We start from the raw sequence: 105,096 nt of genomic DNA, 5'->3' as shown, positions 1-105,096 counted from the left end.
TGTTTCTCATCTTGGAAGTTATTCTTGATTGGAATCCAGGAATATTTACTCCGTCTTCTTTGGTGAAGGAGTTTCGAAAAACCGTGTTTAATAACTCTGCTTTAGTGGCACTGTCATCAGTGACTTCACCGTTGTTATCGCCCAGTGAAGGTATTGATTGCGTCTTGCCACTGGTGTGCTTTATGTATGACCAGAATCTCTTTGGGTATTCTGCCAGATTTCGAGAGAGAATTTCGTTGTGGAAATTATTAAAAGCATCTCGCATTGAATTACACGCCATATTTCGAACTTCAGTAAAACTTTGCCAATCTTGGGAATTTTGCGTTCTTTTAAATCTGGCATGTTGTTTTCGTTGCTTCTGCAACAACGATCTGACACGTTTTGTGTACCATCACTTATTAATTTATGTGGTATATATCTCTCAGTTGGTGTCGATACTATCTCTTTGAAAACATTCCACAACTTTTCTACACTTACATGATCAGATCGGAAAAAGTGAAGACTGTCTCTTAAAAAGGTGTTAAGAGCATTTTTATCAGCTTTTTTTAAGTAGATATACTTTGCGTTTCTTTTTGATGTTTGTAGGTGTTACGGTATTCATCCTAGCAGCAACTGCCCTGTGGTCTCTAGTCCCTGTATTCGTCACAATACTCACTATTTGTAGAATTATTTGTTGCTAAAATATCATATATGTTTTCGCAACCATTTACGTTTCGAGTTGGCTCATGAACTAATTGTTCAAAATAATATTCTGAGAAAGCATTTAGTACAATTTCGGATGACGTTTTATGTCTGCCGCCGGCTTTAAAAATATAATTTTTACAGCATATCGAGGGTAGATTGAAGTCACCACCGACTATAATTGTATGGGCGGGGTGCTTATTTGAAATGAGATTCAGGTTTTCTTTGAACTGTTCAGCAACTATATCTTCTGAGTCGGGGGGAGGTTAAAACGATCCAGTTAACAGTTTAGTCCGATTGTCAGGTATAACATCTCCCCCTACTATTTCACACGAATATCTACTTCAATTTTGCTACTTGGCAAACTACTTCTGACAGCAATAAATACTCCACCACCAACTGCATTTAATCTATCCTCTCTGAAAACTGTTAGATCGTCTGAAAAAATTTCGGCTGAACTTATTTCCGGCTTTAGCCAGCTCTCTGTACGTACAAATATTTGAGCTTCAGTGCTTTCTATTAGGGCTTCGAGCTCTGGCTCTTTCCCAACACAGCTACGACAGTTTACAACCACAATACCAATCGTTTCTGCAACTACCTTACTGTGTTGTACCTGCCCACTTTTACACGGACGTCCCTTGTGTGGTTCCCTGAGACCCTCTAACCTAAAAAACCGCCCAGTCCCTTCCACACAGACCCCGCTACCCGTGTAGCCGCCTCCTGTGTGTAGTGGACTCCTGACCTCTTAAGCGGAACCCGGAAACCACCACCCGATGGCGAAAGTCAAGGAATCTGCAGCCTACACGGTCACAGAACCGCCTGAGCCTCTGATTCAGACCCTCCACTCTATTCTGCACCAAAGGACCACAGTCGGTTCTATAGACGATGCTGCAGATGGTGAGCTCCGCCTTAATCTCGGAAGCTAGACTGGCAAGCCGCCCGAAACCAGACAGAATCTGCTCCGATCCAAAGCGACACACGCCATTGGTACCGACATGAGCCACTACCTGCAGTTGGCTGCACACTGCTTCATGTAGAATGATGTACCAAAAGCTCGACCAATATTAATAGTAACCACAACTGTGGTACATTATTTTACAAAACAAACCGGCCTACAAAAATACACTCCTGGAAATGGAAAAAAGAACACATTGACACCGGTGTGTCAGACCCACCATACTTGCTCCGGACACTGCGAGAGGGCTGTACAAGCAATGATCACACGCACGACACAGCGGACACACCAGGAACCGCGGTGTTGGCCGTCGAATGGCGCTAGCTGCGCAGCATTTGTGCACCGCCGCCGTCAGTGTCAGCCAGTTTGCCGTGGCATACGGAGCTCCATCGCAGTCTTTAACACTGGTAGCATGCCACGACAGCGTGGACGTGAACCGTATGTGCAGTTGACGGACTTTGAGCGAGGGCGTATAGTGGGCATGCGGGAGGCCGGGTGGACGTACCGCCGAATTGCTCAACACGTGGGGCGTGAGGTCTCCACAGTACATCGATGTTGTCGCCAGTGGTCGGCGGAAGGTGCACGTGTCCGTCGACCTGGGACCGGACCGCAGCGACGCACGGATGCACGCCAAGACCGTAGGATCCTACGCAGTGCCGTAGGGAACCGCACCGCCACTTCCCAGCAAATTAGGGACACTGTTGCTCCTGGGGTATCGGCGAGGACCATTCGCAACCGTCTCCATGAAGCTGGGCTACGGTCCCGCACACCGTTAGGCCGTCTTCCGCTCACGCCCCAACATCGTGCAGCCCGCCTCCAGTGGTGTCGCGACAGGCGTGAATGGAGGGACGAATGGAGACGTGTCGTCTTCAGCGATGAGAGTCGCTTCTGCCTTGGTGCCAATGATGGCCGTATGCGTGTTTGGCGCCGTGCAGGTGAGCGCCACAATCAGGACTGCATACGACCGAGGCACACAGGGCCAACACCCGGCATCATGGTGTGGTGAGCGATCTCCTACACTGGCCGTACACCACTAGTGATCGTCGAGGGGACACTGAATAGTGCACGGTACATCCAAACCGTCATCGAACCCATCGTTCAACCATTCCTAGACCGGCAAGGGAACTTGCTGTTCCAACAGGACAATGCACGTCCGCATGTATCCCGTGCCACCCAACGTGCTCTAGAAGGTGTAAGTCAACTACCCTGGCCAGCAAGATCTCCGGATCTGTCCCCCATTGAGCATGTTTGGGACTGGATGAAGCGTCGTCTCACGCGGTCTGCACGTCCAGCACGAACGCTGGTCCAACTGAGGCGCCAGGTGGAAATGGCATGGCAAGCCGTTCCACAAGACTACATCCAGCATCTCTACGATCGTCTCCATGGGAGAATAGCAGCCTGCATTGCTGCGAAAGGTGGATATACACTGTACTAGTGCCGACATTGTGCATGCTCTGTTGCCTGTGTCTATGTGCCTGTGGTTCTGTCAGTGTGATCATGTGATGTATCTGACCCCAGGAATGTGTCAATAAAGTTTCCCCTTCCTGGGACAATGAATTCACGGTGTTCTTATTTCAATTTCCAGGAGTGTATGTAATGTATTACACACTCCGATGAAGGCCACTTTTACCGAGAGAGGTGGAGCAGTGGTTAGCACACTGGGCTCGCGTTCGGGAGGACGGCGGTTCAAACCCGCGTCCGGCCATCCTGATTTAGGTTTTCCGTGATTCTCCTAAATCGCTTCAGGTAAATACCGGGACGGTTCCTTTGAAAGGGCAGAGCCAACTTCCTACCCTAATCCGATGGGACAGATGACCTCAGTTTTTAGTCCCCTCGCTCAAATCAACCAACCAACCAAGGCCACTTGTGTCGGCGGTCGAAACGTTAGTTTTTATATCGTGTCGTGGTCCACAATCTACAATAATTTTATGAAAATTAAAGTTTTGACACAATTGTCGGTATATGAAAGATGTGCAGCGGAACAATGTCTGAAACTGAGTTCTCTTAAAGTCAGTGTGACACCAATGTCCTCAGTATGAGGTCATAGTACTAGGATATCGATGGTTTAATTTATTAAGGTCGGTACCACCACTGTCAGATTACTTTGTTAGTTGTTGACAGTACATGAGAGGATCGCGGTTGAAAAACCATCACTGTTTAACTGGTACATCTGTTATCTTGAAACTGTGTTGTTGTATGGAATCTCTGACAATTTCTGCTTTTACAAAATGTATCACCGTTCACTATTAAACACGAAACACTTCCTGAAAGACAATTGTTCTCAAGGAAGGAGGATAATGCCCTGATGATTCTCAGTAACGGTCGAACTGTATTTGTCGTCATCGTAGAGACTTGTTTCTAAAAATCTTCATTCAGCATGCTGAGTGACATGTTGGGGTTTTCCGAATAACGTGCAAAATACTTATCGTTATGTACGCTTATTCCCTGGGAGGCGGTAAATGAAATTAGCGTCTTTCTTCTGAATGTACTATAACCTGCTGTGGGTTTTGTTGCAGTATTGCGCGAAGGGGATTTGACATAGGCAAATGCTGCGCCAATGGATAACAAATCGAAGAGAATGTGAGCCACCTGCGCTGGTGAAATATCGGAAAAGGCTGCAACAGGTGTTACCAGTAGATCCTGAAGCGAACACGAATAGGCAGCGACGCAAGAAATAGCTTCGAAAGTCTCAAATATTTCTACTTTACATTCATCTAATTTCCTGTTAGGTGTTTCTTACTGTTAAAAACCATTCTAATTTTGAGATAAGTGCAATTTTCAGTCTCTTGGAGAAAGCAAAAGCAACTTTTAGAACGATGACATTGTAATTGCTCATTAAAACCACGAGTTGCGATTATGGCACAGTGCTTTACATTGCAGGTAAAAATTGGAGTGTATGATGAATTTGTCATTTTTATTACGGATCTTTTAATAACGAATCACTAATTTTAACAACAGATAGTTTTATAAGAGTATGACACTTTTAGAGGACCTCGTCTTTGCCGTGAAGATTCCCCGTGTAGCAGGCTAGCATATTCACAGAGGAGGTGGCTCAGAACTTGGAATTCATATGTCTGCTGTTCGGTCATTGTTATCGTAGCAGGGCAAAGTCAACGACATTATCAGCTGCTGATTCTTATCTCTAATTTCTTACTGCTCGACATGGCGCTTAGCTGAGTCTGTAGGCCTAGAGCAAACCTGTACTAAGTCACGACATTTTACTATTGAATTAATTATCGCTGTGAGATCATTTATCCTACTTCATATTTCAGACGATGGTTAAAATGTCGTTTTATAATCCTTGTATTAGCTCTTTTTAATTATTGTTCCTCTTGTAATTCAGTTATTTCAACGACAAAAAAACAACAACAAAACTGAAATGTCAATTTGATGGCGAAGTGGTTAGGACACAGGAATCGTAATCTGGAGGGCGATTTACTGTAATTTAGTCTAATACAATATGCACAACGCCCAACCCGGAGGACCAGGTAATTTTTACTCAAGGTTTTATCCCTTTAGCCTTTGATAAGCCAATATCATACTACAAGGCAGCAGTTGCTAGTTTTGGTCCACCCCGGGTGTTTTATTTCCCCAGTACCCTCTATATCTAGAGAGCATTCCCCTATCCGCCAGCCGGCCGCGGTGGCCGTGCGGTTCTAGGCACTTCAGCCCGGAACCGCGTGACTGCTACGGTCGCAGGTTCGAATTCTGCCTCGGGCATGGATGTGTGTGATGTCCTTAGGTTAGTTAGGTTTAAGTAGTTCTAAGTTCTAGGGGACTGATGACCTCAGATGTTGAGTCCCATAGTGCTCAGAGCCATTTGAACCAACCCCATCCGCCACCTGGAAGGCGCCCGATGGGGGACCAGCAAACTCCACACGGGAAACAACAAGTTACTTGTTTACAAGTTCCTTTTACAAATAGCTTATTGAACTTTCTTTTTACATAAATTTTGAGTGATTTTTATAAAGTAGTGCAAATCACGCACAGCAACGACAGCGAGTTATTTCACGTATATCTGAATACCACACAGCAAGTCGATGAAGTTATTTCTAAATTCGGTTACCAGTAGAATCGGATGAACTCTGATCGTTAAGCATCTGCTTATCGAAACAGTAAGTATCACGTATCTTATCTAAGAAAAATGAGAGCCAACGAAATTGTTCGTATCTGAAACCAACACGAAACACTTCTAGAAATAAGAAAGAAAAAGTTAGCCATGGATTTAAATTACTAAAGAATACCAAAGTTAATAAACTGGAAAAAAATACGTAACTAGTAATTACATAAATGCTTAAATGATGCGCTATCCCTGTTACGAAGAAAACTGCGTTACCATGCAATAGCGTTTACCCACAGAGGAAAAGTACGTTAACTTCCCCAGAAATGATTATAGAATTTCCTTGTTTTAAATTGTTTCCAAGTTTTGCTTCAACTGATAATGATCAAATTTCAAAACAGTTGCCAAGCCGAAATACGAAAAACCGAGAAAAGAAAGCTCTTAACGAAATTAATTACAATATTAAAAGTTCAAAAAGTTTTTTTACCAGTCTTACTTAATGCATGTTATTTTTCTCTATTACTGTACTAATACCCTCACTCCAATTATAAAGATGTACACTGCATTTGATTGTTTTATTGAAAAGATTGGCTGAGACGTCAACAGTGAATAATTCAGATAATTTTTTTTCAAAACAAAACTGGTATAAATTTTGAAATACATTCTTTCTTTTGGCAGATTAATGACACTCAGCTATATTACCATAGGGAAGTTGGAGGGGGTAAAGTAACAATGAATGAGGCTAATTATAAGGTAGTGGAGAATATTACGTAACTAGCGTTATTATTCGGGTCTCACTAAATTCAAAGAGTGTACCTTACAAAAGTGAGCGGTGTTAGAGGCTCTCGACGCCGCCGAGACGAAGGTACGGGTGTCTGGGACAGTGCTCCATTAGCTACCGTTGTTACGAGAGCGTTCTGGTTAACTGCAGACGATTTTGTGGCGGGATCTTCATATTATCTGGAGTGATATTCATTTGCCTACATACGTCGCACCCACTGTGTCCCATAAATACGATTTCGCCTCACACCGACTAGGACGGTCGATATTTTGAAAAATATCTGGAATCCGATATATCGATATTAGAAAAATATAGTTATGGGCATTCGGCATATCGAGAAACAACATCGATATACGTCAGCGTTTCCCCTCACACGTCTCCTCCCACCGCAAGACCAGTCTCGTCATTTAGATTTTTGTTCATCAGTTTCAGCAACTGTTTTTGGAGAGTGCCGGTGTGAAGAAATAGCACACTAGTTGCGTTAAAAAATTGCGTTTAACGCAATGTATGTTGGCGGTAGCAGAACCGTTCTGCAGTCGGCTTCAATTGCTAGTTGTCTAAATTGTGCTCAGTACTGTTCCCCGAAAAGAATGCCGCTTTCCCGTCAGGGATTCCTGTTTGAGTTGCTGAAGCATCTCCGTCATACTCGAGTGTTATTCGAACCTACTGGTAAAGAATCTACCTGCCAGTCTCTGAACTGCTTCGATATCATCGACCTGGTGCGGGTCCCAAACACTCGAACACTACTCAAGAACAGGTCGCACTGGCGTCCTATACTGAAGATCCAAAGAAACTGGTACACCTCCCCAATATCGGGTAGGGCCCCCACGAGCACGCACAAGCGCTGCAACACAACTTGGCATGGATCCGACTAACGTCTGTAGTAGTTCTGGAGGGAACTGACGCCATGAATCTTGCAGAGCTGCCCATAATTCCGTAAGAGTGCGAGGGGGTGGAGATCTCTTCTGAAAAGCAAGTTGCAGGGCATCCCAGACATGCTCAATAATTGTCATGTCTGGGGAGTTTGGTAGACAGTGAAAGTGTTTAAAGTCAGAAGAGTGTTCGTGGAGGCACTCTGTAGCAATTATGGACGCGTGGGGTGCCGCATTGTCCTGCTGGAATTGCCCAAGTCCGTCGGAATACATAATGGACATGAATGGAAGCAGGTGATCAGACAGGGTGCTTACGTACGTGTCACGTGTCAGAATCGTATCTAGACGTGTCAGGGGTCCTCTCTCACTCCAACTGAACACGTCCCAAACCACTACAGAGCCTCCACCTGCTGACGCGCAGGGTCCATGGATTCATGAGGTTTTGTCCATACCAGTACACGCCGTTCCACTGGATAAAATTTGAAACAAGACTCGTCCGACCAGGCAAGAGTCCAATGTCGGTGTTGACGGGCCCAGGCGAGGCGTAAAGCGTTGTGTCATCAAGAGTACACGAGAGAGCCTTCGATTCCGAAAGCCCTTATCGATGATGTTTCGTTGAATGATTCTTACGCTGACACTTGTTGATGGTCCAGCACTGAAATCTGTGGTGTCACCGCCAGACACCACACTTGCGGTCCGTTAGTATACGTCGGACCCGCGTGTCGCCACTATCAGTGATTGCAGACCGAGCGCCGCCACACGGCAGGTCTAGAGAGACTTCCTAGCACTCGCCCCAGTTGAACAACCGACGTTGCTAGCGATGGTTCACAGACAAAATACGCTCTGATTTGCCGAGACAATAGTTAGCATAGCCTCCAGCTACGTCATTTGCTACGACCTAGCAAGGCACCATTATCAGTTACCATTGATGCTTGTAAAACATGTACCGTCAAGAGCGATGTTCACCATTTATGGATTAAAGTTAAGTATTCCACAGCTACGTCCATTTTTGCTAGTCTAATTTCCTTGACCTGTTCCAGACCTCACGCTAACCTGCGTGAGCTAAAACGCGTGCCTTTCGGCTTCCTCTCATACTGGCGTTGGCTCTCCTGCCAACCCACAACAAAATCTACAGCAATTTGCGGAAGGGTTGCACTTCGGTCACGTCGAACAATTCCCTTCAGTTGACGTTGGTTCCGTTCTTGCAGGATCTTTCTGTGGCCGCAGCGGTGATTTGATGTTTTACCGGATTCCTGATATTCACGGTACACTCGTGAAATGCTCGTACGGGAAAATCCCTATTTCATCGCTTCCTCGGATTCTGTGTGCGCCGACTGTAGCACCACTTTGAAACTCTCTTAAATCTTGATAACCTGCCATTGTAGTAGCAGTAACCGATCTAAAAACTGTGCCAGACACTTGTTGTGTTATACAAGCGTTGCCGACTGCAGCGCCGTATTCTGCTTGTTTACATATCTCTGTATTTGTATACGCATACCTATATTATATTCGGCGCTTCATTGTATATGTGGTCTCACTTGCAAATGAACCAAACTTTTACAAATTTCTCCCAATAAACCGAAGTCGACATTCGCCTTCCTTACTACAAACCTCACATGCTTATTCCACTTCATATCGTTTTCAACGTTATGCCTGGAAATTTAAACGACGTGACTGCGTCAAGAACACTACTAATATTGTTTCCAAACATTATGCTTTTATTTTTCCTACTCATCCGTATTAACTTACATTTTTTCATACATTTAGAGCTAGTCGACATTCATCACAGAAATTAGAAATTTTGTTTAAGTCATCCAGCATCAGTAACAAACAACCGCAGATTCCTGTCCACCCGCTCATTGTTGTACATATAAAGTAACAACGTTCCTATTGCATGTCGCTGAAGCACTCCTAACGATACTTTGTCTCTGACGAAAACTCGCCGACCAGGGCAACGCACTGGGTTCTATTACTTAAGAAGTCTTCCAGGTACTTACATACCATCTATTCTGTATGCTCGTATCTTTGCTAACACTGTGCAGTGGGGCACCGTGTCAATTGCTTTCCAAGTATCTTGAAATATGGAATCTGCTTGTCCCCCTTCGTTCATAGTTTTCAGTATTCATGTCAGAAAAGGCAGTCTGAGTTTCTTCGCATGAGCGATGCTTTCTAAAACGGAGCCCACTGGTGGACATATACTTCTCGGTCTCAAAGAAATTTATTATATGTAGATTGAGAATGTGTCCACACCGACGCCACATGAAAAAGGCTGAGTTGATGATGACGGAGAATATGTCCAAGGATTCGGCAGCAAATTGATGTTAAGGATATTCGTGCCTCTCAAATATCTGCACCTTGCATGTCTGTCCATGACATAATTTTCATGACGTAATAGCTAGAACGTCCCGGAAAGGAACCGCAACTGAGTACGTACCTGGACTTCAAATGCGTTAATTTATCTGAAGTTGCAACTGAGGACCAAGAAATAGTTTGTGGGACGTCTTCTGTTCCCTTCTCGAACATAAACTAAAACATTCATGGATTACCAACAAACTTACTCAACTACACGGCAAATGTGAGCCACTAAAGACCGTAAAAGTAACATGAAAACCTGCACCTGTACATTGGCTAACTGAAGAACTAAACCAGCTCATGAATCTCAAAGACGCTGCACATTGGGCATACAAACTACGCCTTATGCCTGAAAATCGCATTGCTTACAAGCAGAAGCGGACCAGAGTCAGTCAAGCTGTGAGAAATGCTAAACTCAGCTATTCCCGTAGATTAACCGACAACAGAAGTAGACCAGCTGTCGTATGGAAAAGCCTGCAAGGTCCTGGTAAAGGCAAAGTAAAAGCTGCAGCTGATCCCATCGTCCCAGCCGAAGAACTGAACCGGTACTTCACATTACCCACAACCACAAGTGAACCGCAAGCGAAGAAGAAATACTTTAATTACTTCATGGTGATAGAAGACTGTAACCACAAAAAATTCTATCTAAAGCAAATTACTTGCAATATCGTCAAAAAATCCATCATGCGTATCGGATCAGCATCTGCTGGATGCTATGTCCTCTCATTCCAAATGATGAAGTTTATCCCATTATAACAGATATATATTCAACCACGCGTTAACCACAAGTGTGTTATCACTCGGGCTTGGGAACAAGGACTAGTTAAGCCACTATCTGAGAAGGACTTTGACGCACCACTCTCTGATTACCGACCTATTTGCATTCTTCCGGCACTGTCCAACGCCTAAGAATATATACACGTCCTGCTAAGAAAAAATCTAACTACAAACTACCTACTCAACGAATATCAATGAGTTTGTCGTAAACATCGCAGCACGAGTGTTATTCGAACCTACTGGTAAAGAACCTACCTGCCAGTCTCTGAACTGCTTCGATATCATCGAAGGTTAGAGAAGACCTGAAACTTGCCAGGGACGCACAAGAGTCCACTATCGTGTGCTTCTTAGACTTCACCAATTTCACATCAGTTACGTTTTATTGTCAGACGCTCGTTTTGCTATGAGAAGCAATTTTAAGAAATTTTCAACTAATGACTGTACATGCTGCAATTTCATCATGACATTAGCGACACTGGTTTAGTGTGCGCTCTACCTAAATTGCCCTCTGCTGGCATTAGTGTCTTGTATAAATACCAGACGCAATTTGAGTATTACCATAAAATGCCATGTAGTCACATGTTTAACTCGACGATGATTTACATCAGAATATTTTAATCCTATATATGGCTGCTATATGCGGTTATAAACATTTTATAATTTTATATTTAGCGCTAGCTGATTGAACCTGTCGCTTACACAATACCTGTCTATGTAACAGATCTGAGGACGACAGTAAGCCGAAACCAGTAATAAAGTCTAAGAAATCTTTGTGATCAAGACGGTCTTGTGAAGGTAAAGTTCCAAAAATTATTGCGGACTCATTTACAGACTTTATGTCTTCAATTATTAAACTTCCAATTATTGATTACCGCGATATTATACTGTAAGGTCTGTCTCAGGAGAGATCACGGCCTCTGGAAGTGGTTACGAATGCCTGTGTTCGTCATATCTTTGATGTTCGATCCATTGATCACATTTCTCCATCATGTGCACAAGTATTCTAGCTGTGTGGAGACAAGCGCAGACATTTCCACACCGCCTTCTCTATTCTCTTACCAACGTACACTGTCGTTCATATCCTCCCTTGACCTTAAAATTCTTGTGTGGAGAATACGAGGGAAACACTCTTTTAATCAGAGCAAAATCCTTTCCAGCCTACGCCATCTTTCATCCGCTTTCTCGAATTTCTTCTCATTAACATGAACCCGAGTGTGGAATAACAAAAATGGTTCAAATGGCTCTGAGCACTATGGGACTTAACTTCTAAGGTCATCAGTCCCCTAGAACTTAGAACTACTTAAACCTAACTAACCTAAGGACATCACACACATCCATGCCCAAGGCAGGATTAGAACCTGCGACCGTAGCGGTCGCGCGGTTCCAGACTGTAGCGCCTTTAACCGCTTGGCCACCCCGGCCGGCTGTGGAATAACCTCCCGCTTTATATTAGAGAACAGAACAACATCTCCATCTTCAGAAGACAGATACTGACCACCCCTGTATAACCTTCTTTCCAAACAAACCTTCCTCATTTCCCAGAATTCTTAGTTGGTGGAGTCTCCTTAAATTTCCTTTCCCCAGAAGTCGCTGTAGCAGAAAACATCTACACTCCTGGAAATGGAAAAAAGAACACATTGACACCGGTGTGTCAGACCCACCATACTTGCTCCGGACACTGCGAGAGGGCTGTACAAGCAATGATCACACGCACGGCACAGCGGACACACCAGGAACCGCGGTGTTGGCCGTCGAATGGCGCTAGCTGCGCAGCATTTGTGCACCGCCACCGTCAGTGTCAGCCAGTTTGCCGTGGCATACGGAGCTCCATCGCAGTCTTTAACACTGGTAGCATGCCGCGACAGCGTGGACGTGAACCGTATGTGCAGTTGACGGACTTTGAGCGAGGGCGTATAGTGGGCATGCGGGAGGCCGGGTGGACGTACCGCCGAATTGCTCAACACGTGGGGCGTGAGGTCTCCACAGTACATCGATGTTGTCGCCAGTGGTCGGCGGAAGGTGCACGTACCCGTCGACCTGGGACCGGACCGCAGCGACGCACGGATGCACGCCAAGACAGTAGGATCCTACGCAGTGCCGTAGGGGACCGCACCGCCACTTCCCAGCAAATTAGGGACACTGTTGCTCCTGGGGTATCGGCGAGGACCATTCGCAACCGTCTCCATGAAGCTGGGCTACGGTCCCGCACACCGTTAGGCCGTCTTCCGCTCACGCCCCAACATCGTCAGGCCGCCTCCAGTGGTGTCGCGACAGGCGTGAATGGAGGGACGAATGGAGACGTGTCGTCTTCAGCGATGAGAGTCGCTTCTGCCTTGGTGCCAATGATGGTCGTATGCGTGTTTGGCGCCGTGCAGGTGAGCGCCACAATCAGGACTGCATACGACCAAGGCACACAGGGCCAACACCCGGCATCATGGTGTGGGGAGCGATCTCCTACACTGGCCGTACACCACTGGTGATCGTCGAGGGGACACTGAATAGTGCACGGTACATCCAAACCGTCATCGAACCCATCGTTCTACCATTCCTAGACCGGCAAGGGAACTTGCTGTTCCAACAGGACAATGCACGTCCGCATGTATCCCGTGCCACCCAACGTGCTCTAGAAGGTGTAAGTCAACTACCCTGGCCAGCAAGATCTCCGGATCTGTCCCCCATTGAGCATGTTTGGGACTGGATGAAGCGTCGTCTCACGCGGTCTGCACGTCCAGCACGAACGCTTGTCCAACTGAGGCGCCAGGTGGAAATGGCATGGCAAGCCGTTCCATAGGACTACATCCAGCATCTCTACGATCGTCTCCATGGGAGAATAGCAGCCTGCATTGCTGCGAAAGGTGGATATACACTGTACTAGTGCCGACATTGTGCATGCTCTGTTGCCTGTGTCTATGTGCCTGTGGTTCTGTCAGTGTGATCATGTGATGTATCTGACCCCAGGAATGTGTCAATAAAGTTTCCCCTTCCTGGGACAATGAATTCACGGTGTTCTTATTTCAATTCCCAGGAGTGTATTTTCGACACCTATAAATTCTGTTTTTCTCTGTCACTATCGTTATTGTTATTATTGATAGATTACTATTATAATTACTATCATCATCATAACCTTTTGTGGCAGCAGCAGTTGTAATAGAAAAATTGCCAGTATTTACTTCGTTAGTTATTTTATTTGTTTATTTATTTATTTTGAGTCATCTGTCTTACCACTGGATTGATACGGCCCGCCACGAATCCCTGTCCTGAGCCAGCCTTCATATCTCAGAGTAGCACTTGTAAACTACGTTCTCAATTATTTGCTGTACGTATCCCGATCTCCGTCTTCATCTACAGTTTTTACCCTCTACAACTGCCTCTAGTACCACGGAAGTTATTCCCTGATACCTTAACAGGTGCTCTATCATCCTGTCCCTTCTTCTTGTCAGTGTTTTCCGTATATTCCTGTCCTCGCAGATTCTGCGAAGAACCTCCTCGTCGCTTACCTTATCCGTCCACCTAATATTCAACAGCCTTCTGTAGCATCACATCTCAGATGTCTCTGTTCTCTTCTGTTCCGATTTTTTCACACTCATTGTGTCACTGCCATACAATACTGTGATCCAAACATACATTCTCAGAAACGTCTTCCTCAAATTAAGACCTAGGTTTGATACTAGTAGACTCCTCCTAGTTAGGAAACATTTTTTCGCTAGTGCTAGTCTGATTTTTATGTCCTTCTTGCTCCGTTGTCACGGCTTATTTCGCTGCCTAAATAGCAGAATTCCTTTACTTCATCTACTTCGTGATCACCACTGATCGCTGTTCCTGCTGCCTCTCATTTCTTTCGTCATTCTTTGATTTACTCTTAATCCATATTCTGTACTTGTTAGTCTCTCCATTCCATTCAACAGATTCTGTAATTCTTCTTCACTTTCAATTAGAATAGCAATGTTATCAGCGAATCTTATCAATGATATCCTTTCACCTTGAATTTTAATTTCACTCTTGAACCTTTATTTTATTTTCGTCATTGCTTCTGCGGCGTATAAATTCAACAGCAGTAGAGAAAGACTATACCCCTGTTATTTCACCCTTTTTAATCCGAGCACTTCGTTCTTGGTCTTCCAGTCTTGTTGTTCCCTCTTGGTTCTCGTACATATTGTATATTACCTGTCTTTCCCTACAGCTTTCCCCTATTTTTCTATGGATTTCGAACATCTTGTATCATTTTACATTGTCAAACGCTTCCTCCAGGCGAACAAATCCTTCAGTCCTGCCTCCATTATCAACCACAGCGTCAGAATTGCCTCCTTTACTTTTCCTAAAGCAACACTGGCGGTCATCGAACACATCTTCAATTATTTTCCATTCTTCTGTATATTATGCTTATCAGTAACTCACAAGGGAATGGTCAGACTTGTCATGTCGAAACCTGTGTTGCTTTTTTTACCACTGTGAGTTAACATTGCAAGAAGTCTGTATGCAGAATTTTAGCTGCTGACATGACCTGGAAGTCTGCAAACAATTTTATTGTCGCATGGTTTCCGCGCTTATAACTGCCTCTTGTACAACCCTGACCTCTCTCGCTACGTTATACCAACGCCATCTAGGGACAAGGTGGCGTTAGCTACGCGCCGCTCTCTTGCCACAGCAGTGAGAGAGCTGATTCCCCAGTGAAAGCGATCGTATGATAATTAAACATTCGTTGACAAATATGGCTGATATGTTATCTACAACATTCTTTCCAAATAGCAATCAAATAGACACAAATAAATATACGGTTTAGAACACGTCCAAATTTTATTTCTTGTAATTACCACAAAAATGCGAAATATTGATACAATGTTCAAAATTTAAAAAAATGGTTCAAATGGCTCTGAGCACTATGGGACTTAACATCTATGGTCATCAGTCCCCTAGAACTTAGAACTACTTAAACCTAACTAACCTAAGGACATCACACAACACCCAGCCATCACGAGGCAGAGAAAATCCCTGACCCCGTCGGGAATCGAACCCGGGAACCCTGGCGTGGGAAGCGAGAACGCTACCGCACGACCACGAGATGCGGGCTTCAAAATTTAGGTTTTTTGTGCACCAAGAACATACAAGCAAAGACGACCCTGCGAATCACAGACGTTGTTAGATGTCCGCAGACAAAACTGGGCTGGTGTTAGGAATGAATCAGGCCTAGTATCAGTATATTTCGAGGAGTGCCACGCATATTTAATCAAATTCTGAAACCGTGGGGAGGAAAATTGATAACGTACTACTGATTGCAGCTTGAGAATATTGTCACGGTGATAGACAGGAAATTGCAGTGAACTACACACAATAATTTTCTCTGTTAGTGTTCTGTAAAATGCCTTCCACTGACGGAAAAATTCTCTGTTTAAAGGTTGGATTACGTTCGTCGTGCCGGGTGGAATCTGAAGTATCTCTACTTCTTTGTCAGGGTGCGCTCCAAATACAGCTTTAATGTATCAGACCTTTTATGACCTGACCACGAATCTAGGAGAAGAGATTTGTTCCCGCAGATCGGAATAAATGCATGACGCATGAAAAGTGTAACGTTTTCATTTCCCATTTTTCCAGACATCGATGCGTCTACCGCAAGATTGTTTGCGTAGAACATTGTTCTTTTGACACGTGGTCCAAAACGTCCAGTTGCTTCTTGAAGACACACATATAGTTCAGGCAGCAATGAACCATCCAGACTAATTATGGGCATTATAGTGTATGAATGGGTGAGTGAAGTCGTGGACTGCGCAATCGCCTCAATATGTTTTCCCCTTTGAATGACACTGTTCTTTTCGTACGCATTTCTTTTTGAAAACCTGACTGATCTGCATTGTACACGTACGATTCACTAAAACTAGAGATTTTACTTTTATGCATTCGTAAGAAAAGCTTCTATCATTTCGATTTGTGTCACTTCATTTTCCGACCTGTTTCTCGATACAAATTTTGTTATTTTTCGTGCCACAATTTTATGTGATCTTTTGAAGCGACTAATCCAACTTTGAGAAGCTGTAAATTCTTTAGCGCCTATCGCGATGGAAATCTCTAACGCCCAATTAACGCAAAGTTGTATTGCTGACACTAAATGACTGTTGTCTGGCATCGGTAAAATAGCTCAAAAAGTCGCGCATTTATCTCCGTCGCAATTTCCAGTCGACTCTTACGTCGTCCAGCGACTTCCTTTTTCCATCTATACAATTCACGTTCAGAACGGACAAAGCGATACTTATTTTGAACAGTACTGACACGTAGGCGTTTCTTACCACTTTCGTTCAATCAGTACGTCACCGCTTTTTCTTTGTCTGATAAGGTAATTGTAGTTGCTGGTGTTAATTTCGGAGATAATTGATGATGGTACGTGGCACTATCACTAGAAGAGTCTTCATGAGTGCAAGTTTCGTCGGTGTCTTCGCCGTCTGTAGATTCACAGTCTGCAATATCGAGTTTTTCAGTTGTTTCTAGCCACATGTCTGCGCCATTTACATGCTCGTCTAGAAGTTTAACAACCATGTCGCACAACACATAGTCTTCACGCGTGTTTTCTGTTGATTGCTTCATTTGGCGTCTGTGGTATATCTCCATGGCAAGCAGCAAACCATTTACAGGGTTCGCCATCACCTGTGAGGGGAGATTGAATGGTCACCGTAAAGTGGCTTGCGGAGTACAGACGAACATGGACAGAACATCCTTCACATCTCTAACCAGTTTCAGGACGGTATGTTTCGAAATACGTACCAGAAATTAAAAGGTCGTGCATACCACAGAAACGAATATTCGTTTCCCCTTCCCACCAAAACCGCGCAGCGATATTCCTCTTTAGTGAACGCCGCGATAAGACGGTCGCACTTCCCGACCATGTGCAGAACGCTCGCGACTCGCCATTTCCAGGGGTGGCCAGCCGTCACTGCAAGCGCCAAGCAGGAAACACATCCATGTTCGTGATTTTTTTTAGGTGACTTCCAGTTCATGTCAGCAGCTACAATTTTGCATACGGACCTTTTTTCACAGTTAAATAACAGTGCTAAAGAAAGCAATACATGTTTCGGCATGACAAGTCTGACCATTCCCTTGTCAGATGCCTGAGCTATTAAGTTGGTTGCGTGATAATTCTGGTACTTGTCGGCTCTTACCATCTTCAGAATTGTGTGGATGATGTTTATCTGAAAGTATGATGGCATATCGCCAGCCTCATGCATTCCACACAGAAACGTGAGTTACTGTTTTGTTGCCATTTCAAGCAATGATTTTACAAATTCCAGTGGAATGTTATCTATTCCTTTTGCCCTATTTGATTTTAGGTCTTCCAAATCTCTACTTAATAGTGACTCTAATACTGGATTCCCTATCTCTTCCACATTGACTCCTGTTTCTTCTTCTGTAGTGTCATCAGGCATGTCCTCTCCTCACAGAAGCCCTCAACGTACTCTCTCCGCCTATTTGCTCTCTCTCCTACATTTATGGTTACTTTGACTTTTCTTTATGCCGAGTCAGTCCTGATAGCCAATTCTTTTTGGATTTCTTCACATTTTTCATGAAGCCATTTCGCCTGAGCATCCCTGCTGTTCCTATTTACCGCACTTCTGACTTGAATTTCTTCATTCCTAAATTTCCCTGGACATAGTTGTACAACCTCCTTTCGCCGATCATATGAAGTATTTCTTCTGTTACCTATGGTTACCCACGATTCGCAATTATCTTCCTTATACCTACGATTTTTTCTCCAGTTCTGTGATTGCCCTTTTTAGAGATGTTCTTTCCTCTTCAACTGAACAACCTATTGAGCTACTCATCACAGTGTCTATAGCCTCAGAGAACTCTCTTAATTCGTTATTACTTACGTATCTCACTTCTATTCGCATAATTCTTTCTGAATAGTCTCTTAAACTACAGCCTACTCTCCATCTTTGCCAAATTGTGATCTGAGTCTATATCTGCATCTGTGTTGGCTCATGCCTTACACTACAGTACCTGATTTCAGAATCTACGAAAAAATTAAATGTCGTGTGACTAGGGCCTCCCGTCGGGTAGACCGTTCGCCTGGTGCAGGTGTTTCGAGTTGACGCCACTTCGGCGACCTGCGCGTCGATGGGGATGAAATGATGATGAATAGGAAAACACAACACCCAGTCCTTGAGCGGAGAAAATGTCCGACCCAGCCGAGAATCGAACCCGGGCCCTCAGGATTGACCTTCCGTCACGCTGACCATTTTTTTTAACTTTACATTTTTTTAAATTTCTTTTTTGCTTTTTGCTCGTTGTTGATCCATGTGTTTGATCGTTGTGGACGTCACATGACATCCGGTCAATTTCGTTTTGTTGATCCTTCCACTCAGTTTTTTTATTACAGAGGCCAACCAGCTCTCTGACCGCACACGCTGAGCTACCGTGCCGGCTAACCACTCAGCTACCGGGGACGGACTTCTGAATCTATGCCTTATCGTGATGTAATCTATCTAAAATCTTCCTGTACCTCCTGGCCTTTCCCAAGCATATCTTCTCCTCTTCAACAGAGTATTCGCTATTACCATCTGAAATTTATTGAAGAACTAAATCAGTCTTTGTCCTCTCTCAGTCCTATTACGAAGCCGATATTCTCCTGTAACCCTTTCTTCTACTCCTTCCCCTACAACCGAATTCCAATAGCTCATGACTATCTCGACTATTAGATTTTCATATCCCTTTAAGCAGTCAATTACTTGTTCACTATCCTCATATACTTTATCTCCTCATCCACTGCTTGCGACGTCGACATTTATACCTGAACTTTGCTGTCGATTCTTATGAGAACAATCCTATCACTCAATTGCTCACAGAAATTTATTCTCTGTCCTACTTTCCTATTCATAACGAATCCTACTTCCGTTATGCCATTTTCCGCTGCTGTTGATATTTTCCTGTTTTCGTCTGACCAGAAAGCCTTGTCTTCTTTCCGTTTCACCTTAGTGACGCCCACTACATCTAGAATGAACCTTTGTGTCTCCCTTTTCAGATTCAGATATCATGTGGAACTTCTGACATTCCAGGCTCCGACTCGTAGAACGTTATCCTTTCGTCGAATCTTCAATCTTTTTCTCATGGTCACCTCACCCTTGGCAGTATCCTCCCGGAGACCTGAATGGGGTACTAGTCCGGAATCTTTGCCGATGGAGAGATCATCAGTACACTTTTCCAGTTTCAGGCCACACGGCTTCTGGATACACGTTATGCGTCGCTAGTGCTGTGGTCTCCGTAGCCTTCCTAACCTTGCTGCCGTTGAGCACTGCTGACACTTCCGCCACCCCTAGGAGAAGAGAGTGCCCTGAAAGTCTGTCTGCTCCTCCGCCCTTCTTGACAAGGCCGTTGGCAGAATGAGAGTGACTTCTTATGCAGGAAGTCTTCGGTTGCTATTTCTGTTGATTTTTATTCAAAATTTAAGCAGTTAATCCGGGGCCGAGAACGTTTTGATTACTGATCAAAAGCCCTTCCCCTAACCATATACTACAGTACTGGCGACACATAGACGCAAGAGACGTGACAAATGCAAATACTATCACTGGCTGTTTTTGCTGTTGATTTTTATTGATAATTTAAGCAGTGCAGGGTTCGAATCAGGGGCCGAGGGTGTTTTCAATACTGATCAAAAACCTTACCACTATACGATAGATATGTTACAGTATTGGCCACACATAGACTCAAGAGATATGACAAATACTAATACTATCACTGATTGACGTGACACTGAAAGCCAGCACCTTGTGATCCGTTGCCTAGGAGAAAAGTATGTGCACCACAGAATCATTTTCGCATCTAGAGGAGATATAAAGGATTTCGTGATTCCCAATGGTCTCTATAGATACTCAGATCATTTTCATACAATTTGCTATATTAAAATTATTATTTCTTATGCAAGTATGATCTAAAAAATTAATTGTTTGAAACCCTGGTCCGATGTAAGAGAAGACCTGATGGCCAAATAAGTAAATAAAATAACTAAAATAAAATAATTTCGATGGAAAAAACTCTAGTATTACACAAATCTCATATCAGAATGCTTTTCGAAATGCTCAATCAAGTTGTCCAGTCATATAACAATTATATCGTATAAGGAGAAAAACAACAGCTTCTGATCTTGTACATATTGATGATAGTACTTTATTTACTGAGGACAGTGTACATAAAATATGAATCTTCGCAAGCTGCAGTAGCGACTCCGGAAACGTCTACTGGAAGTGCTCCAGGGGCAGTTCTCTGCTCTTGTAGATCTGCGACATGAAGGCCAATGATGCTTTCGGCGTTCTGGTTTTGTTTGTACTTTCAAAGTCAACTTCATACAGCCCGCGTTTTACTCTGAAAACCGAAAAAAAATTATATCAGAAACGAAAAAGTATTGTATATAGTCTTTGAACAGCTTGAGAGTATAGAACGGAAGACGAATTTACCTTCTTTTCTAGTTGATAACCTTCTACAAAAGATGAGTGAAAACAAGTCACAAGTGTGTAGACTAATGGTCTTTCAAGTATTATTTCTCACATTAACGTAAGTTACAGATAATTCCTACGTTATTGACACCTGACACGATTTCACTGTGTCTAAATGTGGGAACACATTAAGGTTAAATGGATTTTTTTTTTCTTTCAACATTGCAGCACAGTCAGCAATCGTGATGATCTAATATATAAGAAACTATCAGCCTTGATTGCAGTAATGAAACCAACCTTTACCTAGGTTTCAGCCCAAATAATTGAGCCTTCTTCAGAAGATATACCTGAATCTATAATTTGTCTAAGAGGGCATGGTCTGGAAATAACACTAAAACAGCCTGAATAGCCGAAGTCACATTTTAAAAATGCGGTACGTAAGTAGTAAGTCACCACCAAGACTTAAGCTCAGGCGAGCGCCTCGTTTTCATGGACGCCGTGCGGTGGGCCTCGGCAGCTCGCGTGAGCATTGATGAGTTTTAGAGTGTGTCCTGTATACCGAGAAGCAATGGAGATTTTAGAGGATTCCGGGGGAAAAATAAACTGTGGATGGATACCTGTGTATGAGGCCGTCATACACCGAGGCGACAGAGCGTCGCATTCATGGCAGACAAGGGTTGCTTACTCGGCAACTAGACCCATTGCGAGACGTTTCGTCAGTGGACCCGTTAGCGTGTATGTCCTTCACATGTCATGAATCGCAACGGTACACATGTGTACTGCAATTGGCAAATAAGAAAAAAAAATTAAAGAAAACAACCGTGTCATCAGTAAAGAATGTAGTTCAGCATCGTCTCTACGTAGGTGTCCAGTGTGTCAGTGACATTCAATGAGCTAACGAACCTCCGGGCATCTCAGGGAGTTCAGTTATCGCTGGGTGGCTACCGATTTGGTGAAACTGGGTTTCCTGAGCTGGAACCTGTCCTCTGGTACCGTAAGCTATCCACAATAACCATGTTCGTCGTTCGAGGATACCCTCCCTGTAGGGATCTTTTTCTTCATCCATCACGCGTACAATAACTGCCCGGACACATCGCATCATGCTCCAGTTGAATGAATAAGATTGCTGTATACGCCACTCCCCACCCCCACCCCGCCCTCGGTACACACTGTTTTGGATTTATAGACAGAGATTAACCAATTTTGTTCGGGATGTCCTTTGATCTACAGTAGCAACGCGAGCAGATGCCGCCTACTACAGCTGTCAAATGTAACTGATGCTTGGAAAACTAGATGAAATGCCGGAGAAATCGTGTTTTAACGTTATGTGTGGGAAAAAATTCTGTGCTATATTTTAGCCGCCATCTACAGATTGGTTTGATGCAGCTCTCCATGCGCTCTATGCTGTGCAAGACTCTTCATCTTCGAATAGCTACTACAACTAACAATTTTCTGAATCTACTTGATATATTCATCTCTTGGTCTTGCTCTACAGTTTTTACCCCATACACTTCCCTGTATTACCAAACATAATTCTCTGACAGAGTCTGTCATTTATACCGATTCCTTCTTTTAGTCAAGCTGCACCATAAATTTCTTTTCTCTCCAGTTTTATTCATTACCGTCTCATTAGTTGCGCCATCTACGAATCTAATCTTCCACGTTCTTCTATCGCACGAAATTTCAGAAAGCTTCTAATTCCTTGTCTGAACTGCTTGTTGTCCATTCTCTACACAAAGCTACATAAATACCTTCAAAAAAAGACTTCCTAATACTTATATTTATATTTGTGTTAACAACCCTGAGCCGTGCTGCGGCTCGCGTCGGTACTGTTTGTAGGTTTCGGCCCTGTGTTGGAGGCCAGGCCGTATCGTTCGGTTGGCATGGTTGCGGTTGTTTGTCTCCTTTTCGTGTTGACTGGCGCCTCTCCGTTTCACAAGCGTTGCCTGTCCGCTAGTGACAGCAGCGGCGGTTATCGATATGTAGTAACTGTTGCCCTATCTTTGGGGCGACGTCGTTGTTTTTCCGGGTCATGTGAGTGGGCCAGTTCGGTGGGGACCAAGGAGGAGCCAGGTCTGCACAGTTGACAACACGCTGGGACCGCTGGCGGCGCACATGGCTGCCTGATGGAAGGGCTGTGGTCACGAGGGTGGACGACTTTGTCGTAAACCAGATCCAGAAAGATTTAAGAAGAGTGCATTTCAATTCAAGTAGAGAGATACCTCCACCATTGTGACATCTCGCGATTCTCCACTGACCTCGGTTCGTGTTGCTGCCCGCAGTGTCGTCGAAGGTGAAGAGCAGCGAGTGGAGTGCCTTGGGAAGGCGGATCTGATTAGCGTTCCTGGACTTCTTATTGCTATTTACTGCGTTCGACTTGATACAATTTGTTAAGTTCAACCAGCGGTAATTTTTCTTGCCTGGTGGCCACTAACGCCCCAGTTACCTACTCTGGGGGTTGGTGTATGTAACGGCAGTGTACGTTTCCTCGCCTTACCGCTGCTGTCCAGTAAGGCGTGTAGTTTTTACAGCTTTCTTGATTCCAGAATGAGATTTTCACTCTGCAGCGGAGTGTGCGCTGATATGAAACTTCCTGGCACATTAAAACTGTGTGCCCGACCGAGACTCGAACTCGGGACCTTTGCCTTTCGCGGGCAAGTGCTCTACCATCTGAGCTACCGAAGCACGACTCACGCCCGGTACTCACAGATTTACTTCTGCCAGTATCCCGTCTCCTACCTTCCAAACTTTACAGAACCTCTCCCGCGAACCTTGCAGAACTAGCACTCCTGAAAGAAAGGAGACTGCGGAGACATGGCTTAGCCACAGTCTGGGGGATGTTTCCAGAATGAGATGTTCACTCTGCAGCGGAGTGTGCGCTGTCATGAAACTTCCTGGCAGATTAAAACTGTGTGCCCGACCGAGACTCGAACTCGGGACCTTTGCCTTTCGCGGGCAAGTGCTCTACCATCATTCTGGAAACATCCCCCAGGCTGTGGCTAAGCCATGCCTCCGCAGTATCCTTTCTTTCAGGAGTGCTAGTTCTGCAAGGTTCGCGGGAGAGCTTCTGTAAAGTTTGGAAGGTAGGAGACGAGATACTGGCAGAAGTAAAGCTGTGAGTACCGGGCGTGAGTCGTGCTTCGGTAGCTCAGATCGTAGAGCACTTGCCAGCGAAAGGTAAGGGTCTCGAGTTCGAGTCTCGGTCGGGCACACAGTTTTAATCTGCCAGGAAGTTTCATAACAGCGCACACTCCGCTGCAGAGTGAACATCTCATTCTGGAAACATCCCCCAGGCTGTGGCTAAGCCATGTCTCCGCAGTATCCTTTCTTTCAGGAGTGCTAGTTCTGCAAGGTTCGCAGGAGAGCTTCTGTAAAGTTTGGAAGGTAGGAGACGAGATACTGGCAGAAGTAAAGCTGTGAGTACCAGCGTGAGTCGTGCTTCGGTAGCTCAGATGTTAGAGCACTTGCCGGCGAAAGGCAAAGGTCCCGAGTTCGAGTCTCGGTCGGGCACACAGTTTTAATCTGCCAGGAAGTTTCAATGTTTGTTGTATTTAAAAAGTTTTAGGCGGTTCCACATAAAAAGAACGGAGGCATTACCGTTTCAGCAAGCTCTCTCAAAATGAGACCATTTGATGGTCGGTGCATCCGAGACCGAATCACATGTCCTACGCTGCATGCGACCCACGGGACATATAACAAACTGCCTGTTTTGAGGAATCAAGGACGGTGTAAGCGTAGGCTTCCGCGGCCGTTGTCATAACTCACTCGAATCTGTAGTTCCATTCAAAGCTGTCCATAAGGCTCCAAGCATGATAACCAACTACTGGAACTCCATCCGTGTTGACAGCCTGAAGCAACGCTGTCAAAAATCTCTGCAACAGGAAAATTTGGTTTGTCAATACATGCTTCTTCGTGCGGTTGGGATTTGATGCAATTTTTGTCTTAGGTAATCTAGCTGATCTTACTGTGTAAGTATAAATTCTGTTCTGGTCGTTAACACCTCCAGAGTCTGGTAGTCCATTCGCTGTCACGATAATCGGATAGCCTGGATATTCAGCAGCAATCCAGTTGAGCAGCTTTCGAAATCCTTCTGCACTACGCTGGAAAAGTAGAAATAAACGTCACCAATTTATTATTCACCAGGATTAGGAGCAACATAGTTGGAAATTTGCTACGTCATTATACTTTTGATAAGGTGCAAGTATCTCTTGCATACTATACTGCGCAACACAATTTAAAGTATTCTTTTTATAAACTCCGTAAATGTCTCCCACTGCAGCACAGAAGTTTGAAATTTGGCTCAAAGCTGCTTGCAACGTTCCTATATTATGTTGCAAAACCGTGGCCCACCTCGACGGCGTCCTAGGGTTCGGCCGCTCTTCAAACAGCGTGTTGACACATCGTAAAAGGAGACCAAAAGCTCAGAAGTTCGTGTCAGGAATAAGGTGCGTTAAATGTTGGAACACGCGAGGCAATACTGACCCTAGGACTTATCTTAGAAAAAAGATTAAGGAAAGGCAAACCTACGTTTCTAGCATTTGTAGACAGAGAAAGCTTTTGACAATGTTGACTGGAATACTCTCTTTCAAATTCTGAAGGTGGCAGGGGTAAAATACAGGGAGCGAAAGGCTACTTACAATTTTTACAGAAAGCAGATGGCAGTTATAAGAATCGAGGGGCATGAAAGGGAAGCAGTGGTTTGGAAGGGAGTGGGACAGGGTTGTAGCCTCTCCCCGATGCTATTCAATCTGTATATTGAGCAAGCAGTAAAGGAAACAAAAGAAAAGTTCGGAGTAGGTATTTAAAAATCCATGGAGAAGAAATAAAAACTTTGAGGTTCGCCGATTACATCGTAATTCTGCCAGAGACAGCAAAGGACTTGGAAGAGCAGTTGAACGGAATGGACTGTGTCTTGAAAGGAGGATATAAGATGAACATCAACAAAAGCAAAACGAGGATAATGGAATGTAGTCGAGTTAAGTCGGGTGATGCTGAGGGAATTAGATTGGGAAATGAGACACTTAAAGTAGTAAAGGAGTTTTGCTACTTGGGGAGCAAAATAACTGATGATGGTCGAAGTAGAGAGGATATAAAATGTAGACTGGCAATGGCAAGGAAAGCGTTTCTGAAGAAGAGAAATTTCTTAACATCGAGCATAGATTTAAGTGTCAGGAAGTCGTTTCTGAAAGTATTTGTATGGAGTGTAGCCATGTATGGAAGTGAAACATGGACGATAACAGTTTAGACAAGAAGATAATAGAAGCTTTTGAAATGTGGTGCTACAGAAGAATACTGAAGATTAGATGGGTAGATCACATAACTAGTGAGGAGGTATTGAATAGAATTGGGGAGGAGTTTGTGGCACAACTTGACCAGAAGAAGGGATCGGTTGGTAGGACATGTTCTGAGGCATCACCAATTTAGTACTGGAGGGCAGCGTGGAGGGTAAAAATCGTAGAGGGAGACCAAGAGATGAATACACTAAACAGATTCAGAAGGGTGAAGGCTGCAGTAGGTACTGGGAGATGAAGAAGCTTGCACAGGATAGAGTGGCATGGAGAGCTGCATCAAAACCAGTCTCAGGACTGAAGACCACAACAACAATGACGTCAAATTGGATCCTATTGCAACGCACCCCCTCTTACCCCGTTTCAGCTCTTCTTTTGACTCTTCTGCGGTGGAGATCGGAACAGCGACGTCCAGAGTTGAAACCAAGCGGTTAACTTCTGGCTGGTCTACCGAAACGTTTCAGTCTAGCGGCCGCTCAGAATCGACACGAAGAGGTCTCAGGAGGTGGCACGCATGGCTTCAGTGAAACTCTGTGGCCTTGATTGCACACATTTCGTGGGCGAAAACGACAGTTTACAGTGCGATGTGGAACGTAGCAACACTCTTCAAAACCTGACTCTGCTGACGGCCGCTGAACGGTTGAACCCTTCTCTAAGGACACCACAGTGCTGCACTGACGCACCCATCGAGGAGACAGCAAACGGTACTGCTAAGAACCCCCGATTCGGCATCACCCCCTGTGCCAATCGCGCACCTTTGCTGGCCACTTTCAAACTGTCGCTGTACTGAGACAGCCATTCACTGATTCCTAGTTGCTAGTGTAACATTTCGACACATCCCAGCTCAGTGACGCAATGTCGCAGACTTAATGCCCGCTGACCGCGTGCGAAATCTAAGGGTTGTCGAAAGGAATGCCTGTATCGTTGGCACCTATCCGTAAATGGCTGCCTCTGCACAGGAACTTTCTTAAAGTGCGCAACAAAGGTGCGCGTTTGGCACCGAGGGTGTTACCGAACTGGCGGTTCTTAGGCATAATCCTTGCTGGTTCCTTCATGCGTGTGTCAACGTTGCACACCCCTCGGCTCCGCCCTTTTCACGCTACAGGAGGACGTGAAACTTGAAGGCTGGAAAGCATAAGCGCCCTCTGCTGATTCGGGTGACGTTCAAATTTTGTCTAACGGTTCTGAAAGGTGCCTAACGGTTGCGTGCTGTATACCAAAGCAAAATTTGCGGTCGCGCTACTCCCGTAAGGGATCAGATCATGCTCAGTGGAAATGCAGCCCCATGATGTCCTTAGAGAAGAAATGAACAGTTCGGTAACAGCGTCATGTTATTAAGGATGTCGCTCTGTTGCCCGTCGCACTGTAAACTGTCGTTTTCGCCCGCGAAATGTATAAGAATCAAGGCCCCAAGGGAAGGGGTGGTTCGTTGACGCCCTTCACGCCACCATTCTGAGCCCTCTTCATGTTGATTCTGAGCCGCAGTATGACTATAATATTTTTGTCGGCCACACATAAGTTAACCGCTTGATTTCAGTTGTAGGCCTCGCTGTTCTGACCTCCATCGCAGAAGTGTCAAAAGAAGGTTCAAAATGCCTCTGAGCACTATGGGACTTAACTTCTGAGGTCATCAGTCCCCTACAACTTAGAACTACTTAAACCTAACTAACCTAAGGACATCACACACATCCATGCCCGAGGCAGGATTCGAACCTGCGACCGTAGCGGTCGCGCGGTTCCAGACTCTAGCGCCTAGAACCGCTTGGCCACTACGGCCGGCCTTAAAAGAAGGGGTCAAGTGTGGTTAAGAGGCAGTGTTGCGACATTATCATCATGTGACACATCCGCGATGCCGTTGGGCAGAATTGTGGTAAAATTTGGTGTAAATGTGAGATCATTAACGTACCTTAGAAGTCGCATGAACTTCATAGCTCTGACCATTCTTCCCGCATGCGTTGATACGTTGCCATTTTAAGTGTCACTGAGCCATAGCATGACGTCTCCGACCGCTTTGCTTTTCCGACATAACACAGGAAGGTCGTAAGCACCTTTGAGCCAAATCCCAAACTTCTGCGTCGCAGTGGGTGGCAATTACGGGTTTTGTAAAAAGTAACCTTTTAATTGTGTTGTGCAGTGCACCTTCTTCTAATGGTTCAAATGGCTCTGAGCACTATGGGCCTTAACTGCTACGGTCATCAGTCCCCTAGAACTTAGAACTACTTAAACCTAACTAACCTAAGGACAGCACACAACACATAGCGATCACGAGGCAGAGAAAATCCCTGACCCCGCCGGGAATCGAACCCGGGAAACCGGGCGTGAGAAGCGAGAACGGTACCGCACGACCACGAGATGCGGGCTTCATCTAATGTTTTCATCTATATTGCTAAAGCATCCAGCGTCCACAATGATCCGCGTTAAAGTGCCCTAAAATTCGTCCACCTCGCCGTTTTCCCTGTGCTGCTCCTTCTGTTATGCTGTTAACTAACCGAGCGAGGTGGCGCAGTGGTAAGCGCACTGGACTCCCATTCGCGAGGACGATGGTTCCAGTCCCTGTCCGGTCTTGCAGATTTAGGTGTTCTATGGTTTTCCGAAATTAATTAAGGCAAATGCTGCGATGGTTCCTTTAAAAGGCCACGACCGATTTCCTTTGCTAATAACAGCTTGGGTTCCGTCTGTAACGACATCATTGTCGAGGGGATTTAAACATAATTCTTCCTTCCCTCCTTCCTGTTACCTGTTCTTGCACGTTTCGCACTAGCTGTCCCAGTTTTTCAGTACTTTTCTCCTTGGTTTTGATCCTCATCGTTCCTGTTTTATTTCAGGAGTAGTGTGATCTCTTCGTCGCAAAGCAAGCGACCATGCAGTCGTGGGTACATGGAAACCATGTAGTTCTACCTCTTGGCAGTCTTTGGTCAGTCAGTGAGACCCGGTGTAAAATCACTGCAGAAAACTAGTGTTAATAGTAACAGGATGTTTGACAGTAGTGTTCGGCGTATTTCCAGCACACGGGCAACACCACTCGTCGACCATCATTGCCGTTATAATCGGACCTTGTTCGTTGTTATATCCGATAGAAATTGGGTATTTAACACGTAATCCAATTTTGACTGGCAACGGTTAATGTTTTTTTAAACGTCACGATGACCGTTTGGTTCTATAATGACATCACAGCGGATTTAACACGAAGGCACGCTTATCGACTGTAAGCTCGTTGTCGATGTATGAGTGTTGCAGTATACTATGGGGGAATTGGTGTGGTACACATTCGTGTAACCCGCAAGATTGAACTATGATGCGTATTCGAAAAGTAAGGTACGTTTTATCATAAAAAAGATATTTTATTTAGAAAATAGTTTTATTGTTGGTTTCACTAATGCGCTGTTTGCACATCACGTCCTTACTGTTGACCATTTCTCATATTCCATGAGCACGTGACTGAAGTGCGGCTAGTAATTGAGAACTGTTACAACGAACAACGCTAAAATACTGCATGATATTGTACTTTCTTTTCCACTAAAACTGAGTGATAGTAGTCCGAAATTGTTTCGAAAGTGTCTTTAATATGTTTCATTTCTATGTTTCAAACAAAAGAAATTCCACTTTGGAATATCAACAATATAACGAAAAGGTAGATTGCTACTTACCATAAAGATGACTCGTTAAGCTGCAGACAAGGGTTTGGCCACAGCCTTCGTCAGAAAACGAAACACGTACCCATTCATTCACACGAGCAAGCACACACCTCACGCACACATGACTGCCATCACCTGCGGTCATGTGTGCTTGAAGTGTGTGCTTGCTCGTGTGAATGAATGGGTACGTGTTTCGTTTTCTGACGAAGGCGGTGGCGGTATGTTAATGTCTCTTCGTTGTGCTTGTCTGCAACTTAAGAGTCATCTCTACCGTAAGTAACAATGAACTTATATTGTTCATTTCTATCATATTTTACATAATTATATTTATAGGCGGCATGGTTCTCGCCACATGTTACGTTCCATCTCACTATTATGTGATAGAACTTAACCGGTTTATCTTATGTAAGTCCACAGATCTGTCGGAGCTCTTGTCATGGTAAATCATAGTGGAGAAGACCATAACAGCAGACTAGGACGTTAAACTCTGTTCTTCCTTCCTTTTTCTTTCGTAACAAAAGCTATAACAAAGTAGGATATTCGTTAATGACAGCGAAATGTAATATTCATTCACAACAAAAATCCGAAATTAGTAATTTAAGTTATTACACGCTTTAATAGAATTGACGTAATATTCAAATGCTTCTGAAAAAAAGTTTTGAACTGACTTTATCCAAAAATTTGCACTGCAGCAAGCGGCCGTGTCTCGAAAATATGTTACAGGTAACGTCTGGAACTCACCTCACTAGTGCCGACAATAACGCCTGTGTCCTTGGCTTTCGATGGCGATATTCCAATGTCAGATGGAGACACGTAGCCAGTGCGAAAGTTGTTCACTCCGAAGAAGTCAGCGGAACCTGAAAAGTAATTGTTGTTGCTCACTCATGTGGACCTGGTGGACATGAGAAGAACGCAGCGAATGTCGTCGGCTTAACAGATCTACAGTGCAACTGGACACTCATATGCTTTGTTCCTTTTAATTGCTTCTATAGATTCAGAACCATAAAATGGGCGTTTAAAATACAGGACAGAATATTGATATCAAGACGGTATCAGTACAAAAATATACTGAAAAATGTCATGCAGTTTGCAGCGTAACAGTATCTTCTTACAGGTGACATCGACTCCTGATTATATTCTTAACATCGCTTCCCACAGAATGTTAATATGAAGACAGATTCATTACAAAAAACTATTGAAAAATGTAAAGTTAAAGTGAAAAATTACCATGTTACAGGTGACATCGGCTCATAATTATTTTCTTAAACACTGTTTCGCATTGAAATTCTTGGCGCATGTCAAGGTACTGCTCGTAGGAGGCGAACTTCATTCTATGTATACGTCAGGAAAACGGCACAGGTTTAGCGTACGTAAGTACATATTTGCGGATGAAACAAATAACTGCCTCTTAATATACCGTGGCTAGTTATTTTGCTCTGGGATCTGCTTAATTCAGGAGAACATTACATCAAATAGACATGCCTGGGATGAAAGAAAGAAAGAAAGAAGATGATGAGGAAGAAGATAACATTGAATGAAGTAAGCCTAAATGAATCACATAAACTCTATCGCTGACCTTAGGAGTACAGGGCATACCATATGCCTAATCCCAATAGCAGTAATTTTAACGCCGACAACCTATTGTAAAACAAGTAACATAAACATCTACGACTGCTGTTCTGATACGGACAGCTGACAACAGTGTAACGACACAAGTTTACCTCTAATGTAATCAATTTCTTCCTGTGTAAAAGTTGGCAACCGTGACCGGGGCCTCCCCTCTGCTGCGCTGTTGGCATCCACCCTCTGCCGAACCACTGCTGGGTAATCGCCTTCTTTGGTGAAGATGGGGTGTGCAAATATTCCAGCCTGGTCAATAAGAGAAGCATACGGTTAAGCTTTCATTACATTAACTTCTGTTATATCTGCATTCTTTTTTACTTACAGCCGAAAGTAATAAGTATGAACTGCATAGGAGCCGTTGCTTCCACTGATTTGTCTTTCCCACTTTAGATCATGCATATATAAAATGTTGCAAGAATAATATGTCGCAACAAACTGAAGTGACAAATACATCAGTAAAAATTATTGCACAACTTATAGTAGAAGGAAAATACTATAATTCATCACATTTACTAGCGTAAATAACGTGTAAATATAAAAATTGAGATTTTCTTGTGGTAAGGCAACGCACAACGAGAGTTGTATACATCAAGATACTGACCACGAAACTTTTGTAGCAGCTTGAAATGGGTTATGAGACAGTACAGCCAGCTTTTAAATGTGGAAGTAAACTGCGTGCTCTTGGGGATCAGTGTACAGAAATCCTGAATGTCAGTTACTGAAATTTTCCTCCATCCTCAAAATGGAAGCGTTATAATTTCTCGAGAGATACTGAAAACTGTAGCAGTTCCTTCACTGTACACTGATCGTCGGGTAAAGATATGCACATATAGAGGTGGCGGTTGTATCGAGTACACAAGATATAAAAACACTCCTTCGATTTACACTTGAGTATTGCTCATTAGTGTGGGCTCCGTACCAGATCGGGTTGACGGAGTAAATAGAGAAGATCCAAAGAAGAGCGGCACGTTTCGTCACAGGGTTATTTGGTAACCGTGATAGCGTTACGGAGATGTTTAACAAACTCAAGTGGCAGACTCTACAAGAGAGGCGCTCTGCATCACGGTGTAGCTTGCTGTCCAGGTTTCGAGAGGGTGCGTTTCTGGATGAGGTATCGAGTATATTGCTTCCCCCTACTTATACCTCCCGAGGAGATCACGAATGTAAAATTAGAGAGATTAGAGCACGCACGGAGGCTTTCCGGCAGTCGTTCTTCCCGTGAACCATACGCGAGTGGAACAGGAAAGGGAGGTAATGACAGTGGAACGTAAAGTGCCCTCCGCCTCACACCGTTGGGTGGCTTGCGGAGTATAAATGTAGATGTAGATGTAGATGAAAGGGGATGTATTCCGGCAGAGCTCTCATATGTACTCGGGTAACTCATGTAAAAAGTTTTCCGACGTGATTGTTGCTGACGTTGGGAAATAATTTAACGCGGAATGGTAACTACAGGTGAAGCCACGGGACATTTCTTTTCAGTGTTCCAAGATCCACAGCGTCAATAGTGGGCCCAGAATACCAAATTTCAAGCAATACCTCTCACCAGGGACAAAGCAGTGGCTGACGGCCTTCACTTGACGGCTGAGAGCTGCGTCGTTTGCAGAGAGTTGTCGGTGCTAACAGACAAGCAACACTGCTTGAAATAACCGCACAAATCAATGTGGGACGTACGACGAACGTATCCGTCAGGACGATGCGGCGAAATCTGGCGTTAATGGGCTACAGCAGCAGACCACCGACACGAATGTCCTTACTAACAGCACGACATCGCCTGCCGTGCCTCTTCTGGCCTCGTGACCATATTGGTCGAACCTTACACGCCTGGGGAACGGTGGGCTGGTCAGATGAGTCCCGATTTCAGTTGCTGAGAACTGATGCTGGGGTTCGAGTGTGACACAGGCAACTCGGAGCCACGGACTCAAGTTGTCAACAAGTCGCTGTGCAATCTAGTGGTGGCTCCATAATGGTGTGGACTGTGTTTACATGGAACAGACTGAGTCCTCTGGTCCAACTGAACTGATGATTGGTTGGAAATGGTTGTGTTCGGCTACTTGGACACCATTTTCAGCCATTCATAGACTTCAAGTTGCCAAACAACGATGGAAATTTTATGGATGACAGTGGGCCATGTCGCAGGGCCACAGTTGTTCGCTGTTGGTTTGGAGAACATTCTGGACAATGTGAGAGAATGATACAGCCACCCAGATCGCCCAATGTGAATCTCATCGACCATTAATGGGACATATCGAGAGGTTAGTTCATGTATAAAATCCTGCACTGGCAACAGTTTTGAAATTATGAGAGGCCATAGAGGAAGCGTGGCTCAGTATATCTACAGTGGACTTCCAGAGACTTGCTGAATCCGCGCCACGTCGAGTTGTTGCACTACACCGGGCAAAAGGAGGTTCGACACAACCTTGGTAGGGATCCCATGACTTTTATTGGCTCGGTGTACCTCTGAAACAGACTGAAAGACTGAAATTTGTGAGAGTGAAATTAGAGAGGTTATTTCGGTCCAAAGTTTATTCAAACGCACTTGATCGTTATCGGACGCTTACTGAGACGTACTATTACTATCATGTTGCAGGATGTCTGCTGACTTTGATGCTAGTGACACATAAGGAATTTGGCTGCGTAAAATGACTCCTTTCATTGGAAAACACGACATAACGTCCTAAATGTAACGAGAACACTAACACACTTAAAATTTAAAAGTTTGTTTCTCATATGCAGATTCGTTCTGTTTAATGGAGGAGTGCAAAACCAGACTTGAAGGGCTACATTACACATTTGTATTGGTCGGTAGTCATACTTTCCTGTTCATCCCCAAAGCCTCTCCTCCAGATTTACATGATGACAAGAGGTTCAAACCTAGTGACACTCGAAACTTTAGCCCTTTATACGGTATTAACTTTTTCGATTGCGCTAAAGAGGAGGGCACCGATAGTTTTTCCTCATTGCGAATCTGTTTAGGATCCCAGGGAAGAAGAATCATCGCAACAACAGAACCACTGGGGGCTCAGAGCTTATTTAGGTATATCACAATGCAGGGGAAAAACAAAATACACCGCTGTGTTGCAGATTACTAAGAATAAAACCTTCGGAAATTAGGAGTTTATATTAAGTGTTTATTTTATTTTGACGAAATCCTATACGGTCCATGTATTGCTCCAAGATGGAGTTTACTTGGTCTGAAAATACAGCATGTTGTTCTCTGGATGCTAGCAATTAGATTAGAACTCCCTGGCGGTTGTCTGGGTGAGGGATAATCTATGATTTATGATCTGTGAAACAAACGTATTTTCCTCTAATGCCGCTGAAATGGAAATGCTCCGTGTTCATAGGGCTCTTGACTTATTATCTGATGATTGGTGTTCTGGTTTTCCATTCTAAGACTGGATTAATTCATCTTTCTACGTTATTCCGTCGCGTGTAAGTCTCTTCATCTCTGCATAGCTATGGCAGCTGCATGCATCTGAAGTTGTTTACGCTAGCCAGTTCCTTGTGTTACCCTACAGTTTTTAGCCCCACGCTTCCTTCAGTTACCAGATTCACTATTCTTCGATGCCTCAGGCTGTGTCCTTTCAACTATCCCTTTCTGTACTCAAGGGATTATTTAAATTTTTACATTCCCTCCTTATATCTCAGGATAATAGCCGGCATGAAGCACATTTTATAATAGAGTCAACCATGGTTTTACCCGCGCACATAACACTCACATGGCACACCGACAATAAAAGTGACGCAAGTCGAAAAACGGCATTATTTAGTTTATGTCCATGAAAAATACATATGAAATGCCCCCAAGTGCACGAAAAAAGTCACATCTCTATCTCGCAATATCTCCACTTAAGGGCAGTTGTGTCACTTCGTTGTAGGCCACTGATTCGCCACGAAATGAGCAGTGTCGCTTCAGCGTTCCTACTGGTTGGTGTGTGCATGGGTCATTCAAGAAGAGCCGCGCATTCTGAGAACTGCGACACTACTCGTGTATAAGGTAAGTTGTATGTAATTTTTAACGAAAATTTCGTAATATTTGTAACAGCTGTAATCATCAAAACAATGTGTGTTCATTCACTTACGCATGCATGGCTAAAGGATATTTTAATGTACCATACAGACACTGTATAAAACTTAGCATGTAGCATGTATATACTTTACTGGTAAAACAACTGAACGTCTCTGTAATGCAGTGCATTGCTGCGTATAACAAAGAAAAGAACATTTCTGCTATCAGGAAAGCTCATACTGAGTCCTTGTTCTCGGTGACATGTATTACTACAATACATCAGCCCAATTATGATTTCATGTTTTTGTAAATTGTATTCCTTAAATTGTACCTAATGGTGTTCCTTATTAAATTGTAAAAATTTTTATAAATGATAATTTTCCATTTTGTTTCTCTTCAAGAAAACAATCTCAACTTTCTTTTCATTTTTTATTCTAACTTAATTACTAATTTTGTCTGATAGACGTTCGAATATACCATAAAACCGCAGTAAGTGAATATATGTATGGATTGGCACAAAGGTGCTCGTATTTTAGCCAATAAATAAATTGCAATAATATTAGAAGGAATAATTTTGGGAAAACATACAGTTTTTGAAATTGGAACAATGCCTATTGCCATTAACAAACTACGATTGGGATAAATTGGAATGTTTGTTACAGGATTCTAGTACGATTTGTTTACGAGATATCGTATTTTGAAAAGTTTCCACAACCCGACACCTGTTTGTGCCATTCAACCTGAGTAGTTGCTAAGTACAATGTTGTAATGTTTGCTTACAGTGTGCTTCTGCGTTCCTTGAGTGCATTGCGACTTGATAGTCCAAGCAGTAGGTCGTCAGCGGACAATGAGATTTACCAATGCAGAAAAAGCATAAATCCTCACGGTGTATGCAGAATGTAGGAAGAAAGCGGTTCGTCATTGTACGGTATATGCGGCGAGATATCGCAGTCGACGTTAACCATCTCCGCCATTATTTATCAGCCTCTTCAACCAGTTACGTGTAAGAGGTAGCCTGACAAGTAGGCGACTTACCAGAAGGAAACAAGTGACGACAGAAGAGGGGAAATTAATGTTCTTGCTGCCGTTGCAAATCATCCGCAAGTTATCTCCCTCGCAATCGCACGAGGAAGTGGCATGAGTGAGGAAAGGGACCTGCGCTTTCCCTATCGACATAGGTTCCATCCCCATCACATCTCTCTCCATCAAGACATCCTCGGACATCTCCGCTGAAAGGCTAGCGCGTGAACAGAAGTCGTTCCATACCAGACTGGAAGACTGTTTTGCCGTTTCCGGTGGTCGTTTTGAACACAAGGTGTGATGGTCGATTGTCTCGTATTGGTCAGAATCCACCAAAAGAATCCACATACCTAGCTTATGAACTTTAGTTGTTCTTTAGTGTGTGCTACCATAGGTATTGTACAAGCGCCGGTGGGAACTTTTCAAAATACACTACTGTCCATTAAAATTGCTACACCACGAAGATGACGTGCTACAGACGCGAAATTTAACCGACAGGAAGAAGATGCTGTGATATGCAAATGATTAGGTTTTCAGAGCATTTACTAAAGGTTGGCGCCGGTGGCGACACCTACAACGTGCTGACATGAGGAAAGTTTCCAACCGATTTCTCATACACAAGCAGCAGTTGACCGGCGTTGCCTGGTGAAACGTTGTTGTGATGCCTCGTGTAAGGAGGAGAAATTCGCACCATCACGTTTCCGAGCCGGCCGTTGTGCCCGAGCAGTTCTAGGCGCTTCAGTCAGGAACCGCGCGACTGCTACGGTCGCAGGTTCGAATCCTGCCTCGGGCATGGATGTGTGTGATATCCTTAGGTTAGTTAGGTTTAAGCAGTTCTAAGTTCTAGGGGACTGATGACCTTAGATGGCTCTGACCACTATGGGACGCAACTGCTGACGTCATCAGTCCCCTAGAACTTAGAACTACTTAAACCTAACTAACCTAAGGACATCACACACATCCATGCCCGAGGCAGGATTCGAACCGGCGACCGCAGCGGTCGCGCGGTTCTAGACAGTAGCGCCTAGAAACGCTCGGCCACTCCGGCCAGCCTTAGATGTTAAGTCCCATACTGCTCAGAGACATTTGAACCATTTGAACGTTTTCGACTGATAAAGGTCGGATTGTAGCCTATCGCGATTGTGGTTTATCGTATCGCGACTTTGCTGCTCGCGTTGGTCGAGATCCAATGACTGTTAACAGAATATGGAATCGGTGGGTTCAGGAGGATAATACGGAACACCGTGCTGGATCCCAACGGCCTCGTATCAGTTGCAGTCGAGATGACAGGCATCTTATCCGCATGGCTGTAACGGGTCGTGCAGCCACGTCTCGATCCCTGAGTCAACAGATGGGGCCGTCCGAAGTGGCCGTGCGGATCTAGGCGCTGCAGTCTGGAACCGCGAGACCGCTACGGTCGCTGGTTCGAATCCTGCCTCGGGCATTGATGTGTGTGATGGGACTAATGACCTCAGAAGTTGAATCCCATAGTGCTCAGAGCCATTTGAACCATTAGCTATCAACAGATGGGGACGTTGACAAGACAACAACCATCTGCACGAACAGTTCGACGACGTTTGCAGCAGCATGGACTATCAGCTCGCAGACCATGGCTGCGGTTACCCTTGATGCTGCATCACAGACAGGAGTGCCTACGACGGTGTACTCAACGACGAACCTGGGTGCACGAATGGCAAAACATTGTTTGGAATGAATCCAGGTTCTGTTTACAGCATCCTTGTTTAGCGACATCGCGGTGAACGCACATTGGAAGCGTGTATTCGTCATCGCCATACTGGCGTATCACCTAGCGTGATGGTATGGGGTGCCATTGGTTACACACCTCTTGTGCGCATTGAAGGCACTTCGAATAGTGGATGTTACATTTCAGATGTGATACGATCCGTGGCTCCACCATCCATTTGATCATTTCAGCAGGATAATGCACTACCGCATGTTGCAGGTCCTCTACGGGCCTATCTGGATACAGAAAATGTTCGACTGTTGCCCTGGCTAGCACATTCTCCAGATCTCTCACCAATTGGAAACGTCTGGTCAATCGTGGCCGAGCAACTGGCTCGTCACAATAAGCCAGTCACTACTCTTGATGAACTGTGGTATCGTTTTGAAGCTGCATGGGCAGCTGTACCTGTACACGCCATCCAAGTTCTGTTTGGCTCAATGCCCAGGCGTATCATGACCGTTATTACGGCCAGACGTGGTTGTTCTGGGTACTGATTTCTCAGGATCTATGCACCGAAATTGCGTGAAAATGTAATCAATGTCAGTTCTAGTATAATATATTTGTCCAATGAATACCCGCTTATCAACTGCATTTCTTCTTGGTGTAGCAATTTTAACGGCCAATAGTGTACGATCTCTCATAAATGACTCGCACTTGAATCCTGCAACAAACACCAATGACATCCTAATTTACCCTTCTTTAGTTCGTTAATGTCAATATTTAAAAAAGTGTATGTTTGCATAAAAAATACATTTTCTATTATTACACTCTCTTGTTTGGCTAACAATACGAACCACTGAGTGTCAGTCCAGGCTGTGAAAACCGCGTATCAATAGCACTTTCCATTTCCGTAATATTTTTGTAGAAGTTTGAGGTGCTTCACCCGTATATAAATAATCTGGGGTGGAAAAGAGGCAGAAGTATTACATTAAGGGTCAGAACAAAAACAAAAAAGTTTTGAGATAAACAAGAAGCGTGACAGAACTACAAGACCTAATTAATAACTACCTCTTCACATTTCACACCCGACATGAACAAATATTAATATCCATATTACTGTTGTATAGAAATGATGGAATGTAATACCAGACATACTTGTCTGAAATTTAAAGGAAGCTTTTACTATTTCAATACATGTTTTATAGAATTCTATAGGCCCATTTTTCTCAAATATTGCGAATCTGACTTGTCAGTGCGCCTGACACTTCGCAATATGGTAGTAACTCCATCTTCATTTTAGCATTTCAGTTGCAAAAAATTCTGCGATCAGACTCATAATGAATTTTTTTTCTGGTAAGACACGTTTTGGGCAATCTTCCAACTTCAAATGTAATGTCATTACGTTTCCTGTAAACCAGCTTCTGTTCGAATGCTGTTGGTACCCTGGCTAAATGATAATTTCGTTAGCCACTCAGTTTTGCAACAAGCTTCTTAACTTATAAATTACCAGTAAAGTATACGAGATATTTTTGCAACTGTAAAAAAGTGTGCCTAGGAACACATGATGTTGCGTGGTCGGAGTCTCATTCTAGTGGCCGATTTTAGAATCACAGGAGTTCTACAAATTTAAGTGTTGCTTAATATATCAAAGCTACAGAGTTACTGAATTTTATGGTGAGTTAACTTCCGTATATTTTTAAAACAATTTACATAGCTTATGGACGATTATTGCAAATGAACTTAGCTTCTTTAATGTCTTAACAATTTTTCCTGTCTCGAAAATGGAAATGTTTGTTGGTTGCCAATGGTTTCTACCTCAAACTGTTTTTGACTTGTAACTGGTTCTTTATAATATTTCTTCTTAATCTTATTTCCTTCACTGATTATTGCTACGCAGTAATGCTTCCATGTAACATAGAGGCTATTAAATACCGTAGTTCCACGATTTTCTTGATTGCAACACTTGTGAATTTGAGTAGAATATTCGTACCTAGGTATATGACCATATTGTACCTCGGAACTATTTTCATATTTAGAAAAAACTTTCTTTTCAGGAGTAATACTCGTACCGGAAATAACAGAAAAACACTGCAGCACTCATGAAGTGACTGCTGTCGTTCCAAAATGAAATAAGAAAATATATTAAGCTCCCGGGCAGATGCGGAAGTCTTGTAAGAAGCCTGTTTGTATGTTGGCAGCGCTATAGCAGGAGGTTCTGTGGTTGGACGGACTAGCAGTTAGCGAGTGGATAGGGAAGTGTTTTTTTTCTTTTTTTTTTTTTTGGTCATTAGTCTACTGACTGGTTTGATGCGGCCCGCCAAGAATTCCTTTCCTGTGCTAACCTCTTCATCTCAGAGTAGCCCTTGCAACCTACGTCCTCAATTATTTGCTTGACATATTGCAATCTCTGTCTTCCTCTGCAGTTTCTGCCCTCTACAGCTCCCTCTAGTACCATGAAAGTCATTCCCTCATATCTTAGCAGATGTCCTATCATCCTGTCCCTTCTCCTTATCAGTGTTTTCCACATATTCCTTTCCTCTCCGATTCTGCGTAGAACCTCCTCATTCCTTACCTTATCAGTCCACCTAATTTTCAACATTCGTCTATAGCACCACATCTCAAATGCTTCGATTCTCTTCTATTCCGGTTTTCCCACAGTCCATGTTTCACTACCATACAATGCTGTACTCCAGGCGTACATCCTCAGAAATTTCTTCCTCATATTAAGGCCGGTATTTGATATTATTAGACTTCTCTTGGCCAGAAATGTCTTTTTTGCCATAGCGAGTCTGCTTTTGATGTCCTCCTTGCTCCGTCCGTCATTGGTTATTTTACTGCCTAGGTAACAGAATTCCTTAACTTCATTGACTTTGTGACCATCAATCCTGATGTTAAGTTTCTCGCTGTTCTCATTTCTACTACTTCTCATTACCTTCGTCTTTCTCCGATTTACTCTCAAACCATACTGTGTACTCATTAGACTGTTCTTTCCGTTCAGCAGATCATTTAATTCTTCTTCACTTTCACTCAGGATAGCAATGTCATCAGCGAATCGTATCATTGACATCCTTTCACCTTGTATTTTAATGCCACTCCTGAACCCTTCTTTTATTTCCATCATTGCTTCCTCGATGTACAGATTGAAGAGTAGGGGCGAAAGGCTACAGCCTTGTCTTACACCCTTCTTAATACGAGCACTTCGTTCTTGATCGTCCACTCTTATTATTCCCTCTTGGTTGTTGTACATATTGTATATGACCCGTCTCTCCCTATAGCTTACCCCTACTTTTTTTCAGAATCTCGAACAACTTGCACCATTTTATATTGTCGAACGCTTTTTGCAGGTCGACAAATCCTATGAAAGTGTCTTGATTTTTCTTTAGCCTTGCTTCCATTATTAGCCGTAACGTCAGAATTGCCTCTCTCGTCCCTTTACTTTTCCTAAAGCCAAAGTGATCGTCACCTAGCGCATTCTCAATTTTCTTTTCCATTCTTCTGTATATTATTTTTGTAAGCAGCTTCGATGCTTGAGCTGTTAAGCTGATTGTGCGATAATTCTCGCACTTGTCAGCTCTTGTCGTCTTCGGAATTGTGTGGATGATGCTTTTCCGAAAGTCAGATGGTATGTCGCCACTCATATATTCTACACACCAACGTGAATAGTCGTTTTGTTGCCACTTCCCCCAATGATTTTAGAAATTTTGATGGAATGTTATCTATCCCTTCTGCCTTATTTGACCGTAAGTCCTCCATAGCTCTTTTAAATTCCGATTCTAATACTGGATCCCCTATCTCTTCTAAATCGATTCCTGTTTCTTCTTCTATCACATCAGACAAATCTTCACCCTCATAGAGGCTTTCAATGTATTCTTTCCACCTATCTGCTCTCTCCTCTGCATTTAACAGTGGAATTCCCGTTGCACTCTTAATGTTACCACCGTTGCTTTTAATGTCACCAACGATTGTTTTGACTTTCCTGTGTGCTGAGTCTGTCCTTCCGACAGTCATATCTTTTTCGATGTATTCACATTTTTCCTGCAGCCATTTCGTCTTAGCTTCCCTGCACTTCATATTTATTTCATTCCTCAGCGACTTGTATTTCTGTATTCCTGATTTTCCCGGAACATGTTTGTACTTCCTCCTTTCATCAAACAACTGAAGTATTTCTTCTGTTACCCATGGTTTCTTCGCAGCTACCTTCTTTGTACCTGTGTTTTCCTTCCCAACTTCTGTGATGGCCCTTTTTAGAGATGTCCATTCCTCTTCAAGTGTACTGCCTACTGCGCTATTCCTTATTGCTGTATCTACAGCGTTAGAGAACTTCAAACGTATCTCGTCATTCCTTAGTACTTCCGTATCCCACTTCTTTGCGTATTGATTCTTCCTGACTAATGTCTTGAACTTCAGCCTACTCTTCATCACTACTATATTGTGATCTGAGTCTATATCTGCTCCTGGGTACGCCTTACAATCCAGTATCTGATTTCGGAATCTCTGTCTGACCATGATGTAATCTAATTGAAATCTTCCCGTATCTCCCGGCCTTTTCCAAGTATACCTCCTCCTCTTGTGATTCTTGAACAGGGTATTCGCTATTACTAGCTGAAACTTGTTACAGAACTCAATTAGTCTTTCTCCTCTTTCATTCCTCGTCCCAAGCCCATATTCTCCTATAACCTTTTCTTCTACTCCTTCCCCTACAACTGCATTCCAGTCGCCCATGACTATTAGATCTTCGTCCCCCTTTACATACTGCATTACTCTTTCAATATCCTCATACACTTTCTCTATCTGTTCATCATAAACAGAAATAAATCAGTTTATATTTGGACATTTATTTTAACATTGATCATTGTTCCGTGAAAATTTCAGCATATTAAACTTGATTCATAAGTGAACTGGTGCCTTGTTTGGGATTGTGAAAATGTGAGTTTGTAATCTTACAGAACACCAAAAATATGGAGCCAAGATTGGGAGACTGCATACAACACTGCATTCATAAAATAACACACGAAGAACGTTGAAACATATGCAAGAGGAAATTAACCACAACCAACCGTTTCAATTTTCACTCAAAGAAGTTACGTTCGTAGTGCAATCCTGTCCGTCATGAAATTACCCCACACTGGTATACTAAATTCGTACTAACTCTCTGTGAAATCTTCCCGAAAAGAATAGCTGAGAGCTACTTTGATGATTACACCACATGGTTCACGTGGTCAACTTGGTTCACATAAAGTATGTAACTCCACAATAATTTTGATAATTAAAATAAATTACATCGAAACACAAATTACAAAAGAAAAACCTCAAACTGGTTACTATCGTCTTACTATTAAGCTGATGGGTCAAACAATTGTATGAGCACGTGGTACTGGTCTCACAAAGTACACCCCACGTGAGATGAACATAAAGAAAAGTTGCTATATTGAAAAATATTGTCAAGACGAGACGTTATAATCTCTCGCACATTCGCATTTAAGATTGATGATCTTAGTTAGAGTTACGGATCATGCACACGTGCTTCCAGTTTACTCACAAAGTAGTGACAAAGCAAATACTGGAAGATATTCTGAACTTCACACTCGAATTACACTGCGCTGCAATTTAAGATAACATTAGATATTTTAGATCTAAACCTGAAATAAAGGTGATTAAATTTTCAGTTCGGCTGAACTTAAGGAATCCATTGTCCTACGGACTTAGCAGACACGCGCTTAGCCGCAGATCTTACCACTTCAGACGCTCGCCGCAGACAGACTGCCGTGGGCCCCTACCGAGGGTGCTTCACAGATACAAACGGAAGTGACCAGAGAGGCAGCTTCCTATACCAACCTCACAAGGGAGGGGCGCACGACCCGCCGAGTTGCCGCCCACGCTGCGTATACTCACGTTGAACTGCAGCTCCCTGTCTGCGGCGGCCCGGTGCTCGCTGTCGTTCACCGCCGGCTCAGCAAACTGTATGTCCAGCACGATGCCCACACTGCCTGCAAGTATTTATATTTTATTGCGTCATTGATTAATGTAATTCACTGAAGTATGAAAGTTTTTTCGAAGATTATCGTTGCGCATTCTTTTAAATCTGAAGTACTTTGGTGTCCAAAATTATAGCAACAAACGGACATTTTGCAACGTTGCGTTTATTTAGCCACAAAACATCATTAACAAGTTTTAGAAGAGTAGAAATAATGTAAAGAATAAAGAATGCAAAGAACTGTAACATGCATAACTGTAGACAAAAATGTTGTTCGTTTTTTCTCAACTTAATAATTTGCACACACCGACAACTGGTTAATGTAATCAGTATGGAGTGTGGAAACTGTGGTGTCACCGCCAGACACCACACTTGCTAGGTGGTAGCCTTTAAATCGGCCGCGGTCCGTTAGTATACGTCGGAACTGCGTGTCGCCACTATCAGTGATTGCAGACCGAGCGCCGCCACACGGCAGGTCTAGTGAGATCTCCTAGCACTCGCCCTAGTTGTACAACCGACTTTGCTAGCGATGGTTCACTGACAAAATACGTTCTCATTTGCCGAGACGATAGTTAGCATAGCCTTCAGCTACGTCATTTGCTACGACCTAGCAAGGCGCCTTTATCAGTTGCTATTGATATTGTAAAGAATGTACAGACAAGAGCTACGTTCAACATTAATGGATTAAAGTTAAGTACTCCACCAGCTACATCCTTTTTTTCTAGTATAAATTCCTTGTCCTGTTCCAGACCTCACGCCAACCTGCGTGAGCTAAAACGCGTGCCTTTCGGCTTCCTCTTACATTAGTGGGTTGGCCCTCTTGCCAATCCACAACACAAACCTGAGCAATACAACCCTGAGAACGACGGGGAATGCTGTGTATGATGTCATCAATCTCATATCGAGGCAGTAAGGCCCATTCTTCCTGCAGAGCTGTTTGCAAGTCTAGAAGAGTTGTTGGTGGATGATGACGCGATGCAGCCCGTCTCTCTAGTGCATCCCAGGCGTGCTCTATGGGATTCAAATCGGGAGAGCGAGCAGGCCGCGCCGTGCGCACAGTATCTTCCGTTTCCAAGAAAACATCAACCACCCGTGCTCTACGAGGTCGACCATTATCTTCCATCAGTACGAAGTCTGGGTGCACAGCTCCTCGCAATAGTCGCACATGAGGTCTCAAGAACTCGTTACTATACACCTGCCGATCGACCCACAGAAGCTCATGAAGAGATATTCGAATGGTCAGCATAATCCCTGTGAACATCATAAGGCATCCTCCTCGATATTGGTCTCTTTCCACAATGTCTGGCTCCCGAAATCGTCTTCCACGTCCCCTCCAGGTGCGAATCTGCTGTGAACCACTCTCCATATCAAATTGGGACTCATCTGTGAAAAGAACATTGACCCATTGTTCCACCGTCTGCGTGGCATGTTCACGACTCCACTCTAGATGTTCCCTTCTGTGAAGGCGTGTCAGAGCCGCACATACAGCAGATCTCCGGCAATAAAGGCCACTCTGCCGAAGCCTTCTGTACATCGTTTGCCTCGACACAGCACGTCAAAAGGACGCTGCGAGGCCAGATGCCAGTTGCCGTGCAGTACTAAGGCGGTACCGTCGTGCCCTTACAGCCAAATAACAGTCCTCTCTTTCTGATGCATGGTCAACCCTGCCCTGGCCTTCGGGAAATAGTGTCGGTCCCTATAAACTGTCGCCTCATCCGAGAAACAACACGACGATTCGCATTAAGCCATTGGGCGACATCAATCTGCGACTGTCCTGCTTCCATTCTTCCTATGGTCCTCCACTGGAGAGAGTCTTCTCCGTGCCGTACTGCACCGTCTGTGACTGTGTACACAGCGATTGTTTCTGTGGGACTACACGGCGAACACTAACCCGTTTCATAGGTGCCCTGACGTTGACGTCGTTGTCCGTTGATCGGACTGCCATCTTGCGTGTAGAACACAAATAGTACGGACGTCTGTTGAGATTTTGTATGATTAAATCGTGAATTAGACATGGGATGGGGAATTAGCAGTTTGTTGCTTTGATTTTGAACACCAGTGTCAACTGATGAGCCACAACATTATGACGACTTTCTTGATGACGTGTGCATCCGTCTATGGAACGACATATACAGCAACGTTTCTGTTTGACAAAGATTCAACGAGTCCTTGCACTCTTAACGCTACGAAAAGATGAAATAATTTCATTTCTAATGGGCCCACAGCTCACAAGTGGTCGAAGAACGACATACTTCAAGTATACGTTTTTTGCTGCGCTATCTATTTACTTACTCGTAGTGATACAAGTTGCCGCAGTGGTAACACCGGTTCCCGCTAGATCACCGAAGTTAAGCGCTGTCGGTCTGGGCTAGCATTTGTATGAGTGACTATCCGGTCTGCCGAGCGCTGTTGGCAAGTGGGGTGCACTCAGCCCTTGTGAGGCAAACTGAGGAGCTACTTGATGGAGAAGTAGCGGTTCCGGTCTCGTAAACTGACATACGGACGGGAGAGCGGTGTGCTGGCCACATCCCCCTTCAGATCCGCGTCCTCTGACGCCTGTGTGTTGAGGATGACACGGTGGTCGGTCGGTACCGTTGGGCTTTCCAAGGCCTGATCGAACAGAGTTTAGTTTTAGTTTTAATGATAAAAGTTCCACGATGAGCTCGTTTCGGCGTTCTGCTGATGTGTACCTGTGAAGGCGGTGTAGCAGGTATAGGCTAATACTGTTTCTTATTTATACACTCCTGGAAATGGAAAAAAGAACACATTGACACCGGTGTGTCAGACCCACCATACTTGCTCCGGACACTGCGAGAGGGCTGTACAAGCAATGATCACACGCACGGCACAGCGGACACACCAGGAACCGCGGTGTTGGCCGTCGAATGGCGCTAGCTGCGCAGCATTTGTGCACCGCCGCCGTCAGTGTCAGCCAGTTTGCCGTGGCATACGGAGCTCCATCGCAGTCTTTAACACTGGTAGCACGCCGCGACAGCGTGGACGTGAACCGTATGTGCAGTTGACGGACTTTGAGCGAGGGTGTATAGTGGGCATGCGGGAGGCCGGGTGGACGTACCGCCGAATTGCTCAACACGTGGGGCGTGAGGTCTCCACAGTACATCGATGTTGTCGCCAGTGGTCGGCGGAAGGTGCACGTGCCCGTCGACCTGGGACCGGACCGCAGCGACGCACGGATGCACGCCAAGACCGTAGGATCCTACGCAGTGCCGTAGGGGACCGCACCGCCACTTCCCAGCAAATTAGGGACACTGTTGCTCCTGGGGTATCGGCGAGGACCATTCGCAACCGTCTCCATGAAGCTGGGCTACGGTCCCGCACACCGTTAGGCCGTCTTCCGCTCACGCCCCAACATCGTGCAGCCCGCCTCCAGTGGTGTCGCGACAGGCGTGAATGGAGGGACGAATGGAGACGTGTCGTCTTCAGCGATGAGAGTCGCTTCTGCCTTGGTGCCAATGATGGTCGTATGCGTGTTTGGCGCCGTGCAGGTGAGCGCCACAATCAGGACTGCATACGACCGAGGCACACAGGGCCAACACCCGGCATCATGGTGTGGGGAGCGAACTCCTACACTGGCCGTACACCACTGGTGATCGTCGAGGGGACACTGAATAGTGCACGGTACTTCCAAACCGTCATCGAACCCATCGTTCTACCATTCCTAGACCGGCAAGGGAACTTGCTGTTCCAACAGGACAATGCACGTCCGCATGTATCCCGTGCCGCCCAACGTGCTCTAGAAGGTGTAAGTCAACTACCCTGGCCAGCAAGATCTCCGGATCTGTCCCCCATTGAGCAAGTTTGGGACTGGATGAAGCGTCGTCTCACGCGGTCTGCACGTCCAGCACGAACGCTGGTCCAACTGAGGCGCCAGGTGGAAATGGCATGGCAAGCCGTTCCACAGGACTACATCCAGCATCTCTACGATCGTCTCCATGGGAGAATAGCAGCCTGCATTGCTGCGAAAGGTGGATATACACTGTACTAGTGCCGACATTGTGCATGCTCTGTTGCCTGTGTCTATCTGCCTGTGGTTCTGTCAGTGTGATCATGTGATGTATCTGACCCCAGGAATGTGCCAATAAAGTTTCCCCTTCCTGGGACAATGAATTCACAGTGTTCTTATTTCAATTTCCAGGAGTGTATATTGGTCTATGTTTACATGTAGCACCTTACGGTTACGTCTTAGCTGGTATGGTCCATATGGCATCTTGGAGCCTAAATGTCATTTTATTATGATATGATCACGTTATTTATATGTTTACCTTTTATTTGCGTGATCTTGTAAAGTTACTTTTGACAGCATTCTGATACCTGCGACTCCAGCGATGCTGTATGTTTACAACGGAATTTCTATTCGGCAGCAAGTCAGTGATTACCTTTAATTATTCGGACATACTATTTTTGTTGTGTTTAGATGCAGGTAAACGAAAGAAGGAAGTTCCAATTACGTCGCAAAATGCCGGTATGTGCCATCTTCCTACCCCAAAATGTAAGGTTCACCGCATTTATGCCTGCATGGTTCACCGCGTTGATGCTACCCCGTCATGTCACTCTGATGTCCCCCTGCTCAGTTTCGACCGTTAGAAATATCTATTCACTTCTGTGGTCGTACCCCAAACAGTATCTGGTGTTTTGATTGTGTAGAGACGTAGTCGTTTCATCAAAAATGCAAGCTTGCGTCATTTACGAGTGACTAATCGATCCTATCGTCATTTCATGTTTAAAGGCATCACGATCCATTCGTATGTGGAGCCGCTGAAGCAATATTTTCTTCTTATACGTGTATTATGGTTGCGCTGTTTCCATTTATTCTTTCCTGTGTTTTTCACTGGCTTCTAACCGCAAACTCTCCGACATCCGGGGCACACAGTATCAACAACGGTCTACTTCTCGAACAACACACGGCTACATGACTGAGTTGACTGTTGGGGCAGCATCTCATGCCCTAATTTCCTCCCGTGGATAATTATTGATTGCTCACATTTTCCCTTCTTTAAAAAGTATTCTGACTGGAGCAACCGAAGATAGCAGTCATGTATGTATGAGTTTTGCGTGTGTGATTGTATGAATGTGTGTGTGTGTGTGTGTGTGTGTGTGTGTGTGTGTGTGTGTGCTTTGCTCCTCTTCTGAAGAAGGATTTGGCCGAAAAATTATGTGAACTCTCTTTTCGTCGAGCCTGCCTGCTGCTCGGTCTGTAAGTTGCAGTCTAATCACTTCGCAGAATAGTAATTCCATGAAGTCACATTATTATTATACACTGTAGAGCCAAAGAAACTGGTTGACCTGCGTAATATCGTGTAGGGGCATCCGCGAGCATGGAGAAGTGCCGCAAGACGACGTGCCATGGACTCAGTGCTGGAGGGAACTGACGAGATGAATTCTGCAAGGCTGTCCATAAATCCATAAGAGTACGAGGGGGTGGAGATCTCTTTTGAACAGCACATTCCAAGGCGTCCCAGATGTGCTCGATAACGTTGATGTCTGGGGAATTTGGTGGCCAGCGGAAGTGTTGAAACTCAGAAGATTGTTCCTGGAGTCACTGTAGCAATTACGGACGTGTGGGGTGCCGCATTGACCTGCTGGAATTGCCCAAGTCCGTAGGAATGCACAATGGACATGAATGGATGCAGGTGGTCAGACAGAATGATTACCTATGTGTCACCTGTCAGAATCGTATCTAGACATATCTGGGGTCTCATATCACTCCACCTGCACACGCTCCACACCATATTAGAGCCTCCACCAGCTTGATCAATCCCCTGCTGACATGCAAGTCCATGGATTCATGAGATTGTCTCCATACCCGTACACGCCCATTCGCTTGTTACAATTAAAACGAGACTCAGCCGACCAAGCAACACGTTCTGTACTTCGAAACGAACAGTGACGTACTTAATTATAGTATCATAAGAAAAACTGACGCAGCACAAACAGGGGTTCACATTGCTGCAACCAAAAGTTCTGATTACTTATCCAGTGATATAAAATGTCTGACAGACAGCAAAGCAAAATTTGAATCTAAACTGTAAACTTTTCTGTTTTCAACTCCTCCCTACTCCTATTTAACAGAACACTATCTTCTACTGCAATGTGTATATGGTGCTGGGCAGTAATTACTAACATCTGCTTGACCTCACCTAAAAAACAACACAAAAAACTAATAAATTATCAATATGGACGCATATTTACAACAGAAAATTGATTTTAATATAAAACGACGCGTTGCACATCATTAGTATTTATCGTGCAAATCATACGTGGAATTTGAAAACTAACAAACTAACTAACTAACTGTTGGTATATCACAAAGCATGTTATAGAGTTAGATACTTTGAAAACCTCCAAATGAAATTCGTGAGTAAAATGAAGCAGATGATCAAAGTAAAGAAACATTCCAATTGTGATATATTTGGCTATTCCTGAAAACTGACAAAGTTAATGGCAAGAAATTTTCCGGGAAAGGAAGCCAATGGCCTGCTATCGGAAATGTTACACAGGTTAGGTTACCATTACAAAATGACTTACATACCGTACACGTTAAAACAAAATATCCATTTTACAGGCTCTAAGTGTTTGAGTCTATCCCCTTAATCACATTTACGATCTTCCACAATGCTCGAACATGTTTAAAAAATTATATCATTTTTTACCCTATAAATTACTATTATTGGTAACACACTCGAAGTCAGAAGATATGTAAGTTACAGTGAAACTAATGCACTACCAGTCTAATAAAACAAATATTCTAGATTCAGTTCTGCTTCTTTGACATTTCCGTAATCATTCACTTTGTTGACAAGCAGAAGATATGATAGCGTGCCTTTCTTCTTTCCTCATTGCACACGTTTATGGGCTAGCAAAGAACAGGCATGTAAGTTTTTTGCAAAGTTGAACGTTAAAAATGTTGTGCACACGTTTATGGGCTAGCAAAGAACAGGTATGTAAGTTTTTTGCAAACTTGAACGTTAAAAATGTTGTGCATACGAGCTGCAAGCTAAAAATGTAATGATAGCAGTACCAGTAAGCAAACAAGCACTGGGTTCGGAATTCCAGCTTCATTTACTATCGGTACAGACTTAATAAAAGTGGATGTAAATGGAGTACGGAACCATACCTTTCATGTCATTCCTTCTCTTCCTGGTTATTTGAAATACATCAGCAAATAACAAGTTACCTTAAATAGGCCAAATGTGCGGTATTACTAGAACAAATATGCCTTTAAGAACAGATAAACGTTCGAAATTACCTTCCTGACGGAGAGTTATTCATGCAAGCACTGTAATGTTTAGTGTTTAAAACATTTGTCGTGTGCCGCTAATGTTTCGGTCGTTTAAGATGGAGGCAGTTCCCGTCTACTCTGGCTTCAAAACGATGTACAGCCTAAGAAACAGCCCCATATCCCTTCTTTTTTTACTTCCGTGTTTTTAGGTAAATTAGAAGCGTTCTAAATGCTAAAGAAAATAAAAATAATGTTTTTTATTGTTTTGTATTTATTTTGTGACGACTGCAATAAACGGTATATACAGGGTGTTTCAAAAATGACCGGTATATTTGAAACGGCAATAAAAACTAAACAAGCAGCGATAGAAATACACCGTTTGTTGCAATATGCTTGGGACAACAGTACATTTTCAGGCGGACAAACTTTCGAAATTACAGTAGTTACAATTTTCAACAACAGATGGCGCTGCAAGTGATGTGACAGATATAGAAGACAACGCAGTCTGTGGGTGCGCCATTCTGTACGTCGTCTTTCTGCTGTAAACGTGTGCTGTTCACAACGTGCAAGTGTGCTGTGGACAACATGGTTTATTCCTTAGAACAAAGGATTTTTCTGGTGTTGGAATTCCACCGCCTAGAACACAGTGTTGTTGCAACAAGACGAAGTTTTCAACGGAGGTGTAATGTAACCAAAGGACCGAAAAGCGATACAATAAAGGATCTGTTTGAAAAATTTCAACAGACTGGGAACGTGACGGATGAATGTGCACAGTGTTGTTGCAACAAGACGAAGTTTTCAACGGAGGTGTAATGTAACCAAAGGACCGAAAAGCGATACAATAAAGGATCTGTTTGAAAAATTTCAACGGACTGGGAACGTGACGGATGAACGTGCTGGAAAGGTAGGGCGACCGTGTATGGCAACCACAGAGGGCAACGCGCAGCTAGTGCAGCAGGTGATCCAACAGCGGCCTCGGGTTTCCGTTCGCCGTGTTGCAGCTGCGGTCCAAATGTCGCCAACGTCCACGTATTGTCTCATGCGCCAGAGTTTACACCTCTATCCATACAAAATTCAAACACGGCAACCCCTCAGCGCCGCTACCATTGCTGCACGAGAGACATTCGCTAACGATATAGTGCATAGGATTGATGACGGCGATATGCATGTGGGCAGCATTTGGTTTACTGACGAAGCTCATTTTTACCTGGACGGCTTCGTCAATAAACAGAACTGGCGCATATGGGGAACTGAAAAGCCCCATGTTGCAGTCCCATCGTCCCTGCATCCTCAAAAAGTACTGGTCTGGGCCGCCATTTCTTCCAAAGGAATCATTGGCCCATTTTTCAGATCCAAAACGATTACTGCATCACGCTATCTGGACATTCTTCGTGAATTTGTGGCGGTACAAACTGCCTTAGACGACACTGCGAACACCTCGTGGTTTATGCAAGATGGTGCCCGGCCACATCGCACGGCCGACGTCTTTAATTTCCTGAATGAATATTTCGATGATCGTGTGATTGCTTTGGGCTATCCGAAACATACAGGAGGCGGCGTGGATTGGCCTCCCTATTCGCCAGACATGAACCCCTGTGACTTCTTTCTGTGGGGACACTTGAAAGACCAGGTGTACCGCCAGAATCAAGAAACAATTGAACAGCTGAAGCAGTACATCTCATCTGCATGTGAAGCCATTCCGCCAGACACGTTGTCCGGCGCGTCCGGAACGAAGACTCCTGGACTCCCGGCACCGACTGACTGCATTGTCCTCTTGATTCTGAGAATACTTGCGGACTGTGCCCTGCTGGGTGCGACTGTCTGGCGCCGGATGGTCGGTGGTCTAGGCAGGTTGTTTTCGTAGCCAGTCAAACGGCAAGTTCAGTGCCCTCACCTGAGTAGCAGAGGCATGATTGGTCAAGAGGCTAGTGGACGTCATCAAGCCCTGCTCGAAATTGGAAGGAATGGACGCTATTGGCGCGAATGATGTCTGAGACAGTGTGGTGGAATTTTGGAATCAGCACTGAATGCTGATTCGCGATGGTAGGGAGTTAAGCAATGTTGGCTTCGCTCCTGCGTTGCGCGGGCTCAGGCATTTGGGGATCTGATCTTCATCGGAGTCGGACGGTCTTGCGACCTAGTTGCACTTTTTCGGCAGAACTTAGAATTCTCGGACAGCCTTCGAGGCCAGGGGTTGAAACAGGGTTGCTGCACAACAGAAGTCGGCGCCTACATCATCAGAACGCTGCCTACCGACGACCTGCTACAGATTTCTGGATCGGTAGAGTATTTTGCGACTCTGGCATTGTAGGACCTATCAATTTTATACTGAAGTCCTCAACAGCACGCGTGTTCGCTTTGTTGCAAGTCCACCTTGACTGTTTCTCCATGTGATCCCATTTGAGCTCTCACTACTAATCGCGATGCTGCAATATAGTCAGAGTAATATTTGATTCATTAGGGCCTCCAGTCATTATCGTCAATCCATTTCATCACAGAGAGTAGGAGCCCCTTGTTCTCGAGCCAACTCTTATTCTCATAATAGTTCAGTATACCCTATCCTTTAACCTACTGTTTGTGTCGACAATCATGTGGCTTTATGTTCTGATGTATAATAAATCTCATTGTAATATTTAATCCACATATCGTTTCGTAGATATATGCAGAATCCCATTTCCTCTTGTTTATTGAAGTTCTCCTTTTTTTTCTCTGAGTAGATTACGATTTTTATTAAATTATTGTGAGTGTGCTCTCCTTATTTTACCAACTAGCAGGGTCCACCAACATTTCCTTTCGTTACCATTGTGCGCATAATTAATTAGGTGATAGGTAAGGAGACGGTCGAGTGCATGTGTCGTTCTCATGCAAAATTTGTCAGAATTAAACAGGCACAAACTCTTCTCCGCCCCAGTACCTCGCAACGTTACAAAAGAATCACAGAACAATAGAATACTAATCGTGTACGTAAAAACTACAAAAATACTATTTGTGAAAAATTAACGGAATCGCGAAATTTCCGCGAAATAGAAATTTCATTGTAAACATATAGCATCGCTGGAGCCGAAGTTGTTAAAAATAGCTTTACAAGATCACGCAAATAAAAAGTAAACGCCACCCGGCGTCCCGCATGCCCACTATACGCTCTCGCTCAAAGTCCGTCAACTGCACATACGGCTCACGTCCACGCTGTCGCGGCATGCTACCAGTGTTAAAGACTGCGATGGAGCTCCGTATGCCGCGGCAAACTGGCTGACACTGACGGCGGCGGTGCACAAATGCTGCGCAGCTAGCGCCATTCGACGGCCAACACCGCGGTTCCTGGTGTGTCCGCTGTGCCGTGCGTGTGATCATTGCTTGTACAGCCCTCTCGCAGTGTCCGGAGCAAGTATGGTGGGTCTGACACACCGGTGTCAATGTGTTCTTTTTTACATTTCCAGGAGTGTATTTCGGCCGTATATCGTCCAGTGATCTTCAGAGTGAGTCGCAAGATTGCCGCTCCAGTGCTCGATTCGTCCCTTGTATACCGCGCGACTGCGCATGCGGCCACAGATGCAAATGCTCCAAAGACGTTGGTCGGCGGCAAAGACGTGCAAAATGCGCGGGTTGTATCTATGACACCGCAGTGGATCTGTGTTGGCATATCGATGTATCATTGTGAGCTGCACTGTGACGACGTCTTTGTGAGTTTATTACAGAAAGTGCCGGATTCCATGATTTATGAAGATAGCTTCTTCAATGGCGCTGCTCGACCACTTCCCTCGGATTCAGCAGAGGAAATAAGACGTGAAACATGTCGTGCAATTATTAAGGCTCGCCCACAAAGGAGCAATAAATCTGTGGCAGAGAGGGCTGCTCTACGCAAGCTTCGCCTGGATCTTGATAAATGATGGAATCCGGCACTTGCTATAACAAACTCACAAAGACGTCGTCACAGTGCAGCTCACAATGATATATCGATATGCCAACACAGATCGACTGCGGCGTCATAGATACAACTCGCGCATTTTGCACGTCTCTGCCGCCGACCAACGTCTTTGGCGCATTTGCATCTGTGGCCGCATGCGCAGTCGCGCGGTATGCGAGTATAAAGGGACCAAGCGAGCACTGGAGCGGCCGTCTTGCGACTCACTCTGAAGATGGCTGAACGTTATACAGCCGAAATATTAGGAGAAGAAGGAGATTTCTTGCGGCTGCACACCCGAAACTTAATGGAACAGTCTTTGCGCCGCCAAAACCTGAAGATTCACATTCAAGGGCTAATTTTCTTCTCTCTGAATACATAAGAGCTAGCTCTAGTCGTCGCTGTTACGAATATCAATGCCAATGCACAGAAAAAGTGTACCTTCTATTGATCTCGTCACTACTAAGAATACTCCTCCCAAACACGCCGTGCCTTTGTGCTCTGGTACGTGCACACACACGCACACACACACACACACACACACACACACACAGCGGCGCCCACAGTGAGCTGGTCGGTAACGCGGCGGCACGTACCGTTGTGCGCGGCCCTGTACAGCCGGTCGTAGAGCCGGTAGGCGCGGCCGTGCGCCCTGAGCACGGTGTGCGTGGCCAGGTAGTCGCCGACGCCCGACGCGTTCTGCGACGGCGCGTAGTCGCGGTTGTCCGCGTAGCCGCTGACGAACTGGGCCGGCTCGTCGAAGGTGACCCACCACTTCACCTGCCACACCGCGCACGCCGTCACAACACACACCATTCTGCACCGGGCGTACCGCCACAGAGAGGCACGGCGCCGTTACTCACTCTGTCTCCGAAGTTTTCGAAGAGCACCCTCGCGTACTCCACGAAGTAGTCAGCGAGCAGCGGGTTGGTCCATCCCCCGATATACTGCAGCGCCTGTGGCAGGTCCCAGTGGTACATCGTCACCTGCAGAAGACAGGCCACACATACCTCTGGACGTTCAGTACAAAGATTAATTTTTTTAACTTTTTCCTTTGAAAAGACATTAACGGACACCACATAACACAGAAATTACAAACCTCTGCACTTGATAAGCCTGGGTCGTGACTTTCGTTAGTACCTTCCAATAATTAATTACGGTTTGTTATTCACATCCTAAGGAATTACTGTTGCTCATCATAAAATGTTACTTAACATCCTAATGATTTACTTATCGTAGATATGTATGTATGTCTTAGGCCAGAAAGTTTATCATATCTCCTAATAACACATGGTTTACAACACACTGTTACATGACATACATTTTTTGCTGTCACAGTCACCATTAATGTTCCTTCTCTACTCCTTTGTTGTTCTTCTTAACGACATAAAGGCTATTGCTGATATTTCCCCACTTAGTCTATTACATATGTATGTACACGTGTGCCCTATTAATATTGTTTTACAGGTCTCTTATGTTAAACAGTGGTATAGTATTAATTTCTAGCTTTCACTGTTATATACATGTGTTTCCAACATTCCAACACCAACGCAACGTTAGCCGCCAAATCTGAGCACATCAGCCGGCCGGTGTGGCCGAGCGGCTCTAGGCGCTACAGTCTGGAACCGCGCGACCGCTACGGTCGCAGGTTAGAATCCTGCCTCGGGCATGGGTGTGTGTGATGTCCTTAGGTTGGTTACGTTTAAGTAGTTATAAGTGCTAGGGGACTGATGACCTCAGAAGTTAAGTCCCATAATCCTCAGAGGCATTTTTTTAGCACATCGTTAGTTGTGCGAATTACTATGCTGAAGTCCGATCTGACGTAAAATAGTAAGAAGTTTTTGTCTTGCATAAAGTCAGTAAACGGATCAAATCACTCACTGAGTCGCTCAGTGGCAAAACGAAAAATAACCGTCTGGAGATACTGCACAAGTACAACACACTTCCGTAGCACTTTCAGAGTGTATACACACCCAGACCATTAGACGTTACATCTCGTAAAAGATTTATGTAGCGTTCTTGTTGGAGTTGGGTTGTTTTGGGGGAAGAGACGAAACATCGAGGTCATCGGTCTCATCGGGTTAGGGAAGGACGGGGAAGGAAGTCGGGGAAGTCGGGGAAGGAAGTCGGCCGTGCCCTTTCAAAGGAACCATCCCGGCATTTGCCTGGAGCGATTTAGGGAAATCACGGAAAACCTAAATCAGGATGGCCGGACGCGGGTTTGAACCGTCGTCCTCCAGTGTGCTAACTGCTGCACCACCTCTCTCGGTGGCGTTTTTGTTCAATAAAATGATAACTAGACAGTGCTCCGCGTTCACCTGTTGTTCTGTGGTGACATCCATTTTACAAATGCTGCTTAGCTAGAAAAGTTACATCTTGGACAATTAGAACCAACATGCGATCACAGAACGCACCAATGAGGGTTTTCAGAGAACGTTTGAGCCAGGGGCAGACAGCGATCTGTACTTCTGAAAAGCGCTAACGACCTTAGCCCCTTACACTGCCGGTGTACCGCACCTACTGAACTAGCGGACGCAACACACCTTTCTGGGTACAGAATGTTCTTCCGGAGCCACTGCTCGCTTCAGCGATGATGCATGCGTACAAAGCCGGGTGTTATCCTTGCGGTTTTTGGATAGGTACAAAAGAATTTGTTGGATGTCCAGGACGTTCACCTCGTTTAACACCTCTTAATTGCTTCTTTCCCGATTTTTGAGGAGTGTGTGATATACTCCACCACACTTGCACTGCCCCCCATGAACCATGGACCTTGCCGTTGGTGGGTAGGCTTGCGTGCCTCAGCGATACAGATAGCCGTACCGTAGGTGCAACCATAACGGAGGGGTATCTGTTGAGAGGCCAGACAAACGTGTGGTTCCTGAAGAGGGGCAGAAGCCTTTTCAGTAGTTTCAGGGGCAACAGTCTGGATGATTGATTGATCTGGCCTTGTAACACCAACCAAAACGGCCTTGCTGTGCTGGTACTGCGAACGGCGGAAAGCAAGGGGAAACTACGGCCGTAATTTTTCCCGAGGGCATGCAGCTTTACTGTATGGTTAAATGATGATGGCGTCCTCTTGGGTAAAATATTCCGGAGGTAAAATAGTCCCCCATTCGGATCTCCGGGAGGGGACAACTCAAGAGGATGTCGTTATCAGGAGAAAGAAAACTGGCGTTCTACGGATCGGAGCGTGGAATGTCAATTCCCTTAATCCGGCAGGTAGGTTAGAAAATTTAAAAAGGGAAATGGATAGGTTAAAGTTAGATATAGTGGGAATTAGTGAAGTTCGGTGGCAGGAAGAACAAGACTTCTGGTCAGGTGACTACAGGGTTATAAACACAAAATCAAATAGGGGTAATGCAGGAGTAGGTTTAATAATGAATAGGAAAATAGGAATCCCGGTAAGCTACTACAAACAGCATAGTGAACGCATTATTGTGGCCAAGATAGACACAAAGCCCATGCCTACTACAGTAGTACAAGTTTATATGCCAACTAGCTCTGCAGATGATGAAGAAATTGATGAAATGTATGATGAGGTAAAAGAAATTATTCAGGTAGTGAAGGGAGACGAAAATTTAATAGTCATGGGTGACTGGAATTCGTCAGTAGGAAAAGGGGAGAAGGAAACGTAGAAGGTGAATATGGATTGGGGGTAAGAAATGAAAGAGGAATCCGCCTGGTAGAATTTTGCGCAGAGCACAACTTAATCATAGCTAACACTTGGTTCAAGAATCATGGAAGAAGCTTGTATACATGGGAGAACCCTGGAGATACTAAAAGGTTTCAGATAGATTATATAATGGAAAGACAGAGATTTAGGAAACAGGTTTTAAATTGTAAGACATTTCCAGGGGCAGATGTTGACTCTGACCACAATGTATTGGTTATAAACTGTAGATTAAAACCGAAGAAACTGCAAAAAGGTGGGAATTTAAGGAGATGGGACCTGGATAAATTGACTAAACTAGAGGTTGTACAGAGTTTCAAGGAGAGCATAATGGAATGGGAGAAAGAAATAAAGTAGAAGAAGAATGGGTAGCTTTGAGGGATGAAGTAGTGAAGGCAGCAGAGGATCAAGTAGGAAAAAAGACGAGGGCTAGTAGAAATCCTTGGGCAACAGAAAAAATACTGAATTTAATTGATGAAAGGAGAAAATATAAAAATGCAGTAAATGAAGCAGGCAAAAAGGAATACAAGCGTCTCAAAAATGAGATCGACAGGAAGTGCAAAATGGCTAAGCAGGGATAGCTAGAGGACAAATGTAAGGATGAAGAGGCTTACTTCACTAGGGGTAAGATAGATACTGCCTACAGGAAAATTAAAGAGACCTTTGGAGAAAAGAGAACCACTTGTATGAATATCAAGAGCTCAGATGGAAACCCAGTTCTAAGCAAAGAAGGGAAAGCAGAAAGGTGGAAGGAGTATATAGAGAGCCTATACAAGGGCGATGTACTTGAGGACAATGCTATGGAAATGGAAGAGGATGTAGACGAAGATGAAGTGGGAGATATGATAAAAAATGGTTCAAATGGCTCTGAGCACTATGGGACTCAACTGCTGAGGTCATTAGTCCCCTAGAACTTAGAACTAGTTAAACCTAACTAACCTAAGGACATCACAAACATCCATGCCCGAGGCAGGATTCGAACCTGCGACCGTAGCGGTCTTGCGGTTCCAGACTGCAGCGCCTTTAACCGCACGGCCACTTCGGCCGGCGGAGATATGATACTGCGTGAAGAGTTCGACAGAGCACTGAAAGACCTGAGTCGAAACAAGGCCCGGAAGTAGACAACATTCCATTAGAACTACTGACAGCCTAGGGAGAGCCAGTCCTGACAAAACTCTACCATCTGGTGAGCAAGATGTATGAGACAGGCGAAATACCCTCAGACTTCAAGAAGAATATAATAATTCCAATCCCAAAGAAAGCAGGCCTTGACAGATGTGAAAATTACCGAACTATCAGTTTAATAAGTCACGGCTGCAAAATACTAACGCGAATTCTTTACAGACGAATGGAAAAACTACCTCGGGGAAGATCAGTTTGGATTCAGTAGAAATGTTGGAACACGTGAGGCAATACTGACCTTACGACTTATCTTAGAAGCTAGATTAAGGAAAGGCAAACCTACGTTTCTAGCATTTGTAGAGAAATCTTTTGACAATGTTGACTGGAATACTCTCTTTCGAATTCCGAAGGTGGCAGGGGTAAAATACAGGGAGCGAAAAGCTATTTACAATTTGTACAGAAACCAGATGTCAGTTATAAGAGTCGAGGGACATGAAAGGAAAGCAGTGGTTGGGAAGGGAGTGAGACAGGGTTGTAGCCTCTCCCCGATGTTATTCAATCTCTATATTGAGCAAGCAGTAAAGGAAACAAAAGAAAAATTCGGAGTAGGTATTAAATCCATGGGGAAGAAATAAAAACTTTGAGGTTCGCCGATGACATTGTAATTCTGTCAGAGACAGCAAAGGACTTGGAAGAGCAGTTGAACGGAATGGACAGTGTCTTGAAAGGACAAAAAGCAAAACGAGTATAATGGAATGTAGTCGAATTAAGTCAGGTGATGCTGAGGGAATTAGATTAGGAAATGTGACACTTAAAGTAGTAAAGGAGTTTTGCTATTTGGGGAGAATAATAACTGATGATGGTCGAAGTAGAGAGGATATAAAATGTAGACTGGCAATGGTAAGGAAAGCGTTCCTGAAGAAGAGAAATTTGTTAACATCGAGTATAGATTTAAGTGTCAGGAAGTCGTTTCTGAAAGTATTTGTACGGAGTGTAGCCATGTATGGAAGTGAAACATGGACGATAAATAGTTTGGACAAGAAGAGAATAGAAGCTTTCGAAATGTTGTGCTACAGAAGAATGCTGAAGATTAGATGGGTAGATCACATAACTAATGAGGAAGTATTGAATAGGATTGGAGAGAAGAGAAGTTTGTGGCACAACTTGACAAGAAGAAGGGATCGGTTGGTAGGACATGTTCTGAGGCATCAAGGGATCACCAGTTTAGTATTGGAGGGCAGTGTGAAGGGTAAAAATCGTAGAGGGAGACCAAGAGATGAATACACTAAGCAGATTCAGAAGGATGTAGGTTGCAGTAGGTACTGGGAGATGAAGAAGCTTGCACATGATAGAGTAGCATGGAGAGCTGCATCAAACCAGTCTCAGGACTGAAGACCACAACAACAACAACTTGCACTGATGATACAAATCAATTATTTCACAAACTGAAATATTATCTTACCATGACCTATACGATTTGACGCCCATTGTTGCGAAGGCAACAATTGCGTACTGATGCTCAGAGCAGACTGTCTGCACGCCAGTTGCTAACTCGGTTTTATAATATTGTTTGTGATGAATTACTGATATTTTTAATTGTGACCGTAAGTAATGGCATGATATCAGTGCAAGGAACCAGTCTTGAGTTGCAAAGAGCCACTAACAACACAGCTAGCACAATGGATGTGCTTGAGGAGTTAAAAACAATGGTGTAAAATGACCGGGAAGCTCCTCATAAGCCAAACATTTTTGTAGTGAATGCTGGAATTTGTGTAAAGAACGACGCAGCTTGTTTATGGATGACTAGAAGCGAGTCATTTGGAGTGATAAATCATTCTATATTCTGTGGCAAAGTGGCGGTAGGATTTGAGTGAACGCCTGGAGAATGTTACGTGCCATCATATGTAGTGCCAACAGTGAAGTGCAGAAGATCTGTTGTAACCATATGGGACGTTTCTCTTCGTTAGGCTGTGGTCCCGTTATTGCTCTTAAGAATACGCACGTAGCAGAAGGATATGGAGACATTTCACAGCACTGTGTACCCGCACAGTAGAGGGATATTTCATTGTAGAAGTGTGACATCACACCATGCCATAAACCAGCATCTGCTGTAAGGGCCACCTAGTTCGACCATTAATGTTTATTTAACCCTCTAGTAAGTCGTGAGGTTAGGGTAATTTTATCGATGACTCCTGCTGAGCGGACAGGCAAAATAGTAGTGAGGGAATGTGTTTCTGTTAATGATTGTATAAATGTGTTACAGAGGCTATAAATTACAACTATTATCGCGGTATCCAGATGCGTTGGTGTAGATAACAGCACTTAGTATCATAAGATCCGAGCAGCGACGATATGGCTACAGTCACGACCGTCAAAGTAGTTCAGCGACGTTGCTGTATAACGAAAAAAAAAAAAAAAACACATGAGGAATAGTGTGACGTACATGCTGCTGTATTGTCATCTTGTACGACTTGTGCACCATGCCAAGATTATACGTAATGTCGAATCCATTTAACACTGAACAGGTAGCTAGCCAGACATTTTAGGCCACATAGCCTATAGTAATTTATGAAAGAATATATGATGAATTTTGCTGCAGCATTTGTGCTTTTATGATTGGTGGATTAGAACTTGGTGGAAGTGAAGGTTTTTGAGTGACAGTAATTCAATTTGATCATTGCTTGAAGCTTTATAAGTTGAACAGTATTATTTGGAAGTGTGATTCATCATGTAGATCAGCATTTGCTTGAAAACACTGTGATCTCTGATCTCTGGGAATGGAAAAAAAATGTTTTTTGCTTGCAGCGACGAAGCCAGTTCTATAGTTTGTAGTAGGGACAGGGTTTTAGTCACTTCCAGCAATGTAACTGAAATTTGCACTTAAACTGGGGAAGAATATAAATTCTCTTTTGTAACCATCCACAGCTGGTTTACACTTTTCAGCTCTTAAGTGGCCGGAATCAGGAAGGTGTCAATTTGGGCGATCGATCTAACAACACCTTTTTACATTACTCCCCGACAGGACACCATCACACTGGTGACCTTTTCTGCCAGGACCGTTCTTGCAATGTATTAATTCTGTGCTGAGTGTTCAGTGGTCGTAGGTGGCCACTCCTGTAAGTGCTGCTAGACCCATCTCCAGGTGTGGTGCAGTGCAGCACATACCTCGTGGTGTCTGTGGCAGCAATTTCCAAGTCTGGGGCAGTCGATGTGCAGCTGGCAACCTAAGTAGAGGTCAAAGGTTGAGCAGCAGTGGACAGGTAAATCGCGGGTGGTGTGGCGCTTGAGTTCACTCAGCAGTCTAGAGCAAGTTTGCCCGCTCACTTGTTCTCGGTGGTCCGTTCGAGCTAGTGCTGTGTGTGGTGGGTTTTCCACCTACCACATGGGTACACAGTGCTACCTCTAAATACAGCAGAGCGAGTCTCAGGCTTGCACAGCAGCTGTCGGCAGCTAGTGGAGGCATCCCTAGTGTGTGGTGGTCAGTGGTAGCTGGCGGGGCGTCGCCCCATCAGTGCATTGGGCAGCTCAGCAGCGGTGGGGTTGCGAGTGGCTGTCTTGTATAGGGGCTGTGAATGCAATCCAATACCCATGGCTCCATTGGCAGCTGATCACACCACTGGCTGCATTGTTTGTCTTATCACTTTTATTTTAGGTAGTCATAAAGACATTATTTCACTAATTAACTAAGGTAAACATGGAAAGGGAGAATGATAATAAGAAACATTTGGATGTCAAGTATGGCGTAGAGGATAGGTATGTGATAATATCAAGAACTACAGGAAGTAATACTGATAAAGTCATCACTGATAAGGTCTCCTTGGTGGAGCAGACTATTAAAAGGGAAAGTTATTGTGAGGATGAAGAGAAACAAGTATTATGTAATATTATACAAAGCATGCATAGAGAAATGGGAGCTGACCACACTGAATTAACATTTAAATCAGATTCTAATACTGTAAAATTTTGAAGGTAAGATAGATGCTGATTACATGGTACTGAAGTCTGATTTGGAGATATCAGAGGCTAACTGTATACAACTGAAGTCTGATTTACAAACTCAAACTCGTGAAGTAAGGAATGAATTGTAAGCCGATTTTAATGTAATTGAACATGCAGTCGAAATGACGGGGCAGGAAGTATTGAATACATGTCATGAGAATTTTTTAAGATTTAAGGAGGTAATTTCTGAGGAGCTTCATAATTAACCAATGATATTTCGGGACATTTAGATAGGTTGAGGAAGGAACAGTATTACGCTACTGGTGCCATTAAGAGCAAAGTTTCTGAAATAAAGAATTTTTGTGAACAACCAAGAAGAGATAATTCAAACACAATCCACTGATTTAAGTAAGATGAAATATGATGTATGAGGTAGTAGAGGAGACATGTGTAACGCAAACTAAGGAACTTAAACATGGTGTACAAACCTGTATATATTAGACCTGCAGTCAGTGAATAACAATGAGCTTGCTTCTGAAGCTAGTTACATACCACTCCTCGGCAATATACACCCAGTTGTATTTTTAAAGTCAGTTGAGGGACAGTTACCCAAGTGTCGGAAAGAAGTAAGAATAAGTAGTATTATGGTTGGACATTAAAAAGGAGAAGCAGCTGTACACCATTCTAAATATCTAAGTGACATTAAAACCTTAGACGAGTTTCAAGTAGCATTTAAGGAAACATTTGTGTGTCACCGTAAGTGTGCTAAATTGTATGACTAATGTGAGATATAGTATGAAAAATATTTGAGTCGTAAGCCTTGAACATAGTGTGAGTCAAGGAAGAGTGATTACGAGTGAAGACGCTAACGTAAGTACTAGGTTCAAAGTTTAGTGAAAATGAGCAATTAGAACTTCCCTAAAGGCCACTTACAAGTCACCTTCCTCGTAGTTTTTTGAGCAGGTTAGACTACCTTGCTTTGCGCTTTCTCTTAGCGAGGAAGAACGTAATTTTTCGCCTAGTGTGAATCATCAATATTTATTTAAGGCCTCGTATAGTTATGGAAATTTTATCGATGGCTTCTACTGAAGAACCAGATGAGGTATTAGTGAGGAAATCTATTTATCCTAAATTTTGTATAGATATGTTAGAGAAGGTATGAATCGGAACGAGTCTCATGCTATCGTGATGTGCCAGGGGAGTTAACAGTAAGTACCTCGTAGCAAAAGGTGGTAGCGACGGCGGCAGGGCTACAATCGCGACCGTCAAAGACATTCATAAACGTTGCCGTAGAGTGAAAAAACATGAGACGTATTGTTATATACGTGGAGTTCTCCATTGTACTGTAATCTTGTACGATTGGTGCGCCAGGCCGAGACTGTACTTACTATTGAAATGAAAGTTAGCCAGTAATTATACGGCACATAGCCTGCAGTGTTTCCTGGAAGAATACATTAAGAATCATGTTGCACCGTTTGCGCTTTTAAGATTGTTAGATATGAACTTGGCAGAACTGAACGTTTTTGAGTGATAATATTTAGGTTTGATCATTGCTCGAAGCTTTGTAGGTAGAACAACGTTATTTGGAAGTCTGATTAAGTGAATTTGCAGCGAATATTTTATTTCTTGAGAACACTGCACTCTCAGAGCCTTAGACGAAGCTGTTTGTTTGATCGCAGTACAGATAAGGTTTTAGTTATTTACATCTTAACTGAATCTTGTACTTAAACTGGGGATGTGTATTAGCCCCCATTTGCTGCCGACCCCTGTGGCCAAACGGTTCTAGGCGCTTCAGTCCGGAACCATGCGGCTGCTACGGTCGCAGGTTCGAATCCTGCCTCGGGCATGGATGTGTGTGATGTCCTTAGTTTAGTTACATTTACGTAGTTCTAAGTCTAGGGGACTGATGACCTCAAATGTTAAATCCCATAGTGCTTAGAGGCATCTGAACCATTCGAAGCCCCCTTTTGCTGGCTCCGCACCTGGTGTAGACTTTATATCTTGTGCGGCCAGAAGCTCGAAAGTGTGAATTTAGGTGAAATTTGGCGATCATTCTAAGAACATATTTTTGCACATACTGCCCGACAGGCACACCGCCACTCTTTGGCGCAAACGCTAATGGACAATAACATTTTTGAAACGGTCTGACCTGCTCAGAATCCCGACATGAACCGAATCTACCACCTGACCAGGGAGCTACGACGTCGACTTCGGCTCAGATACCAACGCCTATACTCCCTCGTTTCCTCTCTTGACAAAGAATGGCCCGCCATTCCACCACAGACTGAAAGTGTCCCCAGCAGATTAGAAGCTGACGTCAAAGCAAACAGTGGAGACACTGCATATTAATGTCCACTAATTGGTGTCAGGGACAGACGGCCTCTGTAGTCTGATCCCTTCAACCTCCCACAAACCAACCTAATTGGTGTCTGGATATTATTTAACGGATAGTGCACGTTTCTTCACGATATTAATATCTGTGACTTACCTGGGATAACATTGTCATTTCTGACTCATGCGTGTTTATCCACAGTACTGTGTCAATTGTTCTGCCAGTGACTCGTCTTGAAAATGACTGTACGGTAATGAGCGGAACTGTAGGAAGAAGAAGTAACACCGTCCCCGATTCACACCCAAAAGATGATGGAACATTCTGACATTTTAAACATTTTGTAGCTGTGCGTTCAGCAACACTGTATGTAATTATATAAAAAGTACCACTCAGCCAACCGGTTGCACACAACTTTTTTAAAAACACGTTAACCTGGTTTCTATGGCTCTAAGATTAAGAGAAATATCCAAGGTACAGGTAATACGCATCAATTACTTAGATTTGTGAAAATTCTCAAATAAAAACCTGAAAACTGTACTTGCAATGACCTCTCATGACAACTTTTAATTTTCATCAACAGTAATATCATCAAATGACATGTTATTGTTCCACGAGTCAAGAATATAGGTCATAATAAGAAAGACAGACAGTAATCACAGAATAGTACAATAATAGCTGCAACCGGCGGCACAAGTTAACGGCTGTAGCCGGCTAGGACTGGCACATACAGAGCGCAAGAGGCATCAGACTAAACGGCATATACATCATTGCCATGAGATGGACACGAGGATTAGTAGTGCCATCTAGTAACAAAACGGAAAACTTATAGACATCTGCGTTACGAGCAAAATTGCATATCTGTAGGCTAGTTTCCAAAACTAGTAAATCAGTCTTTTTACAGGTAGTTTTAAATAAAGTAGAAGACTGACAATGACGGTTGAATAAGGGAAACCGAAATTCCCGACGCTACTGTGAGGAAAATTCCAAAAATCAGGCAGTTCTAAGTAACGACTCTAAACCTTGAAAGAAATTTTTTTACGCAACTGCAATTGCTCGTTAAGGATAAAACCGACTCTAAGCAACAGATGTTTGAAAACTCCCAGCTCTTCAATGATACTGAGCCGGAGACCGTTTTTCTCGGAGTGTTGGATACTGACTTCTTGCACTCCCTTGAGTTCATGGCCTGTGCAAGGAACTGCACCTGTAAAACTGCTGATTTACTATTTCTGCAAACTCCCATATTCCCTTTTATCTAACTACTATATGTTACAAATGTATGCCTACAGCTATGTAATTTTGATCTTAACGCAAATGGTTATAAGTTTGCCGTTTTGTTACTATATGGCACTACTAATCCTCGTGTCCATCTCATGGCATTGATGTACATGCCGTTTAGTCTGATGCCTCTTGCGCTCTGTATGTGCCGGTCATAGCCGGTTACAGCAGTTAACTTGTGCCGCCGGTTGCAGCTATTATTGTAATATTCTGTGATAACTGTCTGTCTTTCTTATTATGACCTATATTCTTGACTCGTGGAACAATAAACATGTCATTTGATGATATTACTGTTGATGAAAATTTAAAAGTTGTCATGAGAGTTCATTGCAAGTACAGTTTTCAGGTTTTTATTTGAGAATTTTCACATACGTAACTAACTGATGTATATTACCTGTACCTTATATATTTTTCTAGGTAAGTTTCACCATTCTAAAGAAGATAATCTTAGAGCTACCGAAACCTGGTTAATTTGTGTTTAAAAGAAGGTGTGTGCAACCATCTGGCTGAGTGGTACATTTTACATAATGGAATATTTTTATTCGCCGGGAAATATTCAAGAAACGCATGTATATCAGTTATTTGCAATTGAAGTACAGTTAGTTTAGTTTATCAATCGATCAAATGATTTTTCGTTTAGTAGAGTAATTTTTGGTCTTACCAATCGGGGATTATCCTGATTTAGGTTTTCCGTGATTTCCCTAAATCATTCCAGGCAAATGCCGGGATGGTTCCTCTGAAAGGGCACGGCCGACTTCCTTCCCTAATCCGATGAGACCGATGACCACGCTGTCTGGTCTCCTTCCCCAAAACAACCAACCAACCAACCGGGGATTGTCTTCGGGTAGTAATTTACAGACAGATACAGCCAATACTAGAATGAAATTTTCACTCTGCAGTGGAGTGTTCGCTGATATGCAACCTCCCGGCAGATTAAAACTGTGTGTCGGACCGAGACTCGAACTCGGGACGTTTGACTTCCGCGAGCAACTGCTCTACCAGCTGAGCTACCCAAGCACGACTCACGTCAAGTCCTCATTGCTCTACTTACGCCAGGTTCGCAGGAGGCCACATCCATGCCCGAGGCAGGATTCGAACCTGCTACCGTAGCGGTCGTGCGGTTCCAGAATGTAGCGCCTAGAACCGCTCGGCCACACCGGCCGGCGGAGACGATGTACTGGCGGAAGTGCTGCTGTGAGGAGGGGTCGTGAGCCGTGCTTGGGTAGCTCAGCTGGAAGAGCACTTGCCCGCAAATGACAAACGTCCTGAGTTGGAGTCTCGGTACGGCATATAGTTTTAATCTGCCAGGAGTTTTCACGTCCAATATTCATCCAATCTATAGTGATCAGATCGAAAGCAGGCAGTTAAATGCCATTGACAGAACAGATTTTCATCGCTAGTATTTGGGTGGTGAAGGGATCGTTACACAGCTGTCGATCTTCAAACTTTGTCTCTGTGTCTTAAGTGTCAAACTTTTTTGCCGTGTTGCAACATTTGAGAAGGTATGACAGTGTAGATGGTGGACCTTGATGCCACTCGATGGTGGTAGGTCATACGTTGGCAACGAGATTCTCGCTGTGCATTCAGTTCAAACCATGTTCATCCCAACATTCCGAAATCGCATCGCATTAGTAAACACACTCACGTGAGAAATGTTCACTAAAATTTTGTACGGGAAGTCTTGCTAATTTCGGCGAATGTGGTTGTTAAATGGTTGGAACGTTACCCATCTTACAGGAGAGTGTGCTTCAGATAACATCTATTTTTGGACAACCAAATGTCTACACCGTATTACAATACATACTTAACTCTGTAGAGAACTTCTGCTGGTGTGGCAGACGATATGACTCTGTCTTACCATGGGCTGGATTCCGTTCGCTAGCAGCTCGTTAATGAGGTTATTGTAGTAATCGATACCAAGCTGGTTGATAACGTCGAGGTCTCCAGTGGGCAGGATTCGCGGCCAGGAGATGGAGAAACGGTACACGTCCGCCTGTTGGTAAAATAAAAGAATAATGGAACAAAGTATTTTTACTCTGTCCTCCTTTTCTGAAGGAGTCATGATGTATGTCTGGGGAAAGAGAACCAAAGCAAAGCTAAATTTCATTATACTACATTTGTTATTAGGCATAGCCGGGCAGCTAGCCGTATAAAAACTGCTAATAATAAGAAAAGGAAATTCCAATCGACATAACAGCGCCAGAGGTAAGTTCACAATTACTGGCAGCCGAAATGAGAACTGAATAAACACTCATGAAGTGATAAGCCGGTGCCAGTATGTTACAACTTTTTATACGATTTAGAAAGGTAACGTTTAATTCAAGAAGTCGCTTGACAGTCAGAGGACGGTTATGTCAACTGGACAGGTCATTGCTTTTAAATTCTAGCAGGACTTGTTTTCTATGTTCCCAAACAGGTTGCTTAAGAAACTCTTCAGGTCTAACAACTTAGACTACTAGAAACAACTGAAAACAACAAGCAGCTCTTTTATGTCCTTTTTGTTTTTTTCTCTTGATGTCAGAATTTTTTGCTGCTCATTTTCTTTATTGTTTATTTGTTACTTCTTGAAGAGTTTTGCAGAAGCCAAATAACCACGACAATTGTGTTTACGCCTTACAGCAACGTGTTTTGTTTTTCATTTACTATAATTTAACAACTGTTTTAGTGAACTAAAAAAAACTGTGGATAGCTTAACTGGACACCAAAAGCAGTTAACTTGATTAGGCCGGCCCAGCTAACCACAATATAACTATTTACTTCTGTGAATTACAGATCTTTTTAATTTAAAAAATCTTTTATGCAATTTCACTTGTAATAACTATGAAACATTTCGTGCATTAGACTTTCTGTGTTCACCTGCGAAAGGCCGTCCTTTTGAGCCATGCGAGCAGTTTCAGAAAATGTCCCTACTGCAGTTCGAGGTTCAGTCCGTCCAGTTGCTCATGCGACTGCTACTGATCCAGTTCCTTTAGTTTGTCGTACCTCCGCTAATAATCTCATTCATTCATGTCCTCAGAACCAAGATCTCCAGGCTGAATTATTTGTGCCTAGTGAAACCTTGCTTCCATTCCTTCAGTACGGTCCCCGAAAATGAGATGGTTATAGCGGAAAGAAAGAAGGAGCTCATATCCTTACCTGGGAAGGCCTGCGTTGAAGAAGAAGCCTCTGCCAGAGAATAAAACTAAAAGTAAGATGAAGGCACGTGCTCCAAAAGAACAGTATTCATCGTCAAAGGAAAGCGCTGACTTGGTTTAAGAAGAATCTGACTCTTTTGGAATGAAAACTTTGAAGATGATGAGAATTTTCCAGACATTTAAGCGGGTGACATCAAAATTGTTAATGTGCGCGGAGAAAGAAAACAAAATTGTAGTGACACTCAGTAAGTGGCACATACCCTGCAGTAGATTTGCTGTGACAGCTGAAAGTGCTTATGCTGCCGCTGATGATGTCATTACAAAGCTTCCTCGTCATCTTAAGAAGTTGCATCAAAGATCTGAACACGTGTTTCATACTAATTATGTTTTGTATGAGTACAGCATTTGCTAAGACTGATTTCAATTTAAACTTCAATCAGTTGTATTTGGAGCATCGACGACTAACTATTAAATGTTGTTGCAATGCACTTTCACGATGTTTTGAAGTTAAAATTAGATTGTTTTAATGGATTTCCACTGATTTCACTAACTGGACTAGTTAACCTTACCGGTTAAGTAAAACTGTCACTTTGGAGATGAGTTTATTAATTCAGATTCCACAATAATTTAAGGTAACACGTAGCCCTTTAACACCTCATTGTAAAGAAAACATGTAACCCAGACTTCTTATAAAATTTAATGCAGGTGAGTCACATAGAAAGAGCCTTATAACAGTTTTAAAAAATTTGTCACAGTTAATCTGGCTCTCTTCTACATCGTCACCTGTTGTAGTGAGTGACGTCTTATCGTGACTGCCTCGGTTCGAGCAAAAACCGCCGCAGCCACATTGTTGCTGTGGGGGGAAAAACGTATCGCTCACAGGGGGGAGAGTGGTGGAAGGGTAGATGCCATCAACAGTGGAGAATTGTCGTTGTCAGTAGATAACCCAAAATGCTACGAATGATTTACTGAAAGTCCCTGACAGAGTAACTCTATGTGCCGAATACACGAATACGGAACGTTGCGTCTCTCAGGCATTGCCCTCCACGTATTCCTAGTTGTCGTCCCGGCCCAGTACACAATTATTATATGTCAGAAAGAGTCAAAACAGCACACACTTTGCTGCAGAGCAAAAAAGTACTTGCATTAACCTACAGCCGTTTAGCAGACATCTCGACGCCATGAGTTACAGAATGACTCGTACCTCTTCTTTAGGCACCCCACAGGGCACAGATGTTTTGCATGGGTATCGGCACGGGGTGCTCTAGGCATGGAAATGGTGAGTAGTATAACATCCTGGTAGACACAGGCGCTGCATGGCACCAGTACATCGATAGGCAGATGAGGCGATGCATTTGTTCCGTCAACAGAAGAATGTTTATGAAGATGGTCTATGTATTCTCTTGCAAGAAAATAAAATAGAATGAAAAGTGTCGCCAGGTACGCCTGCCATCGCCTCTCGTCGACGAACTATACAGGACCTAACTGTCCGGTCGCGTGGACACATTTGTTCCACTACGGCATGTTCCGTTCTTCCATGCGTTACCCGCTTATGTCCGAAATGTGTCAGCGTGGTTGAGGAATAGTTCACGGACATGAAGGCGTTTGTGTGGTCCCCTACAGGTCACAATAACTCAACCTTATTCATCACTTTAGGTGCGTTGTCGTGCAATATGTGTGTACCACTTTGATCTAGTTGCGGTTGTGAGTGTTCTTGGATCAGGTTGAATCTATAGCGCTTTGAGAGTATCGTGGGATCACCGCTGTCACCAGGATACTACACGCTACTGTTGGTGTTGTTGTGGTTGTTGTTGTCCTTAGTGCGAACACTGGACAGACGCAGCTCTTCACGCTACTCAACCTTGTGCAAGCCTCTTCAATTCTGAATAACTGCCGCAGCCTACATCCTTTGAACATGCTTAGTTGACTCATCCATGGGTCTCCCTCTACACTTTAGAACCCCACCCACATTTTGCTACATTACAAAACTGACTCTTCCTTAATGCGTCAGGGTATGCCCTATCAAACGATCCCTTCCTTTAGTCAAGTTGTATCACACGTTTCTTGTCTCTCCAGTTACATTCAGCAACTCTTCATTTGTTAAGTGATCTACTCATCGAATCTTCAGCGTTTGCCTGTTGCACGACATTTTAAAAGCTTCTGTTCTCTTCTCGTCTGAATTGCGTATCGTCCACGTTCACAAAACGCTTCCTAGCACTCAAGTTTACATTCGATGTTAACGAATTCCTTTTTTTTCTTTTCAGAAATGCATTTTTCGGGCATCATTAGTTGTTTTGCTGCCCACATAAAAAAAAGAACTCGTAGGTTAATTTAGTGTCTTATTTCCAATCTAACTCCTTCAGCACCACCATATTTAATTCGAGTACATTTCATTACACTTGTTTTACTATTGTTGGCATTCATATTACAAACACTTTACTAGGTCGGTATGTGTTGTGACCTTTTTCCAATGGTTACACCATTGTGCAGCCACAGGAGATTAACAGTTTTAGAGCAGCATAATGGCAAGTCATAAGACATTGCCTCAACTTCCTATCTCAGAATGTTTGGACTGGTTGTCTCGTGTTAAAGCGGTTGCCTCAAACCGAAAATTCGTGGGATAAAATCCTGGTTGGAGTACGCAATATTTCAGTCTGCCTTTAACCTAGACTTCACCTCTCAATGATTTGAAGATTCACCAGGAACGAAACTTCGGATAACACATGAAATTGTAGGTCCCTTTCAGTAGAACTAAAAGTCAGTCCAGAGTTGCAATTTGTAACTTTGGACTGATTTCTCATTGTACTGATTGACAGAAGTTTCTGACCCGCAGCTGCTCCTTCCATGCCCTTACCTGGTAGGACTTTTTAGGCAGGTTAGGGACAAACATGTCGCCGAAGGACTTCCATTTGAATGAGTAGCGACAGCCCTTGGGGTCACACGGAATTATTGTTATTGTGTCATAGGTGATATGCAGTATCTCCGGAAACATAACTAATAACCGTCCTTTTCAGGATCGTCCAACTAGAGACGAGAAACACCTAGTTTGTATTATGCAGCTTAATATTGAAGGCATAAGCTCTGCCAAATGTATCTACAGAAACAACTGCATGAACTTAACACTGATGTTGTCAACATTCACATACCAAAGATGTGCAAGATCTTCAGCGTAGAGAACGAATACCTGGTTATACACTGGTCGAAGCTATCCACCATCCACAATATATAATAGCCACTTATGTGAAGTCAAGCCTAAACGGAGTGCATGTAATTGATTCTGCAGAAGCTATCCACATCTACACAATAGTAATCCAGATAAACGACTTAAAAATTGTCAACCTGTACAAGCCTCCAAGTGTGAATTGGACCTCCACAGTTCTGCCGGGTTTCGATCACCCTTGTATATACACTCGAGACTTTAACAGCCATCACACGGATTGGCGGTACGACACCGTGGATGTCTATGGGGAGTCACTAGCTCAATGGGCAGAAACTACCAGCATGCACTTGGTATTTGATGTGAAAGACAAGGGAACCTTCCACTCTGAACGCTGGAATAAGGATTACAACCAAGACTTGGTATTTGTGTCCAAAGATCAGCTAGATCAACCACTTAACGCCACTCTTACTGTTCTGTCTAACTTCCCAAATTGCCAACGCCGTCCTGTTACGACAGAAATTGGTTTAAAAAATTCCCCTTGTAAACTCATAGCCCCTACCCAGATGGAATTTTCAACGAGCTAACTGGGATGGATTCTCAAAAGACCTTGACTCCATCTTAGCTGCGAAGAACTTACAGACAACAGCAAACAACTACGATGAATTCGTTACACTAGTTATCGGAGCTGCTAAGTCAAACATTCCCAGAGGTTACAGAAAGGAATATGTGCCTGGCTGGAACCAAGAAAGTGAGGCTTTATATCAAGAATACCAAAGTTCTAGAAATCAAACAGTGGGCTCACAGCTACTCCACTCTTTAAACAAGAACAGACGAGAGAAATGGGAAGCAACACTCAAAGAAATGAACTTTGCCGAGTCAAGTAGTAAAGCATGGAGAGTCTTGAATGGGCTAACTGGCAAGCAACACCTCAAAAAGCCGTATCCTAAATTGAGTCCCGACCTCATTCCCAACCTGATCGCAGACCTCAAAAGGGCAAACAGAGACAAGAATCATGCCAGACTAGTAAATTGTAACCTCTATAACCTCAAGCGCAGTGCCCCAAGAAACGTGCCGCTTTCCAGGCCCTTCTCGACAGCGGAAGTAGAAAGTGCTGTCAAGCAACTGAAAGTCGGTAAGGCTGCTAGCCCCGACAACATCTATAATGAATTTATCAAGAACATGGGCCCGCACTGCTTACACTGGCTCACTTCCCTCTTCACTTACACAATCAAAGGGAACAAACTTCCCAGACAATTCAGACTGTCGAAAGTTATAGCCACTCTCAAACCTGGCAAGCCTGAAGACAGCCCTGAAAGCTACCGCCCTATAGCACTGTTCAGTTGTACATTCAAACGTTCGGAACGAGTCCTCCTAACCAGAAAAGCACCGTTCGTCGAGGCTGCTACCCCTCCTGAACAAGGTGGCTTCAGAAAAGGACGCAGGTCCACCGACTAAGTTCTTGCCCTAACTACACATATTGAAGCAGGTTTTCAAGGCCATCTGAAATCAACAGCTGTCTTCATCGACCTGACAGCCACGTACGACACTGTCTGGCGACAGGGACTGATCTACAAGCTACTGTAAGTTGTACCAAGTCGAGAAATTGTGGATCAAATATCCAGCATGCTTAGTGAAAGGCAATTTGAAGTGTTTCTAGGCAGCTCTATAAGCCACAAACGGAAACTAAATAATGGACTACCACAGGGATCTGTTTCAGCCCCATCACTATTCAGTTTATCCATTAATGATTTCTAACCAAAACTTCAACTGAATTCATTTATGCTGATGCCATCGCACTGGTAGCACAGAGCACTAATTTCAAAGATGGTGAACGAATTCTTACGGAGGACCTGGAGAAGATGTCAATTTTCTTTAAGACCTGGAGATTGATCCCAAGCACATAAAAACTGAAGTCTCTTGTTTCCATCTAGCGAATCGTGCTCCAAACTACAAACCAAGAGTTCTGCACAATGGACAAACGTTGAGGCACAATCCTTTCGCAAAATATCTCGGTATCACTCTAGATAAAACCCTGAGCTACAAAGAGCATATCACCAAGCATTCTCATAAAGTTGCTGGAAGGAGGTACCACCTGGGGAACCTCTGCTGACTGTCTGCGTTTAACTGGCATCAGTCTTGTGTACTCTCCTGCCGAGTACTGTGCACCTGTCTGGTTGGAAAGTGTACATGTGAAGAAGGTAGACACAAAACTGTACGACACAATGCACTGCATCACTGGTTCCATCAAACCAACCCCATGCCACTGGTTACCTGTATTGAGTCACATCCCTCCACCTCACTGAAGGCTGAAACAAGCTCTACTGAGGGAGGCCAAGAAAATCTCTGCATGACCCTCTCTACCACTGCACCAGGAATTCTGCCATCCACCACACCAACGACTACGATCAAGAACACCAGCAAGTGTTACTGCAGGACTCATCGCGGATGGTTTTGATCTAAATGAAAGCTGGAATCATGAATGGTCAACAAAAACATTGGGAACAAGAGCCCATCACCTTGATCCCACAAAGAAGCCAAAAGGTTTTGACCTACTGAGGAACCTCTGGTGCCGCCTCAACAGGTTAAGGACTGGACATGGTTGTTGTAACTACTTCAGGTACAAATGGGGCTGGATTAGTTCACCAATGTGTGAATGTAATCAAGAAGAGCAGACAACTGAACATCTAGTCCGACGCTGTCCACTTCATTCATACCTTGGAATTCCCGACGAGTTGTTCACTCTCACACCCAGCTTAATTAATTGGTTGAAAAACACGGACTTTAAGGTTTAATCTTGTCTTATATCATATGTGTATTGTATAAAATCACTTGTCTTATATCAACTGTGATTGCATAAAATCACCATACGATTAAATAAATAAATTGTTATTATCGCTCTCTGGATATTCAAATATTTTCTTATCTCTTAAACCACTGAATCCCTAATCGATTTTGTTGTTTTGGAGATCTTTATTGGGAAAGCCTATTAATTACATACAAGTATAATATAACGTAAGACTTCACAAAAAACGTCCTATGGCGGATGCTGCTTCGGAGAAAAGATGTGAAGCACGCAAGCAGGTAATCTGAGAAACTTCGTGGTCGAAATTAAGATGTTTACTGCAATCTTAAACAGGTGTTCCATGAGCGACACTCGCTGTACGGAGGTACTCACGTTCAGGGCCTTGAGCAGCTGCACGTCCTCCTCGTACTTGTGGTACGAGTCGCATGCCACGTCGCCGTTTCCGTCGCCTAGGCCGTACTCCGGATTTTCGTGCGTCATCCGGTCCCAGATGCTCTCGCCTTTTCCTATGCAGAAAAGCAGCCACGTTGTAATAAGCTCAGAGGCTGAAACTGTTTATATAAAAAGTAGTAAATTGTGTCACATGTGCGTATTGCATCAATCGTCGTTTCGCAATAAAATTGAACTCTAAAACCAAAAGAAAAGAATATTTTGAGTTGCTGGTACTTTGGACGGGGAAAAGTGCAGCACAAAATACGAAATACTCCACAAATGATTAATTTTTTAAATATAAACACAAAACAAGACAATCACAGCAGAATTCAAGAAAAGTCAATAGTTATGAAAAGGAGTTAGAGAGTGAGGTCGGTCTCCCGTTCCTAGATATGTTGGTATACAAAAGATTCGATAAAACTCTAGCTCACAGAGTGTACAGAAAGCCGACTAACACAAACAGGTATTTAGATGCCACTTCGCACCACCACCCAGCCCAGAAGCCAGCAGCACTCAACACTCTGTCTTCACGTGCCTTACGTATCAGCGACGACGACAACTTAGAATCGGAGTTGAATTTTTTTAAAGAGGACATTGAAGGCAAATGGGTATGATAGTTATTCAATCGACAGGGCTTTTTGGCGGAATATTTATACCGCTAATAAGAATGACGAGGAACCGCCTTCTCACTCCGTCAGGTTACCGTTCGTTTCTGGGGTCACTGACCGCATAAGCAGAATTTTAAAGAGAAATGGTATTCAAACATCTTTCTTTAGTCAAAACAAAATAAAAGACTGATTACCTCCACAATGCAGGCGTCTATCAAGTGTCATGTGGCTGCAGCAAAGTGCATATAGGCGAAACGGGAAGAACTGTTAAAGAACGCATTAAGGAACACGAACGGCACATGCGGCTAAATCAAAGTGCAAAATCGGCAGTAGCGGAACATCACGAGAACTGTGGCGCTGACATCGCTTTTAATAACGTACGTGTACTGGCTAAAGAAACAAACATATATAGAAGAAAGGTCCGAGAAGCGGTTGAAATTTCTAAGAATTCATCTAATTTCAATAGAGAGGACGGCTATAGGCTTCCGGCATCGTGGCTCCCCGCCATCACGGAAGGAAATACGCGGCCGCGGTGTGTGAGCGGCATAAACAACGCGCCGCAAGTCACCGCGGCGGACAATAATATTTTGGGTAAACATTCCCCCTCTCTTGCTCTGTCCGTTTCGAATCTAGCCACTGATGACGACCAACCAATAGCGGTAGCACGCATTTCAACTAGTAACCCTTCTCCAGCATAAGTGTGGAATAGTGCCTTTCTATCCAATGACGATGACCACCAATGGCATCCACAGGAGATGAGCTACCAAATCCCCTCCTTCTGTATTAGCCTATGACTATAGCCCACCAATGGTAGCCACATGTATTTTAACCAATACTATCACTTCTCCAGCACGATCGCCAGAAAATTCCCCCTTTATATGTGGATGCGACACTCGTCTCTGACAATGTTCTAGCAGGAGTGAACACCAAAAGATCCTGAGGAAGATCCCAACAGAGGGGTCGAAACGTCGAACATTTTAGAAGATACATGACGCGGCCTAATAACCCAGAAGATTTTAACTTCACTATAAAACAGTGACTTTTTTAAAAACTGTAAAATGGCGGAAGGTTTTGGAAGTTAAAATAGAAACAATGGTTCGCGATGCTAATGAAGAGACACAGTAAGTAGAAACGCACAATTTAAAGAACACAGCGACAGACTGGTTTACGTTCACACACCTAGCGTCAGTATGGTTTCTGTTCGCAACACTTAAAAAGTGGGGCGCACAGCACCGAACACTCACTTAAACACAGCGCTATAGAGTAGACATGAAGATAACACACCAGAGCCTAAGGCAAACGTTCAAATGGCTCTGGGCACTATGGGACTTTACATCTGAGATCATCAGTCCCCTAGAACTTGGAACTACTTAAACCTTACTAACCTTAGGACATTACACACATCCATGCCCGAGGCAGGATTCGAACCTTCAACCGTAGCAGTCGCACGGTTCCAGACTGACGTGCTTAGAACCACTTGGCCACACAGGCCGGCTTAAAAATCACACAGAGCAAGACACTTAAAATAACAAAGCCACTGTAAATGCCGGAACACTCACAACGAATAAAAACTGCTGGTAGGGACCTGATGAAGAAATGGAGGTCGGAGAGGAGGAAAAAAGAGGGGAGAGAGGATGGGGGGTGGGAGGAAGTGGAAAAGGGGGGAACAGGGGGCGCATCAAGAGGCGGGAAACGCGCAGGGCAGGAGATGAAGAGGGGAGACAAGGCAGGAGGGAGTACAGAGACACTGAAGGGGAGCACAGGAGAGGGAGGGGCATAGAAGGGGGAAGTCCTCTCAGGAAAAGGGAGGCAGAGGATAGGGAGCCCAGAGGCGGAGGCAGGAGGAAGGTGGGGTTAGAGTTGATAGGAAGGGTAGCCATCAGGGCGAAGCTCATCATCCGGGAGGGGTAGATGCTGGAAGTTGCGTTGTGAAAGGTGATGGAGGATGTGGGAGAGTGGGCTCAGTGGTCAAGATGTGGCAGTACTTATACTGTCCGCGAGGACACTGTTCGCTCATGTATTCATGTGGCGAGACAGTGGCGCACCTACTAGGCGAGAGCAGTGCTGAGGCGACACTGCCCTCTATCGTCCATCGAAGTCCATTTGCTCCAGTGGGCATTCGACTTCCACACAGTCCGATACTAGAGCTACGCCCCCACCCCTTTTCACCGAAACCGGTGCATACAGGCGGAAATGTGCCAGACAGTGCCTTGATAGGTAGAATGAAGGCCCCAGAGAGTATACTTGTGCCCTACCCCCATGAACCATGGACCTTGCCGTTGGTGGGGAGGTTTGCGTACCTCAGTGATACAGATGGCTGTACCGCAGGCGCAACCACAACGGAGGGGTATCTGTTGAGAGGCCAGACAAACGTGTGGTTTCTGAAGAGGGGCAGCAGCCTTTTCAGTAGTTGCAGGGGCAACACTCTGGATGCTTGACTGATCTGGCCCTGTAACACTAACCACAACAGCCTTGCTGTGCTGGTACTGCGAACGGCTGAAAGCAAGGCGAAAATACAGCCGTAATTTTTCTCGAGGGCATGCAGCTTTACTGTATGGTTAAATGATGATGGCGTCCTCTTAGGTAAAATATTCCGGAGGTATAATAGTCCCCCAATTCGGATCTCCAGGCGGGGACTACTCAGGAGGACGTCGTTATCAGGAGAAAGAAAACTGGCGTTCTACGGATCGGAGCGTGGAATGTCAGATCCCTTAATCGGGCAGGTAGGTTAGAAAACTTAAAAAGGGAAATGGATAGGTTGAAGTTAGATATAGTGGGAATTAGTGAAGTTCGGTGGCAGGAGGAACAAGACTTTTGGTCAGGTGAATACAGGGTTATAAATACAAAATCAAGTAGGGGTAATGCTGGAGTAGGTTTAATAATGAATAAAAAAATAGCAGTGCGGGTAAGCTACTACCATCAGCATAGTGAACGCATTTTTGTCGCCAAGATAGACACTAAGCCCATGCTTACTACAGTAGTACAAGTTTATATGCCAACTAGCTCTGCAGATGATGAAGAAATTGATGAAATGTATGATGAGATAAAAGAAATTATTCAGGTAGTGAAGCGAGACGAAAATTTAATAGTCATGGGTGACTGGAATTCGGCAGTAGGAAAAGGGGAGAAGGAAACGTAGTAGGTGAATATGGATTGGGGGTAAGAAATGAAAGAGGAAGCCGCCTGGTAGAATTTTGCACAGAGCACAACTTAATCATAGCTAACACTTGGTTCAAGAATCATAAAAGAAGGTTGTATACATGGAAGAATCCTGGAGATACTAGAAGGTATCAGATAGATTATATAATGGTAAGACAGAGATTTGGGAACCAGGTTTTAAATTGTAAGACATTTCCAGAGGCAGATGTGGACTCTGACCACAATCTATTGGTTATGAACTGTAGATTAAAATTGAAGAAACTGCAAAAAGATGGGAATTTAAGGAGATGGGACCTGGATAAACTGACTAAACCATTCTACAGAGTTTCAGGGAGAGCGTAAGGGAACAATTGACAGCAGTGGGGGAAAGAAATACAGTAGAAGAAGAATGGGTAGCTCTGAGGGATGAAGTAGTGAAGGCAGCAGAGAAACAAGTAGATAAAAAGACGAGGGCTAGTAGAAATCCTTGGGTAACAGAAGAAATATTGAATTTAATTGATGAAAGGAGAAAATATAAAAACGCAGTAAATGAAGCAGGCAAAAGGGAATACAAACGTCTCAAAAATGAGATCGACAGGAAGTGCCAAATGGCTAAGCAGGGATGGCTAGAGGTCAAATATAAGGATGTAGAGGCTTATCTCACTAGGGGTAAAATAGGTACTGCCTACAGGAAAATTAGAGAGACATTTGGAGAAAAGAGAGCCACTTGTATGAATATCAAGAGCTCAGATGGAAACCCAGTTCTAAGCAAAGAAGGAAAGCAGAAAGGTGGAAGGAGTATATAGAGGGTCTATACAAGGGCGATGTACTTGAGGACAATATTATGGCAATGGAAGAGGATGTAGATGAAGATGAAATGGGAGATACGATATTGCGTGAAGAGTTTGACAGAGCACTGAAAGACCTGAGTCCAAACAAGGCCCCCGGAATAGACAACATTCCATTGGAACTACTGACGGCCTTGGGAGAGCCAGTCCTGACAAAACTCTACCATCTGGTGAGCAAGATGTATGAGACAGGCGAAATACCCTCAGACTTCAAGAAGAGTATAATAATTCCAATCCCAAAGAAAGCAGGTGTTGACAGATGTGAAAATTACCGAACTATCAGTTTAATAAGTCACAGCTGCAAAGTACCAACGCGAATTCTTTACAGACGAATGGAAAAAATGATAGAAGCCGACCTCGGGGAAGATCAGTTTGGATTCCGTAGAAATGTTGGAACACGTGAGGCAATACTGACCCTACGACGTATCTTAGAAGAAAGATTAAGGAAAGGCAAACCTACGTTTCTAGCATTTGTAGACTTAGAGAAAGCTTTCGACAATGTTGACTGGAATACTCTCTTTCAAATTCTGAAGGTGGCAGGGGTAAAATACAGGGAGCGAAATGCTATTTACAATTTGTACAGAAACCAGATGGCAGTTATAAGAGTCGAGGGGCATGAAAGGGAAGCAGCGGTTGGGAAGGGAGTGAGACAGGGTTGTAGCCCCTCCCCGATGTTATTCAGTGTGTATATTGAGCAAGCAGTGAAGGAAACAAAAGAAAAATTCTGAGTAGGTATTAAAGTCCATGGAGAAGAAATAAAAACGTTGAGGTTCGCCGATGACATTGTAATTCTGTCAGAAACAGCAAAGTACTTGAAAGAGAAGTTGAACGGAATGGACAGTGTCTTGAAAGGAGGGTATAAGATGAACATCAACAAAAGCAAAACGAGGATAATGGAATGTAGTCGAATTACTCGGGTGATGCTGAAGGAATTAGATTAGGAAATGAGACACTTAAAGTAGTAAAGGAGTTTTGCTATTTGGGGAGAATAATAACTGATGATGGTCGAAGTAGAGAGGATATAAAATGTAGACTGCCAATGGCAAGGAAAGCGTTTCTGAAGAAGAGAAATTTGTTAACATCGAGTATAGATTTAAGTGTCAGGAAGTCGTTTCTGAAAGTATTTGTATGGAGTGTAGTCATGTATGGAAGTGAAACATGGACGATAAATAGTTTGGACAAGAAGAGAATAGAAGCTTTCGAAATGTGGTGCTACAGAAGAATGCTGAAGATTAGATCGGTAGATCACATAACTAATGAGGAGGTATTGAATAGAAATGGGGAGAAGAGGAGTTTGTGGCACAGCTTGACAAGAAGAAGGGACCGGTTGGCAGGACATATTCTTAGGCATCAAGGGATCACAAATTTAGCTTTGGAGGGCAGCGTGGAGGGAAAAAATCGTAGAGGGAGACCAAGAGATGAATACACTAAGCAGATTCAGAAGGATGTAGGTTGCAGTAAGTACTGGGAGATGAAGAAGCTTGCACAGGATAGAGTAGCATGTAGAGCTGCATCAAACTAGTCTCAGGACTGTAGACAACAACAAGGCAGAAGCTGGTTGTGGTGACAGCACTCAAGCCCCTTTGTGTTTGGACCGGTGTAACTACTGATGCAGGCATCCCAGCTTCAGTACTGCTGCAGGAGTGTGCCCACACTGCTGTGCCAAGCTTGTAATGTTGGAGGGACGGAAGGGAGGTTCCATGGCGAAGGTGTCAGAAGATGGGGCAAGGTTTGGGGCCGGCAACCGTGGAGGATCTCCACGGGGCTGTGATTGTTAATCAGTGTGGTGTGATAAGTGCTCAAAAAACAAGTAAGGGCCGTCACAGCGGCGGTGAATTCGATAATCTTCTTAATCAGTTGCCTTAAAGGTCCAGACCAGACGTTCAGCTTCACCATAGGAGGAAGAGAGGAACAGAGGGCTACAGATGTGTTTGATGCCATTCGTGGTATAGATCCTTTGAGGACAGAGGCTGTGAACTGTGGACCATTGTTCGAGACCAATTTGCAAGCTAACAGTTTGATGGCCAAAACTTGGGCTAAAACAGTAAGGGTGGGCTCGACCGTTATGCATGTCATACATACGACATAGGGGTACTTTTAATATGTGTCAACAGTGAGTAACCGCTTACATTCTAAGAATGAGCTGGCAAAATCGAAGCAGATGCGGTTCCAAGGGAGGCCAGGGGGCACAGGACGGAGGAGGCACTGCCTTTGCTGGACACATTCTGCACAACTACAGACCATCTTTCTGATGTTGTCATTGATCTCAGACCAGTACACATGGTGGCAGGCCAGCGTCTCCATGTGGGACATGCCCCAATGACTGTGGTGGAGCAAACTCAATACCCAACAATGCAATTCTGCCCAAATAGCCACTTCATGTGCATCTGTCTGAGTATCTCAGTATGAGATCATCCACAACCGATAGTCAGTGAGTAAGCTGTTTCGAAGAGTGGATCTCTGTTTTCAACTGACAAGTGAGATAATGGGAGCAGTCATGGATTACATAACGAAGGACTTGTTACAGGATGCGGTTCTGGTGCCTTAAACAGCAATACATGCAGCCATAAGGGGAAAACTGTACAATGTATGATGTCGTTCGGCATTGATGTGGAATGAGAGGGCCTCCTGTTGGTTAAAATCAGGGTCCTGGCCAGCTGGTAGATTGGACAGAGTGTTAACATTGGAATGCTGGGCTGTAGGCTTGTACTGAATAGTAAAATTGTAGACACTGAGGAACAACACCCAGCACCAAAGGCGTTGGACTATTCGTTCTGGGAAGTTCGAACATGGCTCAAATAACACCAAAAACTGCTTGTTATAATTAGAAAGAACTGTGTCCTGAAAAGATGGACATGAAATTTCTTGACTGAACATTATTGCCCAGGCTTCCTTTAAGAACTGGGAATAGTTACACTGTGCCGAGATCAGGGTCTTGGATGTGTATGATGTAGGCTGTTTGGAACCATCCCAATTCCTGTGTGGTAAAACTACTCTGATACCATAGACCGATGCATTGGCTGCAACAACCAATGGGCGATCGGGGGAAAAGGACGTGAGGCAGGGTGCGCATGTCAGCATTGTTTCAAATCGAGGTCACAGTCGGGGGTCCAGATACAAGGGACTCCCTTTTACGCAACTTATTAAGAGGTTGTGCAACGTGGGCTACCTGGGGCAACAATTTATCATAATACACTCCTGGAAATGGAAAAAAGAACACATTGACACCGGTGTGTCAGACCCACCATACTTGCTCCGGACACTGCGAGAGGGCTGTACAAGCAATGATCACACGCACGGCACAGCGGACACACCAGGAACTGCGGTGTTGGCCGTCGAATGGCGCTAGCTGCGCAGCATTTGTGCACCGCCGCCGTCAGTGTCAGCCAGTTTGCCGTGGCATATGGAGCTCCATCGCAGTCTTTAACACTGGTAGCATGCCGCGACAGCGTGGACGTGAACCGTATGTGCAGTTGACGGACTTTGAGCGAGGGCGTATAGTGGGCATGCGGGAGGCCGGGTGGACGTACCGCCGAATTGCTCAACACGTGGGGCGTGAGGTCTCCACAGTACATCGATGTTGTCGCCAGTGGTCGGCGGAAGGTGCACGTGCCCGTCGACCTGGGACCGGACCGGAGCGACGCACGGATGCACGCCAAGACCGTAGGATCCTACGCAGTGCCGTAGGGGACCGCACCGCCACTTCCCAGCAAATTAGGGACACTGTTGCTCCTGGGGTATCGGCGAGGACCATTCGCAACCGTCTCCATGAAGCTGGGCTACGGTCCCGCACACCGTTAGGCCGTCTTCCGCTCACGCCCCAACATCGTGCAGCCCGCCTCCAGTGGTGTCGCGACAGGCGTGAATGGAGGGACGAATGGAGCCGTGTCGTCTTTAGCGATGAGAGTCGCTTCTGCCTTGGTGCCAATGATGGTCGTATGCGTGTTTGGCGCCGTGCAGGTGAGCGCCACAATCAGGACTGCATACGACCGAGGCACACAGGGCCAACACCCGGAACCATGGTGTGGGGAGTGATCTCCTACACTGGCCGTACACCACTGGTGATCGTCGAGGGGACACTAAGTAGTGCACGGTACATCCAAACCGTCATCGAACCCATCGTTCTACCATTCCTAGACCGGCAAGGGAACTTGCTGTTCCAACAGGACAATGCACGTCCGCATGTATCCCGTGCCACCCAACGTGGTCTAGAAGGTGTAAGTCAACTACCCTGGCCAGCAAGATCTCCGGATCTGTCCCCCATTGAGCATGTTTGGGACTGGATGAAGCGTCGTCTCACGCGGTCTGCACGTCCAGCACGAACGCTGGTCCAACTGAGGCGCCAGGTGGATATGGCATGGCAAGCCGTTCCACAGGACTACATCCAGCATCTCTACGATCGTCTCCATGGGAGAATAGCAGCCTGCATTGCTGCGAAAGGTGGATATACACTGTACTAGTGCCGACATTGTGCATGCTCTGTTGCCTGTGTCTATGTGCCTGTGGTTCTGTCAGTGTGATCATGTGATGTATCTGACCCCAGGAATGTGTCAATAAAGTTTCCCCTTCCTGGGACAATGAATTCACGGTGTTCTTATTTCAATTTCCAGGAGTGTAGATGTTTCCATTCAGTGAAGCAACCTTTCATGGGGTTTCATGTCATGAACGATTCATTGTAGCGGTCACCCTTTCTGTCTTTGGCGTCGCCAGACAGATTTTTTTCTCCTCTGAAAAATGGTACCTCTAACCTGTCACCCTCTTCTTTCACGAGATATACGTTCTTTTGGATAGTTATTATTCCCAGCGGTACGATGTGGTTGCCTCCAGGCTAGAACTGCATCAATGCTATAAACAACTGGGACAGTAATACCATTTGTGGGTCACTGACTTGCAAGGACAGCCGGAAATGTGATTTTACTTGCGCCCATAAAGGCTGTAAGGTTTCCTACGCCGACTCCTCGATTCGTGATTTGGTGGTACGACTGGCACCTGACCAAGAGGTTCACATGACGGCTTTGAAACCGTCGTCAGAGGAGATCTTGCGCATCGCTGATTCGTTCGGAATGACCCAGGCAGCTAACGAACGACACATGGTAAGGCAGTTCGCCACGTGTGCCATCCCAGCGTAGTAAACGTAGGACGACCGCTAGGTGGCAGCAACGTCGTGATTCGTCTTTGTCCTATGTCTCCATGACCTCTGAGCCTGCAGTCTCTCCTCAACGACGGCTACATGGGTGGCTCCATGTCCACAGTGTTTTTTCTCTCGCTCCCGAGAAGACTGTATTGATCGCTGGGCGTCCTGTACACCCTGTGGAAAAGAGGGGCACCTCCGCTCAGCATGTTGCAGTCGCACGACCCGCTCCTCTCGTCCACTACCAGCGCCACGACCAAACCAGGACATGGTACACATGCTACAGACAGAAGTCCCCCAGGGCGACCCCTTCACTCAGAACTGTCTCTCACACTTTTCAAGTTTCTTCAAGACATCAGTTTTCAGATGGACACTGGGGCCACTGTCTCTCAGATCAGTCAGGCGACTTATGTCCGACTGGATTCACCTGACTCATCCCCGCCCTCGCGATATTTGGTGGCGTATGGAGATATTGTGATTCCTCTTCACGGGCAGCTCTCGATTGCAGCAACTTACAAGTACGTTCCTCGGCTTTTGACGTCCTTTGTCGTCGACCATCCATCGGCTACCAAGATTTTTCGTCTCGACGCCTTCACAGCGTTAGGATTTTATCTCAGATGAAATCACGGTGGTTTCCACAGTGGGCCCTTTCCAGGAACTATGGCGACCTCTGCACAGCCTTTTCACCTCTGTGTCAACCAGATTTGGGGTGTGGTTCAGACTCTCAGGTGCCATACCTTCTTTTTATCGCACCAGACCAATTTCGGTAGGCTTATGAGCTGCTGTGAAGCAGGCAGCTGGGGTTTTGGGAACCTGTGAAACCTAATGCATGGGCCACTCCACTAGTCATCATACAGAAGCCAAATGCGGTTCTTCTCCTGTGTGGGGATTTCCAGGCAGCCATTAATGGTCAATACCAGGTAGAAACCTGTCCTATTCCCTGCAGGAGGACCTCCTCATCAAACCGGCTGGGGGGGATAGTTTTTCAAGATCGACATTGCTGACGCATATCTCCAGCTACCCTTAGACGAGGCGTCTCAGAACATTGTCGTCTTTAATACACCATTTGTGGTTTGTGTAAGTACAATTGACCCCCCTTTAGCATTTCCTCAGCCACTTCATTATTGCAGCGATTTCTGGAACAGTTGATACAACAAACTTGCATTAATTACTTAGGTGATCTTATTGCCAGAGAATCCTCCCACCAGGAGCATTTGGAAAACCCCTGCACGCTTTTCACAACCCTGTAGGATGTGGGCTTGTGTTCTTTGAAGACGTGCAGATTTTTTTTCAGCCAGGAGTGGAATGTCTGGGGCATTGGCTCACTGAAGATGGAATCTGGCCTACTCATCAGAACAAGGCTGCCATCACTTCTTTACCTCGCCAACGAACTTACTACAATTACAAGTATATTAGGGCAAGCTCAACTACACTCCTGGAAATTGCAATTTGAATTCATTGTCCCAGGAACGGGAAACTTTATTGACACATTCCTGGGGTCAGATACATCACATGATCACACTGACAGAACCACAGGCACATAGACACAGGCAACAGAGCATGCACAATGTCGGCACTAGTACAGTGTATATCCACCTTTCGCAGCAATGCAGGCTGCTATTCTCCCATGGAGACGATCGTAGAGATGCTGGATATAGTCCTGTGGAACGGCTTGCCATGCCATTTCCACCTGGCGCCTCAGTTGGACCAGCGTTCGTGCTGGACGTGCAGACCGCGTGAGACGACGCTTCATCCAGTCCCAAACATGCTCAATGGGGGACAGATCCGGAGATCTTGCTGGCCAGGGTAGTTGACTTACACCTTCTAGACCACGTTGGGTGGCACGGGATACATGCGGACGTGCATTGTCCTGTTGGATCAGCAAGTTCCCTTGCCGGTCTAGGAATGGTAGAACGATGGGTTCGATGACGGTTTGGATGTACCGTGCACTATTCAGTGTCCCCTCGACGATCACCAGTGGTGTACGGCCAGTGTAGGAGATCGCTCCCCACACCATGATGCCGGGTGTTGGCCCTGTGTGCCTCGGTCGTATGCAGTCCTGATTGTGGCGCTCACCTGCACGGCGCCAAACACGCATACGACCATCATTGGCACCAAGGCAGAAGCGACTCTCATCGCTGAAGACGACACGTCTCCATTCGTCCCTCCATTCACGCCTGTCGCGACACCACTGGAGGCGGGCTGCACGATGTTGGGGCGTGAGCGGAAGACGGCCTAACGGTGTGCGGGACCGTAGCCCAGCTTCATGGAGACGGTTGCGAATGGTCCTCGTCGATACCCCAGGAGCAACAGTGTCCCTAATTTGCTGGGAAGTGGCGGTGCGGTCCGGTACGGCACTGCGTAGGATCCTACGGTCTTGGCGTGCATCCGTGCGTCGCTGCGGTCCGGTCCCAGGTCGACGGGCACGTGCACCTTCCGCCGACCACTGGCGACAACATCGATGTACTGTGGAGACCTCACGCCCCACGTGTTGAGCAATTCGGCGGTACGTCCACCCGGCCTCCCGCATGCCCACTATTCGCCCTCGCTCAAAGTCCGTCAACTGCACATACGGTTCACGTCCACGCTGTCGCGGCATGCTACCAGTGTTAAAGACTGCGATGGAGCTCCGTATGCCACGGCAAACTGGCTGACACTGACGGCGGCGGTGCACAAATGCTGCGCAGCTAGCGCCATTCGACGGCCAACACCGCGGTTCCTGGTGTGTCCGCTGTGCCGTGCGTGTGATCATTGCTTGTACAGCCCTCTCGCAGTGTCCGGAGCAAGTATGGTGGGTCTGACACACCGGTGTCAATGTGTTCTTTTTTCCATTTCCAGGAGTGTATCTCAGTCCTCTACGAGTAGTCAGCAGTACACTGGAGAGAGTAATGAACGCTATCACATGAAGTACACGACTGAGTGGGCGGTCCTTTTTTTTTCTTTATTGCATTCCTCGGGAGGGGGCGGGGGCGGGGGGGCTGGCAGCAGCGTAATATGCTGCTCTACAGCCTACTACAGAGAAGTTAAAAAACATAATGAGAATATAAAGAAACAAGAAAAACAGGCGATAGAACGGTGACATTGTAAAAAACTGTTAAATGGAGGAGAGTTGTGGAATTTAAAATATATAGACACGGCGTTGACGATGCGGATGAAGATTGACAGTAAGTAGACAGGCACAATTAGAAAAAAAAACAAAAAAAAAAAACACGGCGACGGTCTGGTTGCTGTTCGCACGAGATAAAAAACACAACCAGTGACAGTATGTTGGTTGTTCGAAACACTGACAGGGGACGCGCAACACTGAGCATTCACTCACAACAGCACTATAGGAAACACGGCGGCAGATGGGGGCGGGGTGGGAGGACCCGGACCGATGAGGGGGAAAAGAGGGGGAGGAGAGGAAAAGGAAGGGGCGAGCCGTCGGACGGAGAGGACGTAGAAAATGTGGGGGGGGGGGGGGCGGGGGGGGGGGCGTGGCGGGCGCGAGAAGGAAGTGAGCGGTCGGTGTGCAGCGGTGTTTATGCCGGCCGGCTGCCAAGGACACTACTGGCCGGTGTATTCACGTGGCGAGACGGTGGCGCACCCACCAGGCGAGAGCAGCGCTGAGGCGACACTGCCCTCTATCACCCATCGAGGTCCGTGTATTCCCGCGGGCGGTCAAATTCCATGCAGCCCGATACCAGAGAAGGGCGGTGTGCTTACAGTTCTTTCACGGTACCTGACTGACTGGCGTTAGACACAACAGATGTCAGGATAACAGCCAGCTTCGTCGTCACATCAGCTACGAACTAATGGCGTGTCTTCTACGTTTTTACTTGAAGTAAACTTTGTTGTCTTGCGACTTCTCATATTGTATGATTTCTTAAACCTGGTTAACCTAACCGAAGAAGACCTGAAATCAACAATGTTCATCTCATTTGCGATTCGGAGTGCCCAGTCTTGTAGAGCTCCATTGGTAACGGTGCATTTCCTCTCTCCTCATAACTCAAGAAAACTCATCTAAAGAACTGTTGTTCACGTTAATTATTTAATTTCAGGGGTTTATATTGGTTTTTAAGGACGGGGGGATGGGGGGTGGGGGGGAGGGGGACGAGATTTTGTGGCCACCCTGTACAGTAAACAGTTTAGATACCGTGTTCACAGTTTCGCGCTTTCACTTTGTCTCGTATTTATTACTTCTTGTAAGCCTTTCTTCCATTTAAGAAGCAAAATCTGGTTAGCATACTGACGGGGGGATGGGGGGTGGGGGGGAGGGGGACGAGATTTTGTGGTCACCCTGTACAGTAAACAGTTTAGATAGCGTGTTCACAGTTTCGCGCTTTCACTTTGTCTCGTATTTATTACTTCTTGTAAGCCTTTCTTCCATTTAAGAAGCAAAATCTGGTTAGCATACTGCTTCAGATTAAGTGTTAAACACAATGCCAATTAATTTAGTTTTATCTCGATTGTTGACACTTATGCTACACAAAAGCAACCGCTAATTATTATGGATATTAAATGAGTCAGTAATTTGAGTAAACAGCAGGTTAAAAGACGGCGATGCCTTCCGGTGGTAATAGCCGTCAGGCACTTCCCCTTTCATTTTGTTTCGGTGATTACCATACAATTTCATTCGCCGTTGGTGCATCTAAGATTGATATTAATCTGATGGACTATTAGGGTTAGGGTAAACCACTGACTGACCTGACAGAACATGCATGACTTGAGCAGCAGTAGTAGAATTATATAGAGACAGATTTTGGGACAAGATTGTGGTACGAGGTACCCTCCGCCACGTATGGTGGATTGCGGAGTATGTATGTAGAAGTAGATGTGATGGAGGGGACCATTGCATTAGGGGCAGCTTTAGAACTTTCGCCGAGCAGCAAGCGAGTTCGCGGATTCCTTTGTACTCACAGATACTGGCGGTGGGCGCTGCAGGGCGGTGGTTTATGGGCCGCCATTCTGGCGGACGGCCTTGTTCCGCTAGCGGCCAAGCAGGAGGGTGGGAACGGCGACGCTGAATGCGAAATGACGCTTTTCGAGAAACTGGCGGCGCCGGGCATCCTGGCGCCAGCCTGACTGCTTTCTTAGCGAGTGGACGTGATGTGGGAGCCTGGCCTCCTTATCCCGTGTGCGGGTACAGGTACAGCGGCGTCAGGCTCGCGCCCGGCTGATGTGTTTATTACAAGAACAGCGTACCTTGTGAGACGGGACGACGAATTTCTCTGGATGTCGCGTTTCTTAGTTGCCGCCGCGCCTCGCCAAAACGGCGCCCACTAAATCGTTTTATGGACGAGGCGGAGCTTGTTTTCACTAGTAAGCTTCCCTCATCTTGTGAAATGCGCTGGGGGTTTCACTGCAGGACCTCCAGGCATTGTGTGCTGTTTTTGCATAGAATAGAATGTGTACTCCACTGCAGTGATTGGTTGAGGAAGGTCGGGTCTCCTTGCTAGAAGACGTGATTGGCACAGTAACCACTGCTGGGCCACGATAGGTTTATTCAACAACCTCGGGGGGAACGGCTGTTTTTCGGAGGGTTTTGTGCAGCGGGAGAAGAGAGGACTTGCTTCTCGACCGTCGCGGCCCACGCACGGCGACGCAGTTGCGCTATGGCTGCCGAAGTGTGCGGACGCCCTGTGCTGACGCTGCCGAGGCTAACCTCTCGTTCGCGATTTTGTAGCGATCGGTTGCGCTGGTTCACGCATGTGGCTATCAGCCTTGCGTGTTCTCGCTAACCAGCGTTTTCTCTCTTTCTTTCAGAGTCGAGCGCCTTTAGGGACCGGTGCGGCAAAATCCACGTGGCGTGACCCCACCCTCTGAGAAAGCAGAAACTGTCGTGTCTCTCTAAAGAGGCAAAGTTGTCGTGTTGGGGGTTACGACATGGAGGAGGAGCCGGAACGAGACGATCGCTCCGGCGAGACGCAGGGTGTCTAAGGGAAGTTTCCCGGACGACGGACGAGGACGACGAGTGAGAGTGTTGCTGGCGGCCGCCGGACGGCCGTGGAAATTTCCGCGAACGGACGGCGCCGCGCCCGCACACTCTCTGTGCCGAGACGACGCATCGAGCCGCCGATCCCCCTGACAGAGGAGGAATTTGCCGCCGCCATCGCCCGAGGAGAGTTGCATCTGCATGCAACGCCTGGCCGTGGGCACCGATGCGGACAGGGTGGAGCTACTGACGATACTCCGGTCCCTGGTGCCTGTGGATCGCGACAGGCAATTGCCTGTCGCAGTCGCCACGACAGCTGCCGCGCCAGCAGTCGCACCAGCCGTGGTGCCTACAGAAGCCGCCACGCCCTCACCGACGTCCAGGCTGGCAACACCCGACGAGCCTGCTGAGGTCGAGCAAACCTCACGGAAGCGCCCGGCCGCGGCCGTAGAGGACACTCCCTCCCCCCAGGCAAGTTCCGGTCGCGCCAGGCGGAAGAAGATGAGGGTACGTCGCAGGACGACGACCGCATCGCCGAGGAAGCCGGACGAAGAAGGCTTCATCGCGCCCTCCCGGCGCCACACAGCGAGAGCCAGGGCGTTCGGACCGGTGACGCCGGAACAGGTCGAGGCTGCAAACCGGGTTGCAGATCTGCCGGAAGCAGCCGAGACCCACGGGGACGGGACCACACCGACTACGGCGACGAAACCGCCCCGCCGCCGATTACCATCCAGTGGAGCCAGGGCTATAGCGAGCTCAGAGAGAAGCTCTACTCCGTCGCAAAACCTCGGAAGATGATCGCGGGGACCGACACTTACAAGGTCAGAGCAAAGTGCATAGAGGACCACGCGAAACTCGTGCAACTCTGTGAGACCGAGAACTGGAACTGCTTCACGCAGAGCACGGAGCAGCTGAAGCAGCTGAAGGTCGTTTTTCGTCACCTGCCGCTAAAGGTACAGAAAGCTGGCTGAAGCCAGAGATAAATTCTGCCGAAATTTTTACAAAGGCACAGACGGTGTTTAGAAAGGATAGATTGCATGCAACCGGTGGTGGCGTGTTTGTCGCTGTTAGTAGTAGTTTATCCTGTAGTGTAGTAGAAGTGGATAGTTTCTGTGAAATATTATGGGTGGAGGTTACACTCAACAACCGAGCTAGGTTAATAATTGGCTCCTTTTACCGACCTCCCGCCTCAGCAGCATTAGTGGCAGAACAACTGAGAGAAAATTTGTTATACATTTCGCATAAATTTTCTCAGCATGTTATAGTCTTAGGCGGAGATTTCAATTTATCAGATATAGTCTGGGACACTCAGATGTTTAGGACGGGTGATAGAGACAGAGCATCGACTGACATTATACTGAGTGCACTATCCGAAAATTACCTCGAGCAATTAAACAGAGAACCTACTCGTGGAGATAACATCTTTGACCTACTGATAACAAACAGACCCGAACTATTCGACTCTGTAAGTGCAGAACAGGGAATCAGTGATCATAAGGCCGTTGCAGCATCCGTGAATATAGAAGTTAATAGGAATATAAAAAAAGGGAGGAAAGTTTATCTGTTTAGCAAGAGTAATAGACGGCAGATTTCAGACTACCTAACAGATCAAAACGAAAATTTCTGTTCCGACACTGACAATGTTGAGTGTTTATGGAAAAAGTTCAAGGCAATCGTAAAATGCGTTTTAGACAGGTACGTGCCGAGTAAAACTGTGAGGGACGAGAAAAACCCACCGTGGTTCAACAACAAAGTTAGGAAACTACTGCGAAAGCAAAGAGAGCTTCACTCCAAGTTTAAACGCAGCCAAAACCTCTCAGATAAACAGAAGCTGAACGATGTCAAAGTTAGCGTAAGGAGGGCTATGCGTGAAGCGTTCAGTGAATTAGAAAGTAAAATTCTATGTACCGACTTGACAGAAAATCCTAGGAAGTTCTGGTCTTACGTTAAACCAGTAAGTGGATCGAAACAGCATATCCAGACACTCCGGGATGATGATGGCATTGAAACAGAGGATGACACGCGTAGAGCTGAAATACTAAACACCTTTTTCCAAAGCTGTTTCACAGAGGAAGACCGCACTGTAGTTCCTTCTCTAAACCCTCGCACAAACGAAAAAATGGCTGACATCGAAATAAGTGTCCAAGGAATAGAAAAGCAACTGGAATCACTCACCAGAGGAAAGTCCACTGGACCTGACGGGATACCAATTCGATTCTACACAGAGTACGCGAAAGAACTTGCCCCCCTTCTAACAGTCGTGTACCGCAAGTCTCTAGAGGAACGGAAGGTTCCAAATGATTGGAAAAGAGCACATGTAGTCCTAGTCTTCGAGCAGATGCGCAAAACTATAGACCTATATCTCTGACGTTGATCTGTTGTAGAATTTTAGAATATGTTTTTTGCTCGCGTATCATGTCGTTTTTGGAAACCCAGAATCTACTCTGTAGGAATCAACATGGATTCCGGAAACAGCGATCGTGTGAGACCCAACTCGCTTTATTTGTTCATGAGACTCAGAAAATATTATATACAGGCTCCCAGGTAGATGCCATTTTCCTTGACTTGCGGAAGGCGTTCGATACAGTTCCGCACTGTCGCCTGATAAACAAAGTAAGAGCCTACGGAATATCAGACCAGCTGTGTGGCTGGATTGAAGAGTTTTTAGCAAACAGAACACAGCATGTTGTTATCAATGGAGAGACGTCTACAGACGTTAAAGCAACCTCTGGCGTGCCACAGGGCAGTGTTATGGGACCATTTATTTTCACAATATGTATAAATGACCTAGTAGATAGTGTCGGAAGTTCCATGCGGCTTTTCGCGGATGATGCTGTAGTATACAGAGAAGTTGCAGCATTAGAAAATTGTAGCGAAATGCAGGAAGATCTGCAACGGATAGGCACTTGGTGCAGGGAGGGGCAACTGATCCTTAACATAGACAAATGTAATGTATTGCGAATACATAGAAAGAAGGATCCTTTATGGTATGATTATATGATAGCGGAACAAACACTGGTAGCAGTTACTTCGGTAAAATATCTGGGAGTATGCTTGCAGGACGATTTGAAGTGGAATGATCATATAAAATTAATTGTTGGTAAGGCGGGTGCCAGGTTGAGATTCATTGGGAGAGTCCTTAGAAAATGTAGTCCATCAACAAAGGAGGTGGCTTACAAAACACTCGTTCGACCTATACTTGAGTATTGCTCATCAGTGTGGGATCCGTACCAGATCGGGTTGACGGAGGAGATAGAGAAGATCCAAAGAAGAGCGGCGCGTTTCGTCACAGGGTTATTTGGTAAGCGTGATAGCGTTACGGGGATGTTTAGCAAACTCAAGTGGCAGACTCTGCAAGAGAGGCGCTCTGCATCGCGGTGTAGCTTGCTCGCCAGGTTTCGAGAGGGTGCGTTTCTGGATGAGGTATCGAATATATTGCTTCCCCTACTTATACCTCCCGAGGAGATCACGAATGTAAAATTAGAGAGATTCGATCGCGCACGGATGCTTTCAGACAGTCGTTCTTCCCGCGAACCATACGCGACTGGAACAGAAAACGGAGGTAATGACAGTGGCACGTAAAGTGCCCTCCGCCACACACCGTTGGGTGGCTTGCGGAGTATAAATGTAGATGTAGATGTAGATGTAGATGTAGATGTAGATGTAGAATATGGAACCGGCGTTCCTACAGCGGCAGCTGGAGGAACTCGGCTTCCAGACTCGCCACGTCGGCCTGATGAGGTCCCCCAGGACCCTCAGGGACATTCCCTTGTTCCTTGTGGTTTTGGTCGACAATGTCGACACCCGGAAATTTTTTCAGGTAGAAAACATTGCCGATTTCGACGTGAAAGTCGAGCCACTCCGCGCAAAAGGCAGACGAGGCCAGTGCTTCAACTGCCAGCGCACGGACCACGCGGCAAAGTTTTGCAGGATGCCTGTACGCTGCTGCAAGTGCGCCGAGGAGCACCCGTCACGGGACTGCCCCAAGAAGAAGGAAGACCGACCGACGTGGTGCAACTGTAACGGGGACCACGTCACCTGTTACCGGGATTGCGCCGCATTCAAGAGCGGGAAGAACACTAGCCGCGTAAACCCGAGCCGCAGCTTCACGGACGTAGTTAAGGGGAAGCCGGCCGCCCCCTCCGAGAAGCCACGGCCGCTGGCAGGGGAGGCCGCGCCGACACCGCAGCCGTCGCAGCTGCCCTCGCCCGCGGCACCGCCTGCTGTGTGGGATGCCGGCTTGCCGGCGCACTCGGCTGTAGGAAGGGTTGTCGCCCTCGCAGGGCGTTCCCAGCACGCCGCTCCGCTGCCGACTACGGGAAACGTCGCGAAGGAGTCAAACCTTCCCGAAACGGCTTCACCCCCAGCAGGGCGAGTTTCGCCAATTCCTACGGGGCGAGGCGGTCGACATTTGCCTTGTGCAGGAGACCTTCCTCACACCCGGGGTCGACGTGCGAGCAGCAAATTTTTGCTGCTACCGAGATGACAGAGCCAACCCACGGGGGCGGCACTGCCATCTACGTGAAGAAGTCACTGCGCCACCACCGGGCTCAAGTGCCGGCGCTCAACGCGCTGGAGGCCACAGGAGTGGACGTCAACACCACCGCCGGAAAGGTTCTCTTCGTGTCGGTGTACCGGCAACCTGGCAGGCCGCTAGACGAAGCCGACTTCGACGCCCTGCTGTCGCTTGAGGGGCGAACGTTCATTGCCGGTGATTTCAATGCCAAACACACCGAATGGAATTCGCGATCTGTTAGCCGCAGCGGGCGCCGCCTCTCCCGCGTTGTTCACCTCAACGGCGCGATCACCGTGGGGCAGTTTGACCCCACGATCTTAGCTGCACGAGGACAACCGGACGTACTCGATACTGCTCTTCTGAAGGGCATCGGGCATTTCGCGACCGCCGAGACGCGTAACGACCTCCCTCCGACCACGTACCTCTCATTTTTGGCCTCGACGTGGCCGGAGCTTCTCTTCCAGACAGCCGTCCGTGCTATCGCAGGCTCGTTCGCCGAGCGCTTTCAGACGAAAGCCCTCGAACTGCTCGAGGACGCGCCAAACCCCACTGTGGTAGGGGCAGACGCCGCCCTAGCATTCTGCAGCGGAGGAAGCCACGCCGAGGCATCGCCGAGTGCCACGAGACTTCTCGCGACAACTACCGCGCCCTATCCTGGACGCGATCACTGAGAAGAACCGACTGTTTCGTGAATGGCAGCTCACTCGCCAACCAGACACGAAGCGCAGCTTAGACCGCATGAGACGGGAAATTAAGGAAGCAGTTGAGAAACACCGGAACCAGGAATTGGAAGACCTTGTGTCTTCCCTCAATCCTGAGGATGGCAGTGGATGGAGGATGGTAAAGTCCTTCCTACTCCGGCGACAGCGAATACCGAATATCGGGAACGATATCGCCTGCGACCCCGACGCGAAAGCCAGCGTCCTGGCTGACGCATTTGCAGCGAACTTCACACCGGTGGCCGACGCCATCGACGACGACCACATACGGCGTGTCCACGAGCCACTACCAACCTTCCGCACCGCAAGGGAGGAAGGCGACGTTATCGAGCCGATAACGGAGGAGGAAGTTGCTGTGCACCTTCGCTCGCTGAACCCCTAGGAAGCTGGAGGCAGCGATTGCGTCAAAAACCTCCTGCTGAAGAACGTACCGCCGGGCTTACACCGGCAACTTGCCGATGTTTTCAACGAGATTCTCCGATCAGGTGTCTACCTCTCTGCGTGGAAACACGCGGAGGTCGTGGCCATTCTTAAATCCGGCAAGGACCCACGCCAGGTATCGAGCTACCGACCCATCAGCCTGCTCCCGTCCCTCTCGAAAGTTTTCGAGAGGCTGTACGCGAGAAGACTGATGCGACACGTTACCCAGGAGGGCATCATACCGGACGAGCAGTTCGGGTTCCGAGAAGAACATGCCACATCCCACCAGATCTTGCGGGTGGTAGAACAGGCGATGAGGGCACTGGAAACAAGGGAATACTTTGGGGCAGTCTCCCGAGCGTTTGACTCGGTGTGGCACGACGGTCTCGAGGTCAAACTTTTTGAACGAGGGACGCCGACGTCCCACATGAGGCTGCTGCGGTCGTACCTGTCCGAACGAACCTTCCACGTGAGGGTTGACGACGGTACGTCCACAGACCGGCAGATACGTGCAGGGGTGCCGCAGGGGTCGGTTCTCGGCCTCTCGCTGTACTCCCTGTACACTGCGACGTGCCGAAAGTGGCAGGAATCGAACTGGCGCTGTATGCTGATGATACAGCCCTGTTCAATAGCAACATGAACGCCCAAGTGCTGAGAAACCGCCTCCAACGCGGTGAGACGCCTTGGGCTCATGGGCAATAAAGTGGCGGCTGAAATTCAACGCCACATAGAGCCGGGCAGTCCACGCGAAGACTTCTGCCGCCAGGGCTTACGCCAGTCGAAATCCTGGGAGAACCTATCCCATGGAGTGGGACAGCGAAATACCTAGGGGTTATCCTATACCGCAGGCTCACCTGGAAGCAACACATCCGTGATGTGAAAGGGAGAGCAACAGGACGCCTTCGCGCCCTGTATCCGCTGCTAAACCCGCAGTCGTCATTGCCACCGCAATACGGCATCACGCTTTACCTAAGATTGGTTCGCCCACTGTTAGAGAATACGGCCGTGATCTGTGGTAAAGCTGCAGATGCTCACATTGTGACGGATACAGAACCGCACCCTGAAGACTGCTATGCATCTTCCGAGGCACTTCTCGACGCGCCAACTCCACGAGGACACCGGGATCCTGCCTCTCCGAGACAGTTTTCGCGCCATCGCCAGGAAGTTCTACGAGAAGACGGGACGCTCCCGCAACCGACTCATCCGTGGACTGGGCCAACAACCTCATCACAGGCCAACCACGCGTTGGCCTGACCTGCTGAAGGATTAAGTTTTACTAATCCCTCACCAGAGTGTGTTTTTCTTTATTTCAGGTTATACCAGCCAGGACCAATCAACAAGAGCGGTAATATATGTTTCTCTCTTTTACAGGAACCGCAGGAATGACAAGTTTTGTCTAAACCGCACCACCTCGAGCCAAGGATAGGCTCGTCTTTTCAGCATCAGCGACCGTCGCGGAGAACAGTCGCTAGGACTCTTCCGTTTCCCACTTGAAAGATCGTAAAAATACTGCAGTTAAGCGTTATCTCTGAGTTGATACAGCAACGGAGAAATTAACAAATCCGATTGCGACAAGAATCTGTAATCATTGAATTATCTTCGGAAGCAGATGAGATACGATCTTCACAGGTGTAGCTCGCGACCTGACGAAGAAGAGGTACGTCATCTTAGATTGTACTGCTAGCTGAATAACAAGCTTATCCGACATTAAGAAGGTCGTACTACTGAAAGATTCTCAGAGAATTGTAGTACCGGCCTTAGTGGCCGAGCGGTTCTAGGCGCTTCAGTCCGGAACCGCGTGACCGCCACGGTCGCAGGTTTGAATCCTGCCTCGAACATGGATGTTTGTGATGTCCTTAGGTTAGTTAGGTTTAAGTAGTTCTAAGTTCAAGGGGACTGATGGCCTCTGCTGTTAAGTCCCATAGTGCTCAAAGCCATTTAGAGTTGTAGTGTTATCAGAAAACTTTTAGAAACTTATGTTTTTTTTCCCTGAAATTTATTTCCCTTTCCGAAGTTTTCTTCCCTATAACTGCTTTCCCATTGTACGGAGCGAATACGAAGCGGCGGGGACGTTGGGTACACTAGAACCACGTGTGACTCGTTTCTCAGTTACTGCCTCCGTTACATACCCTTCGGTTCATAATTGCATTCCGACGTTTGTACAAGTTGTGTAACACCAGAAATAAGTAACATCTCATATGAAAAAGTTAAGTTTTAACGAATTTTTAGTTCTACTAAATTCTTTAAACTCTTACCAAAAGTACTAAGAGACATATAGTTTATGAGCTGGGACATCATTCAGGGAGAAATACACTGACGGAGGAAAAATCGCAATACCACAAAAACAGTTAATGAAGAGTAACGATATTTGTGGAACAAATTTGTCTAGGTAACATACTGAAGTGATTAACGCTGCAAGATCACAGGTTAAGCGCGAGATAAGCCATTGAAAATGTGATATGCTGGTACATTAATAACGAGTGTTACCGCCAGAATCTTGAATGAAAGCATGCAAACGTCCTTGCGTTGCGCTCTGCAGGTGCTGGATGTTAGTTTCTGGGCTGGAGTTGGCTCTGAGCACTATGGGACTTAACTTCTAAGCTCATCAGTCCCCTAGAACTTGGAACTACTTAAACCTAACTAACCTAAGGACATCACACACATCCATGCCCGAGGCAGGATTCCAACCTGCGACCGTGGCGGTCGCGCTGTTCCAGACTAAGCGCCTAGAACCGCACGGCCACCCCGGCCGGCGGTTGGAGTTCGTCGGTCAGTACAGGGACGGTCAACGCTGGTTGTGGATGACGCTGGAGCTGTTATGTGATGATATCCCACATGTGCTCGATTGCAAACAGATGTGGTGATCGAACAGACCATGGCAACATGTCGACACCCTGTAGGGCGTGTTGGGCTGCAACAGCGGTATGTGGGCGAGCGTTATCCTATTGGAAAACACGCCGTGGAATGCTGTTGATGAATGGCACCGGTCCGAAACAAACGACTGCAGTGAGAGTGCGTGGGATAACCTCAAGAGTGTTCCTGCTGCCGTACGAAATCCCATCCCACTCCATAACTCCAGGTGTACGTCCAATGTGTCTATCACACAAAAAGATTGGTGGCTGATGTCAGCTGGTCTCCTCCTAACCAACACACGGCCATCGCTGGCATCGAGTCAGAACAGGCTTTCATCGAAAAATATGACAGACCTGCACCCTGCCCTCCAGTGAGCTCTCGCTTGAATCTACTGAAGCCACAAATGGCAGTGGTTTGCGGTCAGTGGAATGCACGTTACAGGGTATCTGGATCGGATCTGACCTTCAAGTAACCAATTTGTAACAGTTTTTTAGATGCAGTACGATGCGCCAGAGCCACACGCCGAATACGACGGTCTTCCCTCGCGGTAGTCCCACGTGGCCGTCCGGATCCCGCGGTCTTGTCGCGACCGTACAGTTGGTGAACACCGCTGTCAGCAGTCATGTACGGCGTCCACATTGCTGCCGAGTCTTTCTGTAATATCGCAGAAGAAACGTCCAGCTACTCGTAGCTCTGCTGCAGGACCTCGTTCAAACTCAGTGAGCTATTGGTAATAGTCTTTATCGCCTTGAAGGCATACGTGACTAATGTCAGCTCACCACATCGAATCTCTGATGTAACTAACGCTCACGGCCATTACAGCATGTATTTAAAGCAAACCTGATTTACATCCACAAAGTGGCGCTGCCAGTTTCACTCTTACAGAAGGGTCCAAAATAAATGTATCCACTGTTTAAAAATCTATAACTTGTAAACTAATTGACGGAGTTGTCTCATTTTCGGTGAAAGTGTAGCTTAAAGTCGAACTTAAAGAAATCACTGTAGGTGTTCGAAATGGTCACCATTAACATCCACACACAAACGATGCCACTGAACTGCAGCACGAACTACTGACCCCCAACGTGTTCAGTTGGATATTTACACATGAATGTACGAGGATTCTTGAAGTTCATCCAATGTGCGTGGCTTTTGCCGATAAACGACGTCCTTTAGTGCTCCCCACATGTAAAACTCCAGAGGAGTTAGGTCTGGGGAATGTGGTGGATACTCCACAGCACCTCTACGGCCTATCCATCTTCCTGGTAGATTTTCGTCGAGATACGCCCTAACACGATTTTGGTAGTGGGCTGGGGCACCATCTTGCTGAAAGTAAACTCTTCCGTCTCCATACAAGTCTCGGATGGCAGGTAAAATGGATGTCTGAAGCTTCTGAACGTACAACTCACCGGAAACTGTGCCGTCAAAGAAGAATGGCCCAATGAAGCCCCGGTAAGACAACCCACACCACCCATTTACTCCTGGCAAATTCACGGCTTTGTCCACATGGACGGTCGGATTTTCGGCGGGCCAGTAGATGCAACTGTGGCGATTTACTGTACCATTGAGTTTGAACTGTGCCTCATCAGACCACACAATCATCTCTGCAAACTCTTCATCGTTGCGCACCATGATAGCAAACCACTCGCAGTACTCCATTCTACGATCTGAGTCGTCCTCATTCATTGTGTGTAGCAATCGTGGGATGTAGCACTTCCACTTTGCTGTCTTCAAAATTCACCGAACACTTGAGCGACTGACTCCAGTTTCACGGGCACACTGTCTCACAGACTTCTGTGGTGAGCGAGTGAATTGTTGTAACACACGACGGGAGTTAGCTGGACTTGTTACTGTTACAGGTCGTCCAGATCGTTGTTTGTGTACATATTTAACACAGACTTCGGCTTCAAATTTGTCTCGAATACGACGAATCGTTAAACGTGTCGGTGGCTCCGTTTGATACTCATTTCGCCATTGCCGTTGAACCTCATTAATGTTTTCTTACTTAAGATACCGCTTCAAAATTTACTTCCTTTCATCGAATGTAAGCCTTGCGCCAGCCATGTTTACTCGAGTAACTAGGTGCAACTAAGAACAAAACACTGACTATTTGGCGACTGTCATCTGACAAAACAAAACAACGCAATACAACGCTTGTGTGGCGATTGCCGGAACTACAAACTATTACACTACCAAAGATGAGACAACTCCGTCAATTAGTTTGCCAATTATGGACTTTTAAACAGTGGATACATTTTTTGGACCTTTCTGAATACGTCTGGTGCGAAATTTGAATAGACATCACCTTTCCGATGCAGGAAAACGCCTACCAATTTTCGTTTATGGCACTCATTATTGGTGCTGCGTTTTTTTTTTCGGTCAGAGTATTATGGATCCATCGCGAACGAAACTTTTTGTTCTAAAGCCTGCTCTCGCACGTACATATGGTGTATCATCGTGGTGCTCAAACAAATCGTGACACTCATTACAAACGTAAGGGAAATGGTAGTGAGTCATATAGTTCGCATCACCAAATTTTCCTTTTGTCTTCGTGTTCAGTTAAACATATATCGTCCTGGTTCGGCGCTCCTGGTTCGGCACTTAGCATGTTACTATTTCTAAAACATTTTGGAACCGTTATAGATGTGTTACGGGGATGCGGTTATAATTCGTTCAGTTAATCACACTGATGCCAACGAAACCTGTACTTTCAGTAATTTTGACCATTTTGATAATTTTAACTAATTTGAAGTGCACAACGGTTCAAATGTGTGTGTGTGAATTCCTAAGGGACCAAACTGCTGAGATCATCGGTCCCTAGACTTACACACTACTTAAACTAACTTATACTAAGTACTACACACACACACACCCATGCCCGAGGGTGGACTCGAACATACGGTGGCAGAGGCCGCGCAATCAGTGACATGACGCCTCTAACCGCGCGGCCACTCCGCGCGGCTGCCCAACGGTAAACCTTTAGTTTTCTTCTTGGCAAAATTGTGCTTCGCAAATAATTTTGAGCTATAGTTCGAATCATATCCCTGTGTTTTTGTTTTAGACAAGTTTGGAAACAGATCGCGAGAGCTCTCGCACAGACAGTAGAGGGCGAATCACAACTCACCGTCCTCATTCCAGGCGCCTTCCACCTGGTAAGCACTCGAACCCGTCCCCAGCATGAAACCATCGGGGAAGCGGTTGACAGCGGTCTGCGCATACCCAAGAGCCAGCGCAGCGGCGGAGAAGACAACAGCCGCCCACATCGCGATAGCCGCTTGCAGCTCTCTCAGCTGATACACGTATATATATTGGCCTATACGTACACGGTTTGAATAGCTTGATTACCCCATCATCATCTTTGTTCACAGACAACGAGATAATATTCTGTTCGTCAAATGGTCATGTGTCGATAAATGTACAAAATAGAGTGGAGAACGATTTCTTTTATGATATCGAAAACAGGAGGTGTACACTTAAGCTGTGCGTCAGCGAATTGGTTACTGAGGTCACCACTAGGATTATTATCGACAAAAAGAAAAAAAGCTCTTCATTATATCGTTCCAACTAACAGCTAACAACTCGCTGTTGTTACTACCCAGAGTGAGTTATTTTTAAGTGCTGTAGACAACGGCTCGTTGATGTCCCACGGATAGCGTCTGTATTGCCAGTGATACACAGAAGCGCGTTTGGATGAAATTGAATTTGGCAGTCTCCCTCAGTGACCTTATCTCATGATATCGGTTATCTGGTAATTAACTCTGCCTCTTTTCAGCGACTGCAGAACTTACCAGTATCGGTGTGTGCTACTTCACAGAGTTTCT

The 105,096-nt window shown here is 45.4% G+C and overlaps 1 protein-coding gene across 1 annotated transcript; it reads right to left on the bottom strand.

Annotated features, from left to right (window-relative positions):
* Positions 1–20,648: 20,648 nt before the first annotated feature.
* Positions 20,649–104,538, bottom strand: LOC126094951 (myrosinase 1-like). Its single transcript, XM_049909606.1, has 11 exons — positions 104,400–104,538; positions 77,072–77,205; positions 69,461–69,595; positions 56,128–56,250; positions 55,861–56,044; positions 44,042–44,136; positions 31,535–31,682; positions 30,555–30,670; positions 24,856–24,990; positions 24,656–24,762; positions 20,649–20,819 (listed from the first exon to the last, which is right to left on the bottom strand). Exons 1-11 carry the CDS (start codon positions 104,536–104,538, stop codon positions 20,693–20,695), a joined length of 1,443 nt encoding a protein of 480 aa, XP_049765563.1. The 3' UTR covers positions 20,649–20,692.
* Between the last annotated feature and the right edge of the window lie 558 nt (positions 104,539–105,096).

Source organism: Schistocerca cancellata, chromosome 8, assembly GCF_023864275.1.
Source record: "Schistocerca cancellata isolate TAMUIC-IGC-003103 chromosome 8, iqSchCanc2.1, whole genome shotgun sequence".
Lineage (NCBI taxonomy): Eukaryota > Metazoa > Arthropoda > Insecta > Orthoptera > Acrididae > Schistocerca > Schistocerca cancellata.
This window is presented reverse-complemented; position numbering and strand designations above follow the sequence as displayed.

Coding starts and splice junctions, on each gene's coding strand:
- LOC126094951 (XM_049909606.1), bottom strand. CDS start 104,538: ATGTGGGCGGCTGTTGTCTTCTCCGCCGCTGCGCTGGCTCTTGGGTAT. Junction 56,045..56,127: donor TCGAAAACTTCGGAGACAGA/GTGAGTAACGGC, acceptor GCGGTGTGGCAG/GTGAAGTGGTGGGTCACCTT. Junction 31,683..44,041: donor ACAGGGAGCTGCAGTTCAAC/GTGAGTATACGC, acceptor CTTATTGACCAG/GCTGGAATATTTGCACACCC.